The sequence below is a fragment of the Chiloscyllium plagiosum genome, unplaced genomic scaffold (genome assembly GCF_037043375.1).
Source record: "Chiloscyllium plagiosum isolate Xiang-an unplaced genomic scaffold, Cpla_swu_hap1 HiC_scaffold_6, whole genome shotgun sequence".
NCBI classification, from domain to species: Eukaryota; Metazoa; Chordata; class Chondrichthyes; order Orectolobiformes; family Hemiscylliidae; genus Chiloscyllium; species Chiloscyllium plagiosum.
In genome coordinates, this window is record NW_028270144.1 from 35,630,408 (window position 1) to 35,774,586 (window position 144,179).

General features: G+C 40.3%; 1 long non-coding RNA gene across 1 annotated transcript; it reads right to left on the reverse strand.

Moving 5' to 3' along the window:
• Window positions 1-24,018: 24,018 nt before the first annotated feature.
• LOC148149745 (uncharacterized) lies at window positions 24,019-101,868 on the reverse strand. Its single transcript, XR_015757346.1, has 4 exons — window positions 101,751-101,868; window positions 100,308-100,408; window positions 34,728-34,808; window positions 24,019-24,073 (listed from the first exon to the last, which is right to left on the reverse strand). It is a non-coding gene; the product is annotated as an uncharacterized LOC148149745 (long non-coding RNA).
• Window positions 101,869-144,179: the final 42,311 nt, after the last annotated feature.

Genomic DNA, 144,179 nt, shown 5'->3' on the forward strand with positions numbered 1-144,179 from the left:
ATTATGATTGAAATAGACAAATAGATTCTTGATCAGTAGAGAAATCAAAGGTTAAGGGCAAGAGCAGGCAAGTAGAAGTGGAGAATGTCAGATCAGCTATTATCTTGTTGAATGGTGAAGCAGGCTTGAAGGGCTGAATGGCCTACTCCTGTTTCTATTTCGTATGGTCTTATGATCTTATAGATGAGTTTCGGAGAAAGCTGTTGAAATTGAGAAAATATATGCTGGAAATGAATTGCTGTCTTATTCATTGCTGTACTTGAAGACAACTGCTGTGGATGAATAAATCTTACAGCCTACCTGTCTAATTAGAAGCTGGGAACTGAACTGCTTTAGATAGTTATACTATGTAGTAGACCAAGTCTTTTCCTGTCAATGACTTCACCTTTAATGATCTTGCTCTTCATTCTGATGACAAAATGACTTCCAGACTGAAAACTGGAGCATTATTTCAATGTAAGCCAGTGCATTTTGGGAATGCCACTGTTCATTCTGCTCAATAACTGTGTACTCCACAGTTGGATGAACAAATGCGTTGGCAATCTTACAGATTAAATAACGATTTATGTACTTAATGAGTGTCATGAAGCTTTATTGCAGGTGGGTTTTCATTGGTTAGTTCAGTTTTGATATTGGATCTGAAAGTCATGGAGCTCATGCATAACTGAAGGTATGCAGGCATCATTTAAAATTGCCAGGTCAAATTCCACAAGATATATGTTCTTAACCCACAATCTGCTGGATGTGAAAATATCCAAACAACACAATTGCCCCCAAGGGCGAATCAAGGAAATCTGAAAATTGCAATGATATCTGTGATGAGCCTTTCAACATTTTCACAGCAATGGAAAGGAGCAATGCCTCATTTGTCTTGATTCTTTTTGTTTATTACAGCTCAAAGTGCTATCAGGAAATTTTCTATATGGGGTGGGACGAGAAGACCTATCTTACTTCCATCTGTTTTTCCTGTGATCTGTGAACAGACATCTGTCTCTCAAGACGTGGTGCCAGAAAACCTGTTTATAAGAACCAAAAGTAGCTGTGCATGACCACACACACACACACACATATGCAAATCATGACATCAATAGGCAGGCCTAGAGTACTGAGATTTTTTTAATTTTGGAAAGACAGACAGCTATACATAGTGATTTTCCCATGAATACATTGAAATGCTGCTAAATGATTCCCTGATTCATTCCACACCTGAATTGGATGCTAATTTATGTTCCCATTGAAATGGTTTTACAACAAGTCCTCATGTTTTGCTGACATAACTGTCCACATTTCCTCTGATGTGAGGACATAAATAAGTTTTGTAATCTCAAGGTTGCTTTAGCATTAGAAAGACAACTTTAAAGCAAATGAGCATATGTGAATCTTTGTCAAGTACAGTTTTGTTTACAAATGTGGCTGTCAAAACTGGCACTGTGGTTGCAGAAAGAACTAGGCCTGAGTGATTCAAATATTCTAAAACTAACCCTATCCCTATTGCTTTCACAGGATGAATTTTTGCTCTGAAGAAGGAATCCCATCATTGGGAAAATTTCTGCTCCTGCCGGGTCTTTTGAAAAACAGTCTTAAGGCCAAATCATGTTGACAAAGCAGCACCCTGGCCCACAGTGGGAAACTTTTGGCCTGCTTATCTCTGAGTCCAATAAAAATTCATCAGAAACAAGAGATTACCTTTATAGACAGAAGACACTTGATCTCAGAAGATAAAACCCAGCAGATGTAATGAGCTCACTTGTAGCTCACAGCATATAACGAGAACACGGCTTTAACCTTTAAACCATTTTTTCTGTGGACCAGACATCCATTTGCAATTCCTTTATTAGATCTGGTTACAGCCTCAATAAATGAGAATGACCAATTTCGTAACAATATGCAGCAGATGTCTCAACAATTATACCCGATCGGTTCGATACAAAACTAAATATAGAAAGAAGTGAGGATTAGTGATAGGCCAGAAAATTTTTTTTTTTTTAGGAATTAACAGTGGATGAGTAAAAAAGCTAATATAAAGGGACTAAAAATAATGAAAGTAAATTAATAAGAAATATAAAACCAAACAGCAATAGTTTGCATGGGCATATAAAAAGACAGCAGCAAAAATGAGGGTGTGACCCCTGGGGGATGAAACTGGAGAATCAATAACAGAAAATAGGGAAATGGTGGATAATTTAAATATGTATTTTGCATTGGTCTTCTCAGTAGACGATACTATAAATATCCTAAAGATAACAGATAAAGTTGGAACTGTGAGGAAAGGTCTTGTACAGTCTCTATCATGCGAGGCAAAGGTAGTTGACAAACTAATAGAACCAAAGACAATCAAATCCCTAAGACATGATGGCAGACATCCGAGACATTCAAGGACAGACTGCAAAGATAATGGGGGCATTGAAACATTCTAAAACTCACTGAAGTCATGGAGGATTTCAACAGATTGGAAAACTGCTAATGGGACACCCTGATGAAGAAAGAAGAGAAACAGAAAGCAGGAAAATATAACCATAGCAAATTAACTCCACACCTGTTGTGGAGTATGTTAGAGGCCATTGTTAAGAAAGAAATAGAGGGTCATTTAGAAAAACTATTACAATTAAACCGAGTTAACATGGTTTTGTGAAAAGGAGATTATAGTTGAGAGGTTTGCTGGAGCTATTTGAGGATATAGTAAGTAGAGTTGATAAAATGGGACCGGTAAATATAAGGCATTTGGATTTCTAGAAGGTATATTGTAAGATGCCACATAAAATGTTATTGGACAAGATCGGAGCTTAGTATTGCTACTAATGTATTAACATGGAGTGAGGATCATTTACCACATAGAAGGCAGAGAATTGGCATTAATGGCTTTTTTTTTCAAGGTGGAAAGATGTAACAAGTGTCACAAGGATCAATCCTTGAACCTCAATTATTGATTATTTATTTTAATTTTTTGGTGGACCTGATAGAGATCAATGCATGCAAATTTGCTGACAATGCAAAAATAAATAGGAAAGCATGTTGTGATGATGGTATAAAGGTTCCACAAGGCAATATAGTTAGGGTAAGTGAGTGGGCAAAAACTTGTTGGATGGAGTTTTAAATAAGAAAGTCTGAGGTTGTGCAATTTAGTATGGTGAATAATACAGATTAGTATTTAAATAGAGATTCTAGAAAGGTACAACACAGAGGTATCTGGGTGTTCTTGTGAATGAAGCACAACACATTAACGTGCAGGCACTGTGGTAATTAAGAAGGCAAATGGAACTTTGGCCTTTATTGTTTGGGGGTTGGAGTTTAAAAATAAGTCTTGTTACAACTATACAAGACATTGGTGAGTGTGCATCTGGAGTACTGTGAGAATTTGGGTCCCCATATTTAAGAAAATATATATTAGAATCGGAGATAGTTCAAATGAACTTATTCCTGAGATGAAGGGATTGACTTCGTTCAAAAAGGCAGCTCACCGCCACCTTCTCAAGGGACAGGCAGCCAGCAATGGCCATGACCCACAAAAATGAACAAAAAATAAATTGCAAAATAGATGATGCTTTTAGTCATTAGAATTTGGAAGAATAAAGCATGATCTTACCGAAATAAACAAGATTCTGAGGTGGGAGGTGACATGGTAAATGTTGAGAAGATATTTCCATGCGATGGGGAGTCTCAATTTAGGAGACATAGTTACAGAATAAAGAGGCACTTATTTAAAACATAGTTACAAAATTAAGGGGCTGTTATTTAAACCTGAAATGCAAAGGAGTTTCTTCACTTGGAGGGCAATCAATGTTTGAAATTCTCTCCTGCAAAGAGATAGGGAGGCAAGATCACTGATAATATTTAAAGAGGAGAACATTTTTGAGATTCAAGGAATTGAGGGCTATGAGGATATTGTCTGAAAAAGGAATTGAGACCCAGGGCTAATTAGCCATGATCCCACCACTGCCACTTGTGCTGTGGAGCGGCATGGTGGCTCAATGGTTAGCACTGCTGCCTCACCACATCAGGGACCCGGATTTGATCCCAGTCTCAGGTGACTGTCTGTGTGGAGTTTGCCCATTATCCCCATGACTGCATGGGTTTCCTCTGGGTCTCCTGTTTCCTCCCACAATCTGAACATGTACAGTTTAGATGAATTGGCTATGTTAAATTGCCCATAGTGTCCAGCGATGTGTAGGTTAGGTGGATTAATTAGGGGTAAATGTAGAGGAATGGGTCTGGGTGGGTGATTCTTTGGAGGGTTGGTGTGGACTTGTTGGGCCACTAAGCCTGTTTCCACACTGTAGGGATTCTATGATCTTATGGAATGGCTGAGAGGATTGAGGGACTGAATGCCCGACTCCTCTTTCTACTTCTGAGAGATTTATAACATCATGAGAGACATAGACAGGATAAATAGACAAAGATTTCTTCCTGGGGTGGGGCAGTCCTGAACTAGAGGGCATAGGTTTAGGGTGAGATGGGAAAGATATAAAAAAGACTTATGGGGCAACGCTTTCACGCAGAGGATGGTACGTGTATGGAATGAGCTGCCAGATGAAGTGGTGGAGGCTGGTACAATTTTAACATTTAAAAGGCATTTAGATCGGTATTTGAATAGGAATAGTTTGGAGGGATATGGGCCAGGTTCTGGCAGGTGGGACTAGATTGGGTTGGGATATCTGGTCGGCATGGATGGGTTGGACCGAAAGGTCTGTTTCCATGCTGTACATCTCTATGACTCTATGACTTCAGTATGGTGTTGCAAGCATCGGCCAACCAATTCCCACTGACAGGGGTCAGGGTCAAAGTCGGCTCTGCCCACAAATCTGAAGGCCGCCTTCCCTCTCGGTTTCATTTTAATTCTTATGCGAGGGTATAAAGAGGGAATAAGCGAAGTCAACCAACAACCAAATGCTGTCACTTTCAACAGCTGCTACATGGAATTGGGTACTGCAAATGCTGGAGATCAGAGTCAAGTTTAAAGTGGTGCTGATGAAGGGCTTTTGCCCGAAATGTCGATTTTCCTGCTCCTCGGATGCTGCCAAACCTACTGTGCTTTTCCTCCTAAACTTGACTCTATTGCTGCTACATGCAACTTGTCTTGTTTACGGTCTGCCCTGTATACCTTGTGTATCTCATTCCCATCACATTTCCAGCAAGAAAAAAAGAGTTGGAAACAAAAGCATTGAAGTCAATTTTTTTAACAAGCTCAGCAGGTTACTCGCTATTCTGCCCCAGGGCAGACAGAGTTCTGGAATTAGCACCTGCTTTCCTCCATATTACTGGGGTGTGGTGGAGTGAGATTGCTGGCTCGATATCATCATGCTATTTTTAACATAAACTGTATGGGCGAAGCCCACCCAATTTGTAGCTGTCGAGTCCGTCTCAGAAAATGAAATGATTGCCAAGACTGATATGCTTTATAGTCTGTGCTAGTTATGATAAATTAGCCAAAGGAATTACTATGTTTTCCTTTAATCTAATAATTAACATACTCACAAAGGTTATTACAAGTTCAATTAAAGTGCACTCCTCCCTTCACCCTGTTATTATTCTGCTAGATTGAATTGATTGTCATCAGCATTGAGTTAGAATAGATCACTTCTAGGATGACAGACAAATTTAGACAGCAGAAAAGTACATAGCTGGATGAGTGATGTGTATGAAACAAATACATGCAATTATGTTCATTTCTTTTCCAGCTTCATTCATTAATCTCCAAAACACTTCCAACAGTTAAACAAATTCATGGAACGATGGATCTAGTAAATATTTTCCTACTGCAATGTCAGATCAGCCATGACACCTTTGTTATGTTATTTTTAACAAAGATTCAAACTGCAGACTAACCCCTTCACAGAAATGAAAAGCAAAATGCTGCAGATGTTGGAAATCTGAAATAAAAGGCACACGTACTCAAACATTTCAGCAGAGGGTAGGTAGAGAAGCAGAGTTAACATTTCAGGTCCAGAACATTTCATCAGAGTTTTGTCACAGCAGCTAAATCCAGCTTTTGCCATTTTCATTTTTCATAAAAGGGGGGGGGGGACTACAAATCCTGTTCTATTCACAAAATTAATCTATTGTTGCATCTCTCTTGTTTTTTTCCTTTGAGAGCAAAAACAGTTACAGCAGGAGGTTTTGCCATCATTTGGTTAAATAAAGACAGATTATCATAAGCACAATACAAAAAGTCCACCCATTGATGGGAAAGATAAAAAAACATGAATTCAAACACACAGTTGGCTGAAGCTGATACAAGATAGCAGAACACAGACCTTCACTTCACTTTATCAAGGTTTAAGTGACTGTCAGGTTGTTTAGGTAAAAGCAATATGATTGAGTCGAGCATAAGACCAGAAATGGCAGACAGATGACTGTTTACTTTTTTGTGATCATACTGGATGATTCAGATCCAGAAGGTGTGGCTGGAACTGTTTAACTATAGTAGTCATCAATCAATTTTATCATGGAATAATGAGTACGTTTTTCTAAGTAATTAGAAACCAATTTTCAACTAAGACAGATCTTGGTTGTGATAAGTGGATCGTTTTTCCTTAAATGCAACGTAATTACACTAACATTTTATTTAAAGAGATTATGAAAATGGAATTACATGGAAATGTTTTGTTTATCTAATTGGATACTGTTTTGAAATATGTAAGTCTAGATTAAGTTTCTTTAACCAACTGTTTTCATATCAGGGAGTGCATTCAAGATTTTGATTATATTGTTACTAAAACTACTAAATGGGTCATATATCTCTCATCCTAAAAATTTAGATAATTATTTTTCAGCGGGTCAGAAAGATTCAAATTCCAAATATTATTAATCTGCAGTCATGCAGCAGGTAATGCACATTTTTAAATTTACCTCTGTGATTTCAGTGAAAAAAACAAATTAAAGTTGTCGCACTATGTTCCTCTTTTCAAACAGACGTTTTTTTTTCATTTTAGGCAGCAATTTAATTTTATTCTGTGGGCAATGATTGAATTTGTTTTCGTCAGCCTTTGAAAGCACTGAATCCCAAATGATAACCTCACCTAAATGGTGGGCACTGTATGGAATTAGAGGCAGAGAGATGTTATAAACTCGTGTAGTTTGTGCTAACCATGCAGCACCCTTGGTCCTGGAGGAACACCATCTCATTTTTACTATATCAGCTGTGTATGATAGAAATGACAAATAAAAACTACTCTACTCTAACGAGCTTAGAGAAAAATCTCAGAACGTTTTTCCCAATGTGTGGTATTCGCATGGGTTTTCACCTCTCTCAGGAGAACACTTAATTCCCAGTGTGAATAAAGATTTTTTTTATCTTGTACACAACTTGTACAAAGCAAAATTCTCATTTTCACACAGATGTTCCGTAACATTTCATTACTGATTACCAAACTTCCATCCAGTGGAAACAATTTGTCCCTATCCATTCCTTCAAAAGTCTTCATAAGTTTCAACACTTATATTAAGTTCTGCTTGTTCGAAAGAGAGTAAGCCAAGGTTATACAGTCTCTCCAATTAACAGACATCCCTCATGCCTGTTAGGAAGTTTCATTTTCTTGAATGCAACAAGGATTTTGATTTTGCACTCATTAGTATGGACGTACAAGATGTCAAACTCTGAAAGGGTTTCTTATTTTTCATCTTGTAATCATCAGGACACACTCTTTGTGTCTCTTTTTAGCAATGTTTTGCAAAGCCAAACAATTATTTCTCAAAAGGATTTCTGTTATTAAATGTTTGATTCAGGAAGATAAATGAATAGAACTTGTTCCATCAATTCAAGAAATGTCTCATGAATTGCCTTTGTATTTTTTTTGATTATCCCAGCAATGGTGTAGATTTCGATACACATGAAGAATTAAAATGAGAATTTATTTGGATTTACCATTGAATGACTGACCCCTTTCTCCAACCTAGAACAGTGACCTTCTAACCATCCTTGAATGCAGCATTAATAAATCCTTGTGATGACAAAACTGTGCTCTGTGTTGATAACAATGACGTTGATAAATGTTGTTTGGAGTATGAAGATCACAGTGCATGTATAATAACTAGAAAATACTAGATTCTTGCTGGATAACACTACAGTATTTTCAGTTCTGACTGGTGCTATCCATGTTTGAAGAGTAAAAGTCAAGACATTCAGTTTTTTTAACAGATATCAGGGCCATTTGTTTTATAGCCATTTACTTTCACGACTCACTGATTAAAATGCATTAGTTCAAGTTATTCTGTACTGTATATTTGGCATTAATAAGATGTTAACTTGTCCCAGATTTTGTAATTAGGAAGGCTTTAATTTCTTTTTCCCAAATTAAGTAAAAATCAATCAGTCTCAAAATTAGCAAAAACTTTCTTTAAAAGCAATTTTTTATCTATAACTCCTGCAAAAATATTGTCATTATGATTCCCAAGGAACATACATAATGTAAAAAAAAAGATTCAATTAAGTAAGTATATCTGTTAATGCCAGTAATATAGTGTCAGGAAAAGATTAGGGAAACATTCTGACATCAATTGCCTGAAGATAATAAATTACAAGTTCTAATTTTATTGTCACCAAACTGAAAATTCAAATCTAATAGATGCTAATAGAGATACTTCTCAGTGTATTGCTTAAAATAATTAAATCAAAGAACTGCAGATGCTGGAAATCAGAAATGCAAACAGAGTTTGCTGAAAAAAACTCAGCAGTTCTAGTAGCATACTGTAGAAAGAAAGCAGAGTTAGCATTTCGGGTCTGGTGACTTTCCTTCAGAACTGTTCTGAAGAAAGGTCACTGGACCCAAAATGTTAACTCTGCTTTCTCTCCACAAATACTGTAAGAACTTCTGGGTTTTTTTCAGCAAACTCTATTTGTAATTGCTTAAATAATATAATAGTGTAAAAGCAAAAACTGCTAAAGGCAGATGAGGGGTCAAAGATTTTGTCTTGCACTCATCAGGACTAGCACAGAAGAAACTGATTCAAAAAAGGCAGCAACAACTTATAAGATACGGATTTGTTTGGCCATATTGGCATGGAGATTCAGCAAGAATAGTTAACTGTCACTCTTAGTTCTTAGACCAGGCAGATACATCCTGGGAATGCAGCATGCATTGGAAATCTCCATGACCCCTCATTCACCAAATACCACAGGTATGTAGGCTATACACCCAACAACTGGTATATGTTATCAGAAATATATCATGTTGATCATTTACAAAGGACAACATGCTGATATTGTTCAGCTAGTCCATTCTTACGAGCATATTCAGCATTGGAAATCACTTCTAAATAATCCAAAGTTAAAAATCACACAACACCAGTTTATAGTTCAACAGGTTTAACTGGAAGCACACTAGCTTTCAGAGCGACGCTCCTTCATCAGGTGATAGTGGAGGGCTCGATCGTAACACAGAATTTATAGCAAAAATTTACAGTGTGATGTAACTGCAATTATACATTGAAAAATTGATTGTCTGTTAAGCCTTTCATCTGTTAGAATACAGTGATAGTTTCACTTCTTTCATGTGTAAATCACAAGACCTATCTTTTAACGTTGCATTCTCGGGTTAATTTAACAATGGTGTTAGCTATACAATATGTTGAAGGTGTTCGCCCCCTGTGTTCTCTGTCTATACCATGATGTTTAGGTTGATTCTAATCTAACAAGTGAGATAACAGAGTTCTACATGAATGCATGCAATTTTTGAGCAAAGTACAATGTAACTCTGCAAATAGAAATTCACCCCACAAGATGAAGGAGCGTTGCTCCGAAAGCTAGTGTGCTTCCAATTTAACCTCTTGGACTATAACCTGGTGTTGTGTGATTTTTAACTTTGTACACCCCAGCCCAACACCGGCATCTCCAAATCATGACTACTATTGACATCACTAATCGCCGGCTTAAAGTGGAGAGGATCTCCAAGAGGATTGCACATATCGACACAGACATCAAGTTTCTACAGGAATGCAGGCAAGCAGGAAAGATCCCGAAAGGATTACGGATCATGAACCCACTTAGGTCGACCTACAACACAGACTACGCAGAGAGACTTTTCCACCGCATCTCTCGTAAACTCCTCAATCATATCATGCACCAACTCTACAGCAGACGCCACAACCTTGAAATTCAGATGGAGTCCACACTCACAGCCTGCACACAGGATACATCAGTACAATTATGTGACATTGCCAAACAGACAAGGCGACAAAACTACACCACGTACATGCACGCCAAGAACAAAAAACTGGAGAAACTTGGCATTCTCACCAGTAATAGCAAAGCCCGCCCTGGAACCACAGTAGACAACATTATCACTGCGGGGAAGTCTATTGTCAACTTATCTGACCACATCCTTCGACCGGAAGAGATTGAAGTCCTGAGTAGGGTCTCAACTTCTGCTCCACCACCAAAATGGACTCGTTGGTTCTGGCAGCAGACACAGAGGAGTTCATCAGACGAATGAGACTTCGGGAATTCTTTCAAGGTGCTAGCAGTGATCCCACTGAACCCACTGATGAACTGGAACAGTCATCACAGGGATCTGTAGAGGAGTGACCAAAGAAGGTGTCAACATGGACCCCAACGGAGGGCTGCTGCCCTGGGCTTGACATGTATGCTCAAACTGTCAGGAAATATATAAATGCCAGATTCATCAGCCGTAACCACAAGGTAGAGCAAAACATCACCCGTTCACAATGGAATACCATCCAGGCTCTCAAAACCAATCACAACATTGTCATCAAACCAGCAGAATAGAACAGATTACTGCAAGGAAGTGTACTGACAACTGAACAACCAGGAACACTACAGGCAACTACCAGCTGATCCGACCAAAGAACACACCCGAGAGTTAAACACACTGATCAGAACATTGGATCCAGTCCTTCAGAGTTCCCTACGCACCCTCATCCCACGTACTTCTTGTGTAGGCGACTTCTACTGCCTTCCAAAGATACACAAAGCCAACACACCGGGATGTCCCATCGTGTCGGGCAATGGGACCCTATGTGAGAATCTCTCCGGCTATGTGGAAGGCATCTTGAAACCTATTGTACAGGGGATCTCCAGCTTCTGTCACGACACTACGGATTTCTTACAGAAACTCAGCACACACGGACCAGTCGAACCGGGAACATTCCTCGTCACAATGGACGTTTCCGCACTCTACACCAGCATCCCCCACAAGGATGGCATCGCGGCAACAGCCTCAGTACTCAACACCAACAACTGCCAGTCTCCAAACACCATCCTACAACTCATCCGCTTTATCCTCGATCACAACATCTTCACCTTTGACAACCAGTTCTTCATCCAGACACACGGAACAGCCATGGGGACCAAATTTGCACCCCAATATGCCAACATTTTTATGCACAGGTTCGAACAAGACTTCTTCTCTATGCAGGATCTCCAACCAACATTCTACACCAGGTACATTGACGACATTTTCTTCCTCTGGACCCATGGCGAGGAGTCACTGATAAAACTACACAGTGACATCAACAAGTTTCATCCCACCATCAAACTCACCATGGACTACTTTCGACTATCTGTCTCATTCTTGGACACATGCATCTCCACCAAGGATGGACACCTCAGCACTACACTCTACCGCAAACCCACAGACAATTTCACAATGCTACACTTCGCCAGCTTCCACCCAAAACATATTAAAACAGCAATTCCCTATGGACAAACCTTACGCATACACCGGATCTGGTCAGATGAGGAGGAACATGACTGGAAGTACTCAAGGATGCCCTCACAAGAATGGGGTACGATGCTCAACTCATCGACCACCAGTTCCGACGTGCCACAGCAAGGAACCGTAATAACCTCCTCAGGAGACAGGCACGTGCTGCAACTGACAGGGTACCCTTCGTTGTTCAGTACTTCCCAGGAGCTGAAAAATTACGCCATGTTCTTCATGACCTGCAACACATTATCAATGAGGATGAGCACCTCACCAAGATCTTCCCCACACCTCCACTACTTGCCTTTAAACAACCGCCAAACCTCAAACAGATCATTGTTCGTAGCAAACTGTCCGGCTCTCAGGACAACTCCATACAACCCTGTCACGGTGGATGCTGCAAGACGTGTCAGAGTGTGGACATAGATACCACTATTACGCGTGGGAACACCTTCCACCTTGTACATAACAGGTACTCATGTGACTCAGCCAACGTTGTCTATCTTATACGTTACAGGCAAGGATGCCTGGAGGCATGGTACATTGGGGAAACCGAGCAAAGGCTACGACAACGAATGAATGGGCACCGCACAACAATCAACAGACAGGAGGGTTCCCGCCCAGTTGGGGAACACTTCAGTGGTCCAGGACATTCGACCTCAGACCTTCGGGTGACCATCCTCCAAGGTGGACTTTGGGACAGGCAGCAGAGAAAAGTGGCCAAGCAGAGGCTGATAGCTAAGTTCGGTACCCATAGGGAGGGCCTCAATTGGGACCTTGGGTTCATGCCACATTACAGGTGATCACCATTGCACTACACACACACACAGATATTCATACACACACACACTCTCACATACACATGGACACAGGTACACACAGATACCCACACACACCCTTATAGACACACACACACACCCACACATGCACCCCCTCACAGACTTAAGACTATCTGCACTCACTACGCTCACACACACTTTCTCACACTCACAACCCCCACCCCAGACAGACACACACACACAGACAAAGACCCAAATCCACACATATATTTTGTGGGGTGAATTTGTACTTGCAGAGTTACATTGTACTTTCCTCAAAAACTGCATGCATTCATGTAGAACTCTGAGATCAAAAACTGCATGAATTTATGTAAAACTCCGTTATCTCACCGGCATTTCCAAATCTTGACTAAATAATCCAGTGTGTGCTAAGACTTCCACCATAAATCAATTTAAGAAAATCATTCAATCTCACGGTGTGATGCATTTGCACGCACTACAACCTGCAGATATTAATACACAGGACTCTATGTTGGCAAAAGTAATTTGTAAACACATTCTGTCTTTTTATTAAAGGAAAAAGATCGTGCAAACTGCCATTTGCATGGTGACACTCTGATCAATCTACTTGCCAGGACTGAGAGCTAAGATTTATAGTTAACTGATCTTGCTGTGCCTCCTCACTAATGATGGCCCTCCCAACCAGCACACTCTTCTCATGCAAAATATATTAGTATCATCTTCTTGTCAGTAGCAAATATCCTAAAAATAAAAAAAAGTGGAATTGAAAGACAGACAAATGCTACTTAAACAAATTCTTTGTGACTTGATTCCATGATTCAAATGTCTATGTTTACTGAGATTTAGTGAGTGTACTACAACAAAGACTGACTTTACTTGATGTGTAAATGTTTATACCATGTCCCCTACTTTAAGAAACTGGGCAAGGATATCATGGTATTGAAGAATCTAATAGATATTTATTACAAATAACTCACATAGAAATATTAAATTCCTCAGGCACACAAGTACCTAGTTAAGGTTAAGTTAATAGTTTACAAAAGAGCAGTATGTTTCAGTAGAGTATCATGTTTCAAGTGATCTGAGGTAAGACAGAATATGAGAATATTATATTCTCAGGTCATGAGCATATCTCTTAAAGGCACAATTGTAAATTGATACTGAGACATAACAACAAGCTTGCTTGTCATATTCTGATTCCAGTATCATGAATATTGTGGCTTCAAACCCCACTTCAGAATCTTTAAGGTTTGAACATTGCAATAATGTTGAGGGAATGCTCTATCATTTATCTGTTCCTTTTTAAAGAAAAATTTATTCAGTTACGTCTGCCTGTGCACATAAAAATTACAGATTTCATGCCACTCTTCTAAAAGAACAGTCAGTTCTATTTTGATTTGATTTATTTATTGTCATGGGTATCTTGCTACAAAATACACCGTATACAATGCATGGTTCCTTTGTCAATACTCCTTCCACAGTCCAAAATAGATAGGACCACATTTTCTGAGGGGTGGCAATGTCACACCAATTGCTCTTTCTTTTAACAAAAGGCCCTCCAACAAAAAGAAACTCCTGCATTTCGAACAGGAAATTCAATCAACGCTACTTAGGAAATGCAAAGACATTCATCCATTCTGACAGTTCCCTCAGAGTGCAAACAATACTCCTTTTCAAAGTGGTCTATTTTTGCATTCTGACATTGAAAGATCCAGAACCACAGATCACCATAATTACTGTTCCTGTCAAACAGTAAGTTCACAATGACGGTCAGGTGTCAGGTAAGTAGGATGTCAGGTGTGTTGGGTGTCAAGTGTGTAAGGGGCTAGCTGGATAGGGTATCAAGTTGGTAAGATGCTGACTTGTTAGCATGTCAGCTGAGTAGGTGGTAGGTTGCAAGCAGGTAGCAATGCAAGGTGGTTAGGTGTCAGGTAATTGATCAAAAGGTTAGAGTAAGTTGGGGTAGATGAGAGATGTTTGGTCAGCAGGGAGGGTGGGTGGCATGACAGGGAAGGGCAGGTGGAGGCAGATTGGGACTGGAGTGGATAAAAGAGATGTGGGACATAGAGGGAGTGGTATGTAGTGAGGGAGATTCGGGGTCGGGAGATAATGGTTAAGGTCAGATTTGAAACTGGGGGAAGGTTGTCAGGTCCTTAATATGGGAAGGGACACCATTCCCCTGGGATGTAAAGGTTGGGTCTTATGGGGGTGAAGGGAGATCTGTTCCAGTAGTGGGGGAGGGAATATGGGTTCAGAGATGGGTAGGGGTGTTGTCCAGAGCTTTGTAAGCTCTGATCCAGAGTGCGTGAGGGGACTTTGAGGCCAATGACAGCTTGGTGTGGGAAAAGTGGGGTGCAAGTCTGGAGCAGGGGAATGAGGGTTGCAGATGAAGAGAGGAGCTGTCTGAGTCTGGGGGATGGAAAGCAGCTGGGAAAAGGGCCTGAGCCAAGTCTGGAGTCAGTTTAATCATTACTCAGAAGTTAGATTAACAACAGTTTTTACTGAATAGCTGATTGCTTAATTTTATTCTCTGCAGTTTCTGATTTCAATGCGGGTTGTGGGAAGCTTGAAAGTGGAAAGGAATTGCCCAGAGGAATCTTTAATTTTCCAGGAAATTCCTATGGTGTGTGCTATGATGAGGATTCTACAAGCTCCCCACATGTAATTCCCTTCTACATTGGAATAACAATTGCCTGTCCAGCGGAAAATCTAGGCCTGATGAATTACTTCTTCATCTCATTGTTTTGTTGCACGATCTTGCTACAGGAAAAATGGCTGTTTCTGTTTGTTCTGATAACACTTTCTGGGATTCATGTTCTGTGTACTCCATTGGAACGTATATTTCTAAACGATGTGGTGAGATAACTGCAGAATATTTCTTTTGATGTGGAGTTCTTTTGTCTAGTGGTCAAAGAAGGAACCAGATTGTTTCCCAATCTTATTTCAATCTAATATTAACAAACTAACAAACGAGATTGGAGAGATTAAAGTGTGAGGGAGAGGGAGGAAATCAACACTGGAAAACTTCAAGTCTCAAGACTATTCTGACCCTTTCATAGTGAGAATCCCAGCTCCTTCTCTCCATCATCTTGAACTCATCCAAATATTTGCTGCCTGTGCCTGAATTTTCTCCAAATCCTAATCACCCATTACTTACTCACTGACTTACATTAGCTCCTCATCCAGCAACAGCATGACTTTAAAACTCTTACACTTGTTTTCAAGTATTTCCATTGTTGCTCCCCTGCTCCCATCTTCTCACTCCCAAGTTCCAATGCCAACTTTTGAGCATCCACATTCCTCTCTGCTGTATCTCCTGTCTGTTTTAACTGCAGTAGGGTATTTAATCTGATGCACTAATATTTTTGCAAGTATCATAACAAGAAATGGTGTGCCAAAATAATAGTATTGAAGAATCCAATGGACATTTATTACAGAAAGTAGTTATATGCAAACATTACATTCCTCTGATGCAAAGGATGGAATCTTACAAGGTCCTGAATGATATGGGCTATGGTGAGAAATCTGGGAAAATTGCATTAGAGTTGGAGAAAAACCTATCTCGGTGCCAAGAGTAACTCCAGCAGAATTATAGGGGTCAAGATCAAATGTTCACTAAGGAGCAGTAAGATGCCTATTAATTCTGAAGCTCACCTCATTAATATGCAGGTTCTAATCTTACCATTTACCATTTGGAAACCAGGTGCTGAGAATTCCTGACATGGAAGTCAGAGTAGGAAGGTGGTGTCACTAGTTTGTCACTTGCTCCTTCAGACTGCCATCTTGGACATCCAGAACCAACATTTCAGAGCACAGTCCATGGGCAGCTACCACAGAGATACTAAAAACATGCATGTCACATCCACGCATGCTGGCATCTGACAACTGTCAATCTCTCTGCAACATTATGGCATGGGGAGAAAGTGAGGACTGCAGTTGCTAGAGATCAGAGTTGAGAGTGTGGTGCTGGAAAAGCGCAGCAGATCAGGCAGCATCCGAGGAGCAGGAGAATCGATGTTTTGGGCATAAGTGCTTCATTAGGATTCCTGATAAAGGGCTTATGCCCGAAACATCAATTCTCCTGCTCCTTGGATGCTGCCTGACCTGCTGCGCTTTTCCAACACCACACTCTCAACATTATGGCACATCTTGGATTTATTGACTATAGACTACTGCAATTCAATGCAGCACTTCTGGGTACACTGCCAACTATCATTGCACTGCAGCTACGAAAACATTTTTCCTGTATCTACAGAAATAGGCATTTACTCTGGTAAAACCTACCAAGATAAATCTTTGCGTGCTCTTTTGACACTCACTCACCTTGTGCCTAATCAGATGCTCACAGTACCTCTTTCTTTCCTTGCCCTGCCTTATCTTGCTCTTTAGTGTAGAAAGCTGAAAATGTGCTGCTGGGAAAGTGCAGCAGGTCAGGCAGCATCCAAGGAGCAGAAGAATCGACGTTTCGGGCATGAGCCCTTGCAGCAGTCATCAGTCAAGAGAGTGGACATGTTGCTAAATGTCACCATGCTCTGTCAGTGTTACATTTGCACATGTGCCAGCAGTGTCCCTGGCAGTGACATTGTATGCCCTTCAAATGGCCATGCTTTTAAGTTGGAAAGGAGTAGTGCTCAGCTACCTCAAGGGGCACACCCTTCTTTCAGGTGTCCCAGAATATTAGTCAAATACAGCCTCCGATGCTAGCCCAGCAGCTCTGATATGGGCATTCGGCTTTTTAGAGAAGTCAGGGTCAAAGCCCTCTCCTCAGAAGGGACGTTGAACTGAATGTTAGGCATACCACCCCCATATCAGCTCTTTTAGCTCCGTTATGAAGTATTTCCTCCTGCACCAAAATAAAAGGAAGGATTGAATGCAATGAAAGTGAATGACATTGCCATTAAATCCAGTGCAAATGAGATAAAGATGGTGAAATGTCTTGAGTGAATGACATTGAGGTGCAGAGGCAATACAGGGTAGGGATTTGAGTGGATGAGTAACAATGGGGGGGAAAATGTTACATGCAGTAGAGGGAATAATAGAAGTGGGAGGTGTGGCAGCAGATAGTGTGTGTGACTTGGCACAAAGGATAAGCTGGCATTTATCCTGGCAGGGCAGTGAAGGTCATTGACCTTTCTCTTGCAATGGTAGACATCCCTCCAGATGGCTGAGCCATCAGTGACCCAGGCGTAGGGTTTCTGGTTGGTAATTAGTAATTTGCTGATTTTAGTTGTTAAAATCACCCCCCAGATCCCTGGTTCTGGACACCGGCTTATTTAGAGAATGTGAAATGAAGAAGGCAGTAGACGATTGTTTCAGGGCAAAAGAATCCCTGCACTTATTTAAATGCAAAAAGGTAAGTATAACACAGGAAATCCAATAAACAGTGAAATTAACACAATCAATTATACAGAGGACAGTAATTAAATACACTATACATTAAAAACAGATTAAACACTTTTTGAACTTACAAACAACAGCTTTAATTGCAGCAACTTTAATTAGGTTTCCTACACTTGGGGTCCCATGCAACTCTTACAACCAGCCTTCCCCTCCCTAGGTTAGGTGCTAGCTAGGTTAGAAACTTTGGGGTCTGGGAAGTTTAAGCTCACTACTGAGGAAAATATAATTTTGAAGTACAGCTGGCTGTTCCCACTTGCTGTACCTGTGCCTGAATGAAGACTTTGGACGGTGTAGGCTTTCGGTCTGGCTTCAGTCTGCTAATGCAGTAGGATACGTAGTATACGTATCAGGTGAGTACTTGGTTTTGTTTACTTTCTGGGAATTTTGCGGGCCCACTTTTCACCTCTGAGCATGTATGAAGCCTTGTGGTGTCATTCAGGATAGTGAGTTTTGGAGTTAGTAGATTTTCAGATCTGTTGGTCGTAGTCGGTTGCCTCTGGTTCAAAACAAGCCTATGTTGGTAGCTCTTGGAATTGCTCTCAGGGATCGCTGCCTAGAACACATCCTTGGGTTGCTATGAGGATCACACTTTCAGTTGAGGTTGGGGTCTGTTATAATACTAATTGTGAGTCCCTTATCTTTGAACCATACCTGAGCTCTCCATTGTGTTTCTGTTGGTCCTTTTGAAGTCATTTGGTTTCCCACTGGTTAAGAATATGTGTGAATAGGTTTTGATTGAAGTTGAATGTAGTCTGTGAAGTTGAATGTAGACTATTTTTGTAGTCTGTGTTCAGTAGCCCATGGTGTAAAAGTTAGTTTCAGTCTAGAATGTTAGGTTTAGTTAATTGTTCTCTTAGAGTGGAACTCCAGGCTGAACAATAGTCCCAGACAGAAATCATTCTGGCTCTGTTGTATGTTTGTTGTAGCCTGAACTCAGGGTGTTGTCCAGTATTTTATGTATTTAAAATGTTGAGTGTCTTATCCAGTACTTTTGATGATGGAGATTTTTGCTCAATCCTACACAGATGACCACTTTGGACAAGGCAGGCAGATTCCAGTGTTGTGATCTTCTCTGCTGGTCTTGGAGGAAAGTGATGGTCCTACCACCACCACCAAAGACCACAAGGTCCCCGTCTGCAAATTGGGTCACCAATTTCTACTTCCCTACTAAGCCCAGTGCAATTGTCATAAATTGGGCAAGGTGACTCCAGAAGGCCAATGCTTGTCTGTTTTAAACTGGCACCGATGGAAGGATGATGACCTCCTATGAGATATTTTAACATTGCTGAGTGCTTCAGGCTGTAATGAGTTGTAGAATCTAGATAGGATCGGATGAGATGGAATGAAAGTGAGGACTGCAGATGCTGGAAATCAGAAAGGCACAGCAGGTCAGGCAGCATCCGAGGAGCAGGAGAATCAATGTCTCAGGTATAAGCCCTTTATCAGAAATGAGGCTGTAAGCTGAGGAGGCAGATGAGACGGAGACACAGGGACTGGGTAGGTAGTGAATGAGATGCTTCTGGGATAATGCTTGAATCTATTCTATTATCAACGAAGAAATAGCAAGAATTCTAGATTGAAATTGTCTCATTGAGCAGATGCAGCATAGGTTCATGAGAGGCAGGTCATGCTTAACTAATCTACTGGAGTTCTATGAAGACATTATGAGCATGATAGACAATGGGGATCTAGTAGATGTGGTGTATCTAGATTTCCAAAAGGCATTCAACAAGATGCCGCATAAAAGGCTGCTGCATAAGATAATGATGTAAGTCTTTATGGGCAAGGTATTACATGGATAAAAGATTAGTTAATTAACAGGAAACAAAGAAACATCAATCAATAAGTAGTGGTGTGCCTCAGGAATCACAGAAGGTTGGTTTGCTGGTACAACAGGTAATTAAGAAGGCAAATGTAATTTTGTCCTTTATTGCCAAAGGGATTGAGTTTAAAAGCAAGGAGATTACTTTGCAACTACTTAGGGTGCTGGTGAGGCCACATCTGAAATATTGTATGTAGTTTTGGTCTCCTGACCTGAGAAAGGATGTACTTAGCAAGTTTTGAGAAGATTTGCAGCTCAGGTTGAGGTTCTGGATGTAGATTTGCTTGCTGAGCTGGAAGCCTCATTTCCAGACATTTTGTCATCCTACTAAGTGACTGAAAATGTTACCTTGTGGGATGACAAAACATCTGGAAATGAAACTTTCAGCTCAGTGAGCAAACCTACATCCAAAGAATATACTGGCACTGGAAGGTTGTAGAGGAGGTTCACTAGGTTGATTCTGGAGTAAACATGGTTGGCTTGTGAGGAGAGAATGAGGAAACTGATATTATATTAATTGGAATTTAGAAGAAGGAGGGGTATCTTTTTTAGATATATAAAATTATGAAGGGAATAGATAAGAATGAAGTAGAGAGGATGTTCATTGGCAGGTGAAATTAGGACAAGAGGGCATAGCCTCAAAATTAGGGGAGCAGATTTATGACTGAACTGAGAAGGCATTTCTTCATTCAGAGCGTTCTGGATTTATGGAATTCCCTGCCCAGCGAAGTGGTTGAGACTTCCTCATTAAGTGTTTTTAAAGCTAAGACTGATAATTTGACCATTAAAGGAATTAAGGGTTATAGTGAGAGGGCAATTAAGTGGAGCTGAGTCCACAAAAAGATCAGTCACGAACTTATTCAATGGTGGAGTGGGTTCGAAGGGCCAGATGGCCTATTCCTGCTCCTAGTCCTTATGTTCTTGTGTTCTTATAATAATACAAGCACATTCAGTCGGCATTACAGAAAGAAACCCTCCATGAGACCAGTCAAAAAAGATACTGAGCTAGGTACCATAAGATTTTACTCATCACTTCTGGGCTAGTATTAAGCTATTAAAATACAAACATTACTTGCAATAGTAGGTCATGCTTCAGGTGATTGAAGTTAAGATACTGTCTTGAGATCTTTAAATCCTATGTCACATGATATAATTGTGATAATGCTATTGAGCATGTCTCTTAAAGGCATATTGATTCACTATGTCTCTTAAAGTTATACTGACAAACTGATTTTGAAAAATAACACAACACCACTATTGATGATTATGTCTTCAGCAGCCTCAGCTGATAGCTCTCGGGTTCAATTGCTAAACTTTTCTACCTCTCTACAACTAGAAGACATTTTGTGAATCCTACCACTTTAGCTATCCTAATATCTCCTTTTATGGCTTGGTGCCAAATTCTTTTCGTTCACTCTCCTTGGAAAATCTCAATTTTTTGAAGCCACTCTCTTGATGCAAGTTGCTTCTAAACTCATTGAAAAAATTGAAACACAAGCTCAAGCAATGTGATTAATTTTCCATTATAGACAGTAGTTTCCCTCAGGCTTACTTTGAATTAAATTGTTATTCAGTGTCAAATTAGAAGCAATCTTGTGCTCTGGTCCATTGATCTCTCAGTACAGTTTTCAGATTGCTGGAAGTTATATCACACAGCAATCTGTGCTGAGGGTTTTACATACACCAGCTGTGACCTATTTTGCTGGGTCTCAGCTGATTGCACATGCTTGGCCAATTCCTAGCAGTACCCTCACGATCAGGATGGTGCTGCAGCCCCATCAGAGTACCACGAGATGAATCACTCTAATAAGACTTCTAGCACAGAAAATTTTAAATCACACAACACCAGGTTATAGTCAAACAGGTTTAATTGGAAGCACTAGCTTTTGGAGCGCTGCTTCTTCATCAGGTGGTTGTGGAGTACATAATTGTAAGACACAGAATTTATAGCACAGTGTCTTACAATCGTGTACTCCACAACCACCAGATGAAGGAATAATGCTTGGAAAGCTAGTGCTTCCAATAAAACCTGTTGGACTTTAACCTGGTGTTGTGTGATTTAAAACTTTGTACACCTCAGTCCAACATCGGCACCTCCAAATCAACACAGTCAGTATGTGCCTTGGGCTGATTAGAGGGAGAGGACACCAGCAGAAATGAGTTTCCCAACTGGTGAATTTGGGACCTTCAGCAATCCTCCCTGAGATTCCTAAAAGATCCGGTATTGGGAGCTGGTCTATACCTCCGAAAAAGACATAGGGTGGCACGTTGACCCAGTGGTTAGCACTACTGCCTCACAGTGCCAGGGACCCAGGTTCGACCCCAGACTCGAGTATCTGTCTCTGTGGAGTTTGCACATTCTCTCCGTGTCCATATGGGTTTCCTCTGGTTTCCTCCCATGGTCACAAAGATGTGCAGGCTAGGTGAATTGGCCATGCTAAGTTGCCCATTATGTTCAGGGATGTGTTGGTTACGTGTATTAGTCAGGAGAAATGAAAAGTAATAGGATAGGGGAATGGGTCTGGTTGGGATCCTCTTTGAGGGTCAGTATGGACTTGTTGGGGCAACTGGCCTGTTTCCACGCTATAGGAATTCTATGAAGACAACCTCAACATACTCAAAATGCTTTCATGCAGTCGGTGAGGATATAACCACTGCTGGTGTATTTGGAAGGATAACAAATCCTAAATTAGGAGATGAGGGCTCATTGACCAAATGTCCTTGAAGCCTATGCTGATTTGGGTGAGATTATGAAATTGTTACAGCATTAAAGGAGGCCATTCGACCCACCATGTCAATGCTGTCTCTCTGCAAAATCAATTCTGCTACTGCCATTTCTGTGTTGTTTCCTTGGAACCCTGGAAATATTTCTTTTTCAGAAAATAACCCAATTTCTATTTTGTGCGCGATGATTGAATCTAGCTTCAAGGCACATTCTAGGTTCTAACAGCACACGGTGTAAAAATAAAAACCTCATTTTGCATTTCCTTGTTTTTCAATTATCTTGAATCTGTTCTTGATCATTCATGAATGGGGAATTGTTTCTCTCTGGTTCACATTCACTGAGGGTCCTGGTCCACAGGTGAACAATGATGCTGGGGATTGAATGATCATAAGTTGTTCATTGCAGAGAGAAGAGTGGAGACTTGTTAACAGGGACAGTGGAGTGACTCCTAAAGCTATCCCCTCTCCTCACCCTCCCAAAGACCTTCCAGAGTTTTTCAATCAGGTGCTGTTTGCCTTTGAAAAGGGACTTGTTCTGGAAGTCTGCAAATAGCCCTGACAGGATTTGTTTGTTGGTTTTGCCCCATGGTGAGCATTCCCCTACCCACCAACAACAGAATATCAGCTTCAGTTGCTTGAGGCAGTTCAGTGGGATTTAATTGTGGCAGAGTCTGGATTAGAGTGGTGCTGGAAAAGCACAGCAGTTCAGGCAGCATCCGAGGAGCAGTATAATCGACGTTTTGGGCAAAAGCCCTTCATCAGGAATACAGGCAGACAGCCTGAAGGGTGGAGAGATAAGTGAGAGGAGGTTGGGGGTGGGGAGAAAGTAGCGTAGAGCTACTACTATGCTACTTTCTCCCCACCCACCCTCCTCTCACTTATGTCTCCACCCTTCAGGCTCCCTGCCTGTATTCCCGATGAAGGGCTTTTGCCCGATACATCGATTTTACTGCTCCTCGGATGCTGCCTGAACTGCTGTGCTTTTCCAGCACCTCTCTAATCCAGACTCTGGTTTCCAGCATCTGCAGTCATTGTTTTTACTTAATTGTGGCAGAGTTGGGGCTCTTACAGGAAGGTGGTGGGGCACTCATCATACACACTTCCATTTGAGTAAATATCCCTTTCAACACCAAATCTCCCTGAGGGAAGGGCATTAAATTCTACTCTCTGAACCGAATTCCAATATTAGTCTTTAAAATGTCAAATATTTTTAGGATTGTTCTTTGATCTCAGTATTCCAGACCAGCCATTGTATCTGTAATTAACAGCTACAATGTACTGTGTTCTGCTTTTGATGATTGATCTAAAAATTTATGTTAATACAAAGAAAAGATCATAATATCTTTGAATTTAACTCTATTCTGCTGCATATAGGGCCGAACTAAGCACAAAGTTTATAAAATCATTTATTGAACAATGAAGGTTTTGTTCATTTTATTGATCAAAGCTAAATGTGAAATATCCAGCCAAAATTAATTACATGACAAGCGCTTAACCTTTGAGGCAAGTTTGCCCGACAGGGATGCTTTATGATTGATTATTGATCTTACTTTCCTGACTAGTCAATCCCATTAATTTGTCCTTGTTTGTTCATGCAGTACTCCAGCAATTCCCCAATCACTCAGCTTGTTTGCAATGAAAGTTTTGCAGAATCCTCATTGTCTGCAGCACTGCAATCAAATAAATTGTACAATTTAACTTTGCAGATGAGTCTCAGCTTGATAAATTAATGAAATGCCTGAAGTGTCAAGTTCATTTTTGTCAATCAAAGTATTGACAGTGTGTTTCACTTTATATATAGAAAGGTCAATTGCACTGCAGTAATGTTGGAAGTTTAGAGACCAGAAGTATGGGCTAGGGAATGGTTTGGACACTGCTCATTGACCAACAGATTTTAATATTCAGTATTAATCTAAAGCCACTCACTAAAGCCATACTATTGATCGTCTGTGTTCAATACTGAGGATTTTGCAGTGTTTTTGAAGGAGATTAATGAATTGGGTCCCCTTTAATGTTGGCAAATCAAATTAGTATGAATACTGCATCATAGATTCTCAATTCTATATATCTGAAGAGGAGTTTCAGCTCAGTGTCAACTCTTTGTATAAAGGTTTGTGTATATCTCAGTGTTGGCTCATATGTAATATTCAGCATCAGACTTCAGAAAGTTTAGGATTCCAATTTTAGTTTCAGGCGTTTGATTTTAAAAAAAAGTCAATATTATTAAATTTTGTTTAAAATGATCAAATTTAACCAAAAACATATTGTGTCAATAACTATATTCCACATTCATTTTGAAACGCAAACAAAACTCTATAATTTTTGTGTATCTCTTCAAGTGTATAGCAGCTTTTGATATGGCTCTTAAAACTAATCAGGCTGCCAGTATCAACAGAAATGGATGACCATACATGTTCTGCCATTAGCTTGCAGAGATCAGGGTGTGCTGAATGATGGTTCTTGTTGATCTGTTGAGTAGACTAGATTCCTTACAGTGTAGAAACAGGCCCTTCAGCCCAACAAGTCCACACCGATCCTTCAAAGAGTAACCCAGACCCATTTCCCTCTGACTAATGCACGTAACACTATGGGCAATTTAGAACGGCCAATCCACTCAGCCTGCACATCGTTGGATTGTGAGAGGAAACCAGAGCAAACCCACGCAGACACGGGGAGAATGTGCAAACTCCACACAGACAGTCGCCTGAGCTGGAATCAAACCTGGGTTCCTGGCGCTGTGAGGCAGGAGTGCTAACCACTGAGCCACCATGCCACCCCTAAGTTGAATTGTCATCCAAAACTTAAGCTTTGCTCCGTGCTGAATTAGTTAATTTCTGCCATAGGAGTGGTAGGCGCACTGCAAATAAATGGCTGTAGCCCTAGGTTTGGGAGGAGGCATAGCCCCTGCTAAGAGTCCATCCACAATGTAGTTCAATCCCATTGTTTAGCAATGTTAATACATGATAATTTCCCAAAAGATTCAACAAAGTAAGGTGAGAAAGAAAATTCAGAGAACAAAGGAAAGAGAATTCTCATAATCAAATGTAAACTTTCAATTTGATAAACATGTACAGAACTTATGCTCCAGAATGTTTGCCCTTTAAGAAGATAGAATTTTAAAAAATATTTGCATTGATTTCACTACTGCTTCTAAAGGTTCAAGGATGATTCTGTGATTCAAGGTTACCAGTCACAAATGGAGATCACACAGAATATTTCTTAATGACCAGCAAACAAATTTCATTTGCAAATTCATTAAGGTTAATGCATTTCCCAAAGGGTGGCACAGTGACTCAGTGGCTAGCACTGCTGCCTCACAGCACCAGGGACCCAGGTTCAATTCCAGCCTCGGGCAACTATCTGTGTAGAGTTTGCACATTCTCCCTGTGTCTGTGTGGGTTTGCTATGGTTTTCTCCCACAATCCAAAGATGTGCAGGTTAGGTGAATTGTCAATACCAAATTGCCCATAGTGTTCAGGTATGTGTAGGTTAGGTGCATTAGTCAAGGGTAAATTCAGGATAGGGAAATAGGTCTGGGTGGGTTAGTCTTTGGAGGGTTAGCATGGACTTATTGGGCCAAAGGTCCTGTTTCCACACTGTAGGGATTCTAATTGTAATATCATTCTGACAAGCTGGGTGGATGGACGGCATAGTCATTTCTGTATTGTCACCCAAATATCAACATTCCGAAATGTTTAGTTCAGTCTCATAATACCTAAATTTGCTACAGATAAAAATAAGAACAACCACCCTATTTTGAGGAGCTATGTGTATAGCTGAAAATGTGTTGCTGAAAAAGCGCAGCAGGTCAGGCAGCATCCAAGGAGCAGGAGAATCGACGTTTCGGGCATGAGCTCTTCTTCAGGAGAACCGTCCTCACTTTCTCCTAGAGCTATGTGTATAGTCAGGCAAATGTTCACAGATTTTGTGCTTTATGCCGATTTGTGATTTTTCGAGCCAAATGAATTAAATTATGCAGAATTAAAATTGGTTTGAGATAACCCTGATTCAATATGTCTTATGAGTTTCAAACACTGCACTAAGAAAGATAGAATGTAAGTGTCATTTCATTTACTATTGACAATATCATGAAGTGTTATTAGGATTCTGTCCAAAGTATTTTATTTTCTGAAGGATGCAGTAGATTTGCAAAACTAACCAGAAGTGCTGAGACTATACAATTGGTTCTTTAGTCTTCAAAAAGAGAAAAATGTGTTGCATCTTTTGTCTAAGGAAAAAAACTGAACTTATTAAATTGTTGAAGCATCTAGGATCAGCATGATGTTTAAGATTATGCCATATTCAGGGACTCCTTGGGTGAAATTTACATGAAAATAAACTTTTCCTGAAACTCACAGGACCTGGAGACTATTGCCCCTTAATCGTAGTTGAAATGTATCTTCTTTATTCTGGATAAGTAGTGCTGGAAGAGCATAGCAGTTCAGGTAGCATCCAAGGAGCAGTAAAATCGACGTTCCTCGGATGCTGCCTGAACTGCTGTGCTCTTCCAGCACCACTAATCCAGAATCTGGTTTCCAGCATCTGCAGTCATTGTTTTTACCTTGTATCTTCTTTATGTCCTTTCAACTTAAGTCAATGCTTGATAAACTGAGCTTCAAATTCTTTTTAGTCTTACCTTTACCAATTCTCTCCCACTTTTCCAGTCTATTCCCTCTGCTTTCTTAGTAGATATAGGGGCCATTTGACTCAATGGGCTCGAAATGAATTGATTGATGGTTTGGTTTCATTTAGAATAATGTTTGGATATTTATTTGGTTAATGTGTAGGCTTCTCTATGCGTTAGGAGTGTTTCCCTTCTAACATTGAGTGACACAGGTCAGATCCCAGTGTATTTCTTCAAGACTCTTTTATTTACCCAGAACACAGTGTACTGCTGATGTCCTACTTGACTGCTTTATTTGGTTGTGCCAGGTCCATACAGAGCATGAGCTCACCATTCAACTTAGGAACTGTCACAAGCCATGTTTGACTCAGTGATGTGTGGTATAACACCTCTATGATGTATCCAGCTGCATTTCTTTCTAACCTTGTCCAGCAATGGGTGTGATATCTTTCTTGGAACGTATAGACATATGGACTTAGCATTTTGAAGGAATGCAATATCTTAACTTCTGAGCTTGCCACGGCTCTCAACAAAAAGTGAGAAATCTCAGCTGAAATCTGTTCATTGTCTAGCTGTACAACTTTACCTACTTGCTTCAGAAAACCCAGTTGTGGATGTGCACTTCTGCTTAATTAAAATATTCTTTGGTTCTGGAAAATATGTGCTCTTTGGGGGGGGGGTTTAAACTAACTCTGCAGGGGCATGGGAACCTAGACTGTAGCTTTAGGGTGCAGGACCTGGAGTGTAGGGAGGTTAGGAACATGGCATCAATCTCAAAGGAGGGTACCTGTAAACAGGAAAGTTGCTTGAAGTGTGTATACTTCAATGCAAGAAGTATATGAAATAAAGTAGGTGAACTTGCAGCGTGGGTTGGTACCTGGGATTTCGATGTTGTGGCTATTACGGAGACATGGGTAGAACAGGGACAGGATTGGGCTGTTGCAGGTTCCAGGGTTTAAGTATTTTAGTAGGGTCAGAGGTGGGGGTAAAAGAGGGGGAGGTGTGGCATTGCTTGTCAAAGATAGTATTACAGCGGTGGAAAGGACGATGGATGAAGACTCGCCATCTGAGGTAGTTTGGGCTGAGGTTAGGAATAGGAAAGGTGAGGTCACCCTGTTAGGAGTTTTCTACAGGCCTCCTAATAGTCCTAGAGACGTAGAAGAAAGGATTGCGAGGATGATTCAGGAGAAGAGTGAAAGTAATAGAGTGGTTGTTATGGGGGACTTTAACTTTCCAGATATTGACTGGGAAAGCTATAGCTCGAGTTCGTTAGATGGGTCGGTTTTTGTCCAATGTGTGCAGGAGGGTTTCCTGACACAATATGTAGACAGGCCAACAAGAGGTGAGGCCATACTGGATTTGGTTCTGGGTAACGAACCAGGCCAGGTGTTAGAATTGGAGGTAGGTGAGCACTTTGGGGACAGTGACCACAATTCGGTGACTTTTACTCTAGTGATGGAGAGGGATAAGTGTGCACTGCAGGGCAAGAGTTATAGATGGGGGCAGGGAAATTATGATGCGGTGAGGCACGACTTAGGATGTGTGGCTTCGAAAAGTAGGCTTCAAGGGAAGGGTGCAATTGATATGTGGAGCTTGTTCAAGGAGCAACTATTGAGTGTCCTTGATAAGTATGTACCTGTCAGGCAGGGAGAAAAGGGTCGTGTGAGGGAGCCATGGTTTAATAAGGAATTGGAATCCCTTGTTAAAGGGAAGAGGGCGGCCTATGTAAAGATGAGGCGTGAAGGTTCAATTGGGGCGATTGAGAGTTATAAGGTAGCCAGGAAGGATCTGAAGAGAGAGCTAAGAGCAGCAAGGAGGGGACATGAAAAGTCCTTAGTTGGTAGGATTAGGGAAAACCCGAAGGCTTTCTACAGGTATGTCAGGAATAATAGAATGACTAGGGTAGGAATAGGTCCAGTCAAGGATTGTAGTGGGAAGTTGCGTGTGGAGGCTGAGGAGATTGGGGAGACACTGAATGAATACTTTTCATCAGTATTCACTCAGGAACAAGACATTGTTGCCAATGTGAATACTGAGTCACAATTAATTAGAATGGATGGCTTTGAGGTATGTAGGGAAGAGGTGTTGGAAATTCTGGAAAGGATGAAAATAGATAAGTCCCCTGGGCCTGATGGCATTTATCCTAGGATTCTCTGGGAAGCAAGGGAGGAGATTGCAGAGCCATTGGCCTTGATTTTTATGTCCTCATTGTCTACAGGAATAGTGCCAGAAGACTGGAGGATAGCAAATGTGGTTCCCTTGTTCAAGAAGGGGAGTAGGGATAACCCTAGTAACTATAGGCCAGTGAGTCTCACTTCTGTTGTGGGCAAAGTCTTAGAGAGAATTGTAAGGGATAGGATTTATGAACATCTGGATAGGAATAATGTGATCAAGGATAGTCAGCATGGTTTTGTGAAGGGCAGGTTGTGCCTCACAAACCTTATTGAATTCTTTGAGAAGGTGACTAAGGAGGTAGACAAGGGTAAATCAGTAGATGTGGTGTATATGGATTTTAGTAAGGCGTTTGATAAGGTTCCCCATGGTAGGCTACTGCAAAAATATGGAGGTATGGCATTGAGGGTGAGTTGGAGGTTTGGAGTAGGAATTGGCTGGCTGGAAGAAGACAGAGGGTAGTAGTTGATGGTAAAGGTTCATCTTGGAGTGCAGTTACTAGCGGTGTTCCGCAAGGATCTGTTTTGGGACCATTGCTGTTTGTCATTTTTATAAATGACCTGGAGGAGGGGCTAGAAGGTTGGGTGAGCAAGTTTGCGGATGATATGAAGGTCGGTGGAGTTGTTGACAGTGAGGAAGGATGTGTCAGGTTACAGCGGGATATAGATAAGCTGCAGAGCTGGGCAGAAAGGTGGCAAATGGAGTTCAATGTAGCTAAGTGTGAGGTGGTTCACTTTGGTAAGAGTAACAAAAAGATGGGGTACTGGGCTAATGGTCGGATACTTGGTAGTGTGGATGAGCAGAGGGATCTTGGTGTCCATGTACACATATCTCTGAAAGTTGCCACCTAGGTAAATAGTGCGGTGAAGAAGGCATATGGCGTACTGGCTTTTATTGGGAGAGGAATTGATTTCCGGAGTCCTGAGGTCATGTTGCAGTTGTATAAGACTCTGGTGCGGCCGCATCTGGAGTATTGTGTGCAGTTTTGGTCGCCATACTATAGGAAGGATGTAGAGGCACTGGAACGGGTGCAGAGGAGGTTTACCAGGATGTTGCCTGGTATGGTAGGAAGATCGTATGAGGAAAGGCTGAGGCACTTGGTGCTGTTTTCATTGGAGAGAAGAAGGTTTAGAGGTGACATGATAGAGGTGTACAAGATGATTAGGGGTTTAGATAGGGTTGGCCATGAGAACCTTTTTCCACGTATGGAGTCAGCTATTATGAGGGGGCATAGCTTTAAATTAAGGGTGTGGTAGGTATAGGACAGATGTTAGGGGTAGATTCTTTACTCAGCGAGTCGTGAGTTCATGGAATGCCCTGCCAGTAGCAGTGGTGGACTCTCCGTCTTTATGGGCATTTAAACGGGCATTGGATAGGCATATGGAGGATAGTGGGCTAGTGTAGGTTAGGTGGGCTTGGATCGGCGCTGTATTTTTCTATGTTCTATGTTCTATATAGAGGGTCATATTAACCTCTCATCCCTTGTTATTATGTGTTATCTGACTTTTATACCTGGGGATCTGTGCTACATGGGTTTTGCAATTTAATTCTTAATGGCTGGATACCTACAACTTTCACACTTGTAATTCTGGCTCCTGTATCAAGTTTGAACTCTGGTTTGAAAAAAAAAAGTGACTTTAAAGTAATGGACCAACTTTTTTTGTTTTTATTCTTTTACTTCTAGAAAATTTGCATTCTTGTTTCTTTCCTTATTCCCAATTTCCTGGAGTTTCTGCTTTTCAGAAACATTCTCTTGTTTTTGTTTTCCCTTTGTGTACATATTTGGAATTGTTGAAATGTTAGAAGGTTCTTATTTTTCACCGTGTACCCTGTGATGGGCAATTTTTCTTTCTATAATGCTTCTTAGCTCCACACATGAGAACTTTAAATTAGCTGTTGCAGGGTTTCCTCTTCTTTCCTATATTTAGGGGGGCTTTTGAACATTGAGGTGCTGCATTTGGACCTGCTCAACACACAGACTTACCTGACGCCTCAATATTGCAATGGATTATCACTCAATGTTTTCCCTACGTTTGATCTGTCCAGCATATTGATACATGTGTTTGAGCATTCTGCATCACCTGATTCAAAGACTTGCGGACCCTAATAATGATACAGTTCCAAATAAACTGGACTTTCTCACTTAAGAGAAAGTGAGGACTACAGATGCTGGAGATGAGAATCGAACAGTGTGATGCTGGGAAAGCACAGCTGGTCAGACAGCAACTGAGGAGCAGGAGGATTAATGTTTTGGGCATACGCCCTTCATGTTTACACAAACTAGCTTACCTATACCATAGAACATAGAACATAGAACATTACAGCGCAGTACAGGCCCTTTGGCCCTTGATGTTGTGCCAGCCTGTGAAACCAATCTGAAGCCCATTTAACGTACATAAATCCATTCTCATCCAAATGTTTATTCAATGACCATTTAAATGCCCTTAAAGTTGACAAGACTACTACTCTTGCAGGCAGTGCATTTCACACCCTGACTATTCCCTGAGTAAAGAAACTACTTCTGACATCTATCGTATATCTTTCATCCCTCAATCTAAAGCTATGTCCCCTTGTGTTAGCCATCGCCATCCGAGGAAAAAGGCTTTCACTGTCCACCCTATCTAACCCTCTGATTATCTATATACATATCAATTAAGTCACCTCTCAACCTTCTTCTCACGAAGGAAAACAGCATCAAGTCCATCAGCCTTTCCTCATCAGCTCTTCCCTCCATATCAGGCAACATCCTAGTATATCTCCTCTGAACATTTTCCAAAGCTTCCACATCCTTCCTATAATGCGCTGACCAGAATTGTATGCAATACTCCAAGTGTGACCACACCAGAGTTTTGTATAGCTGCAGCATGACCTTATGGTTCCCAAACTCAATCCCTCTACCAATAAAAGCTAACACAGTGTATGCCTTCTTAACAACTTTTTTCAACCTGGGTGGTAACTGTCAAGGATTCATGTATCTGGACACTGAGATCTCTCTGCTCATCGACACTACCAAGAATTAGCCCAGTACTCTGCATTCCTGTTATTCCTTCCAAAGTGAATTACCTCACACTTTTCCGCATTAAACTCCATTTTCCACCTCTCAGCCAAGCTCTACAGCTTATCTATATCCCTCTGTAACCTACAACATCCTTCATCACTATCCACAAATCTACCGACCTCAGTGTCACCTGCAAGTTTACTAACCCATCCTTCTATGCCCTCATCCACGTCATTTATAAAAATGACAAACAGCAGTGGACCCAAAATAGATCCTTCCGGTACCCCACTAGTAACTGCATTCCAGGATGAATATTTTCAATCAACCACCGCCCTCTGTCTTCTTTCAGCTAGCCAATTTCTGATCAAAACTGCTAAATCACACTCAATCCCATGACTCCATATTTTGTGCAATAGACTATCGTTGGAAATGTTATCAAATGCCTTACTGAAATCTATATACACTACATCAATCGCTTTACCCTCATCCACTTATTTGGTCACTTTCTCAAATAACTCAATAAGTTTGTAAGGCACCACCTACCCTTCACAAAACCATGTTGATTATCCATAATCAACTTATTCCTTTCTAGATGATTATAAATCCTATCTCTTAGAACCAGTTGCAAGGAAGAATTTGATCATTTCTCCTGCCTTATTTGGGATCTCTAACTGTGGGTTTCCTCTGGGTGCCCCGGTTTCTCCTCACAGTCCAAAAATGTGCAGGTTAGGTGGATTGGCCATGCTAAATTGCCCGTAGTGTGAGGTGAAGGGGTAAATGTAGGGGAATGGGTCTGGGTGGGTTACATTTTGGCGGGTCGGTGTGGACTTGTTGGGCCGAATGGCCTGTTTCCACACTGTAAGTAAGTAATCTAATCTAAAAAAGTAAGTAAGCAAAGTAATCTAATTTAGTCTTGGGATTCTGTTTTGGGCTGAAGTATGTACTGAATACTCCGCAGGGATCTGTTCTACCTCCTGTCCATTGAAGGCATTTTCAGCAATGCAGCCCACTGAACACAAGAATATATTAACCTGGAAAAAACTAACTTCAGCTATTTGATGTCTGCGGAATAGCTTTGCCCTCAACAACCAATGCTCAAATCTTTCAGTATCATTCAAAGTTTGTGCGAAGATTTGTAGCTCGGGTGCTCGTTGTTGTGGTTCTGTTCGCCGAGCTGGAAGTTTTTGTTGCAAACGTTTCGTCCCCTGGCTAGGCGACATCATCAGTGCTTGGGAGCCTCCTGCGAAGCGCTTCTTTAATGTTTCCTCCGGTGTTTATAGTGGTCATTAAACGGGGTTTTCAAATGGCTGTGGAAAGCCAGCAATGAATTGTCATCACTCTCGGTTCTCACTATGCCTTTCATTGAAGTAAATATTGTGGTTCTTCCCTTGGAAAGGTTATCTACAGATTGCTCCCCTTGAGTTTTTTCACAATGGCACCAGTTTGCTAGGTTAGTGCTATTAAATGTGTTACCATTGCAGAATCACAGAAATTATTACCGTTTAGAAAGAGGTCCATTGTGCCCTCACCAGGTCGATTATCTAGTGCCAGTCACCTGCTTTTTCCCTATATCCCTCCATACAATTACGATTCAAAGAAAAATTGACTGCTTGAATGCCTCAAATGAACTTGCCTACTCTTCCAGGCAGTGCATTCTATACCCCTACAACCTGCTGTGTGAAAGGACTTTTATTCTTACACCACCCTTGCTGCATTTGCACATCACTTCAAATCTACACTTTTTAATTCTTGTTCTTTTACAAGTGGAAATTGCTTCACAATATCTACCCTGTCCCAGCCATGCATGACACTCATGATTTTGAAAACCCTTAATCAGATCTCTTCTCACATTTCTTCTCTCTGAGGAAAACAGTCATAACTTCTGAAAACTATTCTTATAACTGAAGTTTCTCAGATCTGGAACTATTTGAATAAATTGCATCTGCACTCTGTCCAATGCAATCACAACTTTCCTATATGTGGTAGTCATAACTGTACACAACAGCCCAGCTGATATCTTCCACAAGTTCAATATTACCTCCTTGTTCTAGCACTCTATGCACCTATTAGTAAAGCTGAGAATACTCTATGCTTTATTTACTACTCTTTCCACCTGTCCTGCCACCTTCAATGCTACAATGTTTTGTGGATTGTCCAACGTATGTTTGGATATCACTTTGGGTACTTTGTAGACACTGTAGAACTAAGGTCTGACTCCATTAGGTTCTTCAAAACTCCTTTATTTACACAATTGCAAGACCTATACCTTTGATAAGTAGGCAAAAGTGAGGGCTGCAGATGCTGAAGGGCTTTTGGTCGAAATGTGGATTTTTCTGCTCCTCGGATGCTGCCTAACCTGCTGTGCTTTTCCAGCACCACTCTAGATAAGTACACTATGGACAGACTGTCATGTTACCAAACATATTACTATCTCATTACTGTACATTTACATCCACATAATGCTTTAACATCTTCTTGGCCTTAAAGAGAACATCAGTTGCATGTCTCCACTATGTCGTCAAGCACTTACATCTTTTAATCTTTTCTATTGTCAGTACATTTCTTCTCATTCCTCCTATTCTGCTAGATGTACCTGTTGAAGAAGATCCTCCTATAATTCACAACAATCAGAAAATTACTTCTTTAACACATATCTTGACATTTATACAAACAAAATACAAAGATGTTGAACATTTTATATAGAAACAGAAACTGTTGGTTTGATAGAGTAGTTCAGACAATAGCACTGGATAAACATTTCAAATCAATCTGAAATTTAATATTTATACTTAATATGAACTTTTACTTCTTCCCACCAGGAAAAAAGAACAATAAGGGAGCTTTGAATTCACATATATTCCAAAATATCCAAAAAAAAACTAATTTTCATTACTCAAAATAAGACCTGAAATTATTTATTATTCATATAGCACATCATATCCAAAGATTTACAATACAATTTTTCACAAGTATTTTGATGTGGAGGCTTTATCCGTCTTATATAACTCTTTCTATGCTCTGTCCTCTGACACTGCAGCATTTTCAAACAGCCCTACAAGTTTAGAAAACACAGTTAAATTATGCACTCTCATCCATCAAAAATTCATGTGAGTTTGTACAGAAGAAAAGTTGTAATGACAGTATTACAACATTTTTGCTTTTGGTTTGGCTGTAGGCCATAGGAAAATTTGGTTGATTGTGTAGTTAAACACGTTGTATATTGTTGCTATATCAAAGTATAAGTGAAATGTTCTGATAGCCCTTTGAAGGTATTTTATTGGAATTGATAGCGTGTCCAATTCTACTCTGGAGTTCTGTTACTTTCCTTGGTGCAACTCTGTAAAGTTTCTCATCAATTAAAGCTTCTTCCAAAGCAGTGTTCCTCAAAAATTCTGTAAACGAACTTCATCTAATTAGCTTCAGAAAAAATGTATGTTTATTTCTTTCCCTATTTTGGTTCACACTTATTCTTCTTCAGGGTGATCATTTATATGTGTTTAAATTCCAAAATAACTTTTTGATTCTGATGTCATTTCTAATCATTTGTAATACAAAAACATTGAACGTGACATTTTAGATGGTATTTAACAGAAAGCGTTTTTACACATTTTCCAGTACTTTCATTATTAGCATCTGATGTAGGAAGAAAGCAAAGTTCTAGAATTTTCTTTCATGTTTTGTCTCTTGCACTAATTTGCATTTTTAAAATATCTGCAACATAAAATGCTGTCTCATTCATCAAACTACCTTAGCCATTATTTGAATTGATTTCTTCTTGTTGAATTAAGATATCGTCTTTCATGTTCAATTACTGAGGCTGCAATCAAACAGACTGCTGAAATATATGTCTAAAATTGGAGCATATTTAAGGAAAATAACTCCTCAGTGTTTTACAGTACTGCTCAAAACCTGAAGGTGGTGCAAAAAACTTCGATCTGTCTTCCTTGAGTCAGAGCATTGAGTTATTAATAATAAAGGTGGAAATCATGTTAACCTTGTTAGGAGACAGAAAGTGAACCTCACCTAGATATACAGAATTAAAATAGCATAGTAAAAGTAAATCCCAATAAATATTCCCAATTTAAAATTTTAAAAATGGAGCAAAAGATGAGAGGTTGGAAAAACCAAACAGGTTTAAAACAGATATTAGGAAATCACAGAGACAGTGATGTATGCAATAGATTTCTCTATAAGCTGGTGGAGGCAAAAATCCTTTAATAATTTAAGAAACACTTGTACTTTATGATGGATGATATGTTGGATCTCTATGATTGGTTGTGAAGACAGCCCAAATCTCCTTGTTCATTCATGTCTTTCTTGTGTAGCCCTGGCAGAAATATGTTTCACAGAGGAACCCTCTCACATCAGGAATTGTATAACGAGTCTACCTATGATCCTCTGAGTGTAGGAAATTTCACAGAAGTCTATACTATATCAATTTTGGCACAGGTCTTATTTATTTTCAGTAATTACCTTATTATAGTAGATTTTATTGTTCAGCGCTAATAGAAACCTTAATAAGGAAAAACAAAGAGACAGTTGGGCTTTCCATGGAGTAACTGGTTCCAAATTCACCAAAACTACCTTCACCTGAACACTTCTTCAATGCTCTTCATGACCATGGAGGGAAATATATCTACATTCAGTTTGCAAATGATCTTGACTTCCAAGATTTCCTGTTAGAGCATATGAACCCTTTCAGATAGGTCATTGAGCTGCTCTCTGTCATTCCAATATTCCCAAGCAATGCCAGAACCCTGAGTTCTTCTTCTCCCTGAACTTCCCACTAACTCCTACAAATATTTTCAGCAGCAGTTGCTTCCAGGACAACATGGGTGACACATGGGTATTACAGAACTGCAACACATGACTGCATAGACAAGATGACCTTTGCCCTTTTCCATTGTTCAAACAACTTCATTAAACCCTCCACTGATAAGGGCAGACAGGCAAACAAAGGCATTGGCCTTGGGAAGATTCCCTTGATTGTATTCTGTAAATCAAAGATACCTGGGAACAGCCAACTGCTTTGTCAAACAACAAAGGCTTTCACTCCTTAGATCTGCAACATAATCTGCCACCACAGGAAAAGAAACAAACAGACCTATGCTCATTTCCCGCAGACTTCATGTCCTTATCATTTTGTACAACTTTGCAGCTCCCTGTAAATTTAAGGTCACAGGCTTAACTTTGGAATGTCAAGGACTGACCACTCTATGCCTGATCATTGACCCAGTGAGGCATGTAGTCCATCAGAACCATCATTGGGCAAACCAATAGCAAACCTCTCCTGTCTGGAGAGGCTTGTCAAATTAGTTAAGGCTTGCTGCGCACTGCAATGGGATTGTGCATCTCAAAGAATCATTGCAGCAAGATAAGAGGGAGGAACAGGACTCCCTTTCAGATAAATATAAAGTTGATAGGACTGAGAAGGACATGAATATGTGTGAGCCTTTACATGCAGCCAGGACAATGGAGGAACATGCACAGGATACCAGGGAAACTTCACTACACAAAGCCACCCTAGAGTAAAGCTCTTAAAGGACATGATACCATTGTCTTCTCTGGATGTCAACCAATTCCATTCCAACCTCTGTGCTGTGGCTATCTGAATCTGTCTAACTTGAAGGGCATACTCACTAGTGAACACTCTTTCCAAAGACACATGCTTTGTACACTAAGTCTATTTGACCAACCAATCCTGTAACATGATTATAGGGTTGTGAGTGCATCTACAATAGTTCATCTATCCCGAGTCAGTGTAATCTCTGACATTTTCCTTGACAATGCATATAAGGAAAGGCCAGCCAAACCTACATATTTAGCTCATGGTCAGGCAAGGGCAAAGTTAGACACCAATATTTAATTAAAAACTATTACAAACAAGCTACATAACTTCCTCATTATAATAAAATTTCCTTTGTTACATTGTAACCATCAATGCATACTAACCAATGAAACTTACCAATATATATTTAGCAATCTAATTAACCTAGTCCCAAAAATACAATGATATTAATGTGAAAAAAATGAAGTCAATAAAATGCTCAATACTTACAAGTGATCAATTGATATTTTTTTAGAACACCTGTGCTAAATTTATGTTCTCATAACGTTTTAGGTTTTTGCTTGGGGCAAATATGCCTTGGCACAATCCTGATATCAATAGCTGAGGTGGAAGTAATCTAATGAACACTTTACCCCATTGATTGGAGGGCAATATTCAGTATCCCCTGGAAGCCTGAGGCCTTGGGACTCTGATCTCCTGGGAAGCATCCCCCTTTGGCACTGGGACATCCTTGGAAGCAAGGGGTCAATGACTGAGACGATGATGCACCCTGCGAATGTTCTGGAAGAAAACCTCCAATACAGTTGGCATGAGCTTGGTGTACGAGGAGAAGAGGCATCTGCAGTAAGGTCTATGTTCCTCATTCCAGCCTCGCCAATGCCATATGGATTCTATGCTCAGAATGACAGAGTGCAGGTCAGAGAGGAGGTTAGCTGTCTAAGGGACTGGTTGCCTGAGGAAGTCACTAACCTATTACAGAGGACACCATGCAGTCAAATGCTGGAAGAAGGCAGGACTCATGGCTTGCATTGATTCCTTTAAAACCAACCCAAAGCTGTGGAATCTCAGATCCCCTACTTTTTGCTGCATATCCAGCAGACATCTTATAATTATGGTCAGAGGTGCATCATCAGCATGGGTTCAGAAGAAGCCTGATCCCAGGAATCCTTAGAGTGAGAGTGACTCTAGCTATATCAATCTCCATCAACTGCTAGGACATGTGTGCAATATATTTACCAAACAGTGCTCCTGAACCGAAATGTTCTGCAATGTGAGAGTGCAATTGTACTTGTCTGGTTGTGGAAGAGATTGGTGATAGTGCATTATTTGGTGCAGCAGTGTCCCCAGAGGTGGACACTTCAGGTTCTTTCTTTAACTTTGGTTTGGCTTTGACTAAAGGCTTTGAGTGCCTTTACTAGAGAACAAAAAGAATTGCATGTAGAGTAGCACTGTTGTGTGTGCTTCACATTTCCATATGCTCCTCTTGTATGCCAGCATCCAATTAGATTAATTTTCATTCTAATGCCTGGTTACCAATCCTCACCATATGCAATCACGCAGCTGCCTTCTTCTTGTGCAATGTACCAAGCCTCTCCCTTGGTTTCTCCTGTGAGCTGTAGGTTCACTTCAGCTGTATGTGTCAAAGTTCACATTTAGTGACATATCAAATGAAAAATAATCTCCTTGTCCTTATCAATCCCAGCACATATGCTAATGCAACAGTGATACCTTTGATCTATGTTCTCACAAAATTCAAAGTCTCATACATATTAATTTCAATTTCTTGTGGTACAGATGCTGATTATGCATTCATTTATCTGGCCTCACTGCCCACTCATAAAGATGAATTGCTTACTGACTTATGTAAGACTCCTTGTTAAATATGCAACTGTACTACTTACTCTGAGGGTACAATACAGATTGTTAACTCATTTCCTGTACTGGGTCAGGCAGGAGGGTCTTACGTTGCTGCCTGTGAGAAATAACTATCTCTGGCCATCTTCTGATGACCTGAGAGTGAATCTACAGGCAGGGTATTAATAAGTATTGGGACAGACTCTGGTTAAACTCAGACATCTCCACAATACCATTTGGGGATCTTGGATGTGATTTAGGGGAGGGAAACCAGGAAATGGAAGAATAATAAGAAGGGAAGTGATGAAGAAGGTATTCTACTCTCTGAGTGAGGAAATTTCTCCTCATCTCTTTTGTAAATTGCCAAGAACTTATCCTAAGACTTTGACTGTGTTCTTCATTCCCAGCCAAACTGGAAATCAGGCAGGATTTTCCCCTCCTTTGAGTGGCATTGGCAATAGTTAGAAATTCGATATGGCAATGGCTAGAAAGAAACAAATATGGTGAGATTGAAAAGTCAGATTTCCACTGTCAAGAAAAGGATATTCTGAGTTCCGCTTAAGGTTTAAAAGCTGAGTTATGAATCTCGCTAATAAACAGCAATTATTTTAATCCAGGTATTTGAATTTCATTATTACCTCATCCCTCCTCACTTCAATACATTTTTCAATTCTCCCCACCTTCACTGAGAAACTAGACAAAGCCAATTCCCAACATGAAAGTCATAAGCAGTTTCCCAGGGGAACCAGCTCACTATTTGCTTCTTGAGGCCTACTTCAAGTTTCACTATCACCATCATATTTCCACATACTCCATGGACACTGTCCTCCTAAACATTTCATTCACAAAAGTTGGTCTCACCAAACCATCATCCACACCACATCATAGCAACTACTTTCAGAACACATCATCTCAATCCTTCAGGATCTCTTTCACTTTGTGCATACTTGGAGGCTGCCAGCTTCTCTTTTGGTTTGCATTACTTTGTCGTACATAGGCTGTTCAGTCATAACTTAAATGCTGAAAGATTCTCTGGCTTTCGTTTTAGCGCAAAGGTAGCTTGTCATGGTTCAGAGCACTGAACGGTCAAGAAGATGGGCATGCAGCTCTATAGCATTGTGCTATGTCAAAATCACATTAAGTACCATCAGCTTACACAGAAACACACATCTTCCTGAAGCAAATAACTATGCCTGAAAGCCAAAGTCCTTAGTAGATTGAAAGGGAGTTATGGTCAAACGATGTGCTGCTATACTCAGTCAAGGGCTTATCATAGATTAGCCTCAGGCAGTCAGGCATTTTGTCAGACCAGACTCTGGTGATCTGTGTCTTTGCAATCCCAGAAATGAGTCATGGTCAGTCCTGCGTGCCCAGAACTACCAGTCCAGGAATATGAGACATGTCAGATGGTTGCTGTGGAGATATCCAATCTGGGATCATGTCTATGTTCAGGAGAAAGTGAGGACTGCGGATGCTGGAAAGTCACAGTCAAAAAGTGTGACACTGGAAAAGCGCAACAGGTCAGGCAGCATCAGTCCTGTGCCCGAAACATTGACTTTCCTGCTTCTCGAATGCTGTCTGACCTATTGTGCTTCTTCTAGCACCACACTTTTTGACTTATGTCATGTTTAGTCAGGACTATCCTCCCAGGACAAGGTCAGTCCTGGATTTAGACACTAATAGCCAGGAATTTCATCACGGGATTGATCCATGCAGTCTTATTGGAAGTTTGAAGCTCAGGTCCGGGATTCACTGAACCACGTAGCTGAGAGATTAATTGTAGTGAATGCATGCAATTTGTGATAGAATGGTGGCATTTTTAGGAAAATAGGAAGGAACAGGAAGAGAAAGGAAAGGGATTTTTCACAAGTGGCAATCACCTTAGCCTCAGTATGAGATCAATGAATGGCTGATTAGGATGTGGCCATGGGGATTAAACAGAAACAGAGAGTGGGTGTGTGTGACTGAAAGGTCACAGAGACAGAAAAAGATGGCATGGTGTGTGATGTTCAGGGAGTGGTGATGCTATTATAGTGGAGAGGGACCTGAATTTAACCTCTTCAATGTTGCATTCACACTTTGGATCTGCAAAATACATCTGCATCGGTAACATATTTCAAAACTTCATGTTGAGTCATTGGTTTCTTTGTAAAGGCAAAGTTCCTAAGCCGCTTTATGTGAGACCACAACACATTGCTTCATTGTGCTTGATGCTTGTTATCGTTCTGACATTCTGCACAGATTGTCTGATCACTCATCTGAGATACAGCACCTGCTTGAAGGATTGCTTGTGTCATTGCTAAACATGAGATGATAGAATCAAAGAAGATATTAGTTACAATGTCATAACAAAGGCTAGCAAAATCAGGAACCTCCATGATTGCTGGACAGTCTTCCAGAGGGAGAGGCTGAATATCCTTGATAAAGATGAAGCAAAATAACCATATCTGAAATCTCCTGACCTTGCTGTCATTTCTACAGCTCTTGGAGAATTAGTGCAGGCACAGACTAAAAGTGTCCATCACCACTGAACAGTATCATCTGCTGAAGAATGATGTACACTCAGAAGGAATGGGTGGCCATGGCATCCTGATGGCCATTGAGATAAGAGTTCATTCCCAAGGAACAAATGGGCACCTGTGTGGCATCTCCTTACCCTCAGATGCATCCAGTACATCACTGATACTATTTTCTTGAGATTATACCAGTTTATAACTTTCTCCCATAACAAGGAGAGTAAAGCAGCCCAGGAAGTGGGATATTCCAACATCGCTAACTTCCCCACATAGGGCGCTACAGACTGTACTAACATTGCTGTGACTAATATTACAGCAGCACTCTATTATAAACCTGTAGAGTTCAACTGCCAAAGAGGGTTCCACTGCATTGCTGGAGTATGATGCTGCTTTTGCCTGATATCTCAAGGGATTAATGAGGTTAACGAGCTGAGGTTGAGTACTGCTCCTGGGTTGCAGAGAGTGAAGTGTTGATTCAATGCTACTTAAGTATGGCATCTGAATGTTAGAGACTGCAATTCCCTGCAGGTTTCAGAAATTGGTTCTCTTAAAATTCGATATTTAACATGCACACAATTAGATAATGAGCTGAGAAGAAGCCAATGACTCTTCAACTGATAAAACACAATGCTTTCTGAATGCATTCCACATTATTTTTGTATCGATGAACTTTGAGTGATCTTGATCATGAAAAGAAAAAAAAATTATAAGGCAACTTACATGACCTCAGGACATTCCTGAGCGCTTGACAGCAAAGAAAGAAATATGTGAAGAGCAGCTGCTGTTGCAATGTCAAAATGGGCTAGACAACAAAACCTGACAAATTGGAATGAGAAAAAGACCAGATCATTTGTTTTTTAGGTGTTTCTTGAAGAACAATTATTGACCAGGACACTGGAGAGAATGGAAAGAGACAATGTTTTGCACCTGTTTATTTGCAGAGTCTTTTCCGTCCTACTGAGAGGGTTGACAGGGCTTTGGTTGAGCACTGCATTTGAAAATTGTTAATTCTTCTGATGCCACTGTTATGATGCCACATGCTGTCCTTAATTGGCAGTTGTGTTGATAACATCAAACAAGAAATCAAAGAGAGAAACAAATACATTCAGAGGTATGGCTATGAAACTTTGTTATGGTGAATTTTGGATATTGTTATTTTTAATTTTTATGGAAGTTCAGAAAACTTATTTTTAACTTGGAAATTTAAAAAAAATACTTCTGAGATGGCAATTAATCTGAGAGAAAATTTAATGTCTGCAGGGTAAGGTAAATGTCTCTATAACTTGTTCAGCTGACATTTAATCAAAGCCATGTTCAATTACAAACATCATTATGAATAAAGATTTTTAAAACTATCAATGTTCAGCATCTGAAATAAAAATACAAAATTCTGGAATCCACATATATAGAATGCAATAATAGTATTTAGATCCTTCATTGTGAATAGAACACAACAATTTATCAGATTGTAGTTACTATCTAATAGTATTAAAACACTTTGGAAATAGATTGGCTAATCTCCACACAAACCCCATTCCTCAATCTTTCCATGTACCCTTTCCAAAATACATCAAAAGCAGGATCCTATATTACTGTCATTTGCAAAGATGTGGAGGAGCTGGTGTTGGACTGGGATGGACAAAGCTAAAAATCACACAACATCAGATTATACTCCAATAGGTTTATTTGGAAGCACCAGCCTTCGGAGCACTGCTCCTTCATCACGTAGCTGTGGAGCAGGACCATAAGACTCAGAAATTAGAGCGAAAGATTAGAGTGGTATGCAACTGAAATGATATATTGAACAAACCTTGATTGCTGTTAAGTCATAGAGTCATAGAGATGTACTGCACGGAAACAGACCCCTCGGTTCAACTCGTCTATGCCGACCAGATATCCAAACCTAATCTAGTCCCATTTGCCAACACTTGAACAGTCAGAATGTCAGAATGTCAACACAGATACTACTATTACACATGGGGACACCACTCACCATGTACGTGGCAGGTGCTCATGTGACTCGGCCAATGTTGTCTACCTCATACGCTGCAAACAAGGATATCCCCAGGCATGGTATATTGGCAACATCAGGCAGACACTACAACAACGGATGAAAGGACACCGCACAACAATCACCAGACAGGGGTGCCCCCACCCCGTTTTGGGGAACACTTCAGTGGTCAAAGACATTTGGTCTCAGGTCTTCAGGTGACCATCCTCCAAGGTGGGTGTTGGGATACGCAACAATGCAGATTCGCTGAGCACAGGCTGATAGCCAACTTTGATACCCATGAGGATGGCCTCAAAAGGGACCTTGGATTCATGCCACACTAAGGTGACCCCATTACACTGTATACTCTCTCACACACACACTCACACTAGCACATATACACACACATTCTTACATATTCACACACTCATGCAGACCCTCTCTTGTACACATACGGGCCCCACACGCACACTCCCAAAGGCTTATTCTCCATCACACTCTCACACACAGTTTACCAAGCATGTGCACACACTAACACACACTCTCTCACGCGCACTCGCACTTACATGCACTCACATGTAGACACACACTCTCATGCACGCACATTCACATATAAGTCTATGGAGTGAATTTACATTTGCAGAATTATATTTTCAGATACATTCTATTTTGCTCAAAAAATTGCACAATCTGCAGGCATTCAATGCAGGTAGTCAATCCATGAAATATTTTATAAATTCCACCTTGGAAATAGAACCAGTCTGAATCACGATTAGGATACAGACACACTCTAACCTCACACCTTTAATGTTTCATCTGAGCTGAGGTGTCACCGTTTATGTATAAAACTTTAAGTTATTTCGAGAATGTGACTTACAAGCACTGAAACCTGCAACCCACTCTAAAAGTTGAAAGACTTAACAGCAGTCTAGGTTTGTTCAACATATCATTTCAGTTGCATGACACTGTAATATTTCGCTCTAAACTCTGTGTCTTATGTTCCTGCTCCACAGCTACCTGATGAAGGAGCAGTGCTCTGAAAGCTAGTAGTTACAAATAAATCTGTTGGACTATAGTCTGTTGAATTTTAACTTTGTCCTTTACGAAGACAGAATGTGAAAGGAAATGCTATTGTACATCTGTCAGAGTCTGTGCTCTGTGATATGAAAATTCAACAAATTTTTCAGTTGCCTCTATTAAGATATGTTTTCGAAGTCTCTTCCTGTGAACCAAAGAAACAATAGAATCTGTGCTAAAGTGTGTAATACAAAAGAAAAAGTGTCTAAGGCAGAACTAAAGAGTCTTGTCTCCCTGATGGCATAAATTTTCAGAATCATTGGATTTTTTTTCGCTAGTGAATGAACTCACAATGTATTTATTTAATACTGATTCCTTTAGTTCGAGGTTCTGTGTCAAACCGTTGAATTGTACAGTACAAAAGGTAAAAATTTGGCCTTTTGAAAGAAATGTGCAAGTTAATCCTTTCACCCTTTCTTGACTACACAAATATAGACTTCATGAAATGCAGATGCAAATACCTCATACAAGTTCCAATGGAATCTGCTTCCATTGCACTTTAAGGTAGTATGTTCCAGATCTTATCATGGATTTGTATGAGGAAGTTTCTCTTCATTTTGTCTCTACTTCTTTTAAATGTGACCTTCATTTAGAGATTCATTTTCAATAGAAATAGTTTTAATCTAGTTGCACTATCAAAAACTATTTTAAGTTTGAATACCTCCAGTTTTTCCTTTAACTTTCACTGTTCTCCGAAGAAGAATCCCAATTTTCCCAAACTCTCAATATCCTGAATTCTCTCATTCATGGCACACATCACAATCTTGGTCTCATTCTGCTGCTAAAGAATATTTACAAAGTTTGCTGAGGTAATGGAAACATTAATTTCATGTAAGAAATGAACTACTAAGTTTTCCTCATGTCATATGCCTCAAAGACAGATCAAAATCAAAGCAACTTTACCACTGCCTGTGATGATCTCTTCTGTGTCACATTAGCATTTCATCCTTTATACTACAATATTATCCTGTTAAACATCCTCTCTGATCTCTCAAAGGTCTTTATATCTTTCCTAAAGCATATTGATTAGCACTGTAATCAATAATCAAACTGAAGCCCAACCAAAGATGTGTAAAAGAGTAAAATCCCTTCTTTTAATTTGTAATGAATGCACAAACTTTATAAAGCCAAGAATCAACAAAGCCTATTATTCCAATTACATTTGTCACTGGTGTATTGACTGTCGTCTCACAATTTTGCACACATTAATATTGTGACTAAGTTGTAAGGGAATATTTTCTGAGGTTTATACACAAACCTATCTCAACCCTACCAGTCAGAAAATTATACAACCTGTTCAAGATTTTCCACTGGCAATAGGCAAGATGCCTGGCTACTGATAAGGATTAAAAAAAAAGTACCCTATGTTGTCATTGCCGCCCAAATCCAGAAATGAGCACCACTACAAAGAGCAGTGATATTGCCAGAGCAAGCAGCATATACTTCCCACTTTTTTTAGAGGCAGTTAACAACTAATAAATACCCCACAAATCTCCAACAATTGAAAAGTCTCATCAACCTCACACTAATGCTAAATTGCAATGTGAATAGACCACACAACTAATATAGTAACTTGTTTGATGAAAGTGTGGCAAATAAATGATATGTCTGAAAAAAAACAAGTCTCTTTTCCACTCCTGTGTTCCCACCTACTGTTACATAGGATCCTTTCTCAAAACATTTACACTTATCTAAATGGGCGTAAGTGATAATGTCAAATGAAATTACTCACAACTGCTAGTTAATCAGTTTCCTGCCACATCAAGCTGTTCTCTAAATAAATCCTGCATTCAGTACATGTATGCCTCTATCCCTTTAGAATCTACACTCTGTGCTCTTGAAGCACTCATGGTTGTAATTCATCTTTAAAGGTGTACTGGGTTGGTAAATATTTCTGTGGTAAGTTTTCATTACATTCTCTGAAGGAACATTTGGATGCAGTAATAAGCTGCAGGGTAGCAGCGACTCAAGAAAAAGAATCTTTGATTTGCAGTCAAATATTTGTTGTACTAAAATGGGTTGAAATAACTCCACAGAGACCAGTATCTTGTCACCAAGTCACTCTTTATTTCCACAAGGAGAGTCCTTGACACTAGGGTGGCATGGTGGCTCAGTGGTTAGCACTGCTGCCTCACAGCACCATGGTCCCAGGTTTGATTCCAGCCTTGGGCGGCTGTCTGTGTGGAGTTTGTACATTCTTCCCGTGTCTGCATGAATTTGCTCCAGTTTCCTCCCACAGTCCAAAGATGTGCAGGTCAGGTGAATTGGTCATGCTAAAATTTCCCCTAGTGTTAGGTACATTAGTCAGAGGGAAATGGGCCTGGGTGGATTACTCTTCAGAGTGTCAGTATGGATTGGTTGGGCCGAAGGGACTGTTTCCACATTGTAGGAAATCTAATACAGCTTCCTTAGAGCCAGCTCTCAGAGTGAATAGACTTTCTGACATACCCATTTATATGTCAGCCAGGGGTTCCTGACTGGGCCACATTAAAAGCCCCAAACAGATAACTTATATTCTATGAGGTTCACTTGGCTGATCTCATTACAATCACTATATGCCTCCACATCTGAGTGTGAAGACCCAGTCCGGTTCTTCCTTTTGTGCATTTAGCACTGGGTTAGGTTCATCCAACTCTACCTCTGATATGGGCAATGTGTAATACACAGTAGCTCATCTCTAGTGCCCGGCGGGTCTCAGAAGAAAGGCAATCTCTTCCTCAGGCAGCAAAGTCTTTGAGGCTGTGACATTTGCCCTGTTCATCTCAGATTCCGAGGTAGCTTTAACATTTGATGTAGGGAGAACCCACAGGTTCTGGAAGACTATGAGGAGCCAGGCACATTTTGCTTAGCGGAGTCTTGTGTCCACCATTGGCATTACAATGCTGTTTCACCTGTTCCCTGGAAGTCTGGCATGATCAGATTTTACCTGGTCTGGGGTCTTTTCCCCATTAGCAACTCTGCTGGAGTTATCCCTTTAGTTGTATGAGGGGTTGTCCTATAATCAAATAGGAACTGGGACAGTTAGGTATCTAGTGAAGCTATGGGCTGTTTCTTTAAAACTGCCTTCAAAGTTTGGGCTGTTCTTTCTGCCATTGAATGATGGAAGGTATAAACCTGTCTTTATAAGGTGAGTATCATTTGATTTTAGGAAGTATTCAAATTCTTTGCTAGTAAACGAGAGCCTGTTATACGTGACCAACACTTCCATGTATTGCATGCAATTTTTCTGTTGTTGTCCCCGGATTTGAAGAATGGACCCTATTAACATTCAATGGTTTTGAGTAGACGTTCATAAGAACATTGAGCCCATGAAAGGACTTGCATTCTTGACATGTACCTGAGTCCACTGTTTATCTGACCATTCCCATGTATGTGGGGAACTATTGGTGGTAAGTTTTGTCCTTGTTGGCACTCTGGGCACTGTCCCATCAACATGGCTACATCTGCATTCAATCCCGGCCACCAAACATAACTTATTCATTATAGAAGTTGCTAACATCTTCATTTTGGTAACCTCTGGATGACTCTTGTGGAGTTCAGCAACTATCTGGTGACAACCTTTGCTCAGGATAATCACTCTTGCTCCCCATAATGATGTACTGTTCCTCTGCTGTGATCTGATCTCTCTAGATCCAGAAAGGTTTCAATTTTGGTTGAGACAGCTCAATGGTTTCCCCCATAACCACCAGTTTTGCCAGGACCAGATCTTTCTACATCCAAAACCTGATATTGTTAGCTGTGATTGTAAGTTAATCCAGAAAATTTAAAACCATTACGGACTCTTCCAGTGCTGGTACCATCGGTGGTGTGTAGGGATTCTGGTTTGCAATCAGTGATTTGCTGATTTTTAGGTGTTTTGAAACATCCCCACATCCATGGTTCTGATATTGGATTTATTTAGGAATATGAAATGAAGAAGGCAGTAAACAGGTGTTTCAGGGCAAAAATAAAACTCTTAATTTATTAAAAGGTAAGTATGATACAATAAATAAAAGTGAATTCAATCATTAAAAATTATACAGAGGACACTAATTAAATACACTATTAAATCAAACATAGATTAAACTCTACTAGAACCTAAACAACAGTCTTAATCACAGGCACTATAATCAGGCTTTCTACCCTTGGGGTTCCCTGCAATGTCACCACCCACCTTCCCCTCTCTGCTAGCTAGGTTGGAAACTTTGGGGACATTTAAGCTCACCACTGGGGAAAAATTCACAATTTTGAAATACAGCTGATTCTTCCCGCTTTCCGTATCTTGTGCCTCAATGAAGACGGGCAATGTAGGCTTTTAGTCTGGGTTGAGTCTGCTGATTCGGTAGGATGTATGTTGGATTTATCGAGTGAGTACTTGGTTTTCCTCACTTTCTGGTGGTGTTGTGGGCTGGTAGAAGGATGTGTAGGAGGACTTGTGGTGTTGGTGGTTTTAGGAGGTTGGCGGTACTTAGATCTGTTGGTTGTGGTTAGTTGCTATTGATTCCCTTGGTGTGGAACAGGCCTGGGATGGTAGGTTTCTGAAATGCTGTCAGAATCCGTCTTCTGGCGATAGCACTCGGAAATAATTCGCTGTTGGAACTCTTCTTCCGGGGATCATTATTTGGAATGCCTCCTGAGGCATAACTGCTGGGGATCACTGTCAAGGAATTAACTGTTTGGGATCTGTCTTCTTGAGATAACTGTAAGGATAGCTCTTGGGCCGGTTGCACCTTCAAGTGAAATTGGGGTCTACAATTATACTAATTGCTGGCCTCTTATCTTCATGCCAAATCTACTGCATTGGGCAACCTATGAGCTAATACCACTCTGATGCTGTATAGGAAGGCATTACATGTTGAAAACTGATCTCAGTTGGGATCATGGTGTGCCAACACATCAGAGGATGATAGCTGTTTCTTTACTTCCCTGAAAGCGGTGGCTTGGCTACATGACAGTTGAAGAGCTGGTGTATGGAAGTATGTTTGGATCATTGGAATCTCTTCTGGGGTAGAAGTGACCTGTACAAGAAGTGTTTATTGTACCTGAATTGGAAGGGGACTAATATACTGGAAGGGAGATTTGCTAGAGCTGCTCAGGAGGATTTAAACTAGTATGGTGACGGGGCTCCAGGGAGATAGAGAGGAAACATCAATCTGAAACTGGTACAGTTGGAAAAGGGAGCGAGTCAAACAATCAGGGCAGGAAGGGACAAAGCAGAGAAGAAGGTGGGACTGATAAATTAATTTGCATTTACTTCAATGCAAGAGGCCTAACAGGGAAGGCAGATGAATTCAGAGCATGGTTAGGAAAATGGGACTGGGATATCATAGCAATTACAGAAAAATGGCTCAAGGATGGGCAGGACTGGCAGCTTAATGTTCCAGGATACTAATGCGATAGGAAGGATAGAAGTGGGGGGGCAAGAGAGGAGGGGGAATGGAGTTTTTGATAAGAGATAGCATTACTGCTATACTTAAGGAGGATATTCCAAGGAATACACCCAGGGAAGTTATTTGGGTGGAACTGAGAAATAAGAAAGGGATGTTCACCTTACTGGGATTGTACTATCGACATCCTAATAGTCAGCAGGAAATTGAGAAACAGATTTGTAAGGAGATTTCAGTTATTTGTAAAAATAATAGGGTGCTTATGGTAGTGGATTTTAAATTCCCAAACATAGACTGGGTCTGCCATAGTGTTAATGATTTCGATGGAGAGGAACTTGTATTCAGCAAGAACTGTTAAAGGCTGATTGGGAGCAGATGTTCACAGGTAAAGGGACAGCTAGAAAATGGGAAGCCTTCAAAAATGAGGTATCGAGAGTCCAGAGACACTACATTCCTGTTAAGGTGAAAGAAAAGACTGGTAGGTGTAGGGAATGCTGGCTGACTAGAGCAATTGAGGTTTTGGTTAAGAAAAAGAAGGAAGCATATGTCAGGTATAGATAGGATAGATCGGGTGAATCCTTAGAAGAGTGTAAAGGCAATAGGAGTATACTTAAGCAGAAAATCAGGAGAGCAAAAAGGGGACATGGAATAGCTTTGGAAATAGAGATAAGGAGAATCCATTTTTTTTTAATAAATACATTAAGGACAAAGGGTAACTGGGGACAGAATAGGGCCCCTCAAAAGGTCAGCAAGGCGACCTTTGTGTGGAGTTGCAGGAGATTGGGGAGATACGAAACGAATATTTTGCATCAGTGTCTACTGTGGAAAAGGATATGGAAGATACGGAATGTCGGGATATAGATGGTGACATCTTGAAAAATGTCCATATTACAGAGGAGGAGGTACTGGATGTCTTGAAGTGCATAAAAGTAGATATATCCCCAGGACCTGATCAGATGTACCCTAGAACTCTGTGGGAAGCTAGGGAAGTGATTTCTGGGCCCCTTGCAAAGATATTTCTATCATCGATAGTCACAGGTGAGGTGCTGGAAGGCTGGAGGTTGGCTAACGTGGTGCCACTATTTAAGAAAGAGGGTAAGGACAAACCAGGAAATTATAGACCAGTGAGCCTGACATCGGTTGTGGGCAAGTTGTTAGAAGGAACCCTGAGGGACAGGATTTATATGTATTTGGAAAGGCAAGGACCAATTAGGGATAGTCAGCATGGCTTTGTGCAAGGGAAATCATGTTTCATAAACTTGATTGAGTTTTTTGAAAAAATAATAAAGAGGATTGATGAGGGCAGTACAGTAGATTTCAGTAAGGACTTCAGTGAGGTGTTCAACAAGGTGTCTCCATGGGAGACTGGTTAGCAAGGTTAGATCTCATGGATTATAGGAAGAACTAGCTATTTGGATACTGAACTGGCTCAAAGGTAGAAGACAGAGGGTGGTGGTGGAGGGTTGCTTTTCAGACTGGAGGCCTGTGACCAGTAGAGTGCCACAAGGATCGGTACTGGGTCCACTCATTTTCATCATTTATATAAATGCTTTGGATGTGAACATAGCAGGTATAGTTAGTAAGTTTGCAGATGATTCCAAAATTGGAGGTGTAGTGGACAGCGAAGAAGATTACATCAGATTACAATGGGATTTTGTTCAGGTCAGCTCATGGGCTGAGCAGTGGCAGATGGAGTTTAATTCAGATAAACGCGAGGTGCTGCATTTTGGGAAAGCAAATCTTAGCAGGACTTAAAAACTTAATGGTAAGGTCCTAGGAAGTATTGCTGAACAAAGAGACCTTGGAGTTCAGGTTCATAGCTCTTTGAAAGTGGACTCACAGGTAGATAGGATAGTGAAGAGTATTTGGTATGCTTTCCTTTATTGGTCAGAGCACTGAGTATTGGAGTTGGGAGGTCATGTGGCTGTACAGGACATTGGTTAGGCCACTTTTGGAATATTGTGTGCAATTCTGGTTTTCTTGCTATCGGAATGATGCTGTGAAACTTGAAAATGTGCAGAAAATACTTATAAGCATGTTGCCAGGGTTGGAGGATTTGAGCTCTCGGAGAGGCTGAGTAGGCTAGGGCTGTTTTTCCTGGAGCATCAGAGGCTGAGATTTATAAAATCACGAGGGGCATGGATAGAATAAATAGACAAAGACTTCTTCGTGGGATTGGGCAGTCCAGAACTAGAGGGCATAGATTTAGAGTGAGAGGGGAAATTTATAAAAGATACCTAGGGCAACCTTTTCACTCAGAGGGTGGTACGTGTATGGAATGAGCTGCCAGAGGAAGTGGTAGAGGCTTGTACAATTGCAGTATTTAAAAGGCACCTGGGTATATGAATAGGAAGATTTAGAGGGATATGGGCCAAGTGCTGGCAAATGGGAATAGTTTAGTTTAGGATATCTGGTTAGCATTGGATGATTTGGACCAAGGAGTCAGTTTCTATGCTGTACATCTCTATGATTCTCTAACTCTTTGACCATTTCCAAGGATGACCCTTTTTCAGAATTGCTGGAAAGGTGCCAGTTTGGAGGCCAGGTTATGTCTGAACAAATTCGCCAGCCCAAGGAAAGTCATGAGCTCCAAAATAGATGGGGGAGGCAGGATACCTTTAAATGCCCTCACTTTATCTTACAACAGACGTAACACAGTCTTGTTGACTCTGTAGCCAAGTAGGATGCCTGGAACACACACATTTTCTGCTTTTCAGGAGTACGTCTACCTTGGAGAAAAATCAAAGGACTATGTTCTCGCTCTCTAAGTGCTCCTTTATAGTCTTCCCTGTTAATACCATGTCATTTAGATAAATGGTGACCTGGGATAGACCTTGTAAAATGTTTTCTATCATTACTGAAACATTGCACAGTCTGACAATACCCAAATAGCAGTCTAATAATATTGGTACATATTCAGATGGGTATTAATTGTTGCATACTTCTGAGAATCCCCATCTAACAGCAATTATAATTCAACAAGGTTTAATTGCAGCTTCATGAAGAAAAGCTCCCTGCTAGCTTTGTGTATAAATCCTCTATGTGAAAAGCGGTTTACTGTTTCTTTATAATGTCCACAAAAGTGAACTAGCCTGTCAGATCTTGCAATCGGTAATAACTCCACAGAGGTCAGTATCCTGTCACCAAGTCACCCTCTTTTTCACAGGTGGAGAGTCCTTGGCACTGATCCAGCTCCCTCAGAACCAGGTGTCATAGTGAGCATGATGCCTGATATCCCTGACCTTATCTGTCAGCCAGAGCTCCTTGAATGGACCAGATTAACAGCCCTAGTCAAGGAACTCATATTCTATGAGGTCCACCTGGCTGATTTTGTTACAATCACTACACGGGTAAGACGAGATTTCATGATAGAGAAACTGTGTGTGATATTATACAAATAGAGACTTTAGTTGAAGTCCATACAAGTGACATCATTTTCAGGGGGATAAGTATTGTATTCAGTTCCTTAATACTGGAGTTAGGATTTACTTCTCATCGCTGTTGTAAAAACTGCAATAAAGTAAATAACCTAATTAGTTCAGCATATCATTTTTATCCTATATCAGGTTGAAACACAACATAAGAAATATCTTACTTTTAGCTTCGTATGTTGCTTGAGATCTTTGTGGATTATCTAATATTCTTTCAGAAGATGACAACCTGAGATGATTTGATTTGCATTTTTGATCTTTTTCCAGGACTGATCTAGTTTTTTTTATTTTCTGTTTAGATTATCTTCTGTTTGAACAATATTCTGCAAACAAGCATTCTGGTGTTTTCAGTCAATGATAATATGTTCATTCTTTGTTTCATGACTTGTAATGCAACAAGCTGAAGCCATGTATTAAAAATAATTTCTTTAGACTTAAGACAAAATACTTAAGTATGTACTTGATTTATCTTTAATGTAAAGTATGAGAATCACATGTTTATTTTGCCTTGATGATTAAACTAGCGACTCCAGTCTCCAAATCTAAATCCAGCAACCTGCATATCTCAAACCATTTTACTTTAGCTTCGAACATTGACCCTTGTCCTCAGCATGAGTATTTCCTCCCTGAAGATCACTCACACGTTGTTTTATATAATATTCATTAAAAAACTTTTTTTTGGTTAAGCAGTCCCTGACATGACTAATAAGTCTTCTTGGGAGAAACAAAATAATGCTTAATTCAACTGTCAGCACAGTTTCATGAAGGGCAAGCGATGCTTGACAAATTTGCTGCAGTTCATCGAAGGTGGATAAAGGGAATCCAGTTGATGTGGTATATATAGACTTCCCAAATGCATTTGACAAGGTACTGCATAAAAGACTGATCTAAAATATTCAATACCAGGAGATTAAGGGTAGAGTATTAGCATTGATAGGCTGACTGACAGAAAGCAGATGTTCAGAATAATGAAGCATTCTCTGGATGGCAGACCATAACTAGTGGGGTGTCGTAGGGTTCAGTTCTTAGACCTCAACTATTTACAATCTATCGAAATGTTCAGCAAGCAAGGTCAGAGCGTAATGTAGAAACGTTCATGGATGATTGTAAAGTAGATGGGGAAGAAGGCAGGAGACCAAGAGTTTACAGATGGATATTGATAGGCTAGGAGAATGGGCTATAATCTGGCAAATGGAGTTTAATGTGGATAAGTATGAGGTTGTCCATTTTGGATGGAAAAATAAAAATAAAAAGTATTATTTAAATAGGAAGCAGATTCAAAGTGCATTCGTACAGAGGAATCTGGGCATCATCGTGCATGAATCGTAGAAAGTAGATAGGCTGGTGCAGCATGTAATAAGAAAGGCAAATGGAATCCTGACATTTATTGTAAAAGGACTGGATTATAAATGTAATGAAGTGTTGTTACAATTATGTAAGGTGTTGGTGAGACTCCACCTGGAATATTGTTTCCAGTTTTGGTCTCCTTGCTTGAAGGCGGATGTGTTGGCACTGGGGGGCAATTCAGAGAAAGTTCACCAGCTTGATTCCAGTGATGAAAGGACTGTTGTACGACAAATGGCTGAGTAGCTTGGCCTTGTACTCACTGGAATTCATCAGAATGAAGAGGTAATATGATTGAGTTATAGAAATTGCTAAAGAAGATTGATAAGGTAGACATTGAACAGATGTTCACCCTCGTGGGACAGTCTTGACCAAAAGGTCATAGACATAGAATGAGAGAAGGTAGGTTCAAAACCGTAATGAGAAGTAACTACATCTCTCAGAGGGTTGTGAATCTGTGAAACTCGCTGCCCCAGAGTGCCATGGATGCAGGACAAATCAACAATTTAAGAAAGAAATAGGCGTGTTTCTAACAAAAAGCAGGATAAAAGGCTATGGGGAACAGGCAGGAAAATGGAGTTGAGACCTGCATAAATCAACCACGATTTTGATAAATAGCAGAACCGGTTCAACGGGCTGAATTAGAGTCAAGAGTGTGGTGCTAGAAAAGCACAGGTCAGCAGGAAAATCGACGTTTCGGGCAAAACCCGTTCATCAGGAAACATGATGAAAGGCTTTTGTCCAAAACATCGATTTTCCTGTTCCTTGGCTGCTGCCTGACCTGCTGTGCTTTTCCAGCACCACACCCTTGACTCTAATCTCCAGCATCTGCACTCCTCACTTTTGCCTCAAAGGGCTGAATTACCTACTCCCGCTCTTAAGTCCTATATTTCTATCCAAAACAGAAAGAGAAATTCTGGAAAAGCTCAGCAGATCTGGCAGCATCTGTGAAGAGAAATCAGTGTGAACATTTCAGGTTGTGTGATCTTCCAGACTTGCTAAGCTTTTTCAGCAATTTCTGTTGTTGTTTCTGATATACAGCATCCACAGTTCTTTCGGTTTTTATATAAAATTTAACTCACTGCCACTTTTCTTCCCAGCATGCCCACCTTGAAGAAGTTCTGTTCCTATATTCCTTTATGCAGATTTATCCTTCTGCATCACAAAAATAAACACCGCGAGCTCTTCATCATGGGTGCTTCACCTTAATTCTCATTTTATTATCTTGAGGTATTCAAAAGTACTTTGTTTAGTTGAATTCTTGCTCGGCTTCCAGGCTAAGTCAGTCAAAACGAATACTATCCTTTGTGACAATGCAGTGTTCAGAGATATTGTCTTTCATCTCATCACTATCAGAAGCATTGACAACCACTTCCTTCTCCTATATAATTACTTCCTTGTGATTTTACTGAGGACTTCAATATGAGTGAGAGTACACCATCCAGTAGCTCAAGCTTGTTTTGCCATTCAACAATATATTGTCTGAGCTCCGGCAGCCATTTTAAAATTTATGTCATAACAATGAGTTTGCCTCTCATTCTTCTGAATCTCAAAAATGTAAACTCATTTGACTTTAATCTCTTCCTGTAGCACAACCCTCTCAACTCTGAAATCATTCTCATGAACCCAGTGACTGAAAAGAATTGGCAATAAGTAAATGAAGCTGGGATTCTGTGTGGTTTGGAGAGGACATTTCAGGTGGAGGTTTCCCCCTGAATCTGCTGCCTTTGTCCTTATAGATGGGATTGGCTTCTGATTCAGAAGGCCATGTAAAAGAAGTCTTGCAGAGTTTCTGCAATGCATCTCATAGATGGTTTATATTGTTGCCACTGCTTGTCAGTAGTGAAAGGACTTTATGTTCACACAGTGGATAGGGTGCTAATGAAATGGATGGGTTTGTCCTGGTTGAGCTTTTTGAGTGTTGTTGAAGCTGCATTCTGTGGAACTAGAGGTCAATGGCAAGGTACAGGTGAAGACAAGCCTGGCAGTGATAGGGAACAGTGGAGGAAGGACTTTAAGGTCCACCAAGACAAGACCATAGAAAGGAACATCACACAATAGGGACAAAGTACAGGAAGATTCAGAGATTACTGATCCATGAAGATGACAGTGAACTTAGCAATTGAGTCCAACTAACCAGTTATGGATGTATCCTTCCAGTAAAGAAGCAGAAATCCGAACCGGAGTTAATAAAGCTGAGGAGTGTCTAAAAGAAGCTTAAAGTTCAGCATGAAATAGGAATTTGATATATTCAAATTAAGCTTGAGTTGGAGAAGCCTTCACCTATTAGAGACTGCTGAACTGAAAACCCAGCTAACAGTCATCACGCAGTACTATCAAGCCACGTAATAACTGTATGAAGACACACCCACAGGAAATGCCTAATATTCAGGTTGAACTTTAAAGCAAATCAGGGTATAATACACAAAGTAATTATAGGTGAACACCGAGAGATTTATTCCATTGTTAAATATGATGCAATCTTATTTCCTGATAAAGTTCCCAGAATATCATTCTCTGCATCACAACCACCTTACACAGCAAGTGACAACATTATCTTCACAAAGAGCCATCCATCCTACCCTTGAATAAGTATGGAAATCTTTGTTTCTGCACCTCCAGAATTTTTTTTTTCAGAATATCCTTTCTCAAGAAGTTGTGCTTGTTCAAATTCTGGACTATTCTTTCTTGAATCAGTTTTTTTCTTCTGTGATTGCTCGCCTCTGCTGATACAGTTAGTTCTTCATAGGGATCACAGCCCAGGAGCCAGGTATCATGGGAAGCTGCCCTCCCACTCTGGCAATGAGGTTTCCCCACTGGGAATTGACAAAGGAGCACACATATTCTCGACATCAGCCAAGAGGGCCAAAGATCATGTTGCAGGTTACTAAAAGTAACCTTGGTATTGGAGGAGTGGAGTGGGAATAAATAATCAAATATGATCGGTTAAATGTTTATGCTTAAAAGGAATATGGTGAAAGATCTTGATGGGAGATGTGGGGTGAGGAGTTAACTATATCTTTACTCTTAGACAAACTACTATGCATGAACAAAAAGAGATGTGGGCAATGTCACATAGACTCATGGAACTGGGACCTGGGTATGAGTATTCAGAAGATAGGCTCTCTGACACTTCCCTGGAAATAATTATGTTCAATAATATCTGTACCCTCACGTGATCTTACCACATGTACTTTTGGAAGAGGTGGCTGAGATTGGTTTCTTTGTCTATCATGTTAAGATCAGTAACCTTTCTATAGCACCAAATTGAAATTGGTGGTGAGTGTAGGGTGATGTGGTAAATAATGTTTGATATGATCGATGTATCTATGAATTTCCACTACACTTGTGGTGTTTTTTGTTCGGGCTTTTTTTCCATAGTATGCCAGACTCTAAAATCATTGTTCTCTTCAATATGCTCCAAAATATGTTGGCAGCTTTAACAATGTATTTTTGGGTGTTCTGCATTTCGACAGACCTCATGCTTTAACAACAAAGTAGAAACTTCTGTTTTTTTTTCTATCTCTGAGTCAGACAATCTCTGAAATCATTATTTAGATTATAATTTTGTTGCCAAGCAATCATTATTTAAAAGAGAAACCTTTCACCCCTACTCGAGCTCGGGAATGATTGGTTTCTATTTCAGAAATGATTTCTGCTTTATCTTATCATTCCAGTAATGTTTCTTTGTGTGATCCTACAGGTCTAGAAAATATTCTGTTTTATATGCCTGCCATTTCTGTTCAGTCATTATGATTTGCAAATTATTGGGGTCTGATGTGTGGGCCATTTAATGTTAAGTCAATCATCTACAAATTGTTCCTCAATAAATATGCTAATGACATCTGAATTATTATCATTAAAACTTATTATTAAACATCAACAGTATCACAGGCAGCTTAAATAAATCAAAACAGCTAGTAAGGGGAATCAGTCAGCAATTATTTGTTTCCAGGCTTCAGATAAAATCTGAACCTCTCTTGAAAGTTGCTACTTAGTGGATATTGCATTTTGTGCTGTTTTAACACACTTGTTTCTTACAGCATAGGAAATGCCAGACATTAACAGGGGAGCTCAAGAGCAATTGCAAATATTTCTGTTTCAGTTGACCACAGCCAGTGTTATTTGTCCTTGAGGAACAACTCAAAATCTGGGAGTCCTGTAAAAACATGGCTATACTCAGGCTTCTTTGACCAAATCTGTAGCATTCAACTGTGAAGCAATGGTGTATGCAATTGAATAGTTTAGAAAGAGTCAGTCTCACAGCATTAGCAAAGGCAGATGAGCTTGGCTTACAAATATGTGCCCATCTGGTCACTACTTATTTTAATCTCAGAGGTGCACTGGTATGTTTTGTTGAAGTATGCAATCTGTGAATAAGATTAAAGTCAAAATACACTAATACCATCAAAACAAAAGGAAAAAAAATCTGTTAATCACAACACACATTGTTAATGGATCATAGAATTTCATAGAGTTGCAGTGCGCAGATGGAGACCAATTGGCACAAGTTGCCTGTGCCAATTTTCTGAAGGAACAATCAACAAAGATCCTCCTTCCCTCAGGCACTCATTTACATTTTTGCTTATTTATAAAAAATATTACGTTTGACTTTCACAGATTTTACTTTCTTGTCCGGACAGTCCCTGTTTCAACAAATCTTTGCATGGCAAAATAATCTCCTAATCTTTCAATTTATTATTTTGGTGCTGTCTTAAATTTGCACCATCTAATTAGCAGCTCTATGATATGAGGAAAGCTTTTCTTTTCCTATTTATCTTATTAAAATCTACAATGTTTCACACTTCCATCAAATCATCTCTTGGTTTCCTATCATATTGAAAAGAAACTTATTTCTTCTTGTGTTATTTCATAATGAAACGTTCTTATTCACTGCACCCATCTTAATGAAATTAGTGCTGTTCAAGCAAACAATTGTATTAACTTCAGCAAAGACCTGCTGAACTCGTTGGAAATTGTATTGCTCCCAATCTGGGTGCATGAATTCATACTGAGGGACTTTTGAACAACCTTCAGATTCATGGTCAACAAGCCCAAAGAATTCCAGAATACACAGGGCTGTGACCATCCTAAATTGAGATTCTACCTTCAATACTTGCATGATGGTGAGCTATAGCTGCCTGTGGAAGCTATGTTGCAACTCACCTGACCATTTGCAGGCAACTCAAACTCTGACAATGGTGACCCTGGGGGAACAGTTGTGAGGCAACTGGTGAAAGTTTTGGGACTTGGTGGATGGAGAGAGGGGTGGCATTGAGGGCTGGTAATTCAAGAATGAAATGAGCATGGAAAAACATTCATAGTTGTCTGAATGTGGAGACAGGAGAAATACTTCCATTCCTTCTGCCTGAACATCAGAGTAAATAAAAATCTTAAATGCAAGATTCTTTCTGCATCTCCAGTGGTCCATTTAAGGATCACTGGTTATGGCCAGGGTAAAATCTGAAGGAGAGCTAATGATTGTGCAGGTGTCATATCTGGCCAATAAAAGTACGGGGTAGACCATTTAGGACAGAGATGAGGAGAAACTTCTTCACCCAGAGAGTGGTGGTTATGTGGAATGCTCTGCCCCAGAGGGCAGTGGAGGCCCAGTCTCTGGATTAATTTAAGAAAGAGTTGGATAGAGCTCTCAAGGATAGTGGAATCAAGGGTTATGGCGATAAGGCAGGAACAGGATACTGACAAAGGATGATCAGCCATGATCATATTGAATGGTGGTGCAGGTTCGAAGGGCAGAATGGCCTACTCCTGCACCTATTGTCTATTGTCTATTGCTGAATTTTAAAAGGGGCCTATGAGATCAACACTCCTGTAAGTGAACAGCAATAGGCTTTATGTTCAATAATTATATTCAGGGAATGATAAGAGTGAGCATCTTTCTTAAAGCTGTATCGATTCAAAATACAGTCTGCATTATCTAATGTCATCTATAATTTGCTTCACTCTATCTTCCCATCTCCCAACTCCCAAATTATTTTTACAGCATCCCTTTTTACCATTAACACATAACCAAAAGCATTTCACAATATTACTCCACTTTCCCCACCACACAAGTCTCTAACAACAGACAGTTGTTCTAGGCAATAGGAAGGATTTGTTTGCAGTCTTATCATTTCATTTGACAGAGAAGAATGACAACTTCTGGTGACAGCCAGTCTTTGAGCTCTGACTCAGGCGAAGATTCGAATGCAGGTGCAGTGAAGACCAATCAATGAAAAACTGAATCACAACAGAAGATACAATGAGTCATGTGATTCCAGCCTCTTGAGAAGGAAGTCAAGGAAATGAAATTCTTACTCTAATTTTCATCACCTTCAGTGTTTGACTAAAGGATGACTATAATAGTTAAAAAGAAGAATGAAGAGTGCTCTGAAGATCCTGCCCGAAGTAAGGAGACAAACGTTTCTCCACTGGAATTTTTCCTTTTCTAGGTCATGTTATCACTTAAATACATGCTGCAATTAGGCTACTAACATGCAACAAGGACATATCAGGGACCCCATTAGAGAGTAGGCCTCAATTACCTAGATCAAACAATCAAACTACCGGTGCAGCACTAATAGTGAACCCTTGTGTGGCACAGTGATTTGCAGAGCTACTTGAAAGGATAATCTACTTCTGTGGGTGATTACTGTCTTTCATAACGGAATGAAGATTCTTGCTCTCTCTCTGTGGTATTGTTTTTTGAAAGATTAGATCCTTGCTGATTAATTACAGAGTTTTATTCAGCTAGATATTCATGATGATTTTGGAAAATTAGTATAAACAAGAGGCTCTCTCCTCCCCATACAACAAAGCTTTCTTCATCTAACTGAGACTGTAATTACTGTATCTCCTGAGCAGGTTCTATACAATCAAGAAACAACTTGGGTCTGTTTCCACACTGTAAGTAATCTAATCTAAAAACTTTTTCTTTACATTCTTCAAGAAAGGACTGATTCTCTTCAAAACAGACAATATATTTTCAAGAAACATGTCACATGAATCCAAAAGATTAGGAAGATCCAAACTTTTTGATTCTAGTAAATGAATGACTTTAGATTACTTACAGTGTGGAAACAGGCCCAACAAGTCCACACCAACCTGCCAAAGCGCAACGAACCCAGACCCATTCCCTTACATTTCACCCCTTCACCTAACTCTATGGACAATGTAGCATGGCTAATTCACCTAACCTGCACATTTTTGGATTGTGGGAGGAAACAGGAGCACCCGGAGGAAACCCACGCAGACACGGGGAGAATGTGCAAACTCCACACTGTCAGTCGTCTGAGGCGGGAATTGAACCCAGGTCTCTGGCGCTGTGAGGCAACTTGTGTGCTAAATTCCTTCCCTGTAAATATATTCAGAAGGAGCAAGCCACTGTCCAGCATGCTGCCTATTGACTGACCACAGTGACTATCTTTCTTAATGCTTTCATTCCCATCAATCCTAATTACCGTGTGCAGAGAAATAAAGGATCTGCCAACCCTCTTGCAATGTTAGGATTGCAAACAACAATGTTTTTGTTATTTGCAATCTGAAGGATGTCTAAAGCTGTATCAGCCATTTCACTGAGTATAGAATCATAATGCTTAGGAAACATAGGAGCAGGTTATTCTGGACTTAGTGCTATGTAAAGAGCCAGACTTTATAAAAGATGTTAAAGTCAGAGAACACTTAGGAGGCAGTGATCATAATATGGTAAGGTTCAGTCTGCAGTTTGAAAGAGAGAAGGCAAAGTCAGATGTAATGGTGTTACGGTTAAATGAAGGTAATTACACAGGCATGAGAAAAGAACTGACGAATATTGACTGGAAGCAGAGCCTAGTGAGGAAGACAGTACAGCAACAATGGCAGAAGTTTCCGCGTGTAATTGAGGACACAGTACAGAGGTACATCCCCAAGAAAAGAAAGATTACCTGTTGGGGGGGATTGGGGGGTAGGTATTAGACAACCATGGCTGATGAAAGAACTCAGGAAATCTATCATTATGGATGAAATTTCTAAATTCTTAGAAGTGCAGGGTCAAATTAAAACAAGTCAGCATCAATTTATTAAGGGGAGGTCGTGCCTGACAAACCTGTTAGAATTCTTTGAAGAGGTGACAAGTAGGTTAGACCTGGGAAACTCAGTGGATGTTATCTATCTAGACATCCAAAAGGCCTTTGATAAGGTGCCTCACGGGAGGTTGCTGAGTAAGGTGAGGGCCCATGGTGTTCAAGGTGAGCTACTGGCATGGATCGAGAATTGGCTGTCTGACAGAAGGCAGAGAGTTGCGACAAAAGGTTCTTTTTTGGAATGGCAGCTGGTGACAAGTGGTGTCCTGCAGGGTTCAGTGTTGGGGACCCAGCTGTTCACTTTATATATAAATGATCTGGATGAAGGGACAGGGGGCATTCTGGCAAAGTTCGCCAATGACAAGAAGTTAGGTGGACAGTCAGGTAGTTTTGAGGAGGTGGGGAGGCTACAGAAAGATTTAGACAGTTTAAGAGAATGGTCCAAGAAATGGCTGATGAAATTGATTGTGAGCAAATGCGAGATCTTGCACTTTGGAAAAAAGAACACAGGCAAGGACTATTTTATAAACAGTGAGAAAATTCATAAAGCCAAAGTACAAAGGGATCTGACAGTGCTAGTACAGAATTCTCTAAAGGTTGACTTGCAGGTTGAGTCCGTGGTTAAGAAAGCAAATGTAATGTTGTCATTTATTTCAAGAGGGTTGGATAGTAAAAGCAGTGAGGTGATACTAAGACTTTATAAAGCTCTGGTTAGGCCCCATTTAGAATACTGTGTCCAGTTTTGGGCCCCACACCTCAGGAAGGACATACTGGCACTGGAGTGTGTCCAGTGGAGATTCACACGGATGATCCCTGGAATGGTAGGTCTAACATACGAGGAACGGCTGAGGATCCTGGGATTGTATTCATTAGATTTAGAAGGTTGAGGGGAGATCTAATAGAAACTTACAAGATAATGCATGACTGAGAAAGGGTGGATGCTGGAAAATTGTTTCCATCAGGCAGGGATACAAGGATTCGTGGGCACAGCCTTAGAATTAGAGAGTATCAATTTAGAATGGAAATGAGGAGACATTTCTTCAGCCAGAGAGTGGTGGGCCTGTGGAATTCACTGCCACAGAGTGCAGTGGAGGCTGGAACGTTGGGTGTCTTCAAGGCAGAGATTGATAAATTCTTAATCTCACAAGGAATTATGAGATTTGGGAGAGTACGGGTAAGTGGCATTGAAATGTCCATCAGCCATGATTGAATGGCAGAGTGGACTCGATGGGCTGAATGGCCTTGCTTCCACTCCTATTTTTTATGGCCTTATGGCCTTATGGCCTCTGTACCCCTTTCTGCTGGCACTCCTGCACACGACTATAGTCTATGTTTAATTTGCTGTGTCGTTACACTCTGATTCTGTTCTGTCTGTTTACACTCACACCACTTCATAAAATTGGTTACCACTGGTAGAGTTCCTCCATTGCTTGAACCATACCCCATTCCCTTGCATGCTTTCTGTCAGTGAATTTCCTGAGTACTCATTCCTTTCCTTTCTCTGTGAGCATTTTTGATCTATATTATTTTACTTGCTGTGGCTGATTCAATTTTGTTCTCTGTTGTGTATTTTGCTGTCAGCCTTTTCTGTTTCTTTGTTAGCTTCTGTGCAGCTTTCCTATTTCCCAGTTTAGTGCTTAAGTCTACCTGGAAGTCTATAGTTCGTGCTTTCCTATGTAATGATTGTAACAAAGTCAGCCAGGTGGACCTCATAGAATATGAATTCCCTGATTGGAGCTCTTAACCTGGTCTAATCAGAGAGCCCTGGCTGACAGATATAAACAGAAGTATCTGACGCTCTCTTGTGGTCCAATGGTAGAGTCACTGCCCTGGATCAGGGAGGCCTGGGTTCAAGTCCCATCGGCTCCAGAGGTGTGTAAAAACATTTCTGAGCAGGTTGATCAGAAAAACAAATGTTCCCCCCAGAGCAGGAGACCTGAGTTCTAAAGACTTATGATTCTCTGACAGAAAAATAAGCAGAAGTGTCAGAGGTTCTGTTCACTCTGAAAGCTGGCTCTGAGGAAGCTGGACCAAGGTCAAATACTATGCAGATATAAGCAAAGGTTGATGAGATACTGGCCTCTGTAGTTATTTCACCCTACAACCATTGGACTTCACTTCAGATTAGGAAAGTGAATTGGACTTGTAGGTTACAAGCATTATTTTTCCTTTGGACACTTAGTGCCTGCCTCCTGCTCTTTAGTTCTTGTTAATATTTTCATCATGTCTGATGTCCACTCTGGTGAATGACTTAATGAAATAAAACTATATACAGAGGCAGTTAAGAGAGTACCTTGTACTGACAGCCCTGTAGGTCATGTTCCGGTTCCATGTGACCTGACATCATTATGACACAGCTCCTTTTGCACATGCTCAGTAACTAGACACATATTTTATGTACTGGAACACTTCAGACAAATCCACGCTTGCTATTAAATTTTGTCCTATTTTTGCTTAAGCTGAAGGAGATTAGGTTGTTGCATTTCAGTTATATCTTAGGTATTAATGAAAAAAGACCTTGGTCATCCTTTTAGTAGAGCCTACAAACAGTTAAAAGCCATGTAAGACCTGAGCTAAGGTCCACTTTTGAGATATGTCATCAAAATATGAACTGACATGTAAATCTCATGGAATCTTACTCTGGCTCAAATACACAGGAAACCAGTTTAAAACTTTGTCTTGCAAGGTTTGGATTAACGGTCAGAGGCCCTTGTACATCAGACATTATTTCACTAACATCCATTTTATTTTACTTCAGTTATATTTTTCTGAAGCACACTGATCAATGAGCCAATGATTGCATAATGATGCAAGCATCACACTATGTAAAATGCAAATAAAAGAGGATGTAAAGCAACTCAGGTTGTTTTGAGTTTATATAAATGCACAGTGGTCACAATGTTAATAAGACAGTATAATTGACAGTGTCAGAACTATCACTAATTTGTACATCAGCCTGCAGCAAATACCATTCTGTCGTATCTAAGAATAGTTCTATTAAAGGACTTATAATTCAAGCTACATATAACTTAAAAAACAACCACAAGTGATGGAGGAAATAATCACTTTCTACTCAATCCTTTTCTCTGATATTTGTTGTTGTGGTTCTGTTCGCCGAGCTGGGAATTTGTGTTGCAGACGTTTCGTCCCCTGTCTAGGTGATAGCCTCAGTGCTTGGGAGCCTCCTGTGAAGCGCTTCTGTGTTGTTTCCTCCGGCATTTATAGTGGTTTGTCTCTGCCGCTTCCGGTTGTCAGTTTCAGCTGTCCGCTGCAGTGCCCGGTATACTGGGTCCAGGTCGATGTGTTTGTTGATAGAATCTGTGGATGAGTGCCATGCCTCTAGGAATTCCCTGGCTGTTCTCTGTTTGGCTTGTCCTATAATAGTAGTGTTGTCCCAGTCGAACTCATGTTGCTTGTCATCCGCGTGTGTGGCTACTAAGGATAACTGGTCATGTTGTTTCGTGGCTAGTTGGTGTTCATGGATACGGATCGTTAGCTGTCTTCCTGTTTGTCCTATGTAGTGTTTTGTACAGTCCTTGCATGGGATTTTGTATACTACGTTGGTTTTGCTCATGCTGGGTATCGGATCCTTTGTCCTGGTGAGTTGCTGTCTGAGAGTGGCTGTTAGTTTGTGTGCTGTTATGAGTCCTAGTGGTCGCAGTAGTCTGGCTGTCAGTTCAGAAATGTTTTTGATGTATGGTAGTGTGGCTAGTCCTTTGGGTTGTGGTATATCCTCATTCCGTTGTCTTTCCCTTAGGCATCTGTTGATGAAATTGCGGGGGTATACATTTTTGGCGAATACATTGCAGAGGTGTTCTTCTTCCTCTTTTTGCAGTTCTGGTGTGCTGCAGTGTGTTGTGGTCCTTTTGAACAGTGTCTTGATGCAACTTCTTTTGTATGTGTTGGGGTGGTTGCTTTCATATTTCAGGACTTGATCTGTGTGTGTGGCTTTCCTGTAAACCTTTGTGGTGAATTCTCAGTTCGGTGTTCTCTGTACCATCATGTCTAGGAATGGGAGTCGGTTGTCCTTTTCTTCCTCTCTAGTGAATCTGATTCCTGTGAGTGTGGCGTTGATGATCCGGTGTGTGTTCTCTATTTCTGTGTTTTTAATAATTACAAAGGTGTCATCTACATATCTGACCCAGAGTTTGGGTTGAATATGCGGTAAGACTGTTTGTTCTAATCTTTGCATTACTGCTTCTGCTATGAGTCCAGAGATGGGTGAGCCCATGGGTGTGCCGTTGATTTGTTCATATATTTGGTTGTTGAATGTTAAGTGTGTTGTGAGGCACAGGTCCAGTAGTTTGAGTATGCCGTCTTTGTTGATAGGTTCCCCATCTTGTTGTCTGATCTGTATGTCCAGCAGGTTGGCTGTTGTTTCTCTGGCTAGGGTTTTGTTGATAGAGGTGAACAGTGCCGTTACATCGAATGAGACCATAGTTTCTTCCTTGTCTATATGTATATATATCTGATGATGTCCAATAATTCCTGTGTTGACTGTATAGAATGTCTGGATCCACTGATCAGGTGTTTCAGTTTCTGTTGTAGTTCTTTAGCAAGTTTGTGTGATGGTGTCCCTGGTAGCGATACAATGAGTCTGAGTGGGGTGTCTAGTTTGTGCACTTTAGGTAGTCCATAGAATCTGGGGGTGGTGTTGCTTTCAGATTTCATTCTCTGTAGGTCAAACCTGGTTATCTGTCCTTTTTTTGCAGGTTCCTCAGTGTGTTGTTTATCCTATTGGTGAGCTGTGAGGTGGAGTCAAACTCTCTCTTTTGGTAGGTGTTGGTATCTTCAAGTAGTTGTTGCTCTTTCTGGATGTACTCTGCTTTGTCCAGGATGACCTTCATTCTGCCTTTGTCTGCTGGTAGTATGATTATGTTCTTCTCATTTCTTGGTGTTTTTAGTGCTTCCCTCTCCTTGGTGTTGAGGTTGTGTGTTTGTCTTTTCCTTGTTATCGGGGGTACGATACTTTGTCTCACTGTTTGTTGTGTCTCTTCTGTCAGTCCATTGTTTCTGAGTGTGCATTCTTGTGCTGCTAGGAAGTATGCTGTCTTGGCGTCCCTGTGGTTATAGTTGAGTCCCTTGGCCAGTATTGTTCCTTCCGGGTCTGGGGAACAAGACGGGGAACCTATCAACAAAGACTGCATACTCAAACTACTGGACCTGTGCCTCACAACACACTTCACACTCAACAACCAAATATATGAACAAATCAACGGCACCCCCATGGACTCACCCATCTCTTGACTCATAGCAGAAGCAGTAATGCAAAGATTTGAACAAACGGTCTTACCACAAATTCAACCCAAACTCTGGGTCAGATATGTGGATGACACCTTTGTAATTATTAAAAACACAGAAATAGAAAACACACACCGGATCATCAACACCACACTCACAGGAATCAGATTCACTAGAGAGGAAGAAAAGGACAACCAACTCCCATTCCTAGACGTGATGGTACAGAGAACACCGAACGGAGAATTCACCACAAAGGTATACAGGAAAGCCACACACACAGATCAAGTCCTGAACTACGAAAGCAACCACCCCAACACACACAAAAGAAGTTGCATCAAGACACTGTACAAAAGGGCCACAGCACACTGCAGCACACCAGAACTGCAAAAAGAGGAAGAAGAACACCTCTACAATGTATTCGCCAAAAACGGATACCCCCGCAATTTCATCAACAGATGCCTAAGGGAAAGACAACGGAATGAGGACATACCACAACCCAAAGGACTAGCCACACTACCATACATCAAAATCATTTCTGAACTGACAGCCAGACTACTGTGACCACTAGGACTCATAACAGCACACAAACCAACAGCCACTCTCAGACAACAACTCACCAGGACAAAGGACCCGATACCCAGCATGAGCAAAACCAACGTAGTGTACAAAACCCCATGCAAGGACTGCACAAAACACTACATAGGACAAACAGGAAGACAGCTAGCGATCCGTATCCATGAACACCAACTAGCCACGAAAAGACACGACTAGCTATCTTCAGTAGCCACACATGCGGATGACAAGCAACATGAATTTGACTGGGACAACACTACTATTATAGGACAAGCCAAACAGAGAACAACCAGGGAATTCCTAGAAGCATGGCACTCATCCACAGATTCTATCAACAAACACATCGACCTGGACCCAATATACCGGCCACTGCAATGGACAGCTGGAACTGACAACCGGAAGCGGCAGCGACAAATCACTATAAATGCCGGGGGAAACACCACAGAAGCACTTCACAGGAGGCTCCCAAGCATTGAGGATGTCACCTGGACAGGGACGAAACATCTGTAACACAAGTTCCCAGCTCGGCGAACAGACCACAACAACGAGGACCCGAGCTACAAATCTTCTCACAAACTTTGAACTCTGATATTTGTCTTTGAACTTTAATTAAAAATATGCAACACAGGTTATTTCACTTTGACTATGCAGTGGCAAAAAGCCACGAAAGAGGATATATCTATTCATCATACACCATGTCTGATTTCCATTTGCTTCATTGGGTTCATATTTAAACCAGGTGGCAGATACATTCATGCTTCAGCACATGATAAAGTGAAAGTTCTCCCCACATCACAATTCAAGCCAGTCAACAGCATCTCTTTGGCAACCTTTTCTGAAAAAAAGTAGCTCAGGTTTAAAGAGCTTTTATTGCTGGCATATATTTTTAATGTATATACTCAAGTGATGCAAGGGATACCAAGATAGATATTCAAAGGCAGTGTAATTAAATGGAATACAGTTTTTATTAAACCTTTTCAGCCTCAGTGACTCATGACAATTACCCTTAGTCTATCAACCAATGAATTGCATTTATCTAGTCAGGCAATTATATTTTTTTTACCAAATGGAGGCAAAACATGAAAGAAAACAATGGTTTATGAATAGCAGGGAATATTGATTCTAATGGTGCAGTGCAACACTATTCTATCAGTCATATTAGCATGTGCAGTTTTGCTGTTTTTATGTACTTAAATTTGTCTTGCTTTTTGAGACAACCTCTGCACAGGGAATGTATTGTGAAGGTTTGAAGGAGCACAGATTATATTTAAAAACCATATGTATACGAGCAAGGCGGGGAGCACAAGTTAGAAATCATAAATTACGTCTAAGTATATCTTCCTGAAATCTGTGTGCAACACTATTCTGGATAAGCCTTCCTATTTCTTTCACCTTACCAACATAAAGAAAACATTAGCAAATGGATTTAATGAAAGTATTGTCCCTTAAGCTTAATTTGCTGCTGTTTTACCCATATGTAGGAAATACTATCAACTGTCATGTAAACTGAGCAATGGTGGGAGTAAAGTGGATTTGTTATGAAGCAGGATTTGTGATTAGACTAAGTTTGCTGGTGATAAAATGCAATTTCAGCAGGGAAAAGAGTTTCAGTAGTTCAACAGGTCTAAAGATGTTGCTTGATGTAATTGTGGAGGTGTTGTTATGGAAACATCCTTACAACTGCTAGGACAATGTCAGGTTATCTAAGATGAATTCCTGCCATATTCCATTACCTCCATTATTCTGGCTGTATTGATGGACTAGTGACAGCAGATAGCAAAGAAAGGTGAAAATAATTTGCAAATTTTGAAAGCCTACCTTATAATGCAGGTCAGAAATCCAGGCAGGAAGAAAAGGCCTCAAAGGAGGCCACTTGACCTGATTTGTGATGTTCTTAATTTCATAGTTAGTGGTTATCAATGGTCCAGAGTGTTGCTTCATATGTAGACTATGGTTTATGGGTGGCATTTTGCACACAATTTTGCACACCCTCTCCCCCCACCCACCCAGAAATGGGCTGGCAATGGTTGCAAATGTACATAAAATTGTGCACCATGCCAGCAGTGCTGTGGCATTGCCTTACATAGTGCCAGGTTGTATTTTACCCGCAATAGGTGAAATCCAGCCAGCTCATGTGCCCATGGGCGAATTAATTCCACTTAAGGTCACCCTCTAAATGCTACTGGTATTTTATTCAAGCATTTGTAATTGAAGGTTAAGAAGGAAGGCTGCTAAGTAAAACATGATGGCAGTTGGAGCTGAAGGTAACATTTAATGGCTGCTTTTGGTTTTAGTGGGCATAATATGGTTGAAGTCAAGAGTGTGGTGCTGGAAAAGCACAGCCAGTCAGTCAGCATCAAGGAGCAGGAAAATCGACATTTTGGGCAAAAGCCCTTCATCAGGAATTGGAAAATTGTTTAATGAACACAGCAATTTCCAGAGTCAGAATTATGACCTTCTACTCAAGGCAGGCAACCAGACAGGATAATGAAGTGCTTCATAGAAATCTTAGTGAGAAAGACTGAAGGAATGTAGGTATCAGACATTCTGATGGAAAGCTTGGATGGAAGCCTTTTAGCAAGCTAATTTAAAACTTATTATTTAGCATGGATAGAAGGCAAGAAACTGACATAGATTAAGACTTTTAAATAATTATAAGTACATAAACATGTACACATATTTACATTCATGCAATAATATTAGTAGCTTTAGCTTTAGCATATTAGACATCAAGGAATTTAATTAGATTCCAGCATATGGGCAGCTCTATGCATGATAGCCTCAATAAAGAGCACCTGGTACCAACTCATCCAAAGTTTCATATTTAGTAAAATGTAGAAAGGAATGTCTGACTGCACCAAAATTAAAGACATTTTAGGTAATTGCTATCACATATGAAACATGTAGTTATAGTGGAATTATAAGTGCAACCAACAAATAATGTTAAGGGATTCAGCTGAATTCCTTTAGACAAATGGCTGTAGATAATAGAGAGAATCTCATATCCCATCAGCAGGGATTGAAGGACAATTGGCATAAACGCCAATGGTCAGAGGACAAATGGTAAAAACAGATAACCCCATGAAAGAACATTAGAAAATGGATAGCATTGTAAGGGGGCAATTACAGAACATTGCTTAGTCATGAAGACTTTCGGAAAATAAACTATCGCAGCTTCACAAGGTACCAAACAACACCCACTCAGTATGATGTCACTGACAAATGTTTGGGGAAGGGCATAACGTTTAGAGAGAGGTGACAAGCACTGATTTCACTGCTGCATGTAATCATTGTAACAGAGAATGCATAAATATCCTGTATTTTTTTTTGGAAGAGGGTGAGTGTTCTCAAGTCTGTCTCCAGAGACCTCTTCCTCGCTGCATCGCCAAGGAGCTCCAAGTAAAGAACATGGGACACAAACTCTTGTCTTAAATTTCTCCCCAGTATTGGCCTTCTTGGCATTTATTTGTTGAGGGATTCCTTCCTTTTGGGCATCCTATCCCCATTGGAGCCATCCCATTCCTGAAGGTAGAAAACCCCTATTGCATTTCATCCTTCCCTACAGCCTGCCATTCCATCTCCCCTCATCATGGAGGCTGCCAGCCTGGATCTAACTAAAATCCTGATTTCCATGGATTTCCATGGATGTCCACCTGTAGTCCCAGTGATGTTTGCCACTGCCTATGATATTGCTCTGACTGGACTTACTACCCTTCTGTTTGGCTGACAGCTCTCATAGGTGAGATAGCTACCATTAAGGGGCGAAGGTGTCACACTTTGCCAATTCACTGTCCAAGCAGCTGTAAAATTGGAACAGGTTGATCCGACTGAATGGTGCTGAGTTCACCCTGATCTTTATGCAGGAAGAATGCCTCAATCTGCAGTATGCAGAGTAAACAGTTTAACTCACAGACAAAACTAGAAAGTGCTAGAGAAGCTCAGCAGAGTGGAAGCCTCTGTGGGGACAAATTAGAGTTAATATTTCTGGTCGAGTTCCTTCAGGGTTCTGAGGAAGGGTCACTCAACCCAAAACGTTAAATCTGATTTCTCTCCACAGATGCTGCCAGACCTACTCAGTTTTTTTCCAGCAATTTCTACTTTGTCTCTGATTTACAGCACCCTTAGTTCTTCCAGTTTTTGTTAAGCAATTTAACTTCCTCATAGTCCATATAGACCATGGCTGATCTATATCTTAACTCGATCTTGCCACCTTGTTTCCATAACCTTGCCTGATTAACCTTAGTTGTGTTAGTTGGCATTGATTGAGCCTTGACAGCTTTTTGAGAAACAGAGTTCCACATTGCAGCTATACACTGTGTCAAGTTTGCTGACCTTAACTCTGAGTATTGAGCTCTATGATTTAAGTTTATACTCTTTGTTCCTGGCATTTCCCAACACAGAAATCATTTGCATATATTATATCAAATTGCTTAACAATCTAGAGCACTTCAAGTAGACCCATTTTTTAACCTCTATATACAAGGAAATAGATCAGTGCTCCAAACGGAAAAAAAAACAAAGTTATACTTATATGAAGTCCCATTCAGTCTTTGTGCAAATAATTTATAGGCAAACTACAACAGGGAGAAGTGAGATACTTCTATTCAGTCCATTGTTTGTTTCCTGTGAGGTAAAGGAGGATTGTTGGTTCTTGTTTACTTGTGGATGGTGACACAACATCAGCTCAGTGGCAATGGGTTTACTGGCCAAGCTTTCCCTTGCAAATTAATCTGGGATGTGAGAATCAAAGCAAAATTTGAAATAAAAAAATAATAAAGCTGGGGAACAGATGCATAACCTTTACTTCACAGCATGAAAATTACAGCATCTTAAAAACAGAAGTGTTTAAAAAAAATGTTCTTTTTTAAATTAAAATTTAATACTATTTCAGTGTTTGTCAACACAAAACTCAATTTATTTGTTTTTATCTATATGACTTGGCATCAATCATAGGTTCAAACGTCTTGTAATTAAGTCACTCCTTAAATGGGCAACATTATTCTCCTATCGCAGCTACTGCCATCTACAACCTGATCGGCAGTGATCTAGATCTAATGAAACAGATGGTGAATAATGGGATTTTGAGTCACTATAAATCTGAATGCAATGTACTCAAATCTTGGCTTTATTTTCCTCATTGCTGTAAGAGCATACAGTTTTAGCTGTGGCATTGTGTTCCACTGTGTAATGAACGATATAAGGAATGCAGAAACAAAACACTTGTAACAAATCCCTCTGCATCAGTGTAATATTGGTGAGTTTTTGGGCAGTTTATCTTCTAAGAAATCTGTTTCTAATGAGATGAGAAATCAAGTTCAACTTAATTGATTAAACAGATTAGACGACATCGTGTCAGAAGGAATAAATTAAATGGCAGTGTTGTAAACAGTGTAATTGAAAACTACAGAGACAATAATAGACTGGGCAAAACTTTGGAAAATATGTTTCAGTATAGGCAAATGTAAAAACTTTCACTTTGGTCTTAAAACAGGGAACAGTATTATCTAAATGATGAAAAGCTAGAAACAGCAGAACTCTTGAGAAAACATGAGAATCCATGTACATGGATCATTAAAAGACTACAAACGGGTAAAGAAAACAATTAATAAGTTAAGCGTAATAACTCATGCTACAGCCTTTGGGCTTTGTGTGTGGCTGTAGCTTGATAAATGGTTTTAGACACATGCCTTGAGAGTTTGCAGCAAAAGATTTACCCAGGGCTGGGAAAGAAATCATGGGCTGTGGTGCAAGCCCCCCTCAAAAGAAACCCTTGACGTTCACAGTTAGTCATACATGGTATTTTCTCACTTTTCAAAAATTCATCAATCACAGAGAAGTCCTAATAAAATTGTAGCACCCATTATTGGCATCCACTTACATCTTCAGCTTTTAATATTATATGCAGCCATAATACAAGGCAGTGTTAACTTGCTTATGCCCATGGGTGATCTCACCATGACTACCAAACAAACCTAAGTACAAATCTTATCTTAACAGCATCATTAGATATTGTGAACTTGACAGGAAAGTATCCCATTAACTATCCATTTATAACATGGCACAAGTGATAAACTGGTGTTTGTGATCACCTTATTAGCATGTACTGAAAATTGCACCATATGTGACAATAAATTAAAGTTTGAAGTAAACATTTGATATTAGCAAGCCTTATGACAAAAATGTCTTTGAAGTTATGCTTAATATGTTTACTCTCTTACATACATATTGTCTCCATACTGCAACTCACATTGTTTCATTGATATTCTGGAGGTTGATAATCTTACTCTAGCCATTCTTTTTTAATGAAAAAAGAGAGCTCCGATTTCAATATGGAGATTTTGTTCATGCCTCTCTCAGAAATGAAGATATACAATTATATTCTGATAATGTTTAGTAACATAGAAGTGTCAGACGCAGGCTAACCAGAGGAATGTAATCCCTTTCACAACAGTCAACTGCCATATTCTGAAATGTAAAAGCCTTTGCTGCTATTTTGACATCAAGTAGCGTACTGGAGACACTAGGTACACAGTCTGACTTTAATGTCAGATATTCTCAGCATTTAGTTTCTATCCAGTGAGTGGAAGAATGAGAGACTAATAGATATTTTTAATCAACCTGTTTAGAAATGTCAAGACACACCTCGAGAGCAAATCCTGGGCCTCCTACTTCAAAGGTAGGGACACTACCATGCAGCAATGAGGATAATAATGAGCAATAATCCCCATTAATAGGACACATGATGCTCATTAGTGAAACTATTACCTTAATGTTCGCGACTTGATTGGGAACTCGTCTTGACACTGAGAAAGGCCTTGCTTGAAATTTCATGTGATTCTCCCAAATTTCTCGCCATAGCGTCTGCTATTTAGAGTCTGGAAATATTTTGTTCATGATCTTCAACAGCGTGCTCCAGTGATTGATAAAACATACTTTAATAAGTGAAGGAAACAAGAAGATCTAAAGGAAACAAGTAGATCCAATCAAATAATTTCAGCTTTGTTTTGATATAGCTCTGAACCAAAAACAAAGGTAGAGATGTGTGTGCAGTGTTTATAATCATCTGCAGAGCTGTTAGCCCCAGAATACAATCATTGGCATGTGACTAATGTTTTTCCCTTTAAAAGATCTTTGGATAGTGTCATGCTGCCTTTTCCCTCATGGGTCAAGTCACATATGTCACCAACCTCAAGTACACTTGCAGCCATTTTCTTCCCCAATGTGCAATTTTGAGTCCTGGTGCAATGGAAGACAACAGTGGGCAGTCGTCTCTCAGTGGCTTACAGCCTTAACCTGACCATGTTAGGCCACGGACATTTCTGTGGACAGACCTCACAGACTGATCTTGGCCAACCTCCTCAAACAGCAGGACTTGGACTGCCCCGAGAAAGATGTGTCAAGACCCCTGACTTATGCCAACAGATTTCCCCAACCATATACGCCCATCCTCGTAGACTTGGCACTGCAAAGCTAATGGCCTGTTCCCTTGGCTGTTGATGTATGAATAGATAAAGTGTGGCACTGGACAATGCACACCAGGTCAGGCAGCATCTGAGGAGCAGGAGAGTCGACATTTCGGGCAGGACCCTATGAGTTCCCTGGCCAGGACCACCCTGGCCAGACACCTGATCATGGCCAATCCCCTGGGCTGGTAGTGGAGGCAGCTTTTGACTAAATGTGTCAGAACAGTTCCCTCGATGGAGTTCAGTGAGAATTACTTGCCTCAGAATTGGATACATGGCTGTTTGCTTGCTGCATGTGCAGTGTGTTTGCTGTGTAAGTTGTGGGCACATAGATCGGATATGAGATTGACTAGTACACTGCTATGCAGCAAGAAGTGGACAGAGGACTGCTGACCAGCACAGTAAAGGTAAGCAGCACAGTTGTTTGACTACGCTAATTGGCAAGGTGAGGCATGGCACAGACACTGCGAGCATGCAGGAAGACGTAAAGTGAGTGAACATTACGAAAGAAAATGAGCAACCCTGAAATGCATTCTGGTTCATGTGTAAGCTGGGTGTCTGTCCCCCTGTATAAATTGTCTCACCTGTAGTCTTCACTGCAAGTTACCGGTGTGCCTTGTAATATATGTTTGTGCTTTCAAAGCAAACTGCCAGTGAATAGTGACAGCACCAGCATGATCATGATGGGTTGGCTAGTTCTGATGCCACTGTCCATGGGAACAATTGACTTCAGCTACTGCTAGTAGATCATGAGATGTTGTTGTCTGGAGCTGATGCAACTGCATCTGACCAGGTCACACTTTGATTTCCTTGGTGAGTTTTCCCACTGTCCAGCTTGTTTGGCAATGGGAATCTGAATATCAGTGATGTGGGTTGACGCATTACCAAGATACTTAACAAGCATTAATTCCTCTCAATCATTGCTCCTGGTGATAATCTTGCCACACCACTTATGAAATGAATAAAGAATAGAGCAAAATGATCTTGGTGTTGAGATGGGCTTTGCTGTCCTTGTGGCTTGATTCTGTCACAGATTTGCCAAAGCCAGATCACTCAGAACCTACAACACTCCACTCCTAATCTCTGTATGAACTTGGCGAACCTTCCCAGAAGGGAAAATAAAAGCAATAAATATACAGTGGTTTTTGGAAATGTATGTTTTTTCCTCCTGGCTTACTTTTAACCTGTTCCCATAGTCACAGATTCTCCATGAAAGGAAATATCCTCTCAGCATTTACCCTGACAAGCTCACTCAACATTTTATATATTTCAATAAGATCACCTCTCGTTCTTCTCATATCCAATATTGCTCTAACCTCTCGTTTTAAGACAAGCCCCTTCTCATAATCCTTCTAATGAACCTTCCTTCATTTGATTTGCAAATATATGTCTCTTTAAGTAAGGAGACCAGAACTGTACACAATATTCTAGGTGCAATCTCACCAATGCCCTGTACAGTTGTAGAAAGACTTTTATTGATGCATTCCCCTTCCATAAAAGCTAAAGTCTCATTTACTTGTTATGCCTGCATGCTGACTTTTTACAGTTTACATTAAAAGACACCCAGATTCCTAGTGCTGCAGTACTCTGTAGTCTCCATTTAAATAATAGTCTGCTTCATTATTCTTCTTGTCAAATGGAGAACCTCTTATTTCCCTGCATTATACTCCACATAACTGCATCTTTTGCTATAAAATGAAGCTTGAACATCAATATAAATCAACTTCCATTACCTTTGGCACTGGGGAGAAGTATTGAGGAACCCAGTTTAAAAACTGTAAATTAGTGAATTACGATATAATTTTCAGTAATTTGGTAGTCACCATACCCAAATAGACAAATGCTGCACTTAAAGGAGATTAACTAACTTTCAAGTCTGCAAACAATCACTTCAACAATAGCTTGGTAATTTATATTTAATGAAGTTATTTGTTTGCTCTCAAAGCCATTAATTAGGCATCTGTGAGCTGTCTTCTACTTTAGCTGTTACGGATGCTGCACATCTGTCTCCACAGATGTGGAGTCAATCCATGGTGTCGTTGGACACTGCTGTTTGTAATATTGAGGAAATACATTTAGTTTAGAATCAAAAGTATGCCAAAAGTAAGTTTGGTTATTTTTTATTTTATTCACATCAAACTTATTTTCAATCACCACATGAGTATGCTGACAAAGTGTACAATAAATTGGACCTTCATTTGTCTTTATTCTTACACGGTAGTAATTTACTTCATTGTCAGATTCCCTGGGAGTTTTCTTTTTTTATTTGCTATCATTCATTAACAATGCGCAGATGATGGTAGCAGCTTTTTACCAAAATGAATAATAAGACACATACAATTTTTTAATAAAGTAAGGACAATTCTCATGAAGAAACAGAGCATGTGTCTTATTCAATGCTGCTGTTCTGCCCAGTAGACAGTAATAATTACACAATTTCATAGCTTAGTAGAGGAACAGAGCAAAATACAAAGCCTTTTTATTTCAATGATTTTGGTTCTATATCCAGCTGAGATGACATGAAAATTGCCTTGGTCTGTCAGCTGTAAATGGTCATAAGTTTAATGAACTGTTCTAATTCAGTTCCAAGTGGACACAGCCAACATACAAAACAGCCTTGAATCTGACACTATTCAGTACAAATTCAGATATCTTGATCTTTGAAGTTGAAAGAATACAATATGCAGGGCATTAAAAAGGCATATCAGTACATTACCAATATTTCTTCAAAATTTCACTGAAGCAGGTTCTTTGGACCAATTTAAGGTACATTTATCATGTCTTTATTCAGTGTTTGCATGGTACAGCTAAGAGTTGAATATGGAGTGAGCAGCTCCTTTGACCATTGTACACCCTCATTTCTAATAAAGACATAAACATGGGCATGAGTTCATAGATGTTATACAACATCACACATTTTTAAAACATTTAAAAAATTTCTCTCTCTCTTTTTCTTTCGCACTTTCTATGGACCAGATATTGCTTATCTGCAAGAAAGCATAGGCTGCAGCAGCATTCAACACAGCTTTATTATTCGCTGATGAGGGGAACATAAGAAAGATACAAGAACATTTTTTATGACTGTTTTATTGGGGTAAAAGCCTACTCCACCTCCTGACTGACTTTAAGTAATGAATGTATCATTTTGAAAGGAAAAATGACTGCTAGCTCCTATGTGCTTAATCATATTATTTAAACCACAACACTGGATTTCCATTCATTCATTCTCAAAAGGCTCCCATGCCTAAAATAGAAAGGATATGCAATGCCCTCTTCTTCTCAAATCTATACAGTATTCCTGTTGCAATTCATTCTCACCTCCACTCCTATACTTGGTTCCAAACTGATGAGTCTTCACAAATCAATCTGCAGGATGAAATGCTTGCACCTGTACTATTGGCTTTCAAAATAATCCAAAAGTGGTATTTAACAAGGTATGTATAGTGATATGAGTACATTTACTATGCAGCATGAGATCTCGCAAAAAAGAAGTGCCCATGCCTGAACAGATTGTGTATTTTCGAGAGCACATTCCTGGAAGCAGCAGAAATACAGGTCCTGTGGTACTACAATTTAGACAAGTACTTAATAGCCAGTAAGTTACAGGTTTACCAAAGGAGTTTTATAGAATCAAACTGGAAAAACTAGTAATATATATCAAAATTACAGCAGATTTAACCTTTCATGTATGATAACCTCTTGGCTTCACACGATTAATCTCATTGGAATAGAATAGTCACTAACATCAAAATTAGTCAGCTGCAAAACAACTGCTTCATTTAGTGCATTTCATGAGTTTCCTTTGGTAGTTAGGCATCAGTTCAACAATTCCTGAAGATCTAGATTTTGATGAAGAAGAGCTTTCCATGGTATGTCTGTTAGACTGTGATGTGAACAATTTTTACCTCAATAAATTACAGGTTCAAGTAATGAAGTTCCGTATTTTCTCTGGGCAAGAGAAGTTTATTAGTTTATTGACAAGCATTGATTGTCACATCATTAACAATGTCTGCATACTGTCAGTACAGATTTAACATTTTGGAGTGTATTCAATTTGCAATTAGAATACAAATAATGAAGCAATTTCATGAAATTCAAAGGAAGAACATTGGGGCCCTGGAGCCACCTTGCAATGATGCATTTCACTAAGTATAAGTACCACAGTGAGTGTTTGACCTGGAGCACAGCTGGGTTGTGAATATGACACCGCTTTTGCGAAACCTAGAACATCATGGCAATGGCAAGTACTTCCGCCATTGCAGAGTGCACAATAATGCAAACAGGGTGCCATAGAGGCAGAGTGCATACATATTAGGGTGAACTGCAATGAGGTGCATGAGATTAATCACTAGAACTCACAGACAGAAATCTTCCATGGACTCCCCATAGTTACCACTTTGCTGATTTTTGGTAAAATTTAGCTTCAAGATTATGTTTACTTTGAGTCAAGTGTTGGGGTTTGTATATCACCTCTACCGGCAGATTAATCTTCTGTTATAGCAAATGCGAAATGACTTAGCTCAAGCTACTGAGGAAATCCTAACATATGTAGTGTATTTACACAGGAAATTAAAATTTCCATTTGTGATTTTATCCTGCCTGGATTGTTGCATTATTCCCCATGCCAGTGAGATCAGATGGCCAGGCCATAGAGATTTGGGCTGATCACTCTATATTTACTCTGGTTTTTAATGAAATTTACTCAAAGCTTATCTTCGCCGATGTAAAGACTGCTCAGTAGCAGAACTTGCACTCCAGACTCTGCAGCACCCTCCTGACAAGCTCACCGTTTGCCCCAGCCCGAAAAAATGGTCACCACCCCGACTCTCTGTTTTTTTTTTGTTGGCCAATGTTAAGAGAATCAACATTGTTGAAGAGGGTGAGTTAGCATTTTTGAGCTTGAAGTTTTGTGAGCATTTTCAGGAAGAAGCGAAGAGGGGGACTTTGTTGGGAGAGTGGGGGATGGCAACATGCAGATATTGTCAGTGATGCTGAAACTGTACAGTGTCTGGGGTTGCAGAAATCAATAAACTGAAGATAGGTCTAAAGGGGCATGTTTTCAGCTCATGGTGAGAAAGTGGGTGTGTTTTCATTGGAATGACACTTGCTACTTGGCCTTCTGACTATATTTGTCACTGAATCTTTGCAGGACCCAAGGGCAAAGGTGAAAATGGCTCCAGCTTAAAATGGTAGGTAGACAATTTAAATCACAGTTAACAGCAGTTGCACGCACTCTATCACTAACTCAAATTTCCTTTACACATTGCTTGATCTGTACCTGGTCTGAACATAACCAGCCTGTTTATCTCCTATAGCTTTTTGTCAGTCTTTAGAGAGTCAAAACAGTTCCTTTTCTTTACATTTAATGTTCGTATTTACTTTGTTTGATCTTGCATTGAACTTAGACAGTGGTTATGACTTTGATTCAACCCCAATCCCATGCTCGTAAATCAGCATTTTGCTCATCCTGCACTGTCTACTTCTTGGGTCATGATGGAGCAAGGAGATTGGTGAAGAATATTTCCTCACCGATCTAATATCTATCTGAGATTTCTGTCCTTCAGATGAAGGAAAAAGGAATCAGAAATGAAATTATACATGGATGATATATGTATTAAAATGAAATAAGTTGAATTGAAAGCAAAACCAACATTAACAGGTGCAGACCAGGGATGTCAAAGCATTGGTGATTGCTGTTTCATTGTCCTGACAAGCTGAAAAATGTGCTCCATCTGATATACAGTTTAGTGCCTGAATTTATCCAGGCAAACTGTGATGAATTTGTGCAAAGCTATTGGCACGGCTTTCAGTGGAATGATAATATTCAGTAGAATGTTCCTGCAGCGGTTGGAACTAATGTTGTTTCCACTCATCCATTGAAGAGAAACAAAAAAGTCTGATTTAGATCTGGACTCTGCAATCAGCAAGCCATGAATCAGTAAAAACCAGTTCTGTGCCTCAGACAACAAATTCAGCTTTAATCTGCTTTCCAGCGAGAAGAAATCAATATGACAACTTGTCATTTTTCTGCCTGTGATGTTTAAGGCCAAATTTTGTTTTTCCAGGGCACATGATGCTGGTGCTAAAAATCAGCTGTGAAATGTAAACATCTGTGACAACTTGTCACTGGACTACATTCAGTAAGGAACAGATATTCTTTACATCAATTTCTGAACGCAATCTGCAAATAATGAGCATGTTGAAAGGTAACATAAATATCCAGTGGAAGAAAGTGAGGACTGCAGATGCTGGAGATCAGAGTCGAGTGTGTGGTACTGGAAAAGCATGGCAGGTCAGTCAGCATCTGAGGCTCAGGAGAATCGACGTTTCAGGTAAAAGTCCTTCATCAAGAATGAGGCTTGTGAGCTGAGGGGGTGGAGAGATAAATGGTAGGGGGGTGGTGGGGCTGGAGGGAAGGTAGCTGAGAGTGCGATGGGTGGATGAAGGTGGGGGTAATGGTGATAGGTTGGAGAGGAAGGTGGAGCAGATAGATGGGAAGGAAGATGGACAGGTAGGACAGGTCAAGAGGGCAGTGCTGAGTTGTGAGTTTGGATCTGGGATAGGTGCCAACAAGAAGACGCCTCCTTCTACTGCCCTCTTGACCTCACCTCCCATCACTAAACCATCATCTCCCAGACTGTACACAACCTCACCACCTCAGGGGATTTTCCACCCAAAGCTTCCAATCTCATGATTTGGGAAATCTGCATCTCCCAGTTTTACCTCCTACTCAAGATTCAGAAATTTGGCTGCCCCAGCCAACTTATTGTCTCGGCCTGCTGCTGCCCCACCGAATTGATCTCCACATACTTTGATACTGTCCTATCCCCCATGGTCCAGGAGTTCCGCACATACATTCAGGACACCACCCACGCCCTACACCTCCTCCAAGACTTTTGTTTCCCTGGGCCCCATTGCCTCATCTGCACCATCGACAATCAGTCCCTGTACACGTTCATCCACCATGACGAGGGTCTTCACGCCCTCCACTTCTTCCTCTCCCAGGATAAAGGGACAGGGGGCCATTCTGACGAAGTTCGCCAAAGGTACAAAGTTACGTGGACAAGCAGGTAGTATTGAGGAGGTGGGGAGGCTGTAGAAAGATTTAGACAGTTTAGGAGAGTGGTCCAGGAAATGCCTGGTGAAATTCAACATGAGCAAGTGCGAGGTCTTGCACTTTGGAAAAAAAGAATGCAGGCATTAACTATTTTTTAAACGGTGAGAAATTTCATAAAGCCAAAGAACAAAGGGATCTGGGAGTGCTGGTCCAGGATTCTCTCGAGGTTGATTTGCAGATTGAGTCCGTGATTAAGAAAGCAAATGTAATGCTGTCATTTATCTCAAGTTGGTTGGAATATAAAAGCAGAGATATCCTTCTGAGACTTTATAAAGCTCTGGTTAGGCCCCATTTAGAATACTGTGTTCAATTTTGGGCCCCACACCTCAGGAAGGACATACTGGCACTGGAGCGTGTCCAGCGGAGATTCACAGGGATGATCCCTGGTATGGTAAGTCTAACATATGATGAACAGCTGAGGATCTTAGGATTGTATTCATTCGAGTTTAGAAGGTTGAGGGGAGATCTAACAGAAACTTACAAGATAATGCATGGCTTAGAAAGGGTGGAGGCTGGAAAGTTGTTTCCATTAGGCTGGGAGACTAGGGACCTGTGGGCACAGTCTTAAAATTAGAAGGGGTCAATTTAGAAAGGAAATGAGGAGGCATTTCTTCAGCCAGAGAGTGGTGGGCCTGGACATTGGGTGTCTTCAAGGCAGAAATTGATAAATTCTTGATCTTGCAAGTAATTAAGGGCTATGTGCAGGTAAGTGGAATTGAAACGTCCATTGGCCATGATTAAATGGTAGAGTGGACTCGATGGGCCAAATGGCCTTGCTTCCACTCCTATGTCTTATGGTCTTATGGTCTTCCACAGTTACACTAGCACCATTCCCCACCTGTTCCTCGTTACATTGATGACTTTATCGGCGCCACCTTGTCCTCCCATGAGGAGGTTGAACAGTTCATCAACTTCATCAACACATTCCAGCCCAACCTTAAGTTCACCTGGACCATCTTGGACAACTCCCTTCCCTTCCTGGGCCTCTCCATCTCCATTATTGGTGACCAACTCAACACGGACATCTTCTACAAATCCACCAACTCTCACAGCTGCTTGGACTATACCTCCTCCCACCCTACCTCCTGTAAAAACACTACCCCTTATTCCCAATTCTTCTGCCTCCACCGCATCTGCTCCCCGGAGGACCAGTTCCGCCAGAGAACACTCCAGATGGCCTCCTTCTTCAAAGACCTCAATTTCCCCTCCCACGTGGTCGATGATGCCCTCCAGCAAATCTCATCCACTTCCCGCACCACCGCACTCAAGCCCCACCCCTCCAATCACAACAAGGACAGAATCCCTCTGGTCATCATCTTCCACCCAACCAACCTCCCTCTACATCACATCATCCCCTGCCATTTCCGCCACCTAAAAACAGACCCAACCGCCAGAGATACATTTCCCTCCCCATTCCTATCTGCTTTCCGTAAAGACTGTTCCCTCCGTGACTACCTGGTCAGGTCCACACCCCCGAAAAAACCACCCTCCCCTCCTGGCACCTTCCCCTCCCACCGGAGGAATTGCAAAACCTGTGCCCGCACGTCGATTCTCCTGCTCCTTGGATGCTGTCTGACCTGCTGTGCTTTTCCAGCACCACACTTTCGACATAAATATTCAGTGTGCAACTCATATAAAAATACATACATTTACAGCTCCGTGTGATTATGGGGAAATCAAAACAAGATGTTTCTAGAATCTCTCTGAGAAGACAAGTGGCTGGTTTTGTTAAGTGATGACATTTTACTTCTTTTCTTTAATATTTTCTGCCTTTGGTGTTGCACAGAAAAAATGGCATTTTCACTGTTCTTCTGTCATTGTTTATCTTGTGGGAATTGTACCCTTGTGTTGCCTATTCAATGTTTGCTGAATTTTAAATGTATTACTGTCTAACTATTCTGTATTCATTAACATGATAAAAACATGCAAATGGTTTAGATGAGATGCTACAGATCTGAAACAGCAACAAGCAACAGCCTAAATTTACTAGGTAATGTTAACATAGTAAAACATGATAAGATAATTTATAGGAAAACTTATAGTTAGGCAGACACTGATAAAACCTTTAATTATTTCCAGGCAGTAACTTGAAACAGATTCCGAATCTTCATGTTAAACAATTGAAATTTGCATCTCCTTTCTAACAGAGTTCTCCATCAGCCATTTTAGATTTGTTCACTCCATCTATGCCAACTGTATGATCTTTTGATCTCTTTACCTATATGTTCTGTGCTGTCTCTCACTGCACTTGACAAAGGACTGTCGCTCTGAAAGCTTGTGATTTCAAATAAACCTCTTGGAGTATAACCTGGTGTCATGTGACTTTGTCTGCCCCAGTCCAACACTGGCACCTTCACATCATAATAAAATTACCAAATGCATTTTAACACAAAGGTTCATAAAAATATATCAGGAGAACTGATCAACATGTTAAACTTTAAGAAGTGTTTTAAAGGATGAGAGAGGAATGGAAAGAGGAATTTCTAAAGCTTGACAATTAGGTAGCTGAAAGCATAGGTTGTCAACGGTTAAAGTGACAAAAATTAGGATAATGTTATCTCTGCTTCTTTCTCCATTGATGTGGTGTACAACAAAACATAAAATTAAGCCACAATTGGAGATATTAATGCAAATGACTGAAAGCCTGGTCAAAGAGATTTTCACTGCTGATAATAGACCCGCTAAGGCAAGCATTAATCAAGAATAGTCAGCATGGATTTGTCAAGAGGAGATCATGTCCATCAAATTTGATTGAATTTTTTGAGGAGATGACTAGGTGCGAAGATAAGGGTAGTGCAGTTGATAAACTTCAGTAAGGCTTTTGACATGGTCTCATAGGCAGAGGTGTTAACAACCCATGGGATTCAAGCCAATTCAGTAAATATAATCCAAAATTGGTTTAGTGGCAGTAGTTTAGAGGGTGATCGAAGGGTGTTTTTATGATAGCAAGCCTGAGTCCAGTGCTGTACCATAGGCTTGGTATGTTCATTAATAGTCCAGATATGAATATAGGAGATATGATCAGTAAATTTGCAGCTGACACAAATATTCATGATGTGGTAAATAGTGAGGAGGAAAGTCTTAGACTGCAGGACAATATAGATGGGCTGACCAGATGTGCTAAACAGTGATAAATAGAACATAATCATAGAGTCATAGAGAGTCATAGAGATGTTCAGCATGGAAACAGACCCTTCGGTCCAACCTGTCCATGCCGACCAGATATCCCAACCCAATCCAGTCCCACCTGACAGCACCTGGTCACTATCCCTCCAAACCCTTCCTATTCATATACCCATCCAAATGCCTCTTTAATGTTGCAAATGTACCAGCCTCCAACACATCCACTAGCAGCTCATTCCATACATGCACCACCCTCTGCGTGAAAAGGTTGCCCCTTAGGTCTATTTTATATCTTTCCCCTCTCACCCTAAACCTCTGTTTTCCAGTTTTGGACTCCCCGACCCCAGGGAAAAGACTGTCTATTTATCCTGGAAGAAGATAATATCCCTGCCCTGCCCCATGCCATCCACCAGAACCTCAGGGGCTCAGCCACAAAGTGGGGCCCTCAGTTTACTACCTTTCCCAATCACCCCCCCCCCCCCCCCCCCCACCCCCTGCCCTGATGTCATGTCCGGGGCAGTTTCTGATTGTCAATCCAAGAGTGTAATGACTTTTTAAAAATGGCATCTGTAGCAGGGAATCCGGTGCATTCTGGGACATCTGGGCAGTGGGCAGTTTTTATACCTATAACAAAGCAAAAAGTAATCATTGGGCTCGTATCAGATGAAAGAATGGACATAGAGGCAGGGCAGGTAGTTAATGAGGCATATTGAGGATGTTGTTATTATGAGAACATTCACTTAGACTTGGGGAGACAAACCCTCCATAAAACTAACAGAAATGAGATTGGCCAAGTCAAAAGATTCAGGCCCTTGTCTTGTGCAGAGATCCTGAAAAATGTGAGGAGATGCATCTGGGGAAGACGAACAAGGCAAGGAAATTCACGTTGAGGAAGTACAGAGGATCAGAGAGACATGATTGCAATTCCATAGATCCTTGAAGACTGGAGGTCTCATAGGTAAGGTGGTTAAGAAGGTATATAGGATGCTTGCCTTTATTAGTCAAAGAACTGAATACAAGAGCAATGAAATTATATTGGCCCATTATACAATATTAATTAAGCCACAACTGGAGAACTGTGAGCAGTTCTGGTGTTCACACTCTAGGAAGTTTGTGACTGCATTAGAGAAAGTTATAGGGAAAATTCACTAGGATGTTGTTTGGCTGGTGTGCTTCAGCTATGGCGAGGGATTAGATTGGCAGGCATTGTATCCCTTGAAGCAGAGAAAATTGACAAGGAACCTGATCTAGAAATACAAAGTTATAAGGGCCATAAACAGAGTAGAACGGCAGAAACATTTCCCCTTAGATGTCCAAAGATGTGTAGGTTGGGTAGATTGGCCATGCCAAATTGCTCATAGTGTTCAAGGATGTGTATGTTAGGTGGATTAGCTATGGAGAATGTGTGTTTACAGGGATAGGTTCGGAGGTAGATCTGGACAGGACACTCTTTGGAGCGTTGGTCTGGACTCGTGAGCAGTATGACCTGCTTCTATGCTAAAGGGATTCAATGGTTCTAGGATTTGCAGTAGAGAGTCAATAACCAAGGGCTCAGTTTTAAAGTTAAGAGCAGGAGTTTGGAGAGGATTTGAGGAAAATGCTTTTCACCCAAAGGAGGGTAGGTATTTGAAATCACTTCTTATGTTCAAGGAACAGGAACACTCACGACATTTAAGAGGCATTTAGATGAGCACTTGAAACACCATAGCACAGAAGACTATGGGCCAAGTTCGGGAATGTGGGATTAGAATAGATAGACCTTTGATGACCAAGAGGGATATGGTAGGTCAAAGGGCCTCTTCCCGTGCTGTAAAAACTCTATGACTCTAATATGTCACGGTAGGAAAAAGATGTTAGGCTTCTTTCACCCTTGATCTGTTTCATTATTTTCTGTTTTTGTTCAAATTTCCAGCAATACAGCATTTTCTCCTTTATACTCAATATAATTCGGTGGGCACTTAAAATGATGCAGTTCACTTGTTTCACTAGTCGCTGTCAAACGGTTGCAGTTGCGAACTGCAGAAAGAAAAGTAAATAGCTTTTTGCAACTTGGAGCTCGGTGAGCCACATTTCTGAGGTAATAAGAAACAGGGAGAAGTTGTTTAAGAAAGGCAACTTCAAGCTTCTCAAAGCTGATGCCAATAAACATACTGAATGCTAAACATGAAGACACCCCTCCCCCCCACCCCCCCCCCCCCCCCCCCCCCATCATAGCTGTCAAGCATGTGTTGGACAGTCTGAAACAACAGATGAAGGACATAGTATTGAAACTCATTAGTGTAGTCAGAGAGGGACTCGTCAAGAAAGAAAAACATTATGTGCCCTCAGAAAATTAATGAGAATGCAGAAAGATTCGAACTTGGCATCACTAATCTGCAGATGTTTAGTGGAGCTTTATGTTTGAAAATAAATTTCTCATTGCAGACAATTGACCTCTGAGATCCATGTGTAATCATCTGGATCCAGTAGTAGGCTACTCCTGAGTTCAGTCAGTTATCAGAGTGCCTGTTAGGAACACATATAAGCATTGGCTTTCCTAATAAGAACAAAGTATGTGATATGGTGTGGTTGGTGCCAGATATGTCCTCTTCAAATTTCTGAAATGAGCTTTGAACAAGAGACTTTATGCTTCTGTGAATATACATGGGTGGTTGAGTATGATTCCTGACAGAACTGGAGTTCAAATTTCCTTTGAACTCACTATAGGGATCTTTCAGAAAGCAGGCAGATTTGATGTTAATTACCAAAACTGGTTGAATTTGATAATTTCTTGTGTTCCAATTGCAATCAGTATACATTGTTAAAGACTCAAAACAGGTTTGTAGCTTACCTGTCAAGTGGGCAGTCAGACAATAGATTGGTGGTTTGATAGAAAATGTCATGTTGTACAGGTAATTTTCTAAACCAATGAACTTTTACTAATATGATGTTCTGTACACATATGATCAATGAGTTACAGTATAAAGATCAACCAAGTGAACACTGCCTTTAGAAAAATTCATATGAGACTCATTTTGAGCCAAATTTAAACTTTAATTCCATGTAAACCCAAAATGAGGCACAGTAGAGAGAAAAAAAGTTCACTATTTCACATTCATGGATGATCCATTAACCAGCAACAATTTACAATAATATCGTGCTTTCAATGTAATAAAATGTCCCTTGGCACATCGCAAGAGATTCATGAAACAATATTTGACAGCGAGCCACTCAAAGTGATAGGAAGACAGTTGACCAAGGCTTTGTAAATAAGGTTATATCTCTACAGGGAGACTAGCGGGCTCCTGTTATGATGGAGGAAAAGCGTCAGGAGAGAAATCCCTTCTTGCTCCCATGACACTTGTCACTAGCGTAAATCTTCTTGACCAAGCTTTGTCAATTGACCCTAATATTTAGTGTTATATTGTTTTATATACTGTATCTGTGAGGCACGTTGGTATATTTTGTGTTATGTAAATGCTTAACGTTGGTGTAGGGAATGCTGGATGACTAAAGAAATTGACGGTTTGGTTAAGAAAAAGAAGGAAGCATATGTAAGGTATAGACAGGATAGATCGGGTGAATCCTTAGAAGAGTATAAAGGCAGTAGGAGTATACTTAAGAGGGAAATCAGGAGGGCAAAAAGGGGACATGAGATAGCTTTGGCAAATTGAAATAAGGAGAATCCAAAGAGTTTTTACAAATGCATTAAGGACAAAAGGGTAACTAGGGAGAGAATAGGGCCCCTCAAAGATCAGCAAGGCGGCCTTTGTGTGGAGCCGCAGAAAATGGGGTAGATACTAAATGAGTATTTTGCATCAGTATTTACTGTGGAAAAGGACATGGAAGATATAGAATGTAAGGAAATAGATGGTGACATCTTGAAAAATGTCCATACTACAGAGGAGGAAATGCTGGATGTCTTGAAATGCATAAAGGTGGATAAATTCCCAGGACATGATCAGGTGTACCCTTGACCTCTGTGGGAAGCTAGGGAGGTTATTGCTAGGCCTCTTGCTGAGATATTTGTATCATCAATAGTCACAAGTGAGGTGCCAGAAGACTGGAGGTTGGCTAACGTGGTAACACTGTTTAAGAAGGGTGGTAAGGACAAGCCAGGGAACTATAGACCAGTGAGCCTGAAGTCGGTGATGGGCAAGTTGTTAGAGGGAGTCCTGAGGGACAGGATGTACATGTATTTGGAAAGGCAAGGACTGATTAGGGATTGTCAACATGGCTTTGTGCATGTTTCACAAACTTGATTGAGCTTTTTGAAGAAGTAACAAAGAGAGTTGATGATGGCAGAGCAGTAGATGTGATCTATATGAACTTCAGTAAGACCTTCGACAAGGTTCCCAAAGGGAGACTGGTTAGCAAAGTTAGATCTCAAGGAATACAGGGAGAACTAACCATTTGGATACAGAACTGGCTCAAAAGTAGAAGACAGAGGGTGGTGGTGAGGGTTGTTTTTCAGACTGGAGGCCTGTGACCAGTGGAGTGCCACAAGGTTTGGTGCTGGGTCCTCTACTTTTCATCATTTACATGAATGATTTGGATGCGAGCATAAGAGGTATAGTTAGTAAGTTTGAAGATTACACCAAAATTGGAGGTGTAGTGGACAGCGAAAAGGGTTACCTCAGATTACAACGGGATCTTGATCAGATGGGCCAATGGGCTGAGAAGTGGCAGATGGAGTTTAATTCAGATAAATGTGAGATGCTGCATTTTGGGAAAGCAAATCTTAGCAGAACTTACACACTTAAAGGTAAGATCCTCGGGAGTGTTGGTGAACAAAGAAACCTTGGAGTGCAGGTTCACAGCTCCTTGAAAGTGAAGTCGCAGGTAGATAGGATCGTGAACGTGGCATTTGGTATGCTTTCTTTTATTGGTCAGAGTATTGAGTACAGGAGTTGGGAGGTCATGTTGCGGCTTTACAGGACATTGGTTCAGCCACTGTTGGAATATCGCATGCAATTCTAGTCTCCTACCTGTCAAAAAGATGGTGTGAAGTTTGAAAAGATTTACAAAGTTGTTGCTGGGTTGGAGTATTAAGCTATAGGGAGAGGATGAACAGGCTGGGGCTGTTTACCTTGGATCATCGGAGGCTGAGGAGTGACCTTATAGAGGTTTACAAAATTATGAGGGGCATTGATAGGATAAATAGACAAAATCTTTTTCCTGGGGTGGGGGAGTCCAAAGTTAGAGGGTATAGGTTTAGGGTGAGAGGGGGAAAGAGACCTAAGGGGCAACGTTTTCACGCAGAGGGTGGTACATGTATGGAACGAGCTGCCAGAGGAAGTGGTGGAGCCTGGTACAATTGCAACATTTAAGAGGCATTTGGATGGGTATATGAATATGAAGGATTTGGAGGGATATGGGGCGGGTGCTGGCAGTTAGGACAAGATTAGGTTGGGATACCTGGTCGGCATGGATGGATTGGACCAAAGGGTTTGTTTCCATGCTGTACATCTCTATGATTCTCTGACTCACTTTAACAAAAATCAGGATAAAATAATCCTTATAAAGTGACAACATTGACGCACAATGATCACAGTTACAATTATTGGGAAACATTGTTTTTTTTTTGTTACCCAGTTAAGCAAATTTCACTGACGGTTCATTTCTCTTCCACCACAACTTTCTTAGGTGCCCATGGGTTTTGACTAAATTAATAAGAGATGAGCAGGAGACCTCCTCTCCTTCTAATAATTTACTTCCTTTGACCTGAATCATTTTTTTTTTTGGTTTATATCTGAGTAGCGTTGAGCTTTTGGAAGGTTTTTCTTCATGATGTCAAGTGAATTCTCCCACTGTATCTTACCAAACTTGTTACATTAACTACCTGGTCAGCTGTCATGCTATCTGTCATGGCCTAACTTTACTACAAAGAACTCATCACTAAAGACCAGTACCCCTTGTGTCAATGCCATTTTAAAAGTCACGGTGAGCTAGGACAAATACTGGGATTCTGAAACTGCCTGTTGGCTAAAGGATGCTTCTATAAGATGTCAGAAGAGGGGAAGATGGTACCACAATTCTCTGACAGAGATCTGTAGTCCTTGATGCGGAGATCATGCAAGGTAGGGCCAATCTCTTCTCGGGGACAGGTAGAGTAGGCTATGCCACCTGATCCTGGCACCCTAGTCTCAGGTCCTACTTGGGTCAGTGCTGTATCCATGGTCTGAATGTCCAGAGGTGCCATAAGATGATTAATTAGCTTTACCAATCTTCCAGCGTAAGTCAAGCAGGAGGCTGGAAGAACACAGCAAGGCAGCATCAGGAGTTGGGGAAGTTAACGTTTCAGGTGTAACCTTCCATGGTAAGTACCAGCTCTTCTTGTTGCCCCTCTGACTCATTTTCTCTCAGCTACTTTACACACCTCCCACTAAGGTTTGTGCTCACCATGTTTACTATTGCTTGCAATCTGCTCTCATCCATCCCAGCCTCTAACACCCATCTCTATCTGCATGGCATCGGCACTGCCTCTTCAATCCTTTGGCTCACCGCACCACCTTATCGGTGGAGGGTTACTCTTTATTAAGCTCCTGGTCTCCTCTATGGAAAGAATCCTGCACCTCCACAGGCGAAGGTGGAGATACAGGGGATACGGAGACAACAATATCCTGCCAACTGAGTAAGCACCACTCTTCATTCTACTAGAGCTCTCACATTAACTCCACTGTCAGTATCTTCCATTGCAAACCTTTTCTAACCAGCGGCCATGATTCTTTCTCTCTCTCTCTCTTTCTCTGTCTTGTGATTTGCAGATACAGCCTGCAGCCACCACTGCCATGGAGAAGCCACTTCCTCAACCTTTGAGGCCTCAGAGGTTGCCTCCTGAACTCCACATCAACTGAGATATTAACAACCCAATGGAAACGTTAGCCTTCCAGTGCCAGGGAGCACGATCTGGTGAGCACCTCACTGCAACATCTCTCCAGCTGGCTGAGCAAGTAACACCTCCAGGTCACTGGCACTTTGGAAGCTTGATATCAGGCATCTGCTCAGCCCCAGGCAGAAAAGGACCTTGACATGTAAGCACTCATGCCTTATCCACATGCAGAGGGAGGAACAGGAGCAGCAGATAGGTATATGGGATATAATGGCAGCAAATCATGCAATCGGTTGGCTGTCTGCATGAACAGGTTAGTGGTTGCTGTGGAGATCCTGGTCCAGAACCTTTTATGGTCTTTTGCCAACACACATACACCTGTATTCTATTGCCCCAGCTACTGTTTCTTAGTATCAAAAGCACAGTGGCAGGAGTACTTTGAACCTGGCATACTTTGTAGGTGCCCTTTCCTCCCAAAGAAACAGGCAAGTGCTAAAAGGCATCTGGTTGGAGGAGGAACCACACTGAGGCCCCTCAAACTTTGCCATTCAGTACACTCCAGGAGTGGTTGGGCCCTTAACCTCCACACTGCATACCCCTGTCAAGTTCAAAATGAAGAAGGTCTGCTTTCGTCAGCAAGAAAACTCCCAGCATGTCTGGCCCATCTAGACATGAATGCCACTAAGGTCGACCCACCAAATCTCTAACACTGAAGAGCTCCACTGTGGAATAGGCTCCCCCACCCCATCTAACCAGGGATTGCACAAAGATGCAGTGAGGAGAGGAGGAACAAGATCTGCTAAGGACACTTTGGCAGCGAGGGTAATAATGGATTGTAGTAGATTTTTTTACTTTTGTATTAATGAAACTGCTTTAACCTGACATGTAGTTATAATTTTCTCTCTTTGGGACAAAAAAAGCTTGGTGACATCATCAATCACCTCATCATGGCCAGAGCTGATGCTTTATGGATGGAGATCTGTGTTCAGAGCCTGTTATCTCACCTGGAAGCAAGTGAAACATGGTGCATGCAGGGCTATGAGTGCAGCTGACACCTTTGGCCTGGTAGGTTGGCTCCAACAGCTGTCTACATTGGCTTACATGTCACATTTTTCTCCATATCTCCCTTGTTGGGTGAATTTGTTAAAATGGGAAGCTGAATATGAAGAAGACAAGTTGGGCCAAGGACAAGTAGTTTAACAAGCAATAACCTCCCTTAATTGGCAATTCACCATTGCCTCATGAGAAACTTGCCGCTTATCAAACGCACAAAAGATGGAGGGAGATACATCCGATGTCAAAATAGATTTGCTGACTTCTCATCTAATTCTGCCACAAATTTCACCACAGCTCAAGTCATTCAGATTCCTATACGTTTTTTCTCCCTGTTCAAATGTCATTCTAAATGTCACATGTATAAACCAATAACTGAATGGCTATAATGTGGGCTGACACAGTATGTTGACTCTGATTGACATCAATCTGAAGAGAATGGTGTCCAGTCATGTCCAATTTGCTAGTGACCAGTGGTCACTATTGTTACAAATGTTATTGCTCTGTCTTCATAGGGAGGGCACAAATCCACATTATGACATTGTTATTCTGTACTCTTGGTAGCAATTACAATAATACTCATTGACATAATGGCACTGCTTTAGAAAGCAACTCTGTAATATCAACTGGATATAAGGTCAACATAATTTGCAAATGAATTAAAATGGTTATAAGAACAATTTGTGTATTTTTAAGTATTTTTTAGATCAAAAAGGCTATTGCACTTCTAAACTAGCACTGTCTGGTATGCAGATTGAATCCTGAGATTATCAGCTCAAGCCTCGGTAATGCCAGAGGAAATTATAACTTTATAGATCTTACTGATCTTACCAGCATGAATTTTTGTTCTTCAAAACAAGTGATTTGTTTAAAATTCCGTCATGGGATGTGTGCATGCTATCTGGTCAGCACTTCTTGCCCATCCCTTGTTGCCTTTGAGAACATGGTGATGCATTGTCTTCTTGAACCGCGGCAGTCCACCTGCTGTGTGGTGACCCACAATGCTCTTAGGGAATTCCAAGATTTTGACCCAGCGACAGTAGAGTTATGGCAATATATTTTCAAGTCAGGGTGGTGAGTGGCTTGGAGGGGACTAGCAGGTGGTGGTGTTCCATTGTATTTACTGACATTGTCTTCCTAGATGGGAGTGGTCTTGGATTTGGAGTGTGTTGTCCAAGGATGTTTGATGAATTTCCATGGTGCATCTTGCAGATAGTACACACTATTGCTACTGAACATCACTAGTGGTGGGAGTAGATGCTTGTGGTTGTGGTGCCAATCAAGAGGGCTGCTTTGACTAGGATGGTGTGAAGCTTCTTGAGTGTTGTTGGAGTTGCACCCATTCAGGGGAGTATTCCATCACACTTCTGACTTGTGCCTTTTAATTGATATCAGGAGGTCAGTTAATTGCTGTAGTATTCCGTGCCTCTGAACTGTCCTTACAGCCACTGAGTTCATGTGGTGATGCTCAGGACATTGATAATGTGGGATTTAGTGATAGTACACAATTGAATGTCAAGGAGCAGTGGTTAGATTGTCTCTTTTTGGAGATGTTCATTGACTGGCATTTGTGGCATGAATGTTCCTTGCCACTTGTAAGACCAAGCTTGGATACTGTCCAGATCTTGTTCCATTTGTGCAAGGAGCACATAAGTATCTGACGAGTCACAAATGGTGCTCAATATTATGCAATCATTGGCAAACATTCCTATTTCTGACCTTACAATGGAAGGAAGGTCAGTGATGAAACAACTGAAGTAGATTGGGCTTAGGGCACTCCCCTGAGGAACTCCTGCAGAGCTGTTCTGGAATTGAGTTGACTGATCTCTAACAACCACAACTTCAAGTGCCATGTATGACTCCAACCAGTGCAGATTTTGCCCCCCTGATAACCATTGATTCAAGTTTTGATAGGGACTGTTGATGACACCTTCCATCGCTGTACTGAAGATTAAGAGTAGACTTATGGGATGGTAATTGGTTGGATTTTATTTGTCCTGCTTTTTGTTTACTGAATGTATCTGGGAAATTTTCCACGTTATCAGGTAAATGCCTGTGTTGTAATTGCACTGGAAGAGCTTGGGTAGGGGAGCTACAAGTTCTGGAGCACAAATCTTCAGTACTATTTCTGCAATATTGTCAGGGTCCACTGCATTTTGCAATATCCAGTGTCTTCAATCATTTTTGATATCATGTGGAGTGAATCGAATTAGCTGAGCATCTGTGATGCTGGGGATGATTCGAGGAGGCTGAGATGGATCATCCACTCAGCACTGCTGGCTGAAGATTGCTGCAAATATTTCAGCCAGATCTTTTGCACTGATGTGCTGGGCTCTTCCATCATTGAGGATGGGGATATCTGTGGACCCTTCTCCTCCAGTGAGTTGTTTAATTGTCCATCACAATTCATGGCTGACTGTGACAGGGCTGTTGAGTTTAGATCTGATCCACTGGTTGAGGGCTTGCTTAGTTCAGTCTGTCATTTGCTGCTTATGCCATTGGGCATGTAAGTAGTCCTGTTTGGCAGCTTCACCAGGTCGACTCCTCATTTCTAGGTAGGTCTGATGTTGCTCCTGACATGCCCTCCTGCACTTTCCACTGAATGGTAATGTTTGAGTGGGGGATATATCAGGCTATGAGGTTGCAAATTGTGCTGGAGTACAATTCTGTTCCTGTAGTTGGCCCACAGCACCTCATGCATGCTCAGTTTTGATTTGCTAGATCTGTTTAACATCTGTCTCATTTAACATGGTGATAGTACTAACAACACGATGGAGGGTACTCTCAATGTAAAGACAATTCTTTGTCTCCACAAGGACTGTACAGTGGTAGAGCTTATGGCGCCTGTTATGGACAGATACATCTAAAGCTGGCAGATTGGTAAAGGTGAGGTCAAGTACGCTTTGCAGTCTTATTTGTTCCCTGACCACTTGCTGCAGACTCAGGCTAGAAACTGACCAGCTCGATCCATTGTTCTGCTGCCGAGCCACTCCTGGTAGTAGTTATTGAAATACCCCACTCAGAGTAGATTTTGCACCTTTACCATCCAGGTGTTTTCTCCAAGTGTTGTTCAACATAGAGGAGTACCGACTCATCAGTGGTATGTCATATCCAGCCTTAGGTTTGCTTGCCCATGATAAACCTTAAAGCCATGAGACTCCATGGGATCTGGCGTCAATGTTGAGGAATCCCAGGACAACCTCCCCCCTGACTGTTTTCCACTGTGCCACCAGATCTGCTGGCTCTGTCCTACTGGTGACACAAGACATATACAGGGATGGTGATGGCCATGTCTGGGATTTGACTATGAGGTATGATTCCATGACTGTGATTATGACAGACTGTTGCTTGACTAGTCTGTGAGACAGCTCGCCCGATTTTGGCACTAGCCCCCAGATGTTAGTAAAGAGGACTTTGCAAGGTCTACTGAGCTGGTTCTGTAGTTGTATTTTTCTGGTACCTAGATTGATGCCCAGGTGGTCCATTTGATTTCACTTCTTTGATGAAACTTTGTAGCGATTGGTACAACTGAGAGGCTTGCTGGGCCATTTCAGAGAAAAAGGTGGCAGTGGTTAGCACTGCTGCCTCACAGCACCAGGGTCCCAGGTTTGATTCCAGCCTCGGGTGACTGTCTGTGTGGAGTTTGCACATTCTCCCTGTGTCTGCGTGCGTTTCCTCCGTGTGCTCAGGTTTCCTCCCACAATCCAAAAAATATGCAGGTTAGGTGAATTGGCCATGCTAAATTGCCCATAGTGTTAGGTGCATTAGTCAGAGGTCTGGGTGGGTTGCCCTTCGGAGGGTCAGTGTGACAAGGTGGGCCGAAGGGCCTGTTTCCACACTTTAGGGAATCTAAATCTAATCTAGTGTAATTTGAGAGTCAAACACATTGTTGTGGCTTTGGAGTCATATGTAGGTCAGACCAGGTGAAGATGGCAGATTTCCTTCTCTGAAGGATATTAATGAACCTTGTCTTGCCTTGGCCCATGTCTAAAGTGAACTGTTCTTCTTAACCTCATTGTGCACTCATCTTATGTATGTTTTTGAAACTTGTGGATGGATAAAAACTCTCCAGTGGATGTAAGGTACTGCAACAAGCAAATATTTTATTTATTATGTGTAGCTTTCCAGGGAGTTCTGATCTAAAGCTAGAAAATTCAATTTACCTTCAGTGAAGTACTCAGTGGGAAGTAAAATTTAATAAGCAGAGGCTTTATCGAAGAAGTATCTGACTTCAAAGTTTTATTGATAGCTCTGCTTCATTGATATTCTCACATTTTTTGAGAGAGAGATTACCCCCCTCCAAGGCCATGAGAGTAAGGAAGGATTTCTAATGAAACTAGAATCATGAAAGCTAATTCAATGAGGTAATACTATGAAACATGCAGAATTTCAAATCGCTGGATTAAGAAAATGGTACAAAAGTAGTATAAAAACATACTTCACACTTTCCATTCGAAGGCAGTTTCATAGGTGAAACCCCAACCATCAACATCCTAATATTAAATAACTCGGTGGGAATTGTGCGAATACTTGGTACAGTACAGAACATGGTCAATATTGCTTGTGTGTTTTTTTTATTTAAGGTCAAACATTATCTCTTTATTTAAAATAGCAATGATCACTAAATTAAGGGTCGTGACTTAACTTCTGCAAATAGTTTTTTGGAGAGAAACATCTCCTCATAGTTATGTGATTTCACATCACTGTCCAATATAATTGAAGTATCAATATTGCATAGTTCATGGTCAATAAATGCAACCCCCTACTGCCCAAAGCTTATTCATCTGCAGGGCACTAGTCAGGAATATGATGGAACACCCACTACTTATCTGGATGACTGCGGCTCCAACAAATCCCAAGAGGCATGGCACCATCCACCCAGGGTAAAGCAACACTACTGGTATTACATCTTCCACCTTAAGTATTCATTCCTATCACCACTGGTACACATGGCAGCAATGTGTACCATAATATTGCATGCAACACCTCACCGAGATTCCTCCAATACTGTCAAGCAAATTAACAGCGTCTCCAAACTAGAAGACCAGGAACAGCTGCTACATGGAAACACTGCTACCTTCCACATTCCCTTAAATCACACATCATTCTGACATAGGAACATAGCAATTTAGGAGCAGGAGGAGAACATATAAAAAGGTATGACTCTAAAAATATCTTCCACAGACTATTGAAGTCACAACCAACACATATTTCCATTCCATTTGGACAAAGCTGGAAATGTTTAACAAAACTTGTTCTTGTTTTATTGCATCTAGATCTCAATTTCAGATTTTAATTTAGCTACTGAAATAGTCCTCATTACAATGGCACTCACTACATTTTCCTATATCGTAGTTCCTGTCAAACAGCAATCTGTATGCCACAGGCTTCTCTCTTGCCTATGGTGAATTTAAAACTAGTAACTATCTTCAAACATTGTTAAAGATGAAGCATATAATTGAAAATTGTTTTTTATTTAAAGGTGAAAGACAATATAAACAAATATTTGAATGGCAACACACCTGCATATTTGCATTCTGTCTTCATTGAATTCTCTTTAATCAGCCATTGAATGCACAATTTTGCTGAAGTAAAATTGATGACCAAGATATATGTGTCACACCTGTCATAGAATATATTGAAATACATATTTTAAATATAAATTTTCAGTACAATAACAATTATCTTTGAAATGTTCAAAATAATTTCAAAGTTTAGAGTTAGATTTTTAAAACTGGTAAATAAGATATCAACCAAGAGACATTAACGGGTGATTATATTTTTGTTGTTCATCAAATTCCTACATGCATCAATCATTCAGTTTTGTCAGTTATAGCTACTTCCTCTATTTTATCCAGTGATGAAACAATCAATCAGATGTACTCTTGAATGATAATTCCATGAAAAGGCTGAGTTAAAATTCTATCATTGTGACATATTTGTACATAATCTTACATAATGATAGGCAAATATTAACATGATGGCTTAAACATTAATAGTAATAACAATCTACCAATGACTATAATTCCATATTCTGTGGCATTCCTTGAGTTGCTGAAAAGTAAGTTGAAGGAGGAAGTCAAAATTTCAAAATTGTTTTGCAATATGTTTAAAATATTGCTATAGGACTCCAATTCATTCTCACTTTGTGTGCGATACTTTGTAGATTCCCAATCTTGACCGGGAAATTCAACTTTATGAAATATGTTTGGCATGAGAATATTGTTGTAGTAGGTCATCAGGACCATGAGTATCACTGTAATGATGTCATGGAGCTTCATGTCATGAAGCATAAATGTTACATTCTGGGAAAATTTAGAACACTTTTGAAGACTCATATGAGCACACAGACATGAAAACATAAAAAGATAGTTTAGCCCTTACTTGTTACTGCAAGTCAGAGCCTGGTATATCTATGATTAACATGTAGAGCAGTATTTTGCAATAATATATAATTAGTAATATTAGATTAAAGCCTGAAGTCAGTTCTTGACATTGTCCTCATATTGATGACTCCATCTTGAACCCAATCGCAACATGTGGCATTCACCTTGTGGCTCAGTGGTTAGCACTGCTGCCTCACAGCACCAGGGACCTGGGCTCGATTCCAGCCTCGGGCGACTGTCTGTGTGGAATTTGCACATTCTACCCGTGTCTGCATGGGTTTCCTCCAGGTGCTCCGGTTTCCTCTCACAGTCCAAAGATGTATAGTTTAGGTGTATTGTCCATGCTAAATTGCCCATAGTGTTCAGGGATGTATAGGTCAGGTGCATTAGTCAGGGGAAAAGTAAGATAATAGGTAGGGGAAAGAGTCTGGGTGGGTGGGTTGGTGTGGACTTGTTGGGCCAAAGGCCTGTTTCCACACTATAAGGATTCTTTTTTTAAAAATCGCACAATAATAGACAGTGGCACGATGGCATATTCTGCCTAGAAAATTGTAGCAGCATAATGATCAAGAAACAGACCTGAGATTTCCCAGAGAAAATAAGGCCTTCCACCATCCAAAGTAGCCACAGAGTTCTGAAGGTTGCAGCTCTGAACAGAAAAAGCCTTCAAATAAACCACCAGAGCACTGGAAATTTCTAAAACTAATAAAAAGAGAAATACACTTTAAAAAAAAACAGTGAACAAATGAAAATTGACTTACAGCTAAATCTGAATTGAGCACACACAAAAAGTCTGATTACCAAACATGCAAAGCAAGTTCGATCGCTTATGGGAAAGTTCAAAAATGTTATGCTTCCACTTGAAGATCTTAGCTGAGGTACACAATTAAAACTTCCAACAGTAAGTTAACAAATCTCTGAACTATTTGCTTTGTGACAAAGTTAACAACAACAACTTAAGATGATTTGTCAGGTACAAGTTAAAAGAACATTGATTAAAAAAGAAACAAAAATCCAGGAACAGAAATTGATTCTGCAAGTTCAAGTATCAGAGATCTACTAGTGAAGTTTTGACATTTTATTATTTCAAAGGATTGAATGACAAATTCAAAGTTTGCTTTGACGAATAAAACTTTTTCCCAATTTTAGTAATTCAATCCAAATAATCAGATCAAGAAAAAGAAACTAATCTGATCACATAGTTTGAATTTAATACAAACATATTAGGGAGGAGTGAGAGAGAGAGAGGGAGAGAGAGAGGATCATGGGGCTGCCGGGAAGGTAAATTTCCCACTTAAAAGGGACTTGGCTCAAGCGTCAGAGGCCTCCCTTAGCAGCAGCTGTGGGAGTGATGACAGTGAAGAGCTGAGTGGGAGCGGTCGAATTGCGCTCTGGTAAGGTGAGTGAACTGATATATATGGCAGCGGCTGAACCCGAGACACTGCATATTTAGCATCTCCCACCCGCCGTCCTCCTCTAAACAAAATAAAAGGACTCTGTGGTATGTTGATAAGGTAAGGTTTCTCTATTTTTTTATATAGTGTGATTGGTAAAAACTTTTTTTTTCCTTTTTCATTTATCTAAGTTAAGACTAATTTCAGCTTAAAATTAAAAATGGCAGGAGATCTCAGACCCATGTTATGCTCCTCTTGCTCAATGTGGGAGCTCAGGGATGTGTCTGATGTCCCTGGCTCCTTCATGTGCAGGAAGTCTGTCCAGCTGTAGTTTTTGTTAGACCGCATGATGGCTCAGGAGCTCTGATGGACTTGCTTTGGAGCAGACACAATGCTGAGGGGGTCATGGACAGCACATTTAGTGAATTGATCACACCGCAGATTAGGATTGCCGAGGGAAAAGGGAATGGCTGACCAAAAGGTAGAGAAAAAGCAGGAAGGTGTCCCTTGCTATCATCTCCCTCCAAAGCAGATATACCATTTTGGATACTTTTGGGGAGATGGCTCACCAGGGGAAGGCAGCACTAGCCAGGTTCATGGCTGGCTCTGCTGTACTGAAGGTCGGGAATAAAGAGTGGAAGGGCTATAGTCATAGGGGATTCAATTGTAAGGGGAGTAAATAGGAGATTCTGTGATTGAAAACGAGACTCCCGAATGGTATGTTGCCTCCCAGGTGCACAGGTCAGGGAAGTCTCCATTGGCTGCAAAACATTCTGAAGGGGGATTGTGAACAACCAGCTGTCGTGGTGTGTATAGGCACCAATGAAACAGGTAATAAATGGGATGAGGTCCTACAAGTAGAATTTAGGGAGTTAGGAACCAAGTTAAAAAGTAGGATCCCAGAGGTAGTAAACTCAGGATTGCTACCAGTGCCACATGCTAGTCAGAGTGGAAATGAAAGAATAGACAGGATGAATGAGTGGCTTGAGAGATGAGGCAGGAGGGAGGGGTTCAGATGTTTGGGACATTGGGACCAGTTCTGGGGAAGGTGGAGCTATTACAAATTGGACGGTCTACACCTGGGCCGGAATGGAACCAATGTTCTTGTGAGTGCTTTTGCTAACACTGTTGGGTTTAAACTAACGTGGCAGTGGGATTGGAACCAAATGAGGGACTTAGTGGACAGTAGGGAGGTAGTAACTAAAGCCTGTAAGGAACTAGATAATGAAGTCAACGTGCCTAAGAGGAAGAGTAGGCAGGGAGCAAATGATGAACGTAAAAGGACTGGTGGTTTGAGGTGCATTTGTTTTAATGCAAGAAGTGTAGTAGGTAAGGCAGATGAACTTAGGACTTAGGAGTATGATGTTATTGTTATTACTGAGACTTGGTTGAAAGAAGGGTATGGTTGGCAACTAAATATCTCAGATATCAATGCTTCAAGTGGGAAAGAGAGGGAGTTAAAGGGGTGGAGGAGTTGCATCACTGGTCAGACAGGATATCACAGCTGTGTTGAAGGGGGACGCTAAAGAGGACTTGAGCAGTAGGACATTATGGGCAGAGCTCAGAAATAGGAAGGATGCAGTAACAATGTTGGGTCTGTACTACAGGCCTTCCAACAGCGAACGTGAGTAGTGGTGCAAAAATGTAGAGAGATCGTAGAAAGGTGTAGGAGCAGCTGATTGGAGATGTAGGTGATTGGAGATTTTAATTTTCCTAACATTGACTGGGATCCACTTAGTGTTAGAGGTCTAAATGAAGCAGAATTTGTAAAGAGCATCCAGGAGGATTTTCTAGATCAGTAATGTAAATACTCCAACTTGGGAAGGGGTCATACTCGATCTGGTGTTGAGGATTGAGCCCGGCCAGGTAGTTGAAGTTTCAGTAGGGAATTACTTTTGGAATAGTGGTCACAATTCCGTAAATTTTAGAATACTTATGGACAAAAATGACAGTGGTCCTAAAGGAAGAAAGCTAAATTGGTGGAAGGCCAACTATACCAAAATTCAGCAGAAGCTGGGGAATATAGATTGGGAGCAGCTGTTGAAGGAAAATTCATATTCAATATGTGGGAGGCTTTTAAAGAGAGGTTGATTAGAGATATGTTCCTGTGAAAATTAGGCATCGAAATGGCAAGATTATGGAATCATGGCTGACAGGTGAAATTGTGAGACTATCTCAGAGGGAAAAGGGAGTGTACATAATGTCGAGATAACTGAAGACAGGCGAAGCTTTGGAAGAAAATGGGAATGTAGCACTAATTTGAAACGAGGAATTAAGATGGCTGAAATGGGTCATGAGCTATCTTTAGGAAACAGGCTGAAGAAAAATCCCAAAGCCTTTTATTCATATATAAGGAGTAAGAGGGTAACTAGAGAAAGGGTTGGCCCACTCAAGGACAAAGGAGGAAACATATGCGTGGAGTCAGAGAAAATGGGTGAGATTCTTAACGAGTACTTTGCATCGGTATTCACCGAGGAGACGGATATGGCAGATGTTAAGGTTAGGAATAAATCTTTAATTACTCTATGCCAAATTGGCATAAGGAGGGAGAAGTGTTGTGTGCTCTAAAAGGCATTAAGGTGGACAAGTACCCAGGTCTGGATGAGATCTATCCCAGGTTACTGAGGGAAACAAGAGAAGAAATAGCTGGGTCTTTGCAGCATCCTTGAACACAGGTGAGGTCCTGAAGGACTAGAAAATTGCTGATGTTGTTCCTTTGTTTAAGAAATGCAGCAGGGATAATCCAGGTAATTATAGACCAGTGAGCCTGGCATCAGTGGTAGGGAAGCTGCTGGAGAAGATACTGAGAGATAAGATCTATTCCGATTTGGAACAAAACAGGCTTATCAGTGAAAGGCAACATGGTTTTTTGCAGGGAAGGTCATGTCTTATCAACTTAGTAGAATTATTTGAGGAAGTGACAAAGTTGATTGATGAGGGAAGGGCTGTGGATGTCAGATACATGCACTTCAGTAAGGTGTTTGATACGTTCCCCATGGTAGACTGATGAAGAAGGTGAAGTCACAGGGTGTACTGGCTAGATGGATAGAGAACTGGCTGAGCAACAGAAGACAGGAGTTTCTCAAAATGGAGACCTGGGACCAGTGATGTTCCACACCGATCTGTGCTGGGACCACTATTGTTTGTGATATACATAAATGATTTGGAAGAAGGTTTAGGTGGTCTGATTACCAAGTTTGCAGAAGACACTAAGATTGGTGGAGTAGCAGATAGTGAAGAGGAGTGTCAGAGAATACAGATAGATTGGAGAGTTGGGCAGAGAAATGGCAGATGGAGTTCAATCTGGGAAAATGCAACGTGATGCATTTTGGAAGATCCAATTCAAGAGTGAACTATATGGTAAATGGAAAAGTCATGGGGAAAATTGATGTACAGAGAGATCTGGATATTCAGGTCCATTGTTCCCTGAAGGTGGCAATGCAGGTCAATAGAGTGGTCAAGAAGGTATATAGCATGCTTTCCTTCATCAGAGGGAATATTGAGTACAGGAGTTGGCAGGTCATGTTACAGTTGTATAAGACTTTGGTTCAGCCACATTTAGAATTCTGCATACAGTTCATTACCAAAATAATGTGAATGCTTTGGAGAGGGTGCAGAGAGGTTCAGTAGGATGTTGCCTCATTTGGAGGGCGCTGAAAAAAGGTTAGGATTGTTTTTATTAGAAAGACAGAGGTTGAGGGGAGACCTGATTGAGGCCTACAAAATCATGAGAGGTAAAGACAGAATGTATAGCAAGAAGCTTTTTCCCAGAGTTGGGAACTCACTTACTCGGGGTTACGAGTTTAAATTGAGAGGGGAAAAGTCTAGGGGAGATATGCGTGGAAAATTCTTTACATAGAAGTTGGTGGGGGCCTGGAATGCATTACCAGCGGATGTGGTAGAGTCTGGCATGATAGCATCATTTACAATGTATCTAGACATTGTCTAGATGTATCAAGACATTTTCCAATGTTCTATAGATTCAGGGTCAGTTCCTGCGGATTGGAGGGTGGCTCGTGTTGTCACTCTTTTCAAGAAAGGAGGGAGAGAGAAAACAGGAACTTATAGACCGGTTAGCCTTACATCAGTGGTGGGAAGGATGCTGGAGTCAATTGTACAAGATGAAATTACAACTCAGGACAGAGCGGTAGCCGTGATCCATATGGACTTCAGTAAGGCGTTCGACAAGGTTCCCATGGGAGACTGGTTAGCAAGGCTAGATCTCATGGAATACAGGGAATTTGGATACACAACTGGCAGGAAGGTAGAAGACAGACGATGGTGGTGGAGGGTTGTTTTTCAGACTGGAGGCCTGTGACCAGTGGAGTGCCACAAGGATTGGTGCTGGGTCCACTCATTTTCATCATTTATATAAATGATTTGGATGGGAGTATAAGAGGTACAGTTAGTAAGTTTGAAGATGATGCCAAAATTGGAGGTGTAGTGGGCAGCAAAGAAGGTTACCTCAGATTACAACAGGATCTTGATCAGATGGGCCAATGGGCTGAGAAGTGGCAGATGGAATTTAGTGCAGATAAATGTGAGGTGCTGCATTTTGGGAAAGCAAATCTTAGCAGGACCTATACACTTAATGGTAAGGTTCTAGGGAGTGTTCTTGAACAAAGAGACCTTGGAGTGCAGGTTCATAGTTCCTTGAAAGTTGAGTTGCAGGTAGATAGGGATAGTGAAGAAGACATTTGGTATGCATTCCTTTATTGGTCAGAATATTGAGTACATGAGTTGGGAGGTCATGTTGCGGCTGTACAGGACATTGGTTAGGCCACTGTTGGAATATTGTGTGCAATTCTGGCCTCCTTCCTATTGGAAAGATGTGAAACTTGAAAGGGTTCAGAAAAGATTTACAAGGATGTTGCCAGGGTTGGACGATTTGAGCTGTAGGGAGATGTGAACTAGAGGGAGATATTGAATAGGTTTGAGCTGTTTTCCCTGGAGTGTCAAAGGCTGAGGGGTGACCTTATTGAGGTCTATAAAATCATGAGGGGCATGGATTGGAAAAATAGACAAAAATAGTCTTTTCAAAGTTTGTGCGAAGATTTGTAGCTCGGGTGCTCGTTGTTGTGGTTCTGTTCGCTGAGCTGGAAGTTTTTGTTGCAAACGTTTCATCCCCTGGCTAGGCGACATCATCAGTGCTTGGGAGCCTCCTGCGAACCGCTTCTTTGATCCGGTGTTTATAGTGGTCTGTCCCTGCCGCTTCTGGTTGTCAGTTTCAGCTGTCCGCTGTAGTGGTTGGTATGTTGGGTCCAGGTCGATGTGTTTGTTGATGAAGTTTGTGGATGAATGCCATGCCTCTAGGAATTCCCTGGCTGTTCCCTGGCTGTTCCACTATAAACACCGGAGGAAACATCAAAGAAGCACTTCGCAGGAGGCTCCCAAGCACTGATGATGTCGCCTAGCCAGGGGACGAATCGTTTGCAACAAAAACTTCCAGCTCGGCGAACAGAACCACAACAAAAGTCTTTACCCTGGTGTGGGGGAGTGCAGAACTACTGGGCATAGGTTTAGGGTTAGATTTAAGGGGCAACTTTTTCACGCAGAGGGTGGTATGTGTATGGAATGAGCTGCCAGAGGAAGTAGTGGAATCTGGTACAATTGCAACGTCTAAAAGGCATCTGGATGGGTATATGAATAGGAAGGGTGAGGGATATGGGCTGGGTGCTAGCAGGTGGGACTAAATTGGTTTGGGATATCTGGTTGTTATGGACAAGTTGGACCGAAGGGTCTCATTCCATGCTGTACATCTCGATGACTCTATGACTCTAAATGGTGTACACAAAGATCCATCACCAACAATATTTTTCAAAATCAAAACAACTTTAAAAAAAAAATTAAGTGCTTAACAAACAATGCAACCAAATGATCTGATCCCGATTTTTCCACAAGTATTATCAACGATTTCAAATCTATTTGATAGTTCAGTGAATTAGCAGACATGGAATACACAATTCCTATGGTTTCAAATAACTTCTTAATTGACATCAATCCAATGGAGAGCAGGTTAACACACTTATCTACTACTTGGGAAGAAGTATCAATGGATTCTGTCATCTCTCTGAATCCTTCTCTGAACCAAGAGAATCTTATAAAATCTTCTCAGGTTGTCCTTTGAACTGGTGTTCCACAATGACTGCTCCAGGACCAGCATTAACCATGAATATTAATATCTGATGTCTGTCCTGCTTGATGTATTGTTTTCTCATGTGTCTGCAGGGATTTTGTTCTGCTGACCTCCTGTGATGAGATTGATCTTCTCCTCTTAGAATTGATCTGTGTTGTTTTTGGACTGCAGCTTCACTCACCATCAGTATAGTTTTCTGTAGAGTCAGATCTTCTTTTGAATGTAATAAATCTCTCAAATATTCATGAGCAATTCCAATAATTCTTTCTCTTATAAATTCTGACTTGAAATTACTATAGTCACATTATTCACTAATCTGGAGAGTTCATTAATGGAATGAACTATGGAGTCTCCTGAATGCTAACCTCTTGTAACTAATGTAGCTCTTTGAATAATTTTATTTGTTCCGAGATTAAAATAGTTAAAAAGGCTTCAGTGCTTCATCAAAAGTATCTTTAGCTTCTTCTATATTTTTCTGAGCTGTAATACCATCAACTATACTCATAATTGTTTATAAATTGTAATGAATTTGTTCAGCTTCAGATTGAATTTCAAATCTGGAAGCTATTCTGTAAGTGAATCGTTTTAGTTTCTCCAAGATGTCCAAATATACATTACATCTTCAACAATAACAACAAAAGCAGAAATTGCTGGAAAAGCTCAGCAGGTGTGGCAGCATTTGTGGACAGAAGTTAGAGTTAATGTTTTACGTCCAGTGATCCTCCTGCAGAATGTTAACTCTAATTTCTCTCTATAAATGCTGCCACAGCCGCTGAGTTTTTCCAGCAATTTCTGTTCTTGTTTCTGACTTGCAGCATCCGCAGTTCTTTTGGTTTCTACATCACATTTTGCCCATCTCTGAAAGTAAGTCTTCCTGGCAAATACTTCTGCTTCCATATCTTTTTAAAAATGCTTTTAGTTTTGAAATATAACAAAGCTACTGAGGTGTAATGCTGCAAGGGAGGTTTTTTCCAACGTTTCTGTGGTAAAAAAATGGCAATTTCCAAATTTGTGAGAGTAAAATGGAAGATCTTGAAGATCAACGGATTTTGCAAGTAAAATAGAGGATTAACACCTTTCTGTGACTTCCGTGGGTGAATCCTTCTATTTGTGGACATTGTAATAACCCCTGTGTCCTTAACAGTTTTAATGAATGAATCTTGTTTTTTTCTGATTTGACTCCCACTGTCAGCGGTTTGAATAATTTTTTCTTGCCTTTACCACAGTTTTGATAATGGACCTCCCTCTCCTTTATTACATCTGCAGTGGTCTCCTGCTTTTCTTCTTCCATTGGATTTTGTCTGCTTTAACTTTTGAAGTGCCATTTTATAGCTTTAATTCTGGCTCTCTGATGCTCCTGGGACTTCAACCTCTTTTCAAACAGCTTTTGAGGTCATTGATTTCTCTTACTGTTGAGATGTCCGCTCGCTGAGGAAACAACACACTTCATTTCCAGTTTCCTTGCCAATAAATCTGAGATTTTGCTCTGTATCAAGTTCTCCCTTGTCTGCCAGAGACATTACCTGTATTGACACAGCCAGTGATAACCATTTGCTGTCTGGCTAAAATCCAATTCGAGACCACTTCTCAATCCATGGCACCTGATGCAATCTATAATTGCCTTGGAATTACTAATACTCTAGCTCCAGAGAGATCTGTACACTTTCATGCTGCATCGTGTCTGCAATGTTATTACCATTGATTGTAGATTCTGCCTTGTTGAACCTTGCCACAAACTTAGAGTCCTTACAGTGTGGAAGCAGTCCATTCAGCCCATCAAGTCCACACCGATTTTCCAAAGAGCCATCCCATCAGACCCAACTCCCTATCCTAGCCCTGTAAACCTGCATTACCTTTTGCTAATCCTCCAAGTCTGTACACTCCTAGACACTACGGGTAATTGAGCGTGGCCAATGCACCTAACCTGGGCATCTTGGAACTATGGGAAGAAGCTGGACCAGCTGGAGAAAACCCACACAGACACAGGGAGAATGTGCAAATTCCACATAGACAGTGATCCAAGGGTGGAATCGAACCTAGGTCTCTGGTGCTGTGAAGCAGCAGTGTTAATCATTTAGCCAGAACAAAGATCTCTTAAGTTGGATTCTTCCACGTGTTGACGGTCAGAATGAGGAACATTTTTCAAGCTATGTCTAAAAACGAATTCAGGCCTCCAAAACTGCCCAACTTATAGGCAACAGTGAGATACAATCTGCACTTCTTGTCACCTTGTTTTATTAACAATCATTTTGTGAAATCCAGGAATTAAACATTATGGGGTAGATTAGCTGCCACCAAATCCTTTTAGGTTACAGGTCTACAAGAACCTTGAGGAGTTACGTGGTAGAAAACAAAACATGTTGTAGTTTAATTATAAGATTTTCTTGTCTTAAACAGAGGTAGTTTTTTTACATGATGATAATCACATACAAGTAACACTGATTTTACAGGCATTGTTACAGAAACCATAACAAGCATAAGAACAATAGATCTTACTCCACTGACATCCTAATGGGTGGGGTCTAAGGCACTCCTTAGCATGAACTCTTTCAGACATTTACACCCTTACACAACACCATTTGGTTAAATACCGTGACATGGTGATGACATCATAAGTACCTTAAAGGTGCCTTAAACTCCTGACCACAGAAAGCTGTTGGGGCTATTATGCTAGATATATTCAAGGGGTAACTGGACATAGCCCTTTTGTCTTAAGTGATTAAGGGGTTATGGAGAGCAAGCGGGAGTGGGATACTGACATTGTATGGCCAGCCATGATCATATTGAATCATATGGCAGGTTCAAAGCACTAATTGGCCTACTCCTGCACTTATTTTCTGTGTTTTTCTGTATCACACATCTTCTGTGACTCAACACAACATATACTATAGTATTTTTATAAAAGTTGCAAAAACTTGGTCAAGGTGAATTGTAGAATCATGAATGGTTACAGGACAGAAGGAGGTCATTCAATTCACAGAGTTCAAGTCTTCAAGTATAATTTTGCAAATCCAAATTAATCCCACATTTTGATCCTTTCTCCATAGCAGTGCAATTTCCTTTCCCTTCAGGAACCTATTCAATTCACTTCTGAGTTGGATCTACCTGTGAATTCCAAGTCTTAACCATGTTGTTTTTAAAAAAGATTTTCCTCATGTTGCTTTAATTCTTTTGTCAAATACCTTATCCTCTGCTGCATGATCCTTCTGCCAATGGAACAGTTTCTCTTTAGTGACTCAGTCTAGACCCCTCAATGCTTTTAACTGCTCTATCAAATCTTCTTTCAACCTTCCCTTTTCTCAAGAGAACAGCCCCAACTCCTCTGGCATAACTGAGGTCTCTCATTCATGGAACCTTCCTCATTAATCTTTTCTGCATCCTCTCTAATTCTTCACATCCTTCGGGCTTGTTTATATCTTCTTGAAATCTATCTCTATCCTTTTCACAGCTCACGATAATTCTAAGTTTTATGTCATCTACAAATTTCAAAACTGTGCCTCGTGAATCATTAATATAGATTTTTTAAAAAAACATAAATCTTACAATTGACCCCTGGGAGCCATCACTGAATGTCTTCCAACTGCTCCAAAAACAAACATTCATCTCTACTCTCCACTTCCCAACTGTCAGTCCATTTCATATCCATGCTGGCATTTTTGCTTTTTTATCATAGATTTCCACTTTGATAAAAAGGTTGTTGAGTTTTATTTTTTAAAATGTCTTTTGGAAGTCGATATTCACAAATGTTCCCATAATACCTGATCAACCCTTTCTATTAACTCATCAAAAAGTTTAATCAAGTTAGTTAAATATGAGTTAGCTTGAAAACATCTATGCTGACTTTTTTAAGTATTTTTTATTTGCCTCAGGTTTTTAACTTTTTAAACTAGACAATCATTTCAAAATCTTTCATATCATTACAATTAAAGTACTCTTCAATTGTTGAGATATTACTTATAATCTTTTTGAACAAGATTAGATTAGATTACTTACAGTGTGGAAACAGGCCCTTCAGCCCAACAAGTCCACACCAACCCACTCACCCGGACTGTTTCCCCTACACCCAACACTACGGGCAATTTAGCATGGCCAATTCACCTAACCTGCACATTTTTGGACCGTGGGAGGAAACCGGAGTACCCGGAGGAAAGCCACGCAGACACGGGGAGAATGTGCAAACTCCACACAGACAGTTGTTTGAAGCGGGAATTGAACCCTGGTGTCTGGCACTGTGAGGCAGCAGTGCTAACCACCGTGCCGCCCACAAAGATTTAGCAAATGCAATTCTCCAATCCTCTGCAACCAAGCCTGTATTTAATGAGTGAAGCTGACTTACCAATTGTAAATGTATGTGGCCTTTCTTTGCTTTATCAATTTTTGGCCACATTGTATTCCAACCACTTTCCCTTCCACTATGACTTTTGATAGCATCCTCCTCCTTAGTGTAGACTGATAAAAAGTGCTCAGTTGCTTTCTTATCTTGACCTCTGATTCTTGCTGATCTTTAATACCCCTCATTATTCCTCTTACTATCCATGTACTAGCTATACCCCAATTAACAATTGTTGAAATCCAATTTACAGTAGCTAACAATCACTTTTTTTCACTCTCTCCTTGGGCCCCTTTTATTTCTTTGTCTAAGGTAACCTATTTTTCTAATCAACCTGTTCAGAGATGTCATTACATACCTCTAGAGCAAGTGGGACTTAAACATCAGCTTCCTGGCTCAGGAATAGCGACACTATCACTACACCACAAGAGGGCCCATATATTTCTTTTTTATTGTGTTGCCCTTGCTCTGGACACTTTGACCAGCTTATGTATTAAAAATTCTTTACCAAGAACTCTTGTCAATAAGTCAGGCAAATGGTCACAGACTTTGGTTTGCAGTTCAATTCAATTATATTGACAAAATATTCCTTATTGAAAACACCATGTGAGCATTTTCCAAATTCCCACAGTACTTATTGTTTATCCAGCTCTCTCCATCTGTGAAAGGGTATTAGTTGTTGGGATCTCCTTCCTGTTCAATGTAAGGCTGGATCTCTCAGGTCAGAGCAGATCATCTCCTGGGTCTTCTTGGTTTCTTACACGATCTTCTGCCATGAGTCTTCCTATGAGTCTTTGCTGAGGGTTGTGTGGCCTCTATCTATGTAATATTATCCTCCCTTGCTCCAAACATTCCAGAATGTTCTGTGGCCTTTGGTGAATGGGACCATGAGCTAGGTTAATTGCATCCAACAGGGTTGCGTGTCATGGACCAGCTGGACCCCTGCAAGGTATTGTAAGAAGGTAGCCTAGACTTTATTCTTAAGGGGTTGTTTTCATAGGATGGGGAACCCAGATATCAGTTAGGCTATCCATCTGAGAATTGATACATACATGATTCCATTCCTTTTTCCTATTTTAAAAGGAGATGTGAAATAGGTGTTCCAGGTGTGATGCAACTGGTCAAACCACTTGGCTTTGAGAAAAAAACAATTTATTTAACCACTATAATTGAAACACAAACAAAGGAAAGCAGAATTTAGAATAACTTAACTATTGTGCAACGATAACTATAACTACAACTATAACTATAGAGCAATTTAATTAGTTAACTGTTTTAAAATAGTAACATCCCATGAATACATGCCATGGAAAAAAAGAAAAATCAAACACAAATTCTTACACGTAGAAGGGAACAATACCCAAAGAGATTTCAGAGAAAGTCAGCTAGGAATCCTTTACTGAAGCTTGCAACCCTTCTGGTACTTACACATCTTGTGACTGCTACAGCTAAAATAAAACTAGAAGACCCTAAACTGGGAGAACAGGCCACTCCCCTTCCATTGTTAAGCTGTTTTAGCTTTCTAGGTCCCGAGACTCGTCATCACCTCTGCATTTGCAACATCTTTTCAAAAACACCTGGAACAAAATAACCATTTTAAAGTGACATCATTGTCACGAGCACCTCAACACCTCTCATTGTTTCCATAAAATATGAATTCCATATTTCCATAAAATATATCCTCAGGCACTGCTGGAAATCAAGGTGCCAGAAAGTCTGATCAGTAATTCTCCAATTCACAACCCTTGGGGTTTGGTTGTAACTGGTTCCCCCAAATACTTTGTCACCTCTTTGACCTTGGTCTCCACTCTTCTCTGCAGCCAATGACTGCTTAATTTAGTTTGGCTAATTTTCTGTCAGGCCTGTCAAGTTAGAATGCCAAATTTTGAGCACAGTTCTTCCTATTTATCCCTTGAAACGTCCAGCAAAAATGGAATCATAGGCTCAGACCATGCATGTATCAATTCTCAGACAGATAGCCTGGTATCTGGGTTCCCCATCCTATAAAACAATCCTCTATAGACTATCTTCTTTATGTGCATCAATAAGCTTAACAATACTACAGACAAAAAACTTAATGCATAAATTGAGGCTTAACTACTATTTACATATATTGGCTTCCCCTCAAGCCTCTTTGGCAATCAGCAGAACTCAATAGAGTAAAATTTATACCTAGCAACAATTTACATAGTCCTTTCACAAAGCACTCTGGATTGTTTGATTTCTTGGCTCCCGCTGTAGGAGCACAGAGACTATAGTTAGTCTCTGGATGAGTTCCAACTTCCATTGGACAAATTTAACCATTAATGTGGTGAGGTAGATCAAAGTAAACAAGGTGAACAATGCTATGGGGAAGGTGTAAGAGGAGACATATCCTTGGATTTATCTGCACATTTGAGCCCCAGTCCCAGAATTTCTGTCTACTGATTAACAGGAGCAAATATTTTATGTGTGCCCAGATGCTCTGTGATATAGTAGAAGTTCAATGGCAGTGTTGTACCTCTCTCAATAATCACCTAAAATTTATCTGAGTTTGTCACTGACATTGACAAAGATTTCACTCCTCCTGTGGGTGTCTGTGAGCTCGATTAGGTCGACTCTGGCTGGTATCTGTGGTCTAATACAAAATGTTATGTTTTAGGTGTACATTTGTGAAGGTTCTGTGCTCAGACTGTTTTAGGGAATTTATGTTGCAGTAATCTCCTTTCCCTATGTGCTACCCTGGTGATGCTTATGTTCAGTCTTTGGATCACGACAGTTCAATTTGGAGTGGTGTTCATCTGAAAACCACGAGAGGCACATTCATTTGAATATACAGGATAGGGGCATATAATTATTTCCTTTCTCTGCTGACATTTATCCAGAGTGGTAACTACAAGCTTTCTCTCTTTCTCAACAGAGTATGGAAGGCTGCCATGTTATTTTAACCATACTCTCTCCCAGATGTTTTACACCTTGAAGACTTGTAACCGATTTTGGTTTGATGTAGTGATCAGGATCCCCAGTACCACCTTTCCTAGGGTGTCTTTCAATCATCATTAAACCAGACCTTGGTTAGTGGCTGTAATTGACAATTTGAAACATTGGAGTTTTTCTTCCCAGGGAACAAGTGCTCTATCTGCTCATCATTCATCCAAAATGGGACTCTGCTTAACATGCTCAAGATTCTCCCTCAAATATTCTATCATCTACTGGGCTGTAGACACTGCACAGGCCCCTATTCAGCTGCCTACAATCAGCATCTATCATTCTCCTGATGATCTCGTTTATGGTCCTGGTGTGCCCTTCTAGCACCATTACCAGATGTTGGTCTGCCTGATTTTGTTTTATTTTCCCCTCAGCATCTTGCCAACTGTCCAGATTAATTTTATTCAAGGTCTGTTTGACTTGCTGATCAAAAGTCAAAGCTTCTTATCCAAATCAAGGGTATTGACTGTGGAATGCTCTGTAAGCTGTTGCCAAAGCATTCAATATATCATTTTTACTGCATAAGGTAAGCCTGACCCTTGCCTCCCCCATGTCAATCCCTGTTTTCCATCCCAATAGCTGACAGGTCAAATAAAAGTATAATTTCTGAAGTTGGAAAGGGTGCCACTCTGGCAGCTGGGTTCAGGATATGTCTAACACCACCAGTACCAATGCGTAATGTATGTTGCTGTACAGGATTTTATCTGCCTGATTTAAAACCACACCAGTTCTTGAACAAATGTGCAGAGGTGCACTTCAGGCTAGTTTTAGACTATTTTAATCCTGTACAGGACATATTTCCCATGGTGACCATCCCAGGGATTGGTTGCCCTATTGCCAGTCCCTACTCTGGGCCTGTAGCCAAACATCCATTTGTAGAAAAACCCTGCCAGTCACCCGTGGTACCTGTACTCTGGTAGTAATAATCTGAGCTCCCATTTGCCATCCTATACACAACCCATTGGTTGTTACACTCAAACATCATGGGGGATTTGTTGGGATGGATCCACAAAACACCATTCTGACATTAACTTGCTGATGCTGGGATAAACCACCTAGCACACATATCCCAGTCTCTTGCCCAATTAGAGTTTCCGACAATCATATTCTGGCAATCCAGACAACGATGTCAACCAATGGGCTACGCATCATCATCCTGGAGAGGGAATCAAGGTGGCAGCTATTATTATTCTGGTCTAATATCTTACCAAGTTCAGATATCACCCCCTTACCTCTTCTCCACTTATGGAGATTTTTCTCTAACTCTGGTCTTGCCCTGCGCTCAGCCAAACTCTTCCCAAAATTTGCTTTTATCCAGTCTCTCAACTCCCCTTTTGTCAGTCAATTGTGTGTGCATGAGGCCTTACCTCAGGCCTGACATTGGTTAATCAAAATTGCTGTGGCGGGAGAGGGAAAGGATGGGGTTGGAAGTGGCTCAGTGCATTGGCATCGTCAGGAGTCTGGATGGTTAAAATTTACACGAGTTGAAAAGTGGCCAAAAAACTTCACAGCCATTAATTTGAATAAGGAGAAGATGAAACAATGAGGAATGACCAAAGTATGAAGATGGCCCAAAAGACAAAAGTGATAATGAAGGCTATCTATCATATTGTATGGCGCTTTAGTCCTGTATGACCAGAATAGACTGGCAGGTTCACACTCAGGTCTTCCCCATCGTTAATCTAATCAAATGATGCAATGATTGCTGTTCTCTAAACTGTGCTCAATGGGCATTTGGTACATTTCACCCATCTGATCCCGCAAAACTGATTCTAGCAATGCCTCACAATTCATTGGAACTGAAATGTACTGATCAAATTAATTCTCCTGAACATACTACAGAGGTTTATTCTGCTCTCTGCTTTTTACATTATTACTATCCCAATTTGGGTTAGGATAATTGAAATTGCATATGATCATTTCACTTTTTTCTTTCCAACTCTGTAATTTTCCTTCTATATCTTGTTTATTAGCTAAGGGACAGTCAGATACACCCACTAATTACATCACTTGTTTCTTCAGTCAAAACAAACCATTCTGTCTTTGATTCTCCAGGACATCCTTTCTCAGCAGCATTGTTAAATTCTTCTGATTCTATCCTGTTACCTCTCCTCCTTTCATTCCTTCCCTATATTGCCTGGGAACTTTGGATCCAGGAATATTTAGCACTTGATTCTGATGTTTGTTAAGCCAGAACTCTGCTAGCAATGAAACATCATGTTCCAATTGTTATGATATAGAGACACACAGCCAAGTCAAATCAGCCATTTTAACTTTGCATTGGTAACACAGCAAAACTAAATCATTTTAGACCTTAAATAGTCACGCGAATTGTTCCTAACCAGACCTTTGAAAAACCACTTTCAGACTTTGTAAATAATTAATTCCCAGTCACTGGTTTTGGATTGTAAACAAAAGATTTAACTTTTAATTAAATACACAATAACTTTAGCAGAGAGAACATTAAACAACACAGTAAGCTGATTCATGTATATGGTTTAAACTTGAAGCATTGATTACTAGCTCCCATTCACACAAAGACTGAAAGACAAACAAGCACAGTGAAGGCATAAATAAAAGTAAATTACAAAACTAGCCAGATTATTTAATTGGCTTTCACAAAGTGTTGTTTCACATTGTCGTGGCTATGTTTCTGAAATATTGATCAAGGTCACCTTCTTAGTTCACCCGGGCAAATATATTGATACTTCTAACTTTGCTCTCTATTCCTCGGGCTTCCAGAGGTCTGTGTGGCAGATTGGGCAGGGAACTTTTAAATCTTCATGATGTCTCAGCAGAAGCCCAGAACCATCTCTCAGAAAATGTAGTTCAAAAGAAACAACTTCTAATTCTAGTGCCGCCATGACAAACGGATCACCTCTTCCTGAGGCCTCAATTACCATTCAAAAACTGCCACCTGCTTGAACATAAGGTCTCTTCCAGATTTGCCAGAACCAATTTACAGGTACTTACCTCATTACTAGCCAACTCCTGTTATCTATTTAAACAAAATGCTGTTTCCAGGAATACTGTGTCTGTGAGAATCTTTTATAATCAAGGTTCAAACTGCAATTAGCCTTCAGGCCTGGCCTCACAAACAAACAAACTTGTTTGCCCTGCTGGTTTAAGTTTACTGCAGGCTGTCTCAAAGTCCACAAATCATTTCCAGGTATCTATTCAAAAATCACTAAAAGAATAAAAATAAAAATGATGAAAAATCAGCAGGAGTTCTAACACCATGCATATATATATATACATATACCTCTGGCAGCTCATGAATATTAATTATCTCACTTATTTATTTACACAAATGTATTATAAACCTAAAATTGATTTTATTGTATTCCAATTAATCTGACCCCATATAACTCTTTTGGACATTGATCTTCTTAATTAATAAATATTACTCAATTTAACAAAAACTATAATGTCTTTCATGATCTTGGGATGTGTAGTCACATAATAAAATAAAAATACAACAGTCAAAACTGCAAACAACAAGGTCCACAAACAATAGTGAAACAATGAGTGGATGATCTGTTTGGGGAGGGGGGGAACTCTTCATCATATGGTATTGCAGAGATCCTGGTCACAAATGAAGGGCAGAAAATCTGTACACACTTTTGGTTGAAAGAGCCGACAGACCTATTGGGACTGAACAAACCTCAATTGTGTATTACCCATGTCTAAAGCAAACATTGCACCCTTTTTATAAGAAAATAGACCCCTGTACAAAATTCATTTCCCTGGAGGCAGCCATGAAATTTACCTGAAGTATCACTTGCAATAAAGATGCCAAGTAACTTGTCCAATTACTCAGTCAAGAGGAGCAAGAGTTTTGTCTGATCCCAAATTTAGCCAACCACCCCCTCACTGTCTCTTTCAATTTCACAAAGTCGGTGTGGTTATGGTAAATGATTTACATTCTGTTAAGAATAAAACAATATTAAGGTGCTGTGGACTATAAATTATTCAGAATCTGAAATAACCCAATGAAGAGATGTAGAAATTGTTCTGGTCACTGAATTTGTGTCAGTGGTCAGTTTCTGGGCAATGTGAGTAGTTGTTGTTTCTTTCCAACAATGGGAGGGAACTTAACCGTGGAATTTGGCAAATACATTGGGTTAAAATAGCTCAGATCTTATTTATGGTGCAGTGGGTGAGGTTTCACTTCTCATAGAAATATGGACATTTCAGGAGTAGACCATTCAGTCGTTTCAGACTCCTTTGCCTTTCAATATGATAATGACTGATCTCAATGTCATATTTCTGTTTCCTGTTCACATCCTTATAGCTTTAACAGTTAAAATAAAACCTCTTGTTTGGATATATTCAGTGACTTTGCCTCCAGAGGCTTCTGTGGTAGAGAAATCCATTGTTCCATTACCCTTTGGATAAAGGAACCTTTTCATCTCAGTCCTAAATAGCTTATCCCATTTCCTAAGACTGTAACTCTGACTCTAGACTCCCCAACCAGGGAAAATATCCCTTCTGCATCTATTCTTTCCAGTTTGTTTAGGATTTTATACAATTCAATGAGATTCCCTTTCATCCTTCTCAACTTCAGTGGTTACATGCCCAGCCAAACCAATCTCTCCACAAAGGACAGTCTAGATGACATGCTCACTCAAACCCAGTTGAAAATCAGGGTCATAATTTCTGTTTTTATTTAATCTAATTTGGATTTGCAAAGTTCTCTACATCGGTTTCCACCTTTTGCAGTTTATAATGTTACCTTAACAATAGAAAACAATATATGACAAATTAAACATGTATTTCTGAAAACACACAATCCTTTTGTTCACCAGTGTGCAGTTTTTGTGTTGATGTATTTTGCATGGACTCTGGCTGTGGCTATAATGTAAGTGCAATGCTGTTTATAGATTATGTTTTTTTATCAGCTGCTATGAAGTTTTGGTGTAACAATGGCTTAAAAGAAGAATTGATCCTATGGTCCCATAAATCCAGTGGTAAAGAGAATAAACCTTTTCAGTGACACACAGCCCTGTAGTTTAGCCGGAACTAACTGCATATTGTTACTATTCCTTTTTGTCATTTCTACTTCAATGTTTCTTTATGCAAACTGCAAAAGCTTACCAACAATTGTGAATTTTACAAATTAACTCGTTGTAGTCCTAGAAATTTTGAATAAGTGAAAAACATAACTAACAGCCAATAGTCAGAGCTAATTACAAGAAGCAGATATACTTGAAGAATGTACAGTCAAATTCTAAAATGTTGTTAGCACTTTGTTTTAAGAAATACAAGTGTTGAGTAGAGTATTGGTAGAACATTGACCAAATAGGTAGTTTTTTCTCCATGACGTTCATGTTTGAATTCAACATATAATGATTTGCTAAAATAAAACAATTGCAGATGCTGGAAATCTGAAACAAAAACAGTAGAAACCTTGCAGGTCTGACAGCATCTGTGGAGGGAGTAATCAGAGTTAACTTTTTGAGTCCAGTAATATTTCTTCATGTCAATTCTGAACAAGGGTCACTGGACTCTAACATTAACTTTAATTGCATATAATGAATTGCTCGTGCTTGCATGAATAGTTTTATTTTAACATTCAATAGCATTTCTTTGTTTTCATTCTGGTTAACTGTGCATATTTTCACTTATGATAATTTATCACCCATATAACTCGGCTAGAATCATATTAGTCGAGAATGTTGTGTTGGAAAAGCACAGCAGGTCAGACAGCATCTGAGGAGCAGGAGAATCGACGTTTCAAGCAAAAGCCCTTCATTAGAAATGCAGCTTGTGAGTCAAGGGGTTAGAGAGATAAATGGGAGGAGGGAGGTAGCTAAGAGCATGATAGGTAGACGGAGGTGGGAGGTAATGGTGATAGATTGGAGAGGAGGGTGGAGCGGATAGGTGGGAAGGAAGATGAACAGGAAGGACAGGTCATGAGGGCAGTGCCGAGTTGGAAGGTAGGATCTGGGTTAAGGTGGGGGGAGGGGAAATGAGGAACGTACACAAGCGAGGTCGAGTAAAGTATTTCCTTCAGTTGACATGAATAACCTAGTTGGATTTTTGTTATCATAACCACTTTCTAGTTCAAGATCATAAATTACCAAAACTGTTGTATACAAGATTGCACAGTCAGATTTAATCTTTTGGGAGCTGGATTTTCTGTTGGGACAGGAAGGAGTGTGGGCATAAGTTAAAAAATACATTGTTGAAGGATGACCCTGGATCCTGTTGTGTTGGAGACAGAATGGGATTTCAAAAGGCTTGCAATGGGGAGGGGATGAAGAAGTTGCACATCAGCAATTAATGACTCCTTATATTATTTAATTATACTTGGTGTACTGAATATTCACTAGCGACTCGATGGGTGAATTTTAATACCACCTTTGAGACTAGTTTGAATGGAGGAACAGCAGTAAATGAGGGGGCAGAATACAAGTTGTTGATCCTACTTCCCTCCATGCCAAACCACTGCCCCACTCACCCCGTGCTCATCAAGTCTAGGTTAGAAGGATTATGTACTACCCATTGTCAATCGATGCATATAGGTGGGCACTTAAATGGGCACTTAAGAGTGCCATCACCATTGCTACTAGATTTATCCAGGACGAGCCAGAGTGTTGCCATGTGCGGTGCACAAAAACAAACCCTGCCATGTTTCCTGCAGATTCTTGGGCTGGTCTCTCTTGTTGTCAATTGCCTGATCAATAAAGCTTGCATTGGGGATCACTGAAAGCTTTCTTGCTGCTGTTGCTGCTGTCCTCCCTCCCTGGCTGTTCTAGGATCAATTAAGTTCTCTTTCTTCCTACCCTGGTCCTTACTCCTGAGTGAGGCCTGCCACTGGCCTCTTAAAGCAGCAGACCTTTTCTTATACTGATTTCGGATTCTATTTGGATGTATCTTTAAACAACTTATGGCTTATCTACATCTTAGAATGACTTTAATCTGACTCTGACTCTGACTCTGGAAGGCTTCTGTAAAACTCTTTATTTATACAATATTATAGAGTATATTGTGAGGTGTATCACTTTCTAATATGGACTGGTCTTTGTCTACTCTCAGACTCTGGCACATGACTGTTGATGTCACTGGTAAAACATCAAATACATCACTAGTCATAAATCTACATCTCCTTTCAACTATAATTTCAAAATTTTGAATAATTTTATTAAAATATTTCCTTGAACAATTTACTTTCCAACTGTTTTTTGGAGCTCTCCCTGATCTGCCTTTTTGTCACCATTAACTGAGGGAGATGGTCTTCCATCATTTCGCTGATTAGATTGCTATTCTTAGAGCACATTGATGTCTTCCTGTCTCCATCCCGGAGCTTATGATCTTCAAACTCATTTGTTCTTGCATTCTAATATTATTAAATTGTTACTTTTTCTCTTGAATACTCCAAATGGAGCTTGATTGTGATAGGATCATGAATATTCAGTTTGTTTAACTGTGCATTTAGACTATTGATCTATGAACTATATATTTTTTGACCTGACACTAATGTTGAGAAGCTGTTCTAGCTTTAGATTGGTTTCAGCTGGAACAATCTTGGTGTAATTAGATTAGACTAGACTCCCTACAGTGTGGAAACAGGCTCTTCGGCCCAACAAGTCCACACCGCCCCTCCGAAGAGTAACCCACACAAACTCCTACCCTATATTTACCCCTGACTAACACAATGGGCAATTTAGTATGGCTAATTCACCTAACCTGCACATCTTTGGATTGTGGGAGGAAACCGGAGCACCTGGAGGAAACCCACGCAGACACGGGGAGAATGTGCAAACTCCACACAGACAGGTGGGAATCAAACCCAGGACCCTGGTGCTGTGAGGCAGCAGTGCTAACCACTGAGCCACCATGCCGCTCTCTTTGATAGATTCAGTGTCACCAACCCTCCTTGCTGGTATTAGTCCAGGCTCCTAATACCATAGAGAGAGGGTTGTCTATACACAGTCTTAGGCAGAAGAGGGGGTCAGTCTTCATTAAAAGAATTACATACATTTAAGATGTACATACATTTAAGAATGATGATGGTCTCTTGTGGGATATAAAGCTCAAGTCAAAGTTAGCTCATGTTACTAATTTAGCTATGTGCTGTTAATACTAAAAACATTCAATGGAGCATTATGCACATTCTAGTGAGCACATGGAAAAGTGGGTAGTGACTCCCAGAAATGCTTGATCTTGATGGGTTATCTAGTGAAATTGGTTTACCTTTCAGGTTCTAACCACCATACACAATATCTCCCTGCAAATCTTTTTCTCTCATTATTTAATTCTTTTCGCAATCAATTCACATGAGTAGCTGAATCACTATCTTATCTCCCTCCAGGTCTCTACATTTATAAATGATTGACAACATTGTTGAGTTGAAAGTGTTCTGCTTGAGGATAAAATACTTTAGTGTGGAATTGATTACATTTCAATGAAGTAAAAAAAAACTATTTCTAATCCTGATTCAATTAAAAATCACTCACTTATGTTTGGATGTCTCCAGCACTGGAAATCCTGTGGCTGGTGCCTCCTCTTACGAATGTGCCCAGGAATCCATGAACTCTGCAGTAAATAAAATCTTCATAGAAACTATGCCCCTACAGGAGTTATTAGCTAAATTTTCTATTGGTCATGAGTAACAAGCAAATGGAGAAAGTTATCAGTATTGACATAATTTGGACTGATTGTTGCAAGTCCTGGATGCAAAAAGGGGTATTCAAATAGACTTACATTAGCCAGAATTTAGCATTTATCAAGAGGACACTTATTAGGAGACTTATGCTACAAGATAAAATATAGAATTAGTAATGACTATTTTCCAGGGTCATTATCAGTTGATGGGTAATTATTGTTAGTGAAGAAGTTGCTATTAGAAATCCAAGTATATATTGAGATCTGCCGATGGAAATTCAGATGTAGGTATTTAATCGTTTTTAGAATTCAATGTTATGACTAAAGTTAAAAGTTAGCTGCCTTAAGAGAAAATGAAAGTTAAAAATATCTTTCAGGAAGCTGTGTTTAGAAGAAAACACAAACATAAGAAGCTATTGAAGGTGTGATGATTGTTGTGTTATATAATTATCATCTCTAGAAATTGGATTTTAAAAAGGGGCAAAGTGATGTTGGTTAATATATGGGAGTATTTTTCTTTGAAAAAAGTCAGAAAGCCATTCTGAGACAGTGACCCAAATAAATTGCTAGGAATACATATTATAGCATACAAATGCCTGGTTGAACCCCTGAAATGTTAATGGATAAGATGTTTATACTGGTAAGTTTATGGCCTACAGAGGAAACATAAAAAAGCCATTAGTCTGTTTTGATTTCAGAGTGGAAGAATCAACTTTTTCAATTCAGTTCAGAAGGTTAAAAAAAAAGACTGGTTCAGTTCAGTGGAATCAGTTCTCTCAGCAAAAGCATTTTCTATTCCAAGGAATTTCCAAACCAGGAAAGATTGTATAGCAGTCTTCATTATATTAGACATGAAAATGTTCATGCCCACTGAATTGTAAAAAAGCCATACCCACAGACTTTGTGAAGAATTGTAAAATTATCTCTATAGTCTATGCTAAAACAGAAAGAAATTGGAAGGAGGCAGTTGAATAGAATCTCAAATATTTGAGATAGGAGGATAATTTCTCTTGACTCTAGTCTTTGTAACAATAGTTAGGGAAACAGGTGGAAATATTGTTTTGTTGTCTGCAATCCGATCTTTCTAAATAGTTTAATATATATTTATACACACACATATACACAAACATATATGTTAGTATATACACATGTATAAAATCTCTATATGTATATCATTTCAATATTTTTTTCTTTTCTGTAACAACTTTATGTTCAGTTACTGCAGAATATCTACAGCCTCATGAGAATATGAACACAACTGATCTCTTTTCTCTTGATAAAGAAATGTGGAAGCACGTTCTAAGAGAATTTTAAATGATTAATAATTTTGATAGAGTAAACAGAATGGGGTAGGAACAAAATTAAGTGCCAAAAAACATAATACTCTGCCAGAAATCAACAGGAAATTTACAATACTCTTTTTACCTAGGCATTGCAAGATTGTCAAACTTGCTACTGTTGGGATTTGAAGGGAACACTAAAGATGCATTTAAAGGGAAGCTAGATCAGTATATTAGGGAGAAGGGAATATACCATCAAACTGATAAGTTTAAATGAGATAAGACAGGAGAAGGTTCAAGTGGAGCATGACCTTTGATAGGAACTGACTGGACAAAATGGCCTTTTTCTGTCAAATATACTATATATAATTCTATATTATTTATGAAATATCTGGAAATGTAATGCAGCATTACTTTATCCTAGCTTGCACCTCTGCAAGCATTCAACAATATCCCTTTTGCTAAGAAATAAGATCACTAGATTTTAATTTTGGAAATAATGTCATTGACAACTAAAAATAAGTTCATAAATTTTCCGTTCACAAAAGAATGAAGCAGAATTGAGAGCAGTCTGAGTGATTGTTGTGTAATCCAAATCATTGTACATTTAATGAGCAGAATGATGAGTAACCAACTCAAATTAACTTACTGTTTATTTTTTCTAAAATTATTGATAATGTTTATTGGGTTTTAAATATAACCAAATGGACCAAAGAAAATGCAAAGATCAGGAGAAGTGCATTAGGCCCGTGAGCCTATCATATTTTTGATGGATGAGTGTCATCTACTCCTAGATCGCTGTTTTCATTCTCTCTCTCGAAACACATTCATTGTCTGTTGGATATATTTGAACTGTTTGCTTCACTGGCTTCCCTGTCGTAAACTTATTTCATGAGTCATACTCTCTCTGTGTGATGCCCCTCTTACTCCAAACAAACAGATCTCCTTTCAAAATCATACTTTAAAAAAATTAGAATGACTTTTCATTTTGAGTTTAGATGGTTAAAAAACAACAATATTAGAAATAATATGATAGCATAGTACTATATTTAAGGGTTATATTTTGGAGAATACTAAGCAAATATTTCCTACAACAGTGACTACATCTTTTTCAGTGCTCTAGCTGCTTGAGTTAAAGAAATAGCATAAAATATCAAAGATTATGAAAGGGTAAAGTTCACTGTAATAAAAATACAGATACCATACAATAGTATTTGTGTTTAGAATTAAACTTCGATTTCAAAATATGTGCATGCAGAATGCTTCGTTTCTGTTAATGTACGCTGATGAATAAGGCTAATGCAGAGCATAATAGCCAAGCCCACACTTTAGGAGGCTAAGGTGAGATGGATAAACTGGCTGCCAGACCATCTTTAGCAATTCATGATGCACCTTTGCCCTTCTCTTCTTACAGAACCCATCAAATAAGATCAAAAATGTTAAAAAAAATCAAAACAAGATTGACTTACACCTTTGTTCATTTTATCAAAAAGATGGAAAAAAGACATTTTGTACAAATTACTGAGTGGTGACTCAACTAAATTCCAGGCACAAAGGATTTGCCTTATAAAGAAAAGTTGAATAGGTTGGTCCTTCACCTATTGGAATTTATGAGTGATCCATTTAAATATTTAAAAGTCTGAGGGGAATCATTGGGATAGATATGGCAATTATATTTCCACTTGTGCGTGAGATAGAACTAAGAACAAAATTCAAGAATAAGAGGATACCCTTTCAACACCAAGTTGAAGAGAACATTATTCTTCTCAGTGGCCTTTTGGTTTGTGAAATGCTTTTCCCCCAAAAGCAGTAGAGGCCGGTTCACTGAATTTATTCAACACCGAGTCAGTTAGAGTTTTTATAGACTTGAGGCAGTCTTGGGGCAGACGTAAAAATAGATTAGAGTCCACAACAAGATCTTATTAAATGAGCAGTTTTGAATGGCCTTTTTCTGTTCCTAACTCCTACATTTCTAGTAAGGAATACACTGACAAGAGGAAAAGAAAAAAAAAAGAACTCTGAGTCTGAATTATATATGACAACAATGTTCACAAAATCAAAGCAAAATACTGTGGATGCTGGAAATCTGAATCAAACACAGGGAATGTTGGAGAAACTCAACAGGTCTGGTAGCATGTGGAGTGAAGAACAGAGCTAATGTTTCAAGTATGTTATGACTCTTCTTCTGAACTTTTGAAGTTCTCAAACCAGACTCAAAACATTAACTCGCAGTCACAAAGTAAAATTGATTGCTCTTAGAATTAAGTGGGTGGCACGGTGGTTAGCACTGCTGCCTCACAGCGCCAGAGACCCGGGTTCAATTCCCGCCTCAGATGACTCTCTGTGTGGAGTTTGCACATTCTCCCCATGTCTGCGTGGGTTTCCTCCGGGTGCTCTGGTTTCCTCCACAATCCAAAAATGTGCAGGTTAGGTGAATTGGCCATGCTAAATTGCCTGTAGTGTTAGGTGAAGGGTTAAATGTAGAGGAATGGGTCTGAGTGGGTTGCGGGTTGGTGTGGACTTGTTGGGCCAAAGGACCTGTTTCCACACTGTAAGTAATCTAATCGAATTACATTAGAAACCAATTCAGTTGGGTTCATGATGGTTAATTTGTTTGTTCTCGGAGCTAAATATTTTCACACAGAGAGTCTATGTTCCATGTAGACAAAGGGAAAATGTCCATACATTAACTTTTTCCAATGAGGAAATAGCTGACATAGAAAGCCAATACAGTTTTAATGCTCAGACTAATAAGAATCAGCTTGCCTGGTTTGTCCTTCATTAGTTAGCGAATGCATATAACTAATACATATTGCTGCTTCCCCTTCTAAAGTTTGTTTCCTTGCATTTAAGATTTAACGTGTGAAAGACAGAATTTTTTGACTTCTTGCTTCATTTTAATAATATTTAAGAAATATAACTCTGCAGGTCTCCAAGGTAAATGCTGCCAAAATACCTGACTGCAAGAGACATGAAACACTGAATAATAACTTGATTGTCACCTGATAAGAAACAACCTGAAGAACATTGTTCAGAAATCTGAGAGGTAAAAACGATGATTTTATCTTTAAACAAAGTTTGCTTATTAGATTCCCTACAGTGTGGAAACAGGCCCTTCAGCCCAACAAGTCCACACCAACCCTCCAAAGAGTAACCCACCCAGATCCATTCCCCTACCCTATATTTATATCTGACTAATGCACCTGACACTATGGGTAATTTAGCATGGCCAATTCACTTGACCTGCACATCTTTGGACAATGGGAGGAAGCCTGAGCATATAGAGGAAACCCATGCAGACACAGGGAGAATGGGCAAACTCCATGCAGATAGGTAGGAATTGAGCCCAAGTCCCTGGCATTGTAAGGTAGCAGTGCTAACCACTGAGCCATTGAAGCATATTGCATCATTGCACTTGAGGAATACATAGTCACATGAGTTTTACACACAAATTCTCCACTATATAAGGCTAAATAGAACAAACTATGTTAAAAGAAACAAAATTTATATTAATACCATGTTCTTTTGGATAATTATATAAAACTGGTGTTAAACATAATAAAGATATTATTAGCTTTTTTTACAATCTTGAAAGTGAATTATTGCATCATAATTTTCAAACAATAACACAAACGAAATTGGATTTTAGCACAGAATAGAACAGTATATTCCCTTATCCTGGAATCAATATCATTGATTTTGTTTTTCTGTATGTCACAAAATCTGTAGTCACTAGAAACACACCACAATAATTAAACGTGATTCTGAATATCAGTATGCTTGCCAAGAAGTAAATGATTAGATAATTGCAGAGATAGACCATTTGCAACCTGCTCTGAACTCACATTGAATCAGCTAATGGGAGGGATAAAAACTTCCTTCCTACCCCTGCTACACAAATAGATGAGGGACGTTTGCTCATTTCATACATTTACAATTATACATTGCAATTTTGTGTATACAAGTTTCTAGTAAGTGGGAAGAAGTCACGTTCATTTCCTGGTATATCTTATTAAATTCTACCCTGTAAGTTGTTATCTGGTTTATGCCATAATAATGATGGCCATAATAATGATGGTAAGCTGCTGTCTTATTTTCAGTGCAAAATGAAGGCCAGTCAATGCAAACTTGATCATGTTGGATCTGATTTCAAAGTTAAAAATCACACAAAACCAGGTTACTGTCCAACAGTTTTAATTGGAAGCACTCGCTTTCAGAGTGCTGCTCCTTCATCAGGTGCTTCATCAGGAGCAGTGCTCCGAAAGCTAGTGCTTCCAATCAAACCTGTTGGACTATAACCTGGTGTTATGTGATTTTTAGTTTTGTATACCTCAGTCCAACACCAGCATCTCCAAATCCTGATTTCAAAGGGATGATATGTATGGTGCTAGCAAACCTTAAAAGAACAAAGAATCTGAAGAGTTTATTTCAATGGAAATAGAAATGATGGGAGACAAACCAGACTGCTCATCCAAGATCAATTGCTATGCTCTATTCTGTAAACTCAAAATGTACTCCACTGTGTTCTAGATTAGATTAGATTAGATTACTTACAGTGTGGAAACAGGCCCTTCGGCCCAACAAGTCCACACCGACCCGCCGAAGCGTAACCCACCCAGACCCATTCCCCTACATTTATCCCTTCACCTAAAACTACGGGCAACTTAGCATGGCCAATTCGCCTAACCTGTACATTTTTTGGACTGTGGGAGGAAACCCACGCAGACACAGGGAAAATGTGCAAACTCCACACAGTCAGTCGCCTGAGGCGGGAATTTAACCCGGTTCTCTGGCGCTGTGAGGCAACAGTGCTAACCACTGTACCACCGTGCCGCCCACAAATAGCAATATAAAGCTGGATTTTTGCATGTTGGTTTATCCAATGTTCATCTTAGTGTTCTCTTACATTAATTGATTGGACAGTTCACATGTTTGCTGTGAGGCTTGAGTCACATGAAAACTAAACTGTGGGCAAGGCACAAATACAATTCACTAATGGACATTAGCAAACCAATTGTAGGACTTGGCTCACAACTTCAGTAACAATAGAATCAATTTTTTGATAGTATCTTACAAATGTCCTTACTTATTGTATTCAATTGAACTCATGAACCAAGAATGCAAAATGCAGCTTGGCTGAAAGCCCTGACGTCCAGTATTTTGTTGAAACAGCTATACCCAAGGGAAAGCATTGCCTGATTTACAAACTGATTTTCTTAGATCTATGCCTCAATTGCTCGATATTTATACACACAAGGTAAAGCAATGTTAAAGTTTTGTAGTTTTCATTTGATACTTTGATGCCCTGGTTAATTGACATTTTTTGAAATAAATTCATGTGAGACTTTTATTAAGGTTTATTAAGAAGATAATTTTTACTATAGAGTTAATTGCTTCCAGACAGAATATATACTATGTGAATGGGCATAGAAATGCCATTGGCTCACATGAAGGGTAAGTGGGGGATGCAGGTTAATTGAGAGGCACTGCTTGGCATAAAGAGTAAGAGGAGCCATGGGAAGTGAATGGAAAGACATCGTAAGCACATGTGAGAGGTGAGGGCTGGAGTATCTTAGTGTTTTTATTATATATAGACCAAGTCCCAGTGTATTGAAGTGAGCTTTCCAAAAAGTGAACTTCTGCAACTGATGGCTCTTGTTGCAGTTGCTGAACTCTTTTGGAGGTCAGTGGATCCAGCTCCAGTATGGACCTGTACCTCCCCAGGAAAATAGAAATCCCATATTTATAGGCAAAAATCCAAGGCAGCTGGGTTGAGCCAGAAAATGTTTCTGACTGCTGCTCCCTCTCTTAATGTTGAAAATCCAGGATCAAAATCACCTATTTAAACATGTGATTTTGGAAGTAGTTTGGAGGAAATTATTTATACTGAACTTCACTAGGATTATGGAGTTTTATTTCAAGGGTAGTTCTCAATGTGAAGCTGATGAAGATCATGTGTTGGCAGAACAAAGTAGTGGAGTTCGAGCATTTACAAGAATGCTGCATCCAGTTAGAACTGAGCAAAAGAAACATCCCAGAGTGCAGAAGATCTTGAGTAATGTTTTCTGTCTGAGATAGGAGTATTATGAACTGAGCCAGAAGGAAGAACTGAGTAGCAGGGTCGAAAAGACAAAGATGGTCAGCTATACGATGTTAGGCATGGTGAGGTCAAATAAAAGGGAATATTTCGCAAAAATTTCAGATTTGCCTTTTTTTGGAGAACTGTACCCTTTTGGGAATCACAGTCCTGTTGAGAAGAAGAGACAAAAACCAAAGAGCTGGTCTTATCTGAATCTAGAATTGTAGACCTTTTTTATTATCTTTGCACTTTGAGTTTTATGGTAAAAGCACTATGAGCATTTTGCATTTACTCAGTGCCAGAATGGAGAATGAAACTGCATTGATTGAATAACTGAATCAGGTGGGAAGGGCACAAAGAGAGAAAAGGGGAAAAGGGGACTGAACAGGCAGAAAAGAGATCAGGGAGAAATAGTACAGTCAAACTGATTGATAGATCCAATATTTAGAGAACTCAGGCCTGTGGCACCCCTGTCTTGCAAAGAAGGGCAGGAAGACACTAGCAGGTATAATCAATATGTAGGCAGGTATAGAATGACAAAAAGTGTTTGATTGAAATTTTTAACGTGAAAAGGCATTACACAAACTAGAAAATAATATGCAGTAATGGTATACTATTTTAACATAGGTTGTAAGTGTTATCAACCGTCATACATAGTCACTCTCCAACATTATTTTTGATTTGTTTTTGGGCAAGTGACAAGCAATTTTAAAGATATTGATATCAGTGGCATCTTCATTCTCCATTGTTCCTAAAATAGTAAACTAAGGTCAAATTTATCATCTTGTGGCTGGTCACCTTCATTTTCGGTGCTCCTCACTTCCATTGCATCTAATCGCACCTAAAGAGAAACAAATGATCCGTTGTACGCTCCTGTGATCCTGAGGGATGGAAGTTCTTTAATGAAAATTGATACACAGCATGCTGAATCAACTTGAATTTCTTATGTGATTGGTGAATAAACGTGATACAAAACAACTTAAGGGTCTCTGTTTAATAAAGAACAGTGCAGATATTTTTAAATATTATTTTCTTTTTGGAAGACAAATAAAGTTCACACAACAGCTGGTAATTGAGTTGTGATTTTGATAATAAGATTAGATTCCTTACAGTATGGAAACAGGCCCTTCGGCCCAACAAGTCTACATCGACCCTCCAAAGAGTAATCCACCCTGACTCATTTGCGATAGTTACCCTTGATTAATGCACCTAACACTATGTGCAATTTAGCATGGCCAATTCACCTGACCTGAACATCTTTGGATTGTGGGAGGAAATGCACACAGACACAGGGAGAATGTGCAGTCACCCAAGGCAGAAATCGAACTCAGACCCTAGCACTGTAAGGTAGTAGTGCTAACCACTGAGCCAACGTACCACTGTGCCACCCTGCCACTGTGCCACCCCATAGTGGTTCAGTGGTTCGATAACTTTAACTTAAAAACAGTGAAGGCCAACAAAAAAGCTAATTGAAGAAACAGAAATTTAGAACCTGGACAATTTAAACACTGTGAAAATGAAGGTGATGTACTGACATTATTATTCTCATTTTCTGCATTATCTTCTTGTCTTTCGCACTGTGGGGAAAACGTTAAACAAGTAGCTTAAAAAAAAGTACAATCAGCACCCATGAAAAACTTGCATGAACATCTATTGCTGCTATAACTTGGAAAGAAATATCCCACACAGAAACAAACTGTGCAGAGACAAACAAAAATGAAAAATATTTTGAACATCATTTTGAAGATGAAGAAATTATAACTTCATAATAATTTGAGGAAACTACACCCTCTTAGTTACCTACATCAGGGTTGGATCTATCAGAAGCTTCTGCATTGTATCCATTCTGCTGAGTTGCTTGATGACTCAGATGATTTAAGCACTATCATCAGATAGCATCTCTACAAGAGCTGTACTCAAAATAGGAAGAATATTTACTATGAGCACGTATCCAAATGAAGAAGTTTCTGCATCAAATTGTGTTCAGTGCTGCATTGTATTGATTTCCTTACTGAAATGAGTAATCAAATGCACCACTTTATTACCTTTTTCAACAACACGCTGATTCTTCTCAAGAAAGACAGCAGAGCTGTGATCAAAGGTGTCATTTATGCCATTACCAAAGAGTATAGTAAGCTTTAGGAGCTCCTTATCAAATAAATAATTGATACTAGTGACACCTTCATTCTCTTCTATTCATTCCTGAAGTAGCAAATTAAGGTTTCATTTGTCATCTTATAGTTGGTGACCTTCATCTTTGAAGCACCTCACGTCCATTGCTTCTACTCTCACCTTTGAAGAGAAATGAAAGATCAGCAATAGCCTCTTGAGGGATGGAGTTTCTTTAATGAAGACTGATTCACAAGCATGCTTAACCAACTTCAGTTTCTTCCATAATTGGTGATTAAAGAAGATTCAAAGAAACTTTGGGGTCTCTGTTTAATAAAGATTGGCATGATATACAGAATATGGATAGTTACTCTTATTATAATGAATATAGCATGTGTCTGCATTTGCATGCTTATTGGAATATCTCCTGCACCCTGAACCTGAATAATAGATGACAAAATAAATTCAGAATCATCTATAGTGTGGCATCTGAGGAAATGGATATGAAACTTCCATATACATTTCCTCAGATGCTACACTTTCATGTCCATTTTAAGTTAGTTTTCATGCCATTAACTATCATATCCAAAAAGCAGAAAGCATCTTGAAGTTCTGCTACTTATCCCAAGAATACATTCTGCTTACTAGTATCATTCATTCCTTAGAGTTTGCACACCAGCCTGGTCGTTTTTTTTTGTCTTCCTGTTGGAAAAGTGTTGGTACTGCTTATAATGGCCCAAAAGGTCACCATTTATATTGTTACCCAAGAGTATAGCAATATTCTGGAGCTGCTCATCCAATAACTCATGCAAATTCTGTAGAACCTATATTCTTTTTCGTCCTTTCCTGACAGAGTAAATTAAGGTCAAGTATATCATCTTGCAACTGATCACAATCATTGTTCATTATGGCATGCATGGCAGTCAGCATTAACGACTGAGAGAAAGGCATTCCTGATGAAGGGCTTTTGCCCAATACATTAAATCTCGTGCTTCTCAGATGCTGCCTGACCTGCTGTGCTTGTCCAGTGCCACGCTTTTCAACTCTTAATTTACAAGCTTGACATCAGTGAGGCTTTTTCCTACCGCAATGCGGTCATAGAGCATAGGTGGTGACTGCATTCTCTACTTACCTGCTCTCAACAATCATAGGTGCTTTGGGGACCCTCCCATAACCTCACCTGGCTGATGCATAATAGAGATTGTTCAAAAAGAAAGCGGAATTTGCTGTAGAACCTTCGATATCAGTGTTACTTTTGTTTCAATTCATGAAAGCCTCTCTTTGAAACTCAAAGTATGTTTAAAAACCTCCAATTGCATCTTAATACCTTGCCTTTTAAAATGTTGCTAGGGCAGCTACCAATTGTAAACAGAAACACCCAAACCTGGACAGAGGCCACCTTCTGAGTGAATCTAAAGGCGTTCCTTTGTTGATAAAATCTGCATTGCCAGTTGCTTCTGTGCATAGCTTGGTTACAACCCTCCATCAGGCTGAAGAACAATTTGTTCCATAGCCCTGTGTATGCCCAACCAGTTTCTAATGATGAGTAGTTCCTCTATGGATATTTTTTCAAAAGCATTCCAGTGGGTAGAAGGTTTTTATGTTTCTGCTTTCATCAGAATTGATTGGGATCATATAAAAGCAATTCACAGTCTGCACAGTGCCACTTACACATATGCAAATATCATGAGCAGGTTCTGGCCACCTCACACAGATGAGAACTGGACATAATGCTAGTGTAAACTGCTGAATATTTATTAACACTTTTCACAGTATCCAGAAGCCTGTATCAGCAATACTTTGCGATAAGTTTGCTCCAGTAGGTCCCAGTTTCACGTTATCTGACATCAATAATGATCAAATCTAGCTCTTAATATATAGCTTTTAACCTCATATACCAGAAATTGAAAAAACTCTGATTCATCCATTAAAGACAAAGTAGAAATTATTCCTTTAATTGTCTGTGTAAGAGCCTTTTCTGAGCATCCAGCCTGTGCCATTGTCAGTCATAGACATGACTTCATGTTTTCATCTTACTGCGTGACATAAAGCGACTCGCTGAAGGAAACTGACCCTTGTTTGCTTAACAATTTCCTTGTTACTGTAATAATTTGTAGTTGTCAATTCAGAACTGCACACTGCTCAACACTTCAGATTGCAGTTTTGGGGAATTAATGAAGGAAGCTGCAGAGTTCAACTCTGTCTTAACACAGCACATTTGTGGGGCTTGAAAGGAGTCACTGCTAATGAGTCCCTGTCCATCCATTCATGGATCACTGTGTGAGTAACCATCCTAAGTGACATTCGTATTAAATAAAGAGCTGGTTTGAAATCTTACCTCACAGCAGCTTTACAGAGGATATTGAATGCCTGTCAGTACATTACAGGATAGTAATTTAATTGGAGGGAGCTAGGTTATAGACTGATCATGCTTATATTTTAATAGCTGACAGGTTTTGGAATTTTCTGACTTCATCAAGAGGATTTGATAAGCACTGACAACTGTCAGAAATTAGTTGAATTTTATGCAAGAGCAAGGAAGAAAAACATCCTCGCGCCATGTCAGCAATTTTCTAGAAATCACTGATGGATTGCAAATTCCACAGGATATATTTTCTGCCATACTCAAATCTTCCTTTTCCATAGAATCACAGAATGATGCAACAATGGAAGCCAATCTGTCCATCTTACTTGTGTCACACGTTTCGAAACAGCTATCCAGTTAGTTTCACTCTGCCACTTCTTCTCCCTAACCCTGGAAAACATGTCCCTTCAAGTAATTAAGTATTTCATCCAAGGTTACTCTTCAAAGATGGTAAGACAAAAGGAGATCAAGAGTGGCAGTCATTCTGATTAAAATATAATAGGATTATTCACAGGTTAATCACATACATTCAGGCTAGGTCTCACAGAAAGAGGAAAGTGGAATCCACGGAATAGCCTTTGGTGTGGCAATATATGTCTTAAAATTCCTGTGACAATTCCAAACTTTTAAAAATGCTGTGCCAATGTAAATTATGAGAATTAACACTGGTTGCTTTCTGGAATGTACACCAAACAATGTACCATTCTGCTTGGCAGCGAGTTTCACATTTATTTCAAAAAAGAAAGGGAGTGCAAAAATCAGAAAATATAGTTCCTAAAGCCTTTTGCATATTCTAATTATTATTTGTTTGATTTTAAAAATAAAGGCTATGGCCATTAATCTCATAGTGCATCATAAGCAACTATCTCCAAATTTATCAGAAACGCTTTAATGGTCTAACAAGAATATGTGAACTACTTTCCCTGGAGTTGGTAGGGGTGGGGTGCGGTGGTGGGGAGAGTGGATTGTGGGGTTTGGGTTGGGGGAAAGGGGGGTGGAGTCCAGAACTGGGCATCACATTCTCACAGTAGTGCAGACAACTTAATAACTGAGATGAGAAGAATTTCTTCACTTGGGAGTGGAGATTCTTTGTAATTCTATTCCCCTGTTCTGATGGCTGTGGAAGTTCAAACTTTGAGGATGGAAATTGATAGGCTTCTGGAGACAGAAGAACTTAATGAGCAGGAGTATGCAATTCAGCCCTGCGAGCTTGCTCTGTCATTTGAAATTATCCTAGCTGATCTCAACTCTGCTCAAACTCCATTCTCCTACCCTCTGTAGATCTGTCTACCTCCTTCCTCGATTTACTCAAAGTCTCAGCATCCATCACAGTCTGGGATAATGAATTCCCCGATTCATGATCCTGTAAGAGAAGTAATTTCTCCCGAGCTCTACTTTAAATCTGTTACCCTTTATTTGAAAATTATGATTTCTCGATCTAGATTTTCCCACATGAGGAAACACAAGGAGATTAATGACATTGAAAGCTATAAGAATAGCACAGAAAAAATACTAATGTAGATGTTCAAACATAATCTGAATGAATGGTGGAGCAAGCTTGATGTGCTGAGCAGCCTAGTCTTGTTCTTACGTGCCGGAGCACCACATATTTAAAAACTTATTATGAGAAACAGTGCATTTGAGCTGTAGGGAATCAGATCCAAGCTAATTATGATTAATACTATCCAGAATAATGACTACATAATTTGAGTGTGAATTTGACAAAAGGAGTTTCAACCATAACACCACTGATCATGCTTTGCACAAAGCACAAAACAGAGCATTGTTCAAAAGACAAAGGAAGCATTTACAAAAAAAAAGTTAATATGAAGTGAAATAAAAGAGAATGTTTAATATGATCTTCAGAGCTGTGACAATACTATAATCAAAGAGGAATCCTCAGTAATGAAGATATACCCTGATTATATCCTGAGTAACATATGCTGATCACTACACTACATTCGTGTAGTGAGGAGACATTAGGATATTTTCATCTTTGTATTACATTCAGGAATAAGCAGACTTTGACAAAAAAAAAGAAATTATGAAGAAAACTAGCCAAAATTACTTACATGCACTTATCATCATTCTGTTCTTCCATTTTCTAATAGAGTAGAATAGAGTGGTCCTCGGTTCCTGCCAATAGAGGTGATGCTCAGCAAACTTCCTCTTCGTACAGGCAGAGACCATTGCGTGATCTCTGAAAACTTTCACCGGACTTCGCAAGATCCTCTTTCACTCCTAGTTCTTCAAGGGCACATGCTTCTGAATCATACAGTGCTAATTTTTTTAAAAAAGTACTTTGTTTCTAGTGAACATCTCATGATAAATAGGGGAAAATTACAAATGATATCAATGCTAAAGAAAGTGTATGCAGCTATAAGGAATGGGACTAGTTTCAAGAAAATCATCTTTCTGCTCTACAGCTGCATCACCTGATAGTAGCTCATTTATGAAGAAAGAGTATAAAGTTAAAAATCTCACGACACCAGGTTATAGTCCAACAGGCTTATTTGGAAGTACAGGCTTTCGCAGCACTGCTCCTTTGTCAGGTAGCTAGTGGGGCACAATCATGGGACATAGAATTTATAGTAAAAAAATCAAAGTGTCACACAACTGATGCGATGTATTGAACAAACTTAGATTGCTGTTAAGTCTTTAATCAGTTAGAATGGGGATGCAAATTTCAGTTGATTAATATGCAAATCCCAGAGCTTTTGTCAAGTCACAAGGCACTTTACACCAGCATCCCTCATGATGACGGCATCGCTGCAAAAGCCTCAGAACTCAACACCAACAGCTGCCAATCTCCAGGCACCATCCGACAACTCATCCACTTCTACCTCAACCACATCGTCTTCACCTTTGACAACCAGTTCTTCATGCAGACTGGGTTGGAGGATTTGAGCTAAAGGGAGAGTGCAGGTTCATAGCTCCTTGAAAGTGGAGTCGCAGGTAGATAGGATAGTGAAGAAGGCATTTGGTATGCTTTCCTTTATTGGTCAGAGTATTGAGTACAGGAATTGGGAGGTCATGTTGCGGCTGTACAGGACATTGGTTAGGCCATTGTTGGAATATTGCGTGCAATTCTGGTCTCCTTCCTATCGGAAAGATGTTGTGAAACTTGAAAGGTTTCAAGAAAGATTTACAAGGATGTTGCCTGGGTTGGAGGATTTGAGCTATAGGGAGAGGCTGAAGAGGCTGGAGCTGTTTTCCCTGGAGCGTCGGAGGCTATGGGGTGACTTTATAGAGGTTTACAAAATTATAAGGGGCATGGATAGGGTAAATAGGCAAAGTCTTTTCCCTGGAGTTGGGGAGTCCAGAACTAGAGAGCATAGGTTTAGGGTGAGAGGGAAAAGATGTAAAATAGACCTAAGGGGCAACCTTTTGACACAGAGGATGGTACGTGTATGGAATGAGCTGCCAGAGGAAGTGGTGGAGGCTGGTACAATTGCAACATTTAAGAGGCATTTGGATGGGTATATGAATAGGAAGGGTTTGGAGGGATATGTGCCGGGTGCTGGCAGGTGGGACTAGATTGGGTTGGGATATCTGGTCGGCATGGACAGGTTGGACAGAAGGATCTGTTTTCATGCTGTACATCTCTATGACTCTATGAATCTATGACTCTACATGGAACAGCCATGGGGACCAAATTTGCACCCTAATATGCCAGTATTTTCATGAACAAGTTCAAACAAGACTTCTTTGCTGCACAGGACGTCTGACCAACGTCCAGATACATTGATGACATTTTCTTCCTCTGGATCCATGGCGAAGAATCACTGAAACAACTACACAGACATATCAACAAGATTCATCCCACCATCAGACTTACCATAGACAACTCTTTATAATGAGTCCCATTCTTGGACACACACATTTCCATCAAGGATGGACACCTCAGTACCTCACTCTACTGCAAGCCCACAGATAACTTCATAATGCTACACTTCTTGAGCTTCCAGCTTAAACATACAGATAAGCCCTGCGAATACACAGGACCTGTTCAGATGAGGAGGGGAGCGATGGACACCTGAAGGTGTTGAAGAACACCCTCATAACAACAGTGTACAATGCTCAACTCATCTATTGCAACTTCAAATGTGCCACAGAGAGAAACTGTGATGACCTCCGCAGAGACAGATACGGGATATGACTGACAGGTTACCTTTTATTGTCCAAGTCTTCCCAGGAGCAGAGAAACTACACCATGTTGCTTGCAGTTTGCAACACATTATCGATAAGAATGAGCACCTTGCCAAGATCTTCCCTACGCTTCCACTTCTCGCCTTTACGCAACCGCCAAACTTTGAACAGACCAATGTTGGCAACAAACTGCCCAGTCTTCACAACAACATCAACCACAACATCACACAACCCTGTCATGGCGACCACTGCAAGACATGTCAGAGTGTCGAGATGGATACTACCATCACACATGGTGATACCACCCAGCATGTACATTGGGAGGCCCTTGCTGAGGTATTCGTATCATCGATAGTCACAGGTGAGGTGCTGGAAGGTTGGAGGTTGGCGAACATGGTGCCACTATTGAAGAAAGGTGGTAAGAAAAAGCTGGGGAACGATAGACCAGTGAGCCTGACATCGGTGTTGGGCAAGTTGTTGGAGGGAATCCTGATATTGATGCATATTTTGTTCCACAAATCTGGACGACACAGGTTTCATTACAACAGTAGTCATATGACTTAGCCAATGTTGTCTATCTCATATGCTGCAGGCAAGGATGCCCCGAGGCATTGTGTATTGGCGAGACCAAGCAGATGTAACAACAATGGATGAATGGACATCGCAAAACAATCGCCTGACAGGGGTGTTCCCTTCCAGTTGGGGAATACTTCAACTGTCAGGGACATTCTGCCTTGGATCTTCGGATAGGCATCCTCCAAGGAGGACTTCAGGATACGTAACAACGTAGAGTTGCTGAGCAGAGGCTGATAGTCAGGTTCGGTGTCCATGAGGATGGCCTCAACCGGGATCTTGGGTTCATTTCACACAACAAGTGGCCCCAGTACATTATACATTCTGTCATACAAACTCATGCACAAGTACATATATAGACACACATACATGCACACTCTTACACACGATCACACACACAGACTCTCTCTCATACACAATGGGTGGTACAGTGACTCAGTGGTTAGCAGTGATCCCTTACAGCACCAGGGTCCCAGGTTCGGATTCCAGCCCTGGGTGGCTGTCTGTGTGAAGTTTGCACATTCTCCCTGTGTCTGTGTGGGTTTCCTCCGGGTGCTCTGGGTTTCTCCCACAGTCCAAAGATGTGCAGGTCAGGTGAATTGGCCATGCTAAATTGCCCATAGTGTCAGGTGCAGCATTCAGAGGGAAATGGGTCTGGGTGGTTTACTCTTCGGAGGGTCTGTGTGGACCGGTTTGGCTGCAGGGCCTGTTTCCACACTACAGGTAAGCTAATCACAAGCTGTCTCTCAGACACACACACACACCTTCTCACAGGCATCTACTCCGTCACATTTGCACACATGCTCTATCAAGCATCCACACAAACATAGACTCTCTCCCTGATCACACACACACAAACACACACGTGTATGGGGTAAATTTATATTTGCAGCTGCATTCTATTTTGTTAAAAAAACACACAATCTGCAGGCAAATTTAAAAATCCACCTCAGTCTAACACCAGTTCCTCCACAATCTATGGGCAATCAGTCCATGTGACATTTTGAAATTCCTACTTTGGAGATAGAACCAGTCTGACTCAAGGTTGGAATACAGACAGACTCTAACCTCACGCCTCTCATTCATTGTCTGAGCTGAGATTTCACCTTTTTTTATACTGATATGATGTTGAGTTATCTTGTGACTGACTTGAAAGAAGTTCTGGGATTTACATATTAATCAATTAAAACCTGCATCCCCATTCTAAGTGATTAAAAACTTAACAGCAGTCTGGGTTTGTTTAATACATCACATCAGTTGTACGACACTTTGATCTTTTTCTATGCATTCTGTGTTCTCTGACCTTGCCCCATTAGCTACCTGATGAAGAAACAGTGCTCTGAAAGGTTGTACCCTGTACAGGTACTTTCAAATAAACCTGCTGGACTATAATCTGGTGTTGTGTGATTTTTTACTTTGTCCACCCCAGTCCAACACCAGTACATCCACATCAAGAAAGAATATGAGAGACAAGAATGGATGCACACTATCTCTCGGTAAGAAAGAGACAGAGACAGCTTTTCTGACTACTTGCTGAAGTAACCTATTGCAGCTGTTGCTCATAATATTTTATACACCATCCGCTCCCTTGTTTGTTCTTCATAACTACATGTACATTTAGCCTCCACCTCATCATCAATCATTATAGTCTGGGACTGCCATGTGGCTCCTACATTTGAACAGTGCAAAGGGTGAATCCATCACTTGTATTTTAACATTGTACTGTTCCCCAGTGGAGCTCAGAAAACCTCAGAGCAGTCTTCTCCTCCCATAAACCTTAAATCCTGTCAAACTTTAGAAATGCTTGGTTCAATTGAGAGACACAAATATTTTCACAGCGTACATTTGTACTGACCAGGCATGCAACAAATTTATGTAATGTTAAGTTGCCAAAATGGATCTTGTATCACCGAAATATGGCTGCAAGGGATCAAGGCTGGGATCTAAATATGCAAGGAAACACATTCTATCGAAAGGGCAGGCACATGGACAGAGGGCATGGGGATGCTTTGTCAATAAGAAATGAAATTAAATTGCTAGCAAAAAAATGATATTGGCTCGGAAGGCATAGAATCTGTATGGGCCGAGTTGATGAATCGCTAAGGCAAATGATCCTGATTAGACTTATGTACAGGCCCCCGTGCAGAAGTCAGGATGTGGGAAGAAAACAAATCAGACGATAGAAAAGGCATGTAAGAAAGTACAATAATCATCGGGGGCTTCGAAATGCAGGTGGATTGGGAAGATCGATTGGTAGCTGATTTCAAGAAAAGCAATTCGTGAAATGTCTATGAGGTTCTTTTTAGAGCAGCTTATGATAGACCCCACTAAGAAACAGGCAATTCTGGATTTGGTGAAGCATAATGAGGAAGACTTGTTCAGGGAGCTTAAGATGAAGGAGCCCTTCCAAGGCGGTGACCATCACATGATAGAATTCACTCTGCAGTTTGAGATGGAGGAGCTGGAATCAGATACACTTTCAGGTCCGTTCTGGAATCAATCTAAATAAAAACAGCTCCAAACTTTACAGGGGAGCTGGCCAGAGTTGATTGGAAGGGGAGCCTAGCAGGGAAGACAGTGGAGCAGCAATGGCAGGAGCTTCTGTGGATGACTTGGGAGGTAAAGCAGAAATTAATCTAAGGAAGGAGACATGTACTAAGACAAGGACATGACAACCAGGGCTGATGAGGAAAGTCAGAAATAGCATAAAAGCCAAAAATAGCATGCAAATATGTTGAAGACTTTTGGGAAGCCAGAGGATTTGGAATTCTTTAACAGCTATAAAAGGATTTTTTTTAAAAAGTAAGTGGAGGAGAAGGTGAAATATGAGGCAGGTGAAGTAGTAATGGGAAACAAAGAAAGATGGAGGATCTAAGTAGGTGCTTTGCATTAATCTTCATGATGGAAGCCACCAGCTGCATCCCAGAACTTCAAGAAACTCGGGGGCAGAGATGAGTCCGGTGGCCATCACTAAGGAGAAGGTGCTGGGGAAGCTGAAAGCTCAGAAGTTGGACCA